General features: G+C 38.6%; 7 protein-coding genes and 1 long non-coding RNA gene across 10 annotated transcripts; 6 read left to right on the forward strand and 2 right to left on the reverse strand.

Moving 5' to 3' along the window:
• The first annotated feature begins 1,088 nt into the window (after positions 1–1,088).
• On the forward strand, positions 1,089–1,964 carry LOC139943456 (uncharacterized). The gene has a single exon (XM_071940267.1). It carries the CDS (start codon positions 1,089–1,091, stop codon positions 1,962–1,964), a length of 876 nt encoding a protein of 291 aa, XP_071796368.1.
• A 2,721-nt stretch (positions 1,965–4,685) lies between these two features.
• On the reverse strand, positions 4,686–13,596 carry LOC139943032 (uncharacterized). Its single transcript, XM_071939847.1, has 2 exons — positions 13,459–13,596; positions 4,686–10,199 (listed from the first exon to the last, which is right to left on the reverse strand). The coding sequence occupies exon 2, from the start codon at positions 10,167–10,169 to the stop codon at positions 8,394–8,396; it is 1,776 nt and encodes a 591-aa protein (XP_071795948.1). The 5' UTR covers positions 10,170–10,199; positions 13,459–13,596; the 3' UTR covers positions 4,686–8,393.
• An 871-nt stretch (positions 13,597–14,467) lies between these two features.
• On the forward strand, positions 14,468–45,675 carry LOC139943033 (oxysterol-binding protein-related protein 11-like). Of its 3 annotated transcripts, XM_071939850.1 has the most exons (18): positions 14,468–14,621; positions 16,405–16,430; positions 17,640–17,748; positions 19,692–19,742; positions 20,658–20,819; positions 26,252–26,485; positions 27,039–27,223; positions 27,743–27,843; positions 28,067–28,197; positions 29,428–29,513; positions 30,820–30,901; positions 31,279–31,429; positions 33,245–33,355; positions 34,928–35,088; positions 35,445–35,561; positions 37,163–37,324; positions 38,359–38,507; positions 39,274–45,675. In XM_071939850.1, the coding sequence occupies exons 1-17, from the start codon at positions 14,511–14,513 to the stop codon at positions 38,479–38,481; spliced, it is 2,103 nt and encodes a 700-aa protein (XP_071795951.1). In that variant the 5' UTR covers positions 14,468–14,510; the 3' UTR covers positions 38,482–38,507; positions 39,274–45,675. The 3 variants fall into 3 exon arrangements, with proteins under 3 accessions (XP_071795951.1, XP_071795950.1, XP_071795952.1); XM_071939849.1 differs by having other exon boundaries at positions 38,359–45,675; XM_071939851.1 differs by having other exon boundaries at positions 14,469–14,621; positions 17,643–17,748; positions 38,359–45,675.
• A 1,618-nt stretch (positions 45,676–47,293) lies between these two features.
• On the forward strand, positions 47,294–71,516 carry LOC139942512 (crk-like protein). Its single transcript, XM_071939324.1, has 7 exons — positions 47,294–47,555; positions 53,970–54,089; positions 54,919–55,066; positions 56,010–56,165; positions 59,338–59,466; positions 60,415–60,609; positions 62,496–71,516. Exons 1-7 carry the CDS (start codon positions 47,530–47,532, stop codon positions 62,661–62,663), a joined length of 942 nt encoding a protein of 313 aa, XP_071795425.1. The 5' UTR covers positions 47,294–47,529; the 3' UTR covers positions 62,664–71,516.
• Positions 71,517–75,366: 3,850 nt separating this feature from the next.
• Positions 75,367–92,868, forward strand: LOC139942884 (F-box only protein 30-like). Its single transcript, XM_071939691.1, has 6 exons — positions 75,367–75,647; positions 77,985–78,961; positions 79,477–79,620; positions 80,517–80,672; positions 86,618–87,502; positions 88,380–92,868. The coding sequence occupies exons 2-6, from the start codon at positions 77,987–77,989 to the stop codon at positions 88,599–88,601; spliced, it is 2,382 nt and encodes a 793-aa protein (XP_071795792.1). The 5' UTR covers positions 75,367–75,647; positions 77,985–77,986; the 3' UTR covers positions 88,602–92,868.
• Positions 92,869–96,831: 3,963 nt separating this feature from the next.
• LOC139943214 (uncharacterized) lies at positions 96,832–100,217 on the reverse strand. Its single transcript, XR_011786772.1, has 3 exons — positions 99,791–100,217; positions 98,956–99,032; positions 96,832–97,700 (listed from the first exon to the last, which is right to left on the reverse strand). It is a non-coding gene; the product is annotated as an uncharacterized lncRNA (long non-coding RNA).
• A 6,853-nt stretch (positions 100,218–107,070) lies between these two features.
• Positions 107,071–114,610, forward strand: LOC139943059 (uncharacterized). Its single transcript, XM_071939869.1, has 9 exons — positions 107,071–107,180; positions 108,243–108,399; positions 109,172–109,301; positions 109,649–109,684; positions 110,379–110,468; positions 111,146–111,198; positions 111,961–112,320; positions 113,750–113,845; positions 114,280–114,610. The coding sequence occupies exons 2-9, from the start codon at positions 108,268–108,270 to the stop codon at positions 114,547–114,549; spliced, it is 1,167 nt and encodes a 388-aa protein (XP_071795970.1). The 5' UTR covers positions 107,071–107,180; positions 108,243–108,267; the 3' UTR covers positions 114,550–114,610.
• A 5,227-nt stretch (positions 114,611–119,837) lies between these two features.
• LOC139943060 (uncharacterized) lies at positions 119,838–127,376 on the forward strand. Its single transcript, XM_071939870.1, has 9 exons — positions 119,838–119,947; positions 121,010–121,166; positions 121,939–122,068; positions 122,416–122,451; positions 123,146–123,235; positions 123,913–123,965; positions 124,728–125,087; positions 126,516–126,611; positions 127,046–127,376. The coding sequence occupies exons 2-9, from the start codon at positions 121,035–121,037 to the stop codon at positions 127,313–127,315; spliced, it is 1,167 nt and encodes a 388-aa protein (XP_071795971.1). The 5' UTR covers positions 119,838–119,947; positions 121,010–121,034; the 3' UTR covers positions 127,316–127,376.
• Positions 127,377–144,179: the final 16,803 nt, after the last annotated feature.

The raw sequence follows: 144,179 nt of genomic DNA on the forward strand, positions 1-144,179 counted from the left end.
GGTGACCCGAGGTACATGACGTTACCACGAGAGGGCGAGTAAGATCAGTAGGGCGAGTAAGATCGTTCGATTAGCTCTTGTCTGGGGCTTTCACCCGAGAGAGCACCGCAGGGTCGACCCAGGGGAGCTAATCGAACACACCCAATACTAATTGAGAAGTTCGCTATGGTTTAATGGTTTTGGAATGTTACGGTTCAAATCATCTCAATACAGTTAAGGCCGTCAAAGGATCATACGCACACGTTACAATGGGTGCTATACACTAGCCTTGCTCAAGGCAGTCGAATTATTCACTCCGAAAAAAGACCGCCGCTGTATAAAAACCCACCCGTATTCACTGTGCGTAAAACCCACCCGTATTCACTGTGCGTAACATCACACGACACGATGCCCCCGTACACTATCCGCATCCCATGCGGAGGCCGTCAGGCCGACATGTCGGCCTGACGGCCTCCGCATGCGGTTAGTGGTGTACGAGTGCGATGACTTGTGTGAACAGTATTCGTGCGATGTGACAGTGTGTATACGGGTGGGTCATTCGGTGTGATCGCACACACCATGCACAGGGTATACGGCGGGTGGGTTTACAGCTGCGTCTTTTCGGAGCGAATAATGCGACTGCCTTGAGCAAGGCTAGCTATACACGGACTCTTTCAATCGAACAAAACCCAATGCCCTTTCTCTTTTCTTTAGCATGAAATCGCTGGTTCTGAAAGGCAAATCTGGCTGTGGGGCCCATTATAGGCTCAGGTGACGTGAGGGGGTGGAGTTATAGAGGATCCAGAATGAACGAGAAAATCCTCATTCGCGGCTTTGAACAGTGTTGTTGGTATATATAGAAAAAAAAAGCTTTGCGCTTGATTTATCATTCATATAGCGAAGCAGACATTCAGATGACATCCTCTGCCGTTTATAATGCGAGGCAGATATTAACCAAGTAACGATCAACTTTGTAACACCGTATAAAGTTGGGTATAACCTTGACTAGCATCTTCCAGTTTGAGATAATCTGATATCGGGAACTGTTCCAAGTAACAACCATCTGTAACTTTGTAACACCGTCCACTGCTTGTTCCAAATCAAGTATAATGGCGAATTATGGACAGCCCCGTGTCATGCTGTGGATAGTGTGGCGTTCTTGTTCCACGGCTGTGCTTCGCTCGATCAGCCAAGCTGACGGTGGAGTCTATTACTACGAACCTTTCTTATCTGCGGCTTACGAAGGGCCTGATAGCGTATTTCTAAGGGGTGAACAAGATGAAGAAACCGTCGGCCTTCCCGGTGCAGATCTCGCCTACAGTCCATCGGTTAATACCTTTTCCTGGGTGAAGGACACTTTGGAAGGGCAACACGAAGGAGCAAGGTTCGTTTTGGTCAAGGATACCCCACTTTCATTGAAGTTGGCTGGGCGTGACTGGGATACCATACCACAGGGATATCAACATACCTTTCTAATTCGGAACCCCAATAAGACTTACCCGTCTCTGCAAAGGGTCAATGAAGAATATAAACCACCGGGCTTGATGGACGAGACTGCGGTTAAAGACTGGCAGGACGAACAGTTGGAAACCATGGGAGGTGACTTCAAATCCATCTCGGATCTCTACGACTACGTCACAGATAACAACCTCGACCCCAACCCTTTCATCATGGATGCCGATGATCTGATAGCTTACCCTGACATAGTGCTAAAGGCGTACTGCAGAGCAACGGGGATACCGTTCAGCATGAAGATGGTCGAATGGGAAGACAACGGTCAGCCACCCAACGTCAAATGGACCACGTGCCAGTCTCATCTTCAATATTTCCAGTGCCTTCATCACAGTAACGCGATGAAGAGTAGAGGATTCACAAAAAACATCCAGGCTAAACCAAGTACTGCGCTCCATCCAAAGGTAGCTGCAATTATTCAGCGAGAAATGCCGTTTTACAACAAAATGTACGGACAGCGCTTCATTCCATAGACATTTTGACTAACTCTATCAATAATTAAAGGGACACGTCGCCTTGGATCGGGCTAGTTGGTTTATAAAAAGTGTTTGAAACCGTGTTATAAAATGCATCATTATGGCTAGAAATGTGTTTTAAAAGTAGAATATAATGATCCACACAAATTAATATAAGCCTCGAAATTGCGTGGTTTTTCTTTAACTTGGTGAACTAACACCTTTTTTTTGTGGATCATTGTATTCTACTTTTGAAACAACTTTCCAACCATATGAATGTAATTCATAATAAAACGGTTTACAAATGCTTTTCATAGACCAACTCGCCCGATCCATGGCATTGAACGTGCTACTTTAAACACACGTAAGCGGTCGAGGTTCTATAATTATTGATTTACATGTTCTTGTTATGCTAATATATAACTAGAAAGATCTCCTTATCCACTCATCACCACTTGTCCCACTCACTTTTGAGTAAATTATAATATATTTATAATACTACCTTCCACCCCAAACTACCCAAACTTCCCTCAATTCTCAATAATAACATGCCTATACTTCACTCCTCCAGCAGGTTACACTCAGCAATCCCCGAGGTTCCCATGGTTGCATTCCGCCGCCCTAAGAACCTTGGTGACATACTAGTCAGGGCCAAACTTCCCCCAGGTACAGTCCAAACACAACCCCCGACAGATATACTGGGCTGTCATAAATGTACCCGTTCCAAATGCAGAACGTGTCTGCACATTAAGCCCTCACTTAAGGTGAAGAGTCATACCACTGGCTCTTCATACAACATCAAGCCCGACTCTGAATGTAGCACGTCTAATGTAGTCTATGTCATATCATGTAAGAGATGTGGGCTACAATATGTGGGAGAGACTAAGACCAAACTAAGTCTTCGCTTTGCGAATCATGTCTCTTCCATAAAGACTAAGAAACCGTACCCAGTCTCTATCCACTTCAACAGCCCCAATCATAGTGTCAGTGATGTTGAACTTCTGGTGATTGAAGCTTGCAATGGTGATGACACACACCGCAAGAGTAGAGAATCACACTGGATTCACCAACTCAAGACAGTCAAACCCTTTGGACTTAACATAAACACTGGTGTTAAATAACTTCTCATTACCCTCAACTTCACTTCGGCCTAAGAACTTATATGTTGTATATATTCTGTACATTAAGTATAAATTAATCTTGTTTAAAGTTGTTTTTATAAATTCATCACTGTAACTATCTGATGTAAGTAACACCCCCCCCTTTTTTTCCACAGGTCCCTCATACCTATTTTTAAAATCATCATACCTTTGATCTTGCTATTCTTATTAATTGACCATTGTGAGTTGCATCATGATGCAACTTGCTCTCTAATCCTACCCTTTCATGTCTCCCTGCATTGTTGTCGAACAATACATTTACCACTTTTATGGTCCAGTAACCCATCCTTTCATTCTAAACATCCTTTGTCCTCGCCACTTCACTCCTATTGGTTCATTGCCACCAATATTGTCTCTGAAATAGAAACTTTGATTGGCTGTTATTTTCCCGCTTCTTTCTGGATCCTTTCCTTAATCCCTTTCCCCCTCTCTTTTTCTATAAATGGATATGTATTTGTTTGTACTTGTTTTATGCCTCTGAAGAAGGTCCGGATTGGATCGAAAGCTAAGGCCATCTACCCTATTCATTATATTTATAATATTGTAATATATATTGTAATATTATTTCATATATAATGAAAACGTGTGGGCAGGACACGGACATTTTCCCCAAACTTATGATTTTTTTATACCAATGTCCACGTTAAACATATCCCGATTTCACTTGCTTGCTGTGGTTTCAAACTTCATTTATTGCATTAACTTAAAATACTTATTCTTAAATTTAAATGTTCACGTGTAGATTTAGGGTTTTGGATTGACTTCATCGTCGCTCGCTCCACGAAGTCAAAATCATACATGGGTTGTTTGCCCAAAAAAAGAAATGGTAAACAAAATTATTAATAATGTTCAAACTCAAATTACTTTTTAAAATTTATTTATAGCGTATGTTTATTCCCTTGTAGCATTCTACCTCCATGCTTGTAGTAACTGTGTACCTCAGTATCCAATTGGTTTTAATAATGAATATATATTACATTATTATTAATATTAATTTCATTAAGTTGCAGTACCTTATGGTGGTTAATAACAACATTAGTAAACGACGCATCAATTGCCATGACTTAAAAATTCAATAAATAACCTAAACTAATTTCGATTTGCTTCGTTGTCTAGTTGGACACATTTTTCGTTGATAGTTGCTTTTCTTTTGTATAACCTTGACAGCCCCTGATGATCAACTTTGTTTTTTCCTGTGTTCATATATTCATCTTTTGTTTTCCTTTAAATGGGAGGAAGAGGTCCGTGTTAAAGGAACACGTTGCCTTGGATCGGACGAGTTGGTCAAAACAAAAGCGTTTGTAACCGTTTTTTTATAAAATGCATATGGTTGGAAAGATGTTTTAAAAGTAGAATACAATGATCCACACAAGTTTGCCTCGAAATTGCGTGGTTTTCCTTCTACTGTGCGAACTAACATGGTCGGCCATTTATGGGAGTCAAAATTTTAACCCCCATAAATGGCCGACGTGTTAGTCGACGAGTTAAAAGGAAAACCACGCAATTTCGAGGCATGTTTGTGTGGATCATTGTATTCTACTTTTTCAATATCTTTCTACCCATATGCATTTTATAAAAAACGGTTACAAACGCTTTTCAAAGACCAACTCGACCGATCCAAGGCAACGTGTTCCTTTAATTGGTTGGTTCTTTTAAATGGAACCTACAGAGAAATCAACGCTGATATGGATAGTAATTTCTAATAAATAAAACAATCTTTGACGCATGGTTTCTATTCAAAATGTTTACAGCCTTTTTGATTTAATTATTTTCATGAAATTCACAAAGCAGATAGAACGAGATCAGATGTGTTTTAAGTATTGTTTTGTTCGGGTAGGGAATTCAACGGAAACCCTGGCAACCAATGCCTATGGGCCAATACAATTTATCCAAAGACCAGTCTTCAGTATCACCATAGTGATTTGTATAATGACATCACATTTGACTTGGCAGTTACGATTGAATGGCAGTTTTAATACGATCCATCTTAGATCTTTATGAAATCGGCCTCTGGTCTCCTTATTTTTTTTTTCACAACTTCCCTTTGCAAAATGAAATAGCCTAGCCCTCTCAAAGATGGAAGTCCATACCCTGCTTATTTAAAATATAAATAATAACCAGGAAAATGAAATATTCTAAAACTATACACTGCTGTTTTAAAGCCATTATACACTTCTGGAACAGAAACAAAAATAAAAGTTCACATATTTACAAATAACTTTTACAGGGTTTACAGAAGGTAATGGTGAAAGACTCCTCTTGAAATATTAGTCCATGAAATGCTTTACTTTTTGAGAAAACATTAAAACAATTATCAATTCTCGATATCGAGAATTACGGACTTATTTTAAACACATGTCATGACACGGCGAAACGTGCGGAAACAAGAGTGGGTTTTCCCGTTATTTTCTCCCGACTCCGATGACCGATTGAGCCTCTATTTTCACAGGTTTTATATTTTATATAAGTTGTGATACACTAAGTGTGGGCCTTAGGACAATTTTACTGTTTACCGAAAGTGTTCAATGGTTTTCAAGGCAGTGGACACTATTGTTAATTACTCAAAATACTTATTAGCACAAAACCTTACTTAATAACGAGTAATGGGGAGAGGTTGATAGTATAAAACATTGTGAGAAACGGCTCCCTCTGAAGTGACGTAGCTTTCGAGAAAGAAGTAATTTTCCACGAACTTGATTTTGAGACCTTAGAATTAGAGTTTGAGGTCTCGAAATCAAACATCTTAAAGCACAAAACATCGTGTGACAAGGGTGTTTTCTATTTCATTATTATTTCGCAACTTCGACGGCCAATCATTCGAGCTCAAATTTTCACAGGTTTGTTATTTTATGCATATGTTGAGACACACCAAGTGACAATTACCAATAGTTTCCAGTGTCTTTAGAGCTCTTGACACCTTTGGTAATTGTCGAAGACAGTGTTCTCACTTGATGTATCCAAACATGCATAAATGACAAATATGGAACATTTGGAATCATTTGTCATCGAAGTTGCAAAGGATAATAAAACATATTTAAAAAAATGTTGCACAAATTTATGTGATTTCAGATGGCTAACAAGCCTTTCAGGCCTGAAGTATTTTTACATATGAGTGAGAAATTACCACTTTCTCAACAACTATTACTTCAGAGTTAGCCGTTCTCACAATGTGCTAGCAACAGCTCTCCATTGCTCGTTGTGCAAGCTCGTTGTGCAAGTTTTAAGCCAACATTGATTACACTGTCCCATGGGACTTTAATTTGGTCTCACAATTACAAAAATAACACCCGAGTGTGGGTAATAAACACAATCTAGCTGAATTGATGATAAGGAGTCAAAAGAGGGCGCTATCAGGAGAAGTTTAAACACAGTTCTCAGTACAGTGGACAAAATCTCCCTCCAGAATATCTATTCAGATTTAAAAAACATTTATCAAGCACATAACAAATATTAAAATATTAAAATGTTATATATATTTTTTTATTTATATGTTTCTAGGTCTAGATACTCCACTGTTTGAGTAGGTACTCGTATATCAGAATACTCAGTGTTCAAGTCACTTAAACCCTACTAGTCCAAGTACATTTGTACTGATATTCAAGTACTACTAGTTCACCCTAGTACTCGGCAATACTTGATACTCGACAAAAAAGAACTCGACTACAACACTAAATGTAACCTGGTGATTTCAATTTTAGAATTTCTGAAAGCTATGTTATAAATGCAGAGAATGCAAGAAAACTGAAACAGTTTCCCCCAAATAATAACCTAATTTATAGTGCGCCAAATACAGATAACACTGTTAAAGGCAGTGGACACCATTGGTAATTAATCAAAATATTTATTAGCATAAAACCTTACTTGGTAACAAGTAATGGGGAGAGGTTGATAGTATAAAACATTGTGAGAAACGGCTCCCTCAGAAGTGACGTAGTTTTTAAGAAAGGTTATTTTCTGCAAATTTGATTTTGAGACCTAAGATTTAGAATTTGAGGTCTTGAAATCAAGCGTCTGAAAGCACACAACTTCGTGTGACAAGGTGTTTTTTCTGTCATTAGAACCTCGCAACTTCAACGACCAATTGAGCTCAAAATTTCACAGGTTTGTTATTTTATGCAAATAATGAGATACACCAAGTAAGAAGACTGGTCTTTGACAATTACCAATAGTGTCCAGTGTCTTTAAAAGACCCATGCCAATGTACAATCAAAAAAGAAACGCACTGGAACCTTTGGTAATTGTCAATGGCCAGTCTTCTCACTTAGTGTATCCCAACATGCATATACATGTAACACAAGCCTGCAACATTTGGAGCTCAATTGGTCGTCGAAGTTGCAAAAGAATAATTGAAGAAAATATCATCCTCGTCGCACAAGTTGTGTGTTTTCAGATTCTTGAATTCGAGACCTTTAATATCAGTGCCTTTAAGTGAGAATATTTTTACTGAAGCTATGAAGAACCGTTCAAAATACACAATACAATGTTTAAACAATTATTATGGGAATGAGCAAGAATATTAGAAAAAAAGATTAAAAGTTCTAAAAAGTGAGGCAAGGCAATATACATGCATTCACAAAGAGAAGCTTTCTATACAGAGAAACACTATTGGTAACTACGTGTGACAAGGGTGTTTTTTCTTTGATAGTTATCTCACAATTGCAACAACCAGTTGAGCTCAAATTTTCACAGGTTTGATATTTTAAGCATGTTGAGATACACCAAGTGAGAAGACCTGTCTGCGGTCAGTCGACTGTGAACCATGTTTGTAATTGTTACACAGATAATGTAAAATAGAGGTGGGGTCCATTTCCAAAGAGTGTACATGTAAGACTAGTCCTAAGTAATAGGAACAGTCCTAGGCCTGGGAGTTATTAAAAACTTCAGGCAAGTCCTAAGTTACTACAAGTAACTCATCCTACCTCGAGATAAGACTAGTCTTAACTCTTTGTGAAATCCACCCCTGGACACACTGTGTGTATTACAATGTAGTCGTATTACAATGTAGTCTACTGTTGTACTCAGTACTATTGTTGTACTACTGTTGCTCAACGCAGAGTCCGCTTCGCAGGTCACTGCTTTCGTGCCAAACACCAGGTCATTCCTGACGTGTTATATTGGAGACTACCGTGCCCTAATAGAGGACCTCGACCACTCAACTACATCGATGTGATCGGGAGAGATACGGAGTCTGAAATCGTGGACCTTCCAAACATGATGAGGGATAAACACCTCTGGCGTGACGTTGTGCATGGAATCTCGGTTGCGACCGCTAAATGATGATGATGACTCAGTCTTGGTGATATATTTGAACTGAGTTTTCAGCGGCTACTATCAAATGACCGGTAGATGTGAGTGCCATACTATGTGGCTTATTACATCCCTTGATGATACAACCAAGGTAGTTACCATCACCAGGACTGTATTGCTGGATCTCACCTGATGATTCTTCAGTTACAGCAACGTAGATGCTACCGTCCTCGTCACAGCACAACCCATAAGGCAAACCATAAGGCAAACCTGAGTGATTGATATCAACTGAGAATATCACTTCACCATTGCGGTCTACTGACACCAACTTCTTTTCATCTGAAGTAGTGTAGATGAGTTGCTGTTTGGAGAAAGTCAAGTTTGTACCGACCCCTCCAGCATGGATGGTTCTGATGATGGATCCATCTGCACTGTATAGTGAGATCACATCTTGGTTGTTATTAAATCCTACTGCTATCAGATTGTTGTTATCCACTGCAATGCACGAAGGCATGTTGCTCGAAAATCCACCTAGTTTGAACTCAGAGAGAAGCTGATATTTCCTGTTGTAAATCTTGACTAAGTAGTTACTCTCTAGAACAATGAGCTCGTCATTCTTGTTTATAGCCACTCTTTTTGGACGAGACAGACCTTTTATTGGTTGCACTTTCAGGATGGATTGAGAGTTACCTGCTGCTGTCATCAAGCTGCGATTTTGAAAATCTGCCACAACAATATCGCCATTGGAGTATGCAGCAACATCACATGGAGAAAACTTCACCATTTGGTGTTTACCCTTCATATATGTCATCAATTCCTCTCTAAGAGTCCATGTCTTTCGCGTATAGTTTCCAGGAGGTTTCAAAACCATTTGTCTTTCATCAGCTGTTTTCAGCACCAGTTTCCCTAGAAGTTTCTGACCATCTTCAAAGTCCATAAAAGCCAATGCATTAGGGACTTTGTTTGGCTGGATCTGTGTGAATTTGTTTAGGTCTAGCAAGAGTTTCTCTACGGGCTCTGGAATCTTGATGTCTTCCCCGAGACTCATGGTGCTAACCTGATGCTGCTTACGCTGTGCTTTTGTCACCACTTTGATATTTGTAGCGTGTGCATTTTCAATTTTCTTGACTCTGTCTTTGTAAGTTCGTTCTGCCTCTTGTACCAGTTTCTGCTCCTCACCTTTGATCCTTGCAACTGCTTTGGCAATCTCCTTATCAGCCTTCTCAGAGATTTTGTCTTTGGTGCTGGCAAACATTTCATCTAATGTCTTGCGGATCATATCTAAGTCTTGTACAGCAATGTTGAAAATGTTGACACTCTCTCGTACTTTTGCCAACTCATCATTAATCTGTTGTCTCCGTTTATGTAAAGCCTCGCTAGGTTCAATAACAGGGTGCAATCTGTGGTCTCTTGAGATGCAAGTTATGCATACCATCATTTTGCATGTTTCGCAATACATTATCAGATCCTGAGTATGCTTGCTACATTTAGAAACATCCCCCTGACCAGGTCGCTGATTCTGTTGTCGACTTTCCAATCGATTTATTTCGTCCACTAGAGAAGTCGACTTGAAGTCAGCACGCAGATCCGCAACTCCCTTTTCACTCAAAACTGTCTGAACTCGACACACTGGACAGATTAGCATTTGAGCGGGTGGGTCCTCTCTCTGTGCGAGTTGTTGAAGGCATTCCAGACAGAATGAGTGAGAGCACTCCAACATTTTGGGCTCCTTAAAGCGGTCAGTGCAGATCTGGCATTCCAGGTGTCCCTCACTGATCTTTTGTAAGACTGACTCAACTGTTACGCTTGCAGCCATTTTGATGGAAAGAGGGCTTGAATTATTCACCTGTTATTTGAACAAAAAAGAAATTTTTCAGTCTTTTATCAGGCTTACATTATAATGCATTCTATTGTCATTCAAATTTTCTTGGGTATTGATTTAATAATCCAATGATAAACAAAGACAAGAGAAAGATCAGGGGAGGATTGGACTGCTGTTTTTTGTCCTCTGAGATGAGTAGAGGGGGAAGGGCCATCCTCCTGAAGTCTACTCTGAGAAGGAAGGGCAATGGACTGCCCTCTTGTTGCCCGCTTAGGGGGGACGGGACTCTGATGTTGCCCTCAGTAGATGAAGGGGGCTGCACTCCTGTACTCTTAGTAGAGATAAGGGAAAGGGACTGCCCTCTTGTTGCCCTCTAAGTAGAAGGTATTGGACTGTCCTCTTTGTTGCCCTATGAGTACATGTTACATGTAGGTAGGGCAGTGGGCTTTCCCCCAACTAAGAAAATTGAATAATTCAGGAGGACTGCCCTCTATAATAATAAGGGTAGAGGGGAATACCCTGTTGTTACCCCTCCCTGTCGTAAATATTTCTGGAAGGGCAGCAAGGCCTGCCCCCTTTATGCCCTCGAAGTAGTAAACACAGGATTAGATAAATTGTAAAGGAGGCAGAAGGGGGACTGCCATCTTATTTTTTCTTTCTGAGCGAGAAACAAGGATGCAGGACTTCCCCTCATATTGCCCTCGTGAAAAAAGGAGGGTGCGCATGAAATGCTCGTCCCGACCCTCTCGGAAGGGCACTGTGGACTGACCTCTTGCTGCCCTCTGAAGGGCAGAGGATTGCTCACGCTGCTCCCAGGGTAGAAGGACTTGTCCATACTTTTCTCTGAATGGGGTTTGACAGTAAAGGAATTTATAATAAAAAAAATCTGGAGAGGGGGGGAAGGGGTCGTTCATTAGCAATTTGTGTATGAAAGTGTGTAAGAAAATTTTAGCAGTTTGCATTAGATAGGGCCTAATGTATAGTCTTTTAAACCATTCACATCAATGGACATCAAATAACGTGTCACAAGAATATTACAATTTTTTTCTTTGCCCATTGTTAGATTGAACAAACTAAAAAAGGCACACGATTACTAGATTCAAGAACGACACTTTCAGTACCATTGTTACAATTCTGTCTTCAATTTTGCATAACCACAGCCATTGTCGGTCTATTGCAAAATATGGCCTGTTACTGGTTTGGCGGGTCAAAATGAAATGGGAAGGAAATCGGAACACTGTTTGATGACTATTATGTTAAATTTTATGATGTTAATGTAGCGCCATCGTCCATCGGCACACACCGGTCCGATCCACTCCGGATACGGAGTGGACGACTGATTTTATGGGGGCTATAATAATAAATATAATGGTGACCTTTATACTTAATGTTCTTCCTGATGTGCATGTGGTGCCTTTTTGAATGTTGTGTATATATAAACACCCACCCAGGAGGTTTCTTCCCTAGACCGTATGCATTAGGCCTGGGCGAATTATTCGAATATCCGGTTAATGGCGAATAGGTTTTCCTATCCGTAACCGCGAATGCCTTTTTTTTCTTAACCGGATATCCGCATAGGGCGCGAATAGCTATTTATAAACCGGATAGTTCTGTAATTACAACCGAGTAACCGGACATTCTTTAATATCCGAATATCCCCGGACGTCGGGCGACAACTGATATGAATGATTTGTCTGAATCCTTATGAAACTTCTATTAAGACAGCATAAAACAGCATAAATTAAGTATTAAACTATGCTCACCTCCATGAAGAGTTAAAACAATGACATTTCTGACGTAATTTGTTCAAAGATTACAAAAGTTTTCCTTCACGTAGAGTCAATCACGATCAAAAGAAAAAGCAAATCGCCATCTTTAAATTAGATCCGGTCATTTTTATGAATGAACCGAGTGACACTGTCTAAAACTAATATCAATCCGCCCATGAGATCTCATTCACAAACGAACAGCGCCCTCTAGCGAAAAAAAAAATCTTTTTTTTTTTTTTTTTTTTTAAAGCGCCCTCTAGCGGTGAAAAAACTATTCGAATATCCGGTTAATTTCGGATAGTTGGCCAGCGGTATCCGAATAACAAAATTTCACTATTCGCCCAGCACTAGTATGCATGACCCAATAAGCAATAATCTAGCTCGGTTTAACACAGTCTACTGTACACCTGTGCGCGTTTTAATGCCAAACCATGATTACACCTGCAGCCGATTTCACAAAACGCTACAGTGTAGGTCTAGGATTAATCCTATTTCTCGGGTTGGGACGAGCAATCACAGGTTCAATGCATCATAGCGGCTGAATAAGGAACTAGTTAACTCTTTCTAATAAATCTAAGTCCTGAGATTAATCCCAAGTTAGAAAGAGTTTGTTGAAATCGACCACCCAGGCAACTGACACTGCATATACGCGCATACTGCATGATGAGACCTCCATCTTGAAAAGTCAACGATCATTAGACATTGGCCTATCATTCAATTAATAAATACCTTGGATGGCTTCAAGTCTCTGATTGGTCAAAATCCAGTCATGTGTGGGAGTGTTAACGGCTGGTGGTATAAAGACCGGCTTTGGAAAATAGCGAATAAGTGGCCACTAAATCAGCATACATTGTGTAAACCTTGCGCGTTGCACTGTATCGCATGCTTATTTATATCCATGATAGTTTCATTGCAACTTCGCGCACTTGCGCGTAAACGCGCTGAAAATTTATCGATTTTGAGTGCGCGCGTGTAACAGGTGCGGGCGTATAAACTAATGCTGAGCTCATGTGCGCGTTTTAATGCACAAAGAACAGCTATCGTCCAATCATTTGCCTCCTTTTACCCCAGTGAAGGATCGCTGAACAGATCATTATTTAAAGTCACTGGTCTCAAAGATCAGTAATGTGATTACAAAAACGCACGAAAGAGATGGGAACCATCATCAGCTCAAGGCCCATGAACATGTCTGGAATACCGCCGAGAGAAAAGTCACAAAATTTGGACAATTTTAGCCGTTTAATTCGCTAAAAAAAGTATTTATTAATGGTAATAACAGTGTTCAGACCCGGTCTTCACTGGGTGGTAATTACCTTGGTTGGTGGCTCGCCCTGTTAACGGACCTCACCTACGGACCTCGCCATCCAGCCACCAACCCGGTCATTACCACGCAGTGAACACCGGGTCCAACACTGTTAGTGTTAAATTAAGTGTTATTCCCTAATTATCATTTCTAAGAACATGCCATGAATAAAGTACAAATATAATCAGAAAATGGTGTAATACGGACTTACTTGTTGAACTGTGACAAAGTGAGGCTGGTCGACACAATTTACAGCATAAATCCTGGGTTAGTGGACCTTTGAAAACAGCGGCCAGCATCAATGCAGAACGCTATTTCCTGAGTCGAGTGTTACTGATTTTTATTGCTGACATTATGGGATTCCCCGTTTTTATAAGTGAGCGCAATAACCGAAATGCACAAACTCTGCTCAATACCGGGATGGGCCTGTGCAAGCTGCCCCGCCTTATAATTTTTATGGAGAATTTTCCCTGCGGCTCCATGTCGGAGTTTTCTGCACAATAATACTTTCTGTGGCAACTTGGGGACACACAGACCATGTACAGACAAACAACACACTAAAAACCGACTACTAATGTTTTCTTCTGCGAGTAAATTGTTAGCCTAGTCACAAAATAAAATAAAATTGGGAGGTGCCATCCAAAAGTTAGCTTAAAAAAATCATGATATTCATTAAAGACTCATTCTCGGAATTGAGCGCACAATCTTGATAATGTGATATAACTGTACGAGACTGCGCTCAACATACACAGCGCATGCTTGGCACGTGACAGTGTACAAGTGCGTATAGTCGACTAGACTTCATTTCAAGTCTGAGAAGGCGGTTTGTTGTCAACATCACATAGATTAGCTATCAAACGCCGCGCCATAATGGCTGGGTACCTTCAGGCTCCCCCTCCACTGTTTGAAGGCACGACCCCGCCCGCCCCTCACTGCGGAGCCTGAGAACTTTAATTGCGTATAGTCGACTAGACTTCATTTCGAGTCTGAGAAGGCGGTTTTTGTCAACATCAGACAGATTAGCTATCAAACGCCGCGCCATAATGGCTGGGTACGGGTCAAAAGGGCACTCTCAACCTTCCCCCTCCGCTGTTTGAAGGCACGACCCCGGAGCCTGAGAACTTTAGAGTCGCGGTTTCGAGAAGGCATACGTATACGCAGTACACACGCACGCAGGGTTCAACACGCCGGGTACCCGCAACTGTCGTGGTTTAACACCATTGTGTACGACTACATACTACCAGCTAAAAAAGCTGATCCAACATGGCGACCACCACAGACAACTTAAGCATAGAAGATGCAATAAAAAATGAAAACCTTGGTCTGTCTGAAGCAGAAAAGCTTAGACTGGAGTCAGTGTTGAAAAGAGCAAAGGTGAGTTTGATGCACAAACTTACTATAGTATTAGTATTACTAATTTTACTGACTGATCTGTTGATGACTTTGACATTGTTTTAACTTTTGTGAATCTCATCTTAGTTCTTACTTTAAAAAAAAAATGGTTGTTTAACTTTTTAACTTTTTGCCAGCTTTCTGTATCTAGATTCCTTAAATTATTTTACTGTGTAAAAGATTTTTGATTTTTTTTTTTTTTTTTTTACTGTGTAAAAGATCTCTGATTTGTATAAATTTTGTCTGGTCTAGATTTTTTTTTTAATTGTTCTTTTCCAGCGCCTTGAGGCGGATTCTTTTTGCTATTGTTTTTGCGCTTTATAAATTTCTCTTTATTATTATTATTATATTATTATTATTGTTGTGTATGGTCATGGAACATTAGCTGACTAAAACTAGCATTGCTCAAGGCAGTCGCATTATTCGCTCCGAAAAGACGTCGCTGTAAACCCACCCGTATACCCTGTGCGTGGTGCGTGCGATCACACCGCATGGCCCACCCGTACACCGCATGGCCCACCCGTATACACACTGTCACATCGTACGACTACTGTTTCCACTGTGCACACAAGTCTTCCGCACTCATACCACTAACCGCGCATGCGGAGGCCGTCAGGCCGACAGCCTTGTCGGGTCTGTAACTTACGGGTTTAATGTGTTGTATTGAAAAATTTCCACTTGTGGAAAAAATTGGGGGGGCTCTCGGATATGCTAGTATGCAGCCCATGAATATGTATATCTTTCGTCAGCCCTATCAGACAACACAGGATGTGAGGCAAACGAATTATTCATTTTGACGTCCAATCACGCACGCCTATCATGCTCGCTGAGCGTCCGTAGTGGTCAGTGGTGGTGTGTGATGTAGACATGTCTCGTCTTTAGCGGGCATTATGGTAATGAGCTGACCGTGGGAACTCTTCGCTTATTATAGTAATGAGGTCAGTGGCTTCAACACAGACCCTACATAGCTGTCGGCCTGACGGCCGACGCATGCGGATAGTGTACGGGGGCATCGTGTCGTGCGATGTTACGCTTAGTGAATACGGGTGGGTTTTTATACTGTTATACAGCGGCGGTCTTTTTTCGGAGTGAATAATTCGACTGCCTTGAGCAAGGCTAGACTAAAACTCACTCACTGATCGATCGTTGTCGCTCACTCTCATCTGCACTTGCTGTGGGTCGCACTAAATACCGACAACTCACGACAACTCATGACAACAATTTTTAAATGTACTTTAATTTAACAGAACATTTGAACATAAGTCAACCCTTACATATATGCACAAGAGTCATATGCACCCAAATAATTTTCAAACTACTGAAGAAATTGTATTTTTAAAGGTAAAAAAAAGTTATTTGTTTCACTTTTCAGTACACACAAAGCAAGCTAAGAGTTAGGTGAACACATTCAGCTGGTTTATACTGCCGGGTGGCTCGTAGATAAGGCACCAACATTTTTTTATTTCTTAGCTGCATGTGAAATGGTGTGGACGTTGGCGAAGGATTCAGCTATCCTTGGCCACACAAGTGGGGCTAGGGGTAAACCAGATTCATATTTTAAAACATTTTATTTTTTAACTTGCGCGAACCGCGATACTAACCATGCTAACTTTCTTCATGATTGTATGTAGATTTTCTTTTCTCATAGGCCTTTGTCATGTATGTCGTGTGTGTATGTACATGTATGTGACATCTGACGAACAGAAATCTGGTACCACATTATTGGTTCGTTTTTAACCCTCATTTGTTGGTTTTTCTTTTTTAGGAAATTGACGAAGAAGATTTCTTCAGGTAAAGTATTGTGCGACGTGATCTCAATTATCTTTTACAAGTCCAACCCATTCCCTCTCCCTGGACAAGTAGGCCCTCTCTCATTACAGTGTACGTACATTGTACCTTTACTCCTGGAACTATGAGGTTCGTTCCGCTTTTGTCTCAACAAAGACTATAGTGGAACAAACCTCAAAGTTCTAGGAGTACATTTACATTGTACCCTCCAGCTAGGCTCAAGTTTGGGGTGCAATTTCAGAAGACCCACGGGCAAGGCTATTTTCATTTTGCAAAGGGCACTTCCAATTTGGAATTGCGATAAGTCTATGGGACAATTTTGAAGGGGCATCAAGGCCAACACATGGGGCAACAAAGCCCATTCCGCCCCTTTGTAATTTTAGGCCAGATGTAGCTCAAATTTGATTGTTGGATTCAATCAGACGCAACTTTTAGGCAATGAAGTTGGCATGTACTGTACTACAAACAAGCAGTAAATTTATAATGCCTGCGAGCCTCTTTGGGTGGTGTTAACAAAAAACTTATTTCTGGCCGGGAATTCTATGCATCAATCTGTTTTCATGATTGCAGTAAATACAAGTCATCTGATGTTGGCATTTACCATGATGAAAGTTTTAGAAACAACTACGAAAAAGGTAAAATTGTTCACAGGATCATGCTTGTAAGTCCACACTTAGGCTAATAAACAGCTTTGCACTTGGTCACTATGGTTTCTTACATTATGTACAACGTGTAGGGAACCAAACACTACCATGTAAAAAAAGAAACATGTTTAGCGTCCCCGCCTGCTTCCCTTTATGAGGCTGCCTCTTTTTTTTCTTTTTTTTTTATTAACGGAAAAAGAGATTGGTAATTTGATGATCTCAGCCAAAATTAAGGTAGGAAATTTAGCCTAGCCATTCTAAAAAAATGTGTCTGGCAGCCATTGGAAAAAAAAAAGGGCCATCTCTCTTCCTTTTCTTGTAATTTTTATTTTTTATTTAATGTCTTGTCTAACATGTTTCATCTTTGTATTGTGTGTTCGAACATCAGAAGAAAAAAAACATTGGATATTTTAAATTTTAAAAAGAATGGCGGCCATCTTGAAATTAAAAACCAAACCCCTCCTTCCTTTTATTTTAGAAACCTGGATGCTAAACATGTTTCTTTTGTTACTCGGCCTAATGAATATGGATCACAACTCATGAATACTAATGTTTTGTCTGTGTTCAGCAGTCATCCAATGCAAGGCACACTCAATAAATATACCAACGTTGTGAAGGGTTGGCAGAATAGATGGTTTGTCTTAGACCCACAGAAAGGATCCTTGGAATACTACGTGGTGAGTAGATAACTCTGCACTAATTACTTTTGCCTTAAAAATAAATCTCAATTTGCATATTGTGTGATCCAAATTATTAGTAGTTGTAAATAGACCCTTCCCATGAAATATGTAAATTGCACGTAGCGCGTGCGTACTAACGTTTTGGTTGGCAAAATGAGGGAACATCGCGCTGTTTTGTACATGGCTAATGGGTGCGTGACGCAGACGCGATTGCGCGTCTGCTTAGTGCACAACTCTATGGCGTTTGCCAACCAACAGGGTCTGTACGCATGCGTGAATGTAATTAGCTCATGATGGATATGTTGAAAACTTAATTTGCATATTATACTAGCAGGGCTTGAATTTGGGGTAAACTTCCGCAAGTCTGTGGGGCTTGTGGCTCAAAATACTTAGCGGACCAGAACTTATTTCACAAGGCCAGAATTTTTATGAGAAAGAGCTTTTGACCCAGTTCAACTTGTAATTTGTTTTTATTTGAACAGAAGAGCTATCTCATTTGTCTGTGTTAGTATATTTTTATACTCATCAGAATTGTATCAGTAGGCCTTCCACAATCATGAAGTCAACATTTGAGCATCTTTTCTTTCTGTTTAAAGGCACTGTACATGTTTGGTAATTGTCAAAGACCAGTGTTCTCACTTAGTGTATCTCATCATAAGCATAAAATAACAAGCCTGTGAAAATTTGGGCTCAATCGGTCATCGAAGTTGCGAGAAAGCAATGAAAGAAAAAAATACCCTTGTTGGACGACTTGTGTGCTTTCAGATGGAATAAAAGACTTCTAGCTAGAAGTCTTTTATTATTTTAGTCAGAAATTCCCTCTTTCTCAAAAACTACTTTACTTAAGAGGGAGTTGTTTCCCACAATGTTTTATAATATCAACAGCTCTCCAATGCTCGTTACCAAGTCAGTTTTTTTAGTTAATATTTGTTTTGAGTAATTACCAAACGTGTACCTTCCCTTTAAAAAAGAATATTATTCAGTTGAAAATCTCAAGACTTGTGAAATCATGAGATTACTGGCCAAGGCTTTACATTGTAAATCACTGTCCTCGGGCCGGTGGTCCAGTGTAAAATTGGAGCCTTGACTAAACTGTATTGACCCATTTCACCTGACGTCATCATCATAAAAATCTTGAATGCGCCATACTGGTGGGCAATTTCACTGTGCGTTTTCATATATAACTTTATGCATAAGCGTGGCAACAGTCGCCGCGTGTGACACGCGTGCAAGGGGTCAATAGAATCTAAATTCAAATACCCATGGCCAAAATAAATTTAAGAAAACTTCAGAAATATCAAACTAATTGTTCCCTCTTCAAATACATACGAAGAACTCCTGAAATAAATGTTAATTTGTGTGAACATTACATACTGCACAGTCAACTCTCCTACTGCTTGACCATTCAATATCATTCCCTGTGGTTTGAAATGATACATGTACTTACAATGCTAGCCTAAAGTGAAATATGGCAAATGCATTTAACAGTACCAATTAACCCTCCTACTGTCTGACCATTTGTCCTCTGTCATGACTGTGGTTTTGAAATGTATACACGGTACATGAAGCCTACAAACTTAAATGTAGTGCATAGCAGTACACAGTCAACCCTCCCACAGTCTGACCATTAAAAACTTTCCACTGTGCTTTGAAATGATTCATACACTATTAACATGCTCTCCTGCAAAATGATATTATTTGTTGACTGCATCCTTAAGTTCAAAGTATACAGTCAACCCTCCTACTGTTTGACCATTAATATTGTCCAATTTGGTTTGAAATGATAATAAACTACGCTAGCACAAACTGAGGCAGTTCTGGGAACATTTTTGTCTTCCAAACACAACCCCTGCAAATGGTTGGTCAAACATTACTGGCAATTTTTATCAAACGTATAATCTTTCATATAAAGAGATACATAATTTTGTTTTTGTTGACAGAATGAAGAATCAAGAAAAACACAGAGGCCAAGAGGTTCAGTTCATCTCGCTGTAAGTATGTAGCTCATTTCAAGGTCATATAGCCATCACCTGGAAATAAGGCCAGGGGGCAATTTCCAGGCCTGGAATTTCATCTTTGAAAGGGCAAGGCTATTTTCATTTTGCAAAGGGCACTTCAACAGGCCTTTTTGAGATATGGTGGACACGATGCTACAACACTATTTAGGTTTGGGTAAATTTGTGTGTATACAACCAAACCAAACAGTACACTATATATATCACATCCACCATACATAAAAAAAGCTCATTGAAAAATCTTAAATGCAAACTATTGAATGGGCACTAAGGGCAAGACCAGGGCTATGGACGCCGTGGTCTTCAATTCCAGGCCTGAACTTCATAGAGCTGCTGCAAGCAAAACCATTCAAAAAATTGTGCTTAATGCCAGAAAAATGTACTGGTAACCAAAATAGCGTTTGTGAGTGATTTCCAACTCATTTTTGTTTAGCAGAAAATGGTTCAGCGCTATTATACACATATTGACTGGCAATGAGGTAACTAGTATAATGTCTATTCCCCGAGGGACTTTGAGTGACCAGAAGAGGGAAATAGGCCACTCTTCTGGTCACTCATGGAATTACCGAATTACATGTATGCTAGTCAATATGTGTTTTTATAACGCAGCTCGGTCTTAAATGTGAAATAAGAATAGAAATCTTGAAAAGAAATGAACTTTTGTAGTTGCTATCACGGTTCAAGTAAAGGGAGGGAGCTGTAACCGGTCAGGCACTATTTTCAAAGACTAGTACCCACTCGAGAACTAGTTCTCGCAAAACACGCGGACGCCATCACTAGACTGTATTAGTTCATCCCACGCAACCGAGTTTCAGCCAACCAGAATACAGAACAAGCAGGAGGTGTGTTATAATGTTTACATGGTATTTTTTACTTTTTCTTTAACAACAGGGTGCAGTGATTTCTCCAAGTGACGAAGACTCAGTAACTTTTAATGTGAACGCAGCAAATGCAGAAGTCTATCGACTGCGGGCGATGGACGCCAAGGAAAGACAGTTTTGGGTCAGTCGGCTCAGGGCGGTGGTTCAACGCCAAGGAGAGGTCATCTCACAGGTATGTGATCTTTGACCTAGGCAGCTTAAAAAATGAGTCTTTACCTTGATAAGCTTAGAACCTTAAAGGAACACGTTGCCTTGGATCGGTCGAGTTAGTCTTTGAAAAGTCAATGATCCACTCGACCAATCCAAGGCAATGTGTTCCTTTAACTACACTGACTATGAAGTTTAGCTGGTGTCTATGACACTCCACACCAAATTGTTTATTTGAATAAAACTAGAATGCCTCACCCTGTTATCGTGAGGCCCACATTCTTCTGAATCCTACACTTTGGCAAGTGGGTATATAAGGAATTTAGACTGTCAGGGTTAGCTTTCATTAAAACATAAAACCTGGCCCTATTTCTTAAAGGCAGTGGACACTATTGGTAATTGTCAAAGACTAGCCTTCACAGTTGGTATATCTCAACATATGCATAAAATAACTAACCTGTGAAAATTTGAGCTCAATCGGTCGTCAAAGTTGCGGGATAATAATGAAAGAAGAAAACACCCTTGTCACACGAAGTTGTGTGCGTTTAGATGGTTGATTTTGAGACCCCAATTTCATAGTGCTGCTTACAGCCGTTTACTGTACGTACTTCCATTTCATAGCGCTGCTTACAGCCGTTTACTGTACGAGCTTCCATTTCATAGCGCTGCTTACAGCCGTTTACTGTACGAGCTTCCATTTCATAGCGCTGCTTACAGCCGTTTACTGTACGAGCTTCCATTTCATAGTGCTGCTTACAGCCGTTTACTGTACGTACTTCCATTTCATAGCGCTGCTTACAGCCGTTTACTGTACGAGCTTCCATTTCATAGTGCTGCTTACAGCCGTTTACTGTACGTACTTCCATTTCATAGAGCTGCTTACAGCCGTTTACTGTACGAGCTTCCATTTCATAGTGCTGCTTACAGCCGTTTACTGTACGAGCTTCCATTTCATAGCGCTGCTTACAGCCGTTTACTGTACGAGCTTCCATTTTATAGCGCTGCTTACAGCCGTTTACTGTACGAGCTTCCATTTCATAGAGCTGCTTACAGCCGTTTACTGTACGAGCTTCCATTTCATAGTGCTGCTTACAGCCGTTTACTGTACGAGCTTCCATTTCATAGCGCTGCTTACAGCCGTTTACTGTACGAGCTTCCATTTCATAGAGCTGCTTACAGCCGTTTACTGTACGAGCTTCCATTTCATAGCGCTGCTTACAGCCGTTTACTGTACGAGCTTCCATTTCATAGTGCTGCTTACAGCCGTTTACTGTACGTACTTCCATTTCATAGCGCTGCTTACAGCCGTTTACTGTACGAGCTTCCATTTCATAGTGCTGCTTACAGCCGTTTACTGTACGTACTTCCATTTCATAGAGCTGCTTACAGCCGTTTACTGTACGAGCTTCCATTTCATAGTGCTGCTTACAGCCGTTTACTGTACGAGCTTCCATTTCATAGCGCTGCTTACAGCCGTTTACTGTACGAGCTTCCATTTTATAGCGCTGCTTACAGCCGTTTACTGTACGAGCTTCCATTTCATAGAGCTGCTTACAGCCGTTTACTGTACGAGCTTCCATTTCATAGAGCTGCTTACAGCCGTTTACTGTACGAGCTTCCATTTCATAGCGCTGCTTACAGCCGTTTACTGTACGAGCTTCCATTTCATAGAGCTGCTTACAGCCGTTTACTGTACGAGCTTCCATTTCATAGCGCTGCTTACAGCCGTTTACTGTACGAACTTCCATTTCATAGCGCTGCTTACAGCCGTTTACTGTACGAGCTTCCATTTCATAGAGCTGCTTACAGCCGTTTACTGTACGAGCTTCCATTTCATAGCGCTGCTTACAGCCGTTTACTGTACGAACTTCCATTTCATAGCGCTGCTTACAGCCGTTTACTGTACGAGCTTCCATTTCATAGAGCTGCTTACAGCCGTTTACTGTACGAGCTTCCATTTCATAGCGCTGCTTACAGCCGTTTACTGTACGAGCTTCCATTTCATAGAGCTGCTTACAGCCGTTTACTGTACGAGCTTCCATTTCATAGCGCTGCTTACAGCCGTTTACTGTACGAACTTCCATTTCATAGCGCTGCTTACAGCCGTTTACTGTACGAGCTTCCATTTCATAGAGCTGCTTACAGCCGTTTACTGTACGAGCTTCCATTTCATAGCGCTGCTTACAGCCGTTTACTGTACGAGCTTCCATTTCATAGAGCTGCTTACAGCCGTTTACTGTACGAGCTTCCATTTCATAGCGCTGCTTACAGCCGTTTACTGTACGAACTTCCATTTCATAGCGCTGCTTACAGCCGTTTACTGTACGAGCTTCCATTTCATAGCGCTGCTTACAGCCGTTTACTGTACGAGCTTCCATTTCATAGAGCTGCTTACAGCCGTTTACTGTACGAGCTTCCATTTCATAGAGCTGCTTACAGCCGTTTACTGTACGAGCTTCCATTTCATAGAGCTGCTTACAGCCGTTTACTGTACGAGCTTCCATTTCATAGTGCTGCTTACAGCCGTTTACTGTACGAGCTTCCATTTCATAGTGCTGCTTACAGCCGTTTACTGTACGAGCTTCCATTTCATAGTGCTGCTTACAGCCGTTTACTGTACGAGCTTCCATTTCATAGAGCTGCTTACAGCCGTTTACTGTAGGAGCTTCCATTTCATAGCGCTGCTTACAGCCGTTTACTGTACGAGCTTCCATTTCATAGCGCTGCTTACAGCCGTTTACTGTACGAGCTTCCATTTCATAGTGCTGCTTACAGCCGTTTACTGTACGAGCTTCCATTTCATAGCGCTGCTTACAGCCGTTTACTGTACGAGCTTCCATTTCATAGTGCTGCTTACAGCCGTTTACTGTACGAGCTTCCATTTCATAGAGCTGCTTACCGAAAACTCATGACAAGGCATACTAACCTTCTGGTGCTCACTGTATGACTTAGGTACTTTTTGTAGAACACAAAACACAATGTCCACAGATTTACATTAAACTTACCTGATTTGACGGCCTCCCTTAAAGTATTACCGTATTTTCCTGCGGATAAGACGCGTCTTATCTGACTTTTTAGACCCCTAAAACATTGATGCGTCTTATCTTTCGGTGCGCCTTGTCTGCTGACAATTGATTTTTTTTATGATCACTGCGCGAAATAAAAAATACCTTCATGTCCAGTTCAAATCAACGATCTTTGTGTGAAGAATCCTTACTCAATAATGCGGTCGAACAAGGCTATTCAGACACTGAGATCGTATTTTCGTTCGAACAATGCCGCAATCCCCCAGACGGTCCAATTATTCCAACAATGCTGCAACGTGTTTATTCCCCATGACCGTGCTTTCATTCTATTAATGCTGCAATGCGTCTAGCTTTCGAAACATTAACAGACGTCGGCGGCGTTTTTCTGTGTGGCCGGGTATTCGTTCCGAAAACGATTGACAGTCAATAACTTCATACAAACGTCATTCACCCAACCTCTATTGTGTGGTAAACTTTGAGGGTTTTTAATGTAGAGAACAACGATCTCTGAAGTGTGCTTTAGGCTGAATATTTATTGCCTCTTTTTAGACGTTTGCTTTTAAAAAGTAGTATGAGAACGTAGCATTATCTTACTAGGATATGATTTGTCTTTGTTTGTAATGCCAAATAAAATAATACAACACTAGCCAAAAAAAAATAGGGAAGAATTGATTTTATTGAATTATTTTATTGCTTCAAAACTTCGGGTAGGAACGGTTGTTAAAATAATGGTTGCCCTCGCATGAAACTTGCCTGTAAAATCAACGATGTCCAAGTTCAGACTCGAAAATCTCTCAAAATGACACAGAAAATTAGCCCCAAAACGCAACCGTTCCGAAGTCTGTAAACACGCAACACAAAAGCAGATATCACGCCTATAGTCGTTGTTACTGTGCGTGTGACAATAAATACAAGAAAAATTGAACGCTAGAGGGCGTTTTGGAACTATGTAATAGCGTGAGGTTAAACGCCCTCTATTGGTAAAAATTACGCGAACCAGCAATAAACGCATTGAGACAAGACTCGACGTGTCTGGGCTAGACTGGGGCCCTGTCTTTATCCGCAAGGATAAAGACGGGTCCCTGCCGCTAGATCCAGTGATTCCCATTGGATACACTGAACGTGCAGTGACATAGATGCCCAAATAGTCACTGCTCTCAAGTCCGCAATGGAATTTGACTGCGTATCTATACATTCAGGCTATAGACCTTTCTTTTGCAACGTCACAGCCCGAGTTTTTGCCAACCCAGATTGGAAACTATGGAAAGCCGTAAGAAAAGATCGCTATTATTTGGTAACAATGTAACCAAATTTGTTGATTTTGTTAAAAACAAAACAAATAATTATGAGAGGTATTTTATTTAATTGAAAGTTTGCAGAAAATGCTGAATTTGGTTAAAAATTCTGTTTTTAAGATTTAGTGTTTTACTAACATTCGGCCGACCATGCCAACCAAGGCGGTTTGTTTATCAACAAAAGAAAGGTCTATATGTCTCTGGGGGCATGCTTGGGATCCGCACAGTCACGTGGGAATTTTGGCGCATTTCCAGGCAGCGCAAATGCGAGGGCGTAGCGCAACCCGTCGGCGAACATCGCTCAATACGGTGCCCACATATTGTCTCCAACATCTGTTGTGCAATCTCGAGATTGAGCAGCGCAATCCACAGTGTACATGTGCATATTAATGTGCATGCAGCCGACATCCCGGCCGTACGATACATTACTACAAACACACGCTACGTCCGTCTGTCGTTGCAATGTATCTGTATCAGCAAGGTTTCTCTTTGTGGGATGTCGGATGTCCAGGGAGGCATTGTGTTCATGTTGCAAATAAAATTAACTTCAGACAGTGCGTGGACCATGGTTTCTGCCCGCTGGTTGGGCCGAACTTTATGTTATTAACAATATACAGCGTTGGCTGATTGGATAAAGGTCGGTATACGTAGGTTCTCAAAGGCAACAAGTTACGTCTTTGTGTCAGTGTACCGACACCGGGTGGCGCCAGGTGTTCTTTTGTGTGCGGTTAAACGTGCGCCTTGTGCGGCGGTGCGCCTTGTCTGCTGACGTTTTAATTTTTTGGGGTCATTTTAGCGTCCTGCGCCTTGTCCGCCGAGCGTCTTATCCGCAGGAAAATACGGTACTTGCTGAGGTGCAGTAGTTTTTGAGAAATGGGTAAAACATTGCATGTTTATATGCCAAAGTTCGTTAATACATTTTACATGCTAAAACTGAGACGAAAATTAATTTCAGGACATTGTTTTACTCATTTATCAAAAACTACAGCCCCTCTGCTCAGCAAGTAATATTTTAAGCTTTCTGCCAGGTGGTTTCATTATTTGGTAATTTGATATCACCATAAAAATTTACATGTTGTACACATTGTACAAAATTCGTTTGCATTTTCAAATTATTTGTCTATCTTTTGTTATAGTCTCTATGCGACACCACGCCTCCCTCCCCTAGCAGGGGGTCCAACGACTCGTTACATGGACTGTCTGGGATTCGGCGTCACCAAGCCCCACGACACACCCAAACCAACTCTCAGCAATCCTACGCCAGGCCAGCGTCATCCTCACTGTCAATGACCCAGGAGTCACTTTACAATGCCAGAGACATCATAACCATGGCCGAAGAGCAACAGAAGATGCTGGTCCAAGCCATGGAGGTATGTAAACAGTACATGTAGAACTAATATAAGTGGCGTGTCGTGGCCGAGCGGATAAGAGCACCGAACTACTGCCCTGTTGTTTCTGATCAGCATAGAGTTAGTTCGAGTCACGGTCGTTACACTTGTGACCTTTGAAAGCAAGACACTTAACCATGACTGCTTTATCCTTCGGATGGGTTGAAAGCCGCTGGTCTCATTTGTTCTGTAACACCTGTAACAGAACCCAGTGCACTTTTCAAAGTTTATGAATTGATTTGACTTTTATTAGTTTGTTAATAAGTACTACATGTGCATTCCCACATTCTACGCTAAACTAAAATAGTTGATAAAACAAAATCTCACCAACGTATAACTCCAAGGTTGGGACCATAATGGTCCCGGAAATTTGAATTTGCTTGAGGCTTGTGCAGTCTAAAACCCCATTTTTCTTAATGGTTGAGAGATCTAGAGTTTGTGAGCAGACACAGAAAATACTGGGCTTTGCTTATAATCAGTCGAAGTTTGCGGTAACACCACGCTTTGCTTTATACTTTTTTTTTTTTTATTACAGTCACTGCCATCGTCTGGGCACCCTGTCAACTCCTTAGATCATGACTGCCTTCTCCTCAAGTCCACATCACAGTCAACTATGGGATGCCTAGAGGACTGCCTTAACATCTTGCAGAGGCAGGATATCGCCCAAGGTCATAGGTCATCTGGTGGGATGGAGCTGCAGAGGTCAATGGCTAATATCAGGTCAGAGCTGATTGCCGTCAACTTGAGTTTTAAAGAGCAGGTTTAATTCCCAATAGTTATGGGCATATATACCTAATGTGTCTTAGTCGAGCAGATAAGAGAACTGGACTCAAGCTGTGACGTTTCTGATCATCAGAGTGTGGGTTTGAATCCCAGTCATGACACCTGAATTCTCAAGCAATACACTTTTCTGTGTCCTTCAGATAGGATGTAAAGCTATGCATGTAGGTCCCGTGTGTTTTGAAATGCGTATCAACGAACCCAGTACACTTATCCTGGTTTGAATAGGTGAATGGTTAGATGGGAGACCTTTCCTTGTATTAGCATGGTTTGGGTAGCTAGTCTGGGGGGTGTGTGTAGTTTTGTTATCAAATGTTTCCTTTCACACATGAATAACGATCCAAGCAATTTTGCTGTAAACATGTTAAACATTGTTTGCGTAGGTCTTGATAGACACGATTCTGTGTCAAAGTGTTAGCAACTTATTTAAATCGTATGCTTTATCTAATTTATACGCAGTCTTGATCTTCACCCGACAAATCAACCAGACGAGGGCGCTGTCAATGCTGCCCATCATCCTGTTACAAATGGGGAACCCGATGGTTCTCCTAGCGTCTTAGGTAAGTTTATGTCATCATCAGATTGCCAATCATAGGATGGTGTGAATTCGGTGCTCTTATCCGCTCGGCCACGACACCCCACCCCACACCATCCTGTAACAGAATCAATCAAACATCTACTGACAGTCTCAAAAAGTTGCGACTACTCCTTTTTTGCATTTTGTAACAGAATCAATAAAACAAGTTTGGTAGTGACAGTCTCATTTCATGGGTTTGATTTTAGCTATCAATCCTGAGGATGAGGTTGTAGAAGGAGACGGGGATGAGGATGAAGATATTGGTGGAGTGGAGGAACATAAGAGCATCATTCTTCATTTGCTCTCACAACTCAAACTTGGCATGGATCTTACTAAGGTAAGTTAATGTGATTTGTCCCTTCATAACAAGTCTAAATAATGGAATAAAAGGGTAGCGACGAGTTCTTAACCGGCCATTTACAACCGTCAGGGTCGTGGTCGTGTGATAAAGGCCCAAACTGTTTAAAACCTTGCAGGGTCGTGGCCCTGCTACAATGTATAAAGGCCCACGCCGAAGAGCGAGTCACTACTCTTTTATTCCCATTCATAAATGTCTTTTTGGTTGAAAGGCGTAATAAAGTAAGAAACTCTTACTGAAAACTTGTTTGTTTTCAGACGTCTGAGCTCTGCACTTGTGGTCTACTTTTATGATACAGTTTTAGGATATGCACTCGTGCGCGTAATGTATCCTCGTATCCATGGGCTAATGGCTGCAAGATCAATCACCCTGGGGATTCATCTGAAAACAACCGGTTATAAACAGCTCCAACTGGTCATTATCAACCGTTTGGCCAAAGAGTTAAGAACATCGAATTCAAACTCTGGTGTTTCTGATCAGCAGAGTGTGGGTTCGAGTCCCCAGCCGTGCCACTTGTGTGCTTAAGCAAGACACTTAAAGGAACACATTGCCTTGGATCGGTCGAGTTGGTCTTTGAAAAGCGTTTGTAACCGTTTGTTGTAAAATGCATATGAGTAGAACAATAGAAAGTAGAATACAAAGATCCACACAAACATGCCTCGAAATCGCACGGTTTTCCTTTTACCTCGTCGACTAACACGGTCGGCCATTTATGGGAGTCAAATATTTGACTCCCATAAATGGCTGACCGTGTTAGTTTGTACAGTAAAAGGAAAACCACGCAATTTCGAGGAAAATTTGTGTGGATCATTGTTTTCTACTTTAAAAACATCTTTCTAACCATATGCATTTTAAAAAAAATGGTTACAAACACTTTATATAGACCAACTCGCCGATCCAAGGCAACGTGTTCCTTTAACCATTGCTTTGTCCTTCGGATGGGATGTTACGCATGTAAAAAAAAACCAGTGCACTTATCAAAAAAAGAGAAGGGTTCGCCCGGTGTTCCTGGCTGTAGCTGCTGAATGCGCCGTAAACACCTTGTAAACCTTTATAAGGTGCTACACAATTGGGTCTCAGAATCCATCACTGCAATATATTTCTGAAAGTCTACTCAGCGCCTTGAGTACCATTTTGGTAGATACATGCGCTGTATAAGACTTTGATATTATTATTAATTGTTTCAACCATCTCTCTACACTGCTCTAGGTTGTTCTACCAACATTCATTCTTGAGAAGAGATCACTCCTTGAAATGTATGCTGATTTCATGGCTCACCCGGACATGTTTGCAAGGTAAGCAACTCAGTATACTAAAGAGTAGGCGTCCCATTCCCGAGTGAAAGGTCCTTAAGCATATCACGTCAACTAACTATCAAACAAACCGTAGCATACAGTACAGTGCGCGCTCGCCGTCAAAATGTGGTCGCGAGAATAGGACTTGACGAGGGTGTTTCATACATTTGCACGATTGAAAGGCATACAATAACAAATAAATAAACAATATGCAAAGAGACAATAGTAAAAAATTGCAAACCCCCAAAATAAGTTAAAAAGCACCTGGCGGTAATTGTAGGAATCATTGTTAGTCTTTTTCAAAATAACGTCGGTAGAGAATTTAGGTTAGTTTGTTTACTTAGTTAACTAACCCCAACCTGTAGACCAAGTTTGTGCAAGGACTATTGTTAACCATTGTTTGACTAATTTGCCTGAACTCTGTCTAGTTGATGCTACTGTAGTTGGACTACGCTAGTCGACTATTTGGAACCAACCTCCTGGGCATGGTCGCATCGCTGGTTGCCAATAGCCAGTTTCATAGCACAATGCAGAGTGGACTAATAACAAAATGATAACGGCGTTAAGTTGCCGGTCCCCCTGAGATGACATGACAAGAGTCGTTTGCACTTCAACCTCTGTGCACATGGCCTATGTACGCCACTAAACAACCACTCATTATAAAAGGAACATTACAGAATTGGTTTTGCTAGCAAATAAGTTGCTGGCAGTGTAAGCACTTAATGTAATCCACTAAAAACCTAAACTGACAAACCTGTAGAAGTTTGAGATCGATCGACCTTCTGGATCACGAGAAAAAAGTGAAAAACCAATTACAAATTTTGCATTGCATCGATGCCAAAACAAAAATGATTAAAATGCTCACTGAGCGATAAACTCCAAACGCGCAGTTAGATTTTTTATTTCTCATCAAATATGAAATTTCAGACAGAAATATTTCAAGGGATGTTTTTAACTATCATCATCATTACATCGTGTTAGTTTTATGTAAATCTGAGGTCTTCATGATTTGTGTTTCTTACCAATTCTTTAACGTTTCTTTAAACATTTATCCTTCTGCGAAATTTACCCTATTTGACAACTTTGTCATGATCATCAAGTCTAATGATGCATGTATTAAACTCAAATTTAATCCAAAACTGAAGCTCAAATCTGTTTCTGGGTTGGGTCGCCAAATCATGCTCTGCTAGAAACTTTTTAAGTCAAAAATGTACATCAATATTGCCAAGTCTTGGGATATTTTTATCCACCTTAGCAATCCGTTTTTCTGTTATTCATTTATGTTTTATTTTGATTATTTCATCAGAATTCCCAGTTTACCGAATGCAGAATCCCGTATGATGGCCGTTGTAGAATATTATCTCTGCTCATTTCACGTCGGCAGAAAGGTGAGAATTAATTATATTTATTCAGTCATCGACCCTCTTGCTGTGTAAGATTGATTTCTCTCTATTTAGAGCAAATAAGCAATTTTTTATTTTATTTTTACTTTTTGTATGCAAGTCGCTAGACACACAATACCTAAAGGCCACTTCAAGGTGTGGGCTACAAACTACTATTTTTCCAGGGGCAGTTGCCACCTACTCCTAGGGCTGAAACAAGGTTACCCCTTTACAGTCCACACGGATGTAGGTTTGGGTATCATCCATCAGAAGCCTGGCTGGTAGAGCAGAAGGCACGACCTCCCCAACTTTAGGAAGCAATCATGAATTGGTGTCTTGTTATGGACGCAAGTGTCACAACTGAACTTTTTTTTAAATTCCAGGGCTCAATTGCCAAGAAGCCTTACAACCCGATCATCGGTGAGACGTTTCACTGTTCATGGGACGTTCCTCCTACTCCCAACCAATCAGAGGGCAGCTCTGATAACTCCAGAGTGACCTTCGTTGCGGAACAAGTATCCCATCATCCTCCTGGTGAGCTCATTAATTGTTTAGAACTTAGGTCTTCTACTTCTACTTCTACTTTACTACTTGACAAAGTCCCATGATGGGATATCATGCCAAGATTACGCACACGTTTGACCGATGAAGCAACTAGGGTAGATTAAGAGTGGATTTGAACTGGGAGAGCGGGGCATTGACAACAGGCAGTGGAAGATTGTTCCATGCAGGGGTAGTTATTGGGAAAAAGAGTTTTTGTAGATGTTGGTGCGGGGTGAAAAGAGATTCTATTTCAGTGGATGGTAACTGCTTGTTGATTTACCGGGGGGAACAAGAGTCAGAAAGTTGAGTTGAGATCCGATACATCATTGTAAGACTGGCATTTCTCCTTATTTCATAGAGCTGATGAACAGTAAGAAAATGTTTCTCTTTGGCAGAATCTTTTTTTTTTAATGTATGTCACAGTTTAGCAAAAAACTTAAAGGAACACGTTGCCTTGGATCGGACGAGTTGGTCTATAAAAAAGCGTTTGTAACCGTTTGTTATAAAATGCATATGCTTGGAAAGATGTTTTAAAAGTAGAATACAATGATTCACACAAGTTTGCCTCGAAACTGCGTGGTTTTCCTTTTACTGTGCGAACTAACACGGTCGGCCATTTATGGGAGTCAAAAATTTGACTCCCATAAATGGCCGACTGTGTTAACAACAAGGTAAAAGGAAAACCGTGCAATTTCGAGGCATGTTTGTGCGGATCATTGTATTCTACTTTTAAAACATCTTTCTACCCATATACATTTTATAACAAACGCTTTTCAAAGACCAACTCGACCGATTCAAGGCAACGTGTTCCTTTAAGCAGCCACCTTAAAGTGATCCCCAGGCTGCAGGTTTCCCAGGTTGTATGATTAACTTGTGATCCGCTGCTACACGACAGCTTTGTATGGTTCTTACTGACTGGCACCCCAAACAAAGATATAAACAAAATCCCCCCCCCCAACCAGTGTTCTCCACAAAGTTGAAGGCCCCCCTGCCAAAGAATTTGCTGCCCTGCTAAAATAGTTGGCCGCTCTGCCAAAAATGAAGATAAAAAGACTAGCTCTAGCCTGCATTTAATACGATCAAACTAGTGACCGACAAGCCATCACTGACTTCCATACTGCAGCATCTGAATTGCAATCGTATTCCAAGGGTTTTGAGGTTTTTGGCGTGACGCACAATGCAAAATGTATAGCAAATTCTACGTTTTGAATTACTTTTTCAAATAAGGTTGTTCAGACCAAAATGGATGTCAATCATTCTCGGCACGTTAAACTGAAGGTTATTGGTTCACATCCTGATCTACTCAAATTTGTCTTTGTTCAACCCTAACATAATATGGTGTTATATGGTGTATATATTATTATTTTTTTTTTTTGTCGGGTTCCCTTAACTACTAATCAATAATGGTATTGTATGATCAATCGCTACAATTGAAGGAAGCCGACTAATTATGAGAACGTGTGTGCACTTCAAAAGCGAGCAAGTTGTCAAGATCGTTGAGAAATTTCACACTCAAAAATCATTTGATTTTTACCCAAAACTTGTGATGTTTTTTTGAACAAATCCAGGCGTAGGGCTATCTACAGAAGCATTAGATCGGTAAGTTTCATTATGCAGATCGTTGCAGAAAGTTGTTTTCCCCAAAAACTGAAAGAGTTTGATATCAATGGTGGGGCCAAGGATACGAAGTGGATTTGACCAATTTATGGGGCTAGGTGTTTATATGTACTTAGAATCTTACCATTAATGTGCACACTTTGTGACGCTCTCCTGCTAACCCCGTGTTTTTTGTATTTGTCTCCTCAGTGTCTGCATTCTACGTGGAATGCCCCAACAATAAGATCTGTATGAATACATGGATCTGGACTAAGTCTAAATTTCTTGGCATGTCCGTTGGTGTCAACAATGCAGGGGAAGGTGAGTGCAGGATTTGGCATTTATTACTTTTTTGAGACTCGCTGGCTGGATTGATGAGAGTATGATGCCAGCTGGAGTCCCAAGACTTGAAGTTAGAGTAACATTTTTAAATCACCCCTTATAAATGTTTTTTTACCCACAAACCTTTGCACCGGCCTCAACTTAGCTGTTTCAGAGAGCTGCTTAAAGACACTGGAAACTATTGGCAATTGTCAAAGACCAGTCTCCTCACTTGGTGTATCTCAACATATGCATAAAATAACACACCTGTGAAAATTTGAGCTCAATCGGTCGGCGAAGATGCGAGATATTAAAGAAAGAAAAAAAAAACCTTCTTGCACCATGGTCACACAAAGTTGTGTGCTTTCAGATGCTTGGTTTCAAGGGACCTCAAATTCTAAATCTGAGGTCTCAAAATCAAATTCTTGGATAATTACTTCTTTCTCAAAAACGACGTCACTTCAGAGGGAGCCATTTCTCACAATGTTTTATACTACCAACCTCTCCCCATTACTCATAATCAAGGAAGATTTTATGATAATCATTATTTTGGGTAATTACAATTAGTGTCCACTGCCTTTAAAGCACAAAAGATACAGACCTGCCAACTGTCCTGAATTTCCTGGGACAGTCCCAGTTTCTGAGTTTTGAAGACCCTAAAAATCGTGACGATCCCGATTTCCCAAGTTTCTCGATATTATTTTTAATGCGTAAAAAAGTTACTGGTGAATTACTGAGAACGCATCTAGTTGTATCTGAGAGTCAAAAAAATTGTTCCTTGTCACAATAAATGAGGGGTGCGATGGTAAAATCCAATAGCGAGACTGTTTTAAAGTGCGTAAAATGGTTTGACAAGTCTTGATTTTCACTAATGTGGCTGAGATCGCTCGCGAATATTAACGCATGCACTGGTCCTACTATTTGCTGTTAACTTAACCACTTCGCAGGTGGTAGGTATGGATTAGTCTTTACCCAAGACGCCAGCGATCAATTAACATGAAGCGCAGTGAGTAATACACTATGCAGTACATATCACTGATGTCTTGGGCCAAGACTATTCCAAATGCAGGAAAGCGCCCTCTGTTGTCGATGTTATATAAGCCCTGTGGAAACGCAATATGGCGGGTGACAGATTTGCTGCTTAGAGATAATTTTTTCACAAGAAAAAAACTCAATTTTATAACCGAAATGTAACCTAAAACTTATGAAAATTCTCTTTTAGCTATTACTTTAGAGTTTTATGCCTCTTTTGTGGATTTTAAATGTATTTTGGAGGAGTTGACGGCGAGTTGACAGCACCAAACAAGTTGACAGCGAGTCAACAGTAATTCGTTGTTTCACTTTTCATCACCAAAATAATTGGCCTCAACCCTCTTTCATTTTGCAATTTGAAACATTTCAGGTTGCATGATTGGTTTCATTATAATGACCTGTGTGTATTGAGTAGAGGCATTCAAATCCATGTTTAGGGTGTTTATTTCAAATTGGACCATAATAGATTATGTCAGCATGAAATGTTTTAGTCTGAAAAACTTACATTTTTAATTGGTACATGTACTTTGTAAACATTAGGCACTATCCACGACATGGTGCATAACGAAGACTACACGATGACGTTTCCAAGCGCGTACGGGCGCTCAATACTGACGGTTCCCTGGATGGAGTTAGGAGGCAGGTGTACAATACACTGCGCACAGACGGGGTACCAGGCAGCAATAACCTTCCAAACTAAGGTGAGACTAATGTCAAAGGTCAAATTCTGGAAAGCTGTTAGCTGGGCCCAATTTCATGGCTCTACTAACCACTGAATTCTGCGCTTACAATCTCAATTCACTTGCACGGCAATCGCTGAAGTTTTGCGCCAGCCTTGTAAGCGTATAATGCCTGCTTATGTGGAGTACGCACGCGCACAAGCCAAAATTCCCTAGTTACCTGTGAGATACGCTTGATGTAAGCGCGGATTCCATGCTTCCGTAACCCCGTATTCTTTGCTTACGGTAATAAGCAGAGCCATGAAATTGGGCCCTGTTTAAATATTTATTTCTTTTTTAGTTTTTGTTATGAACCCAAATTTTTGATTGCATTTCAGCCCTTTTATGGTGGGAAGGTTCATCGTTTAAACGCTGAGGTGAAGAATCCAGCCAGCACCATCATCTGCAGAGTGCAAGGAGAATGGAACGGACAGCTAGAGTTCTCATATACCAGTGTACGTTCACTTTATCTATCAAGGGAACACGACGGTTGCCTTGGGTCGGTCAAATTGGTCCATGAAAAGCGTTTCAAACCTATGTTATAAAAACACCAATGGTTAGAAAGATGTTTTAAAGGAACACGTTGCCTTGGATCGGACGAGTTGGTCAAAACAAAAGCGTTTGTAACCGTTTTTTATAAAATGCATATGGTTGGAAAGATGTTTTAAAAGTAGAATACAATGATCCACACAAGTTTGCCTCGAAATTGCGTGGTTTTCCTTCTACTGTGCGAACTAACATGGTCGGCCATTTATGGGAGTCAAAATTTTGACCCCCATAAATGGCCGACGTGTTAGTCGACGAGGTAAAAGGAAAACCACGCAATTTCGAGGCATGTTTGTGTGGATCATTGTATTCTACTTTTACAACATCTTTCTACCCATATGCATTTTATAAAAAACGGATACAAACGCTTTTCAAAGACCAACTCGACCAATTCAAGGCAACGTGTTCCTTTAAAAGTAAAATATAATGATCCACACAAATATGCCTCGAAATTGCGTGGTTTTCCTTTTATCTTGCAAGTTAACACGATCGGCCATTTTATGGAGTCCTTGAACTGCACAATATGGCCTGCCGTATTACGTAGTTCACCGCATATAAGGAAAACCATGCAATTCGGAGGCATATTTGTGTGGATCATTATAATCTACTTTTAAAACATCTTTCTACCCAATATGCATTTTGGAACGAATGGTTTTCAAACGCTTCTTATAGACCAACTCGCCCAATCAAAGGCAACGTGTCCCTCTAACCACTTTAATTAGCTATGTTAGCTATTATCAGTTAAAGAATTGTTATATTATAAACATTTTTTGCATTTATTTTACTTTTTGACCAAAAAGTGTTGATGTTTTTGACCGAATGGGTATTTATGAATGGGAATCAAAGTGTGTTGAATCCGTTTTCAACTAGTGGTTTAAACCCGCCGAGGCCTGGTTCTTGATAATTTACCTCGACTTCGACTCCGTAAAATTATCAAGAACCAGGCCTCGTTGGGATTAAACCGCTAGTTGAAAACCTCTTCACCACACATTGATTCCGTTATTAAAATACAGATTTACATTTTTTTTTTCTTGGTTTTAATTAACAGAAATTCTAAAGAGCAGGGAGGAAGGCTTCTGGTTTCTTTTTCAATTTTTTTGAGATAATGTCTGGTAGATTTATTGCTGCGTCCTTCGCCTGGGACTTACAGCCGTAGGTCCTGTGTGTTGTGTAATACACATAAAATAACCCAGTGCACTCATCGTAAAGAGAAGGGCGTTTTCCCCGGTGTTCCTAGTCCCACAGGGAGCCCTAGGGGCCAACAGGGGCCCGTTTTCATACTTTTAAGCACAAAATTCTGCTCAGGATTACCAACCAAATTTCCAACCATGATTTTCAGGATAAGCAAACAACAGCTGAATACCAGGAACAAACAATATGCATCAAATGGAAATATGGTTGGTAATCCTGTTTTTATCAAGGTAGAAATTTCATGCTAAGCAATTTTTTATGCTGAGTAGCTCTGCATGCCCAGTATTTATATCAGGGACTTTGTATCCGCTCTCCGCAGGGTGAGAAGAAAGTGATTGACACCACCAAACTAAGCAGCATACCCAAGAGAATACGACCTGTGGCTAAGCAAGGACCGTTTGAATCACGACGCTTATGGCAGAATGTAACAAACAGCCTCAAGATTGGAGATATTAATACTGCTACAGAACACAAACGATATGTGAGTACACCTGAGATGAACAGGGCCCATTTTTATGACTCTGCTTACTGCCGAATTTTGCACTAACGCTCACGATTCCCCGACTAACAAGTGTCGATTTTCTGCGCTAGCCTTTTAAGTACGCACGCACAGAAGCCGAAATTCCCTGCTAACCTGGAAATCCGCTTGCCTTAAACGCGGAATTCCCTGCTTCCATGAGTGTCGTTTCCTTGCTTATGGTAAGAACAGCCACGTAATTGGGCCCTGATGTTTTGAATCGCATTGCTTTTTCTGTTAATTTGGGGTTGAACAGATTGTTTCAGCAATAAAGTAAGAACAGGTTGAGTTTGTTTGTGACATCAAAATAAACAAAAACAGACATTTTCATTTATTCAATTTGTTAGAAAATTAAGGTCAACACTCGCTTCACTCCAGGTTGGTGTTTGTTTGTGCATCAAAGCAACCCCATACTCTTGTTTTATTATATTCATCCTTGGTATTGCTTTATGTTTTTTTTTTTTGCTTCACTCAAACATTGCATGCATTTGTCATTATTTTGTATACAAGTATGGAAATGAATGTGTATCTGAATTGATTAAGCCATTTGAGAGTTAGATTTTAACAATGTCAGGTACAATGACTTGCTTAGTCACAAGTTACCGCTTACATTTGAATTCCTCAGACTACAGAGACGGTTGCTATGTCACATGACTTGGGGCAAGCTTTCGTGTAGCAACCTCCAGATGAGCAAACCCTGGTACCATTGTGCCATACACATCCATTCAGAATTGTGTGTATGGGTGTTCAAGAGACCATCTCTTACAGAACTTAGCGAAAGCTTGTCTCTAATCATGTGACAAATGTAGCAACTGTCTCGATTAGTCTGGGGAATTCAAATTGAAGTGGTAACTATTGATCAAGCACGTCATTGTACCAGACAATATTGGAATTTAACACGCAATGACTTATTGAAACTACATTTTAGTCATCTTGCTGGAAAATGTACACAGAGTGGGAGGGTTAATATTGAAACTTTTGCACCTCACTCTACTCAGCTTGAAGAGCGCCAGCGGCAAGAGGAAAGGGAGAGGAAAGAGACCAAGAGCGACTGGCAGACCAAGTTGTTTCAAAAGAAGGACGAGGGATGGCAGTATTCGCAGCCCCTTGAGGTTCAGTAACCACAAGATCCAACGAGACGAGATCGGTAAACGCTCTTTCGCATTTTAGACTTTCCGCTGCAAATTGTTAACTTACTGATTTTAAAGCTGTGTTCGCATTGGACTTACCGCAAATTGTACCAATACGAAGGCCAAGTGAGAATAGCCTTTAGCTTACCAGGTTTGTAAATAGACCGATCCATTAGGCTCCGCCCACCCACACGTGTGAGCAAAAACACGTGAGCCTCTCCTATGCCATTCTGCACATCTCAGCCGTGCGGGCCAAGCATACAGGCACGTATGTGGGACTGTATTTTGTCAGACTTTTGGCTGCGCAATGGGTTGTGATTTGCCAATACGCAATGGGGGGAGCTTAATGGATCGGTCTGTTTTGCTGCCACAGTGCTGTTAAATTAACAGGGCGATTCAAATCTCAGTAACTTACAAATGTTAACTCAACAGGGACAAGAAGTCCATCATGTCCATGCGAACGTACCATTCCGGTAACTTATTGAATAATATGGTTACCTGCATAGTCTGTGACCAAAATTTTCAACCTGGTAAGTAACCTAATTCAGCTTATTCCAAGTGCGAACAGCTGTTAACTTACCGGCCCGGTAAGGTAACCTACCGGGCTGATAAGTTACCAGACCCCAAAGTCCAATGCGAACGCAGCTTAAGATTTGGGCAAGATTTCAGATTTCAACAGTAGATGCTTTGAGAAGAGATGAAATACTTTCAGGAGAGTGTTGGGTAAACTAGAATGTTTTATAATCAGCAGCTTTATTACCACCCATGTCACTTTGTTTGCAGAAAGAGTAACCTTGTGCATTCCAGGGCATTCTCTGGCAGGCAAGAAACTACACGGTTGATATATAAGAAATTTTACATTTTGTATTGTAATTTTAATTACATAAGAGTATTGTATAAAGCATAATAAATGTTGTCTAAAATAATAATTTTCAAAAAGGTTTGAAAATGTGTCGCCTTTTGGAGTTTAAAAAGTAAGTAAACAATATTTTGGTTGGTTGTAAACTCCTTTTTTGTTTTATGAACTTTAAAAGTACAATGTTAAAATGTTTAATACACAACTCTTTATTTTTGTCGGAAGAATTAAAGACAGTGGACACTATTGGTAATTGTCAAAGACCAGTCCTCTCACTTGGTGTATCTCAACATATGCATAAAATAACAAACCTGTGAAAATTTGAGCTCAATCGGTTGTAGAAGTTGCGAGATAATAATGAAAGAAAAAAACCACACTTGTCACACGAAGTTGTGTGCTTTCTGATGCTTGATTTCGAGGCCTCAAATTCTAAACTTGAGGTCTCGAAATCAAATTCGTGGAAAATTACTTCTTTCTCGAATACTACTTCACTTCAGTGGGAGCTGTTTCTCACAATGTTTTACACTATCAACCTCTCCCCATTACTGGTAATAAAGAAAGGTTTTATGATGATAACTATTTTGAGTAATTACCAATAGTGTCCACTGCCTTTAAGTCATTCTTTTGTTACTTAAATCCACCTTTTTAGGACAATTTATTATTCTACTTGTACTCACCAAATCACACTCTTGTTGAATAGGGAAAGGTATGTTTGTACATTTATAACAAACAAAAATAGAAAGTAGAGATAAATTATATACAAACAATAAATGTTTTTCATTCATGCAATAGTGCAAATATTTTCATGAATAAAAATATTTGCAATATTGCATTGAATGAAAAACATTTGTTATTTGTTTTATATAACATCCAAGTAGATCTTTGTCATTTTGACTGAAGAATACAACTTTCACTACAAATAAAGCGTAGGAATAGGCCTACAATTTCTAATTGTTTCTTATGTGCCTTGCAGTAAAACTGCTGCATTACCAAAGACACGCGCACACAGTGATGTTTTACACACTGTGCAATAGTACTAATCGGATGGAACGAAAATGCACTGAGAATGGAACAAAAAATGCACGCTGAGTGACATAGCGTGCTATAGTACTTTTATTTGCTATCACGTGACGGACAATTCTCCAATCAAATGACAAGGATCTGCTTGGGTGTTTTATAAAACTTTTTAATTTGCTTTTTAACAATAACGTAGCTGTGCAATATGAAAATAATTGCAGGTCTATACATGGCTCAGGTTGTATTTATGAGGACGATATGATGTAACTTTGTATTAGAGTACAAATTTTGCCCCCCCCCCCCCACCACCACCACCACCACAAAAGACCTTTTCACACTACAACAAATCTGTGTATTGGACACGAGTCTGACTCTCGTTACATTTTGTGACCTTTTCATTGTACAAATATCCAGCTTTGACAAGTAGAGTGTTCAGTCCGCGTCAAAACTGGTTGGTTGAGGCTTTTCCACTGATGTAGCAAAGAAGCTGAATTGGGGTTGGGCAGAATGAAACCAGAGGGCCTGGAGAAAAAAAAAACTCCAGGCATTGGAGTAAACCAACGCACAACTCTAATAAAGCCCAATTCATATTGTACCTGCGAATAAGATGCTATAATTTGAGGTGAATTTGACGCCACCTTTGGGGTTTTTCTTTTCGCTGCCATATTCACAAGAGAGTTGAGCACAACTCAGCTGGTGGGAATTATTTGTTGCAAATTTGTGACGTCAACATTCGTATCGCATTTTCATTTGCAAAAAAGTTGAACCGGGCTTTAGTCTGGTTTAGAACCAGGGCCACACTGGTGAGAGGATACTTTGGGCATTTGTCATTTCCAGCAATCTCACCAAACTGCTAAAATATCCCCCTTTAACATTCCAAGAATTATTAATTTCTGCTTGCTTTTTATTTCATTTGACTTCTTCAAATTTGCCCTCTGGCAGAATTGAGGGGCGGGGGGTGGGGGGGGGCAATATGTTTGTAATTGTTGACCCATGTTCGCTCTGCTCTAGATATATCATGTACCATCAAATTCAATTTGTATTCCACCCACGGAGAATTTGCATAAAATTATCGGAAATAATTGTATTTCATTACAAGTAAAGTGTTATTTAATCACGCGGTATATTCGGGCGGCAGTAGGCGCCGACAGGTTTAACAAAATATCTTTTACTTTTGATGATTTGTGTTAATTTAGTTTACTGTCCCCTGATTAGCTCGATAACTACATGTAGCCCATAGGCGCAGTGTCCTTCATGTTCATGCATTATCACCCGGGACTGCATATACATGTAGAAAACTCTATTGGATGGCAGTGTTAATAAATACCATATGGGATAACATGCATGAGAAAAGTTGCTCCCTATGCGTCCCAATCCACTGGCTCCAAAAACATAGACTTCCATAAGTCTTTTGGCAAATTAGCTGCATCTTACAGTATGGACAAACCTTTTACAACACAAACAAGAGGAGCATGTTTATCATATCAAAGACAATTTAATACATGATGTAGATGGAAATTTGCATCAGGAAAAGACAATTTAGTTTCACAAGATGCATTAAAAATACAAATTTTCCCATTAACACTAAAACGGTACTTTGTTTCTTCTGGGGACCCCCTCTTGAAAAACAATAATAGAAATAAACCTGAATTAAATATTGTCGAATACTGTGTATGATTTGAGGAATCCAGTTTGTAAGCGGAACGTACTAAATACTTTCTTAAAGTCTTGCAGGAAATTATCCATGGGCATATTACTACAGCAACCCATGACCGTGGCAATCTGACCACGGAACTCTGGAAAGTACTTAAAACACACATTGGGTGAAACACAAATAATATTCTTAATCCCGGTGTGAACTTAAGATCTGCATCTATTTCTTACAGTTAAAATCAAGCAGCTTGTATTGTATTCCTTTTGTTTTAAACATGGAATAACAATTAAAAGTTAATTGAGATCTTCTTGTTCTCTGATCTGCCACTGTCATAAAACTAAGACCAAATTTCTTAAAGGTCTGGGTACTTTTTGTAAGACACAAAACACAATGTCCACAGATTTACATTAAATTTACCTGGTTTAAAGACAGTGATGATAGTAAGCTTAAAATATTACATATTAAGGTGCTGTAGTTATTGAGAAATGAGAAAAAACAAGTCATGGAAATAGTTTTTGTCTCAGGGAGACAAAAATTACTTAAGAACACATTTTCAATGATGACAATGTGTACTCATTTCTCAAAAACTACACCACCCCAGCAAGTAATATTTTAAGGGAAGCCTTCTACTATCATTATCTTCAAACTGTGTACCGGTAAGTTTAATGAAAATCTGTGGATATTGTGTTTTGTTATAAAATTGATTCATGCTTATTGAGAGATCCTGTTAGCAATTTATACATTCCTAAACACTGCTTACTGTAAGCAAAGCAGTAGGCACACTAGATTGCCAGCGTGTTATTGTATGCACCCAGGTTCCTACTTCAAGCGAATTGGGAAAGGGAACAATTTTCCCTGCCAAACAATTCGGAATCAGCTTGAACATTATTGACTTGACCATAAATGGAGACAGTTGTCTTCATGCCCTTTGCACATTATGTCTAGTAGCTTTGCAAATTAGTCTTAAATTAGAACTGTTTATAATGTAAGTATAGTATAATAATATATGTAAATATGTAAATGAGATCAATGAGAATTACTAATGAATATTTATAAGAAGGTGCTTATTCTTGGATGATCAGGAAGTTAGACAACGACAAGCTTTGCCTTTCCCATGAAATATGCGTATTACATTCGCGAATGCAGACACGCTATTGGTTGGCAGACATCATAGAGAGTTGTGCACTAGGCACACGCACAAGGGCGTGTGTTTACACCACCATGGACCCCATACAAAAAGGCGCATTGTTGTCTTATTTAACAGACCAATATTGTTCAGGCGCATGAATTTTGACATTTCATTGGAAAGGTCTATGTAGGGAGGGTACTTTGGGGTTGTGTCGTAGAGTTATATATAAGAACTAGAGGGTGCACGGGTGATGCTTCTTGCACAAAGGCGACGGGACCGCAAGGAGACACGCGCGCGCCATTATGTACGCGCGTTGAATATGAAACACGTTGGAGTTTGTGTTTATTGAACGCTACGTGATGCTGTTTTGTTCAACTTACAAAATGGCCGCACAATTGTACAAACACACGCTGTGGGATGCCAGTTTTGTCAACTTGGCCGCCTGCGCGCATGCTGGAGCGCGTATATAGGCCAGTGCGCCCTCTAGTTGTTATATATAACTCTATGAGTTGTGTTCAGTATCAGCAACTAATTGGTTGTACCTGAATGATTTTTTCAGCAAATTATGCAAAGCAAAGTAACTTATTCATATTGAATATGTTGGTTGTACTCTGAATGCTAATTATATATTGAGTACCAATTGAGGATTTTTGAGTAGCAATTGATACATTTTGTTAAACATACATCCAGTCCTGCTTGCAGCTGTGTTATATCATCAGAAGATAAAATCATTCGCTGATGTCACAGTGTATGGTTTGTGCATCTGAGATGTGACTTTGTGAATCTGATGGCACTGGGCATACTGTGTCATTGTGTGAACATGTAATTATTCTATTCATTTGTTACATTTTATTTCACTTTCCCATCCTATATTTCATAAAGTACACCGTTTAAAGGGACTGGATGGGTACTTTTTGTAAAAACACAATGTCCACAGATGTACTTCAAACTTTTTTCCCACAGTTTGAAAATAATGATGGTAGAAGGCTTCCCTTTAAATATTACTTGCTGAGGTGCTGTAGTTTTTTAGAAATGAGTAAAACAAGTCACCAAAATAATTTTCAAAACGTATATTTGTGACATTGTTTCACTCATTTTTCAAAAAACTACAGCACCTCCACTACTGTAGTAATATTTTAAGTTAACGGAACATGTTGCCTAGGATCGGACAAGTTGGTCTATAAAAAAAAAGCGTTTGTAACCGTTTGTTATAAAATGCATATGGTTGGAAAGATGTTTTAAAAGTAGAATTCAATGATCCACACAAATTTGCCTCAAAGTGGTTTACTTTTTACTTTGCGAACTAAAAAAAAATTTACTCCCATGAATGACCAACCATGTTAGTCGACGAGGTAAAAAGGAAAACCGTGCAATTTCGAGGCATGTTTGTGTGGATCATTGTATTCTACTTTTACAACATCTTTCTACCCATGCATTTTATAACAAACGGTAACAAACGCTTTTCAAAGACCAACTCGACCGACCCAAGGCAACATGTTCCTTTAATTAAGCTTTCTACCATCATTATATTCAAACGGTGTAAGTTTAATGTAACCTGTGGACATTGTGATTTGTGTTGCAAAAAGTACCCAATTTCTTTTAAGAAACTTGAGAAAATTGAAGAATCTTTTTGGTCATACTTGACATAAAAACATCGAAAATATGGTTTATGTTTTGTTCATGTTGCAAGATTAATTTTGTTGTCAGTCTGCAATAAGCACAAATACTATTCTGTTGACTTTGTATGTCCAGGTTGGGTCTATGAGCATCAAATTCAAGTTCTGGTGGTTTAAGTCATCGGAGTATTGGTTTGTCTCCCACTCACAACACTTGTGTCCAAGGCAAGGTGTTTAGCAAGGTGCTTTACTATAATTGCTTCTCTTCACCCATCCAGGGGTATAAATTGGTACCTGTGAGGGCAGAGATGGTTCTTGTGATTGATTTAGCTTTGTGTAATGTGCTACATATATTTATCAGCGCAGGCTGTATACTCCCAGGGAGCTGGGATGGTGTCATGGCCCAAAGACCAGGGGTCGATTTCACAAAGAGTTAGGACTAGTCCCTAGCCTAAGAGATATCAAAAACGTACGGCTAGTCCTAAGTTAGGACTAGTAACTCGTCCTAACTCGAGATAAGACTAGTCCTAACTATTTGTGAAATCCACCCCTGAATGTTGAAGTGCAATGAGTGTCACTTAAAAAAAAAAAAAAAAAAAAAAATTATTAATCTTAGCTGGAGATGGAATGTCTTTAGACAACAATGCAGTACCCGCTGCTAAAATAATAGGATTTGTACTGAGAAAACGCCCAACAATATTGGTGAGCAATTTATACACAAAAAGCAGAAGTTTATTGGTTACAAATATATTATTTGTGTTTGTGTATTTTGTGTTTTTTTCTTGCAAAATGTTACAATATTACTCACTTATTAAAAACCTGATAACTTAGTTTTAATGCATAAATTGATCCGACTTTCATTGTGTATTTGTACAAATTGATATTAACGTTATGGATAAAAGTCAATAAAATATTGAAGCACTTGAGAGAGTTGTTTTTATACGTTTCACTTTTAGGACAAGAATGCGATTTTGCAAACTTAGGGTCATGTCACATGAGGCAATTTACAGGCAACCAGTTCCCTGCAATCTCCAAGAAACCTCAAGGGAAATTGAAATGATTGTTAAAACAACTCTTCTCTGAGAACTACTGACCAAGGGCGTCGTGACCATCTAATATCATTCACTGAATTAAAAGTGTCTTTAAGAAAAGTTCATTGAACATGTTGAATATTCAAATCCGGCCAAAAGTCAGACCTACATGTATAGCATCTTTCATTTTGACAAATCAATTCGACAGAAAACAAGAAACAAGTATTATAAGATATGGAAAGGTCTGTGGTAACACCATGTAATAACTATCTTTAATGAGTTGGGGTGGTTTTGAAAAGAACCGTTGGTTTCAACTCGACGTTTCGATCAGTATGCTCTGGTTGTCTTCTGGAGAAATAGAGCATACTGATCGAAGCGTCAAGTTGAAACCAGAACCGCCCCAACTCATTAGAGATAGTCATTACATGGTGTTATCGCAAACCTTTCTATATCGTATTATTTCCACCATGCAAAGTTTCAAATCCTACTTTTTTTAAGTATTATAACAGGAATAACTTAAAGGAACACGTTGCCTTGGATCGGTCGAGTTGGTCTTTGAAGAGCGTTTGTAACCGTTTTTTATAAAATGCATATGGGTAGAAAGATGTTGTAAAAGTAGAATATAATGATCCACACAAACATGCCTCGAAATTGCATGATTTTCCTTTTACCTCGTCGACTAACACGTCGGCCATTTATGGGGGTCAAAATTTTGACCCCCATAAATGGCCGACCATGTCAGTTCGCACAGTAGAAGGAAACCCACGCAATTTCGAGGCAAGCTTGTGTAGATCATTGTATTCTACTTTTAAAACATCTTTCCAACCATATGCATTTTATAAAAAACGGTTACAAACGCTTTTGTTTTGACCAACTCGTCCGATCCAAGGCAACGTGTTCCTTTAATAGACACGCGAAAGGTTTTAGAGCTTCTGGTGACTTGCACTTCCTTTCTTTATGCTTTGCACCCTATAAACAACAAATTTCCATTTCTTAAGACCAGTACAGGCATATGATGTTGAGAAATTCAGAGAAAAGAGTTGTTTTGACAAGATGAATTTGAACCTTTGAAAAAAAAACAGTTTTGTGACCAATGGAAAAGATGCAGCATCCTAAACGATGGGCAAAATATACCGTGCATACAACTTTTCTCAGCCACGTTCCGCGCCTTTCCTTGAAAATGACAATTTCAAGAATTAAACTCAAAAGGGTGCTCGGGAAAGTTCTTAATAAATGATGGAAAACCTAAATAAGGAAAAAACTGCCGATTAAAATAATTTCAATTTCCCCTAAAGGTTTCGGGAAGAGGTTTATAAACTTCCAATGTGTATCGGCCTACACGTGGCATTCAAAAAGCATCCGCGCATAGCGCATGAGGTTGTAGTACTATTTTCTACATAATTGCAAGCGAGGGACTTTGATGGCCAGTTTATGTTTCGTCTCTGAGCTATTTTGGTCCCTGCATAAAACTTCCTGAAACCCGTCACGCCGCCATTTTCTGACTAGACTACTGAAAATCCCGATCCGATTCCACTTCCTGATGTTTGAGATGAACTTGACGAAAGAGTTCGTTAAGGCTCTGACCTAAGCACACGAACGATTCAACCAATTGACACCACTTTCGAGCTCGTTAATTGACGAAGGAAGTCTTCTTCTCTAAGTGGAAGGATCGTCCGGTATTTTCTCGGAAGGAGAAGTTGTTTTTGAGGCCATTTTGTGGGCTGGGTCGAGCTGGAATGATGGCAGACCAACTTGATCCTAAGTGAGTATTCAACGTTACTGCGTGAAATCAGATACGCAAGCAAAATATTGCGAGTAGACGAGATTTAAAGAATCTGTTCAGTTTTGCTCTACTGATTTTACTGTACAGTACAGGCTCCATTTTAAACACAAGTTCAAATTAGTGTCGATTGGCATTGCAAATTAGTGTTGATTGGCATTACAATACATGTATATTTCTTGATTGTGAGTACTGTCAAACTCACACAGCAGTCACAGTGTGTGTGTGTTTCTGTCGGGTTTAGTGTTGAGGGTGATGATGTTACTATTTTTTATTTTTTTTATAATATATAGTTTGTGTTGCTTGTGTGTCAGAAGGGAATATTATCAAGACAGACCAGAGTCGATAAATAAAAATAATAAATAAGACTTGGGGCCTAATAAAAAATAATAAAGCGCGTTACAAATACAAAACAATACATTACATGCAAAATCTATTGTCGATCGTTTGATTTCAACAGGCATGACAGGTGGCGCCCTGCGCTAGGGCATGCTGGGTACTGTCTCGGCACTGATACTACAGCAGACAGTAACCCTTTCTTATCCCAGCATGCCTTTTACCGCAGGGCGCCACCTGTTGAAACCAAACGATCGACAATACACCTTATGTTCTGGTATAAAAAAAATTGATAACTTCAATTTCATTTTCAGCAGGCCTGGATAACTTTCCGTATCGCGCCACCACTTTTTCACTCATTTTTACAAAAAGGGAGATCTCATTGAGGTAAATTATATAGGCCTACTATTTTATTTCATATCGAATGAAAAAGTGGTGGCACCATGCGGAAACTTTTCCGTATAAAGAAAGCTACGAACAAGTTGGTGTACGGGCAAGAAGAGAACATACATTTTTTATTTTCACTTTGTTGATGTTGATGAGTTGATGCTGCGTACATTTCCTAGTTCAGTTGCGATGTCAACATCCTCCAGCTGCGATCATGGAGGAAGGAAGAGAAGGAGCTCGAACGAAGGGAGTTCAAAAGTCGAACCCGTGGTACTGCGGTCGTTTAACGACACCTCGTAATCACCCACATACCTTATACAGACAATGGGCGACCTGGCGTATGTGAGTTTGTGCGTGCACACTTGGTTCTTCACTCAACCATGGTGTTGTATGTCTTATGGATATAATACAGAAAAAACAACTTTTTTGAGACACTGATAAAAATTGTGCACACTTTTGCCCCCCAAATCGAAAAACACAATTGAATACCAACCCAACCACCCTCGTGTGTTAATACCCAAATTTTGATTCACCGCTAGCAAGCAAAAGTCACAAAAAATGTAAAAACATGCCATGATGTTTCCGTGAAACACCACAAACGGTAAATGAAAACGTGTATATTCACAATTCTTGTCTCCATTGATTCAACTTAACACGAAGGCAACGGTGCAGTCTGGCGGTACCACACGTTCTTTACAAAGAGATCTAATCCTGCTCGTTAATCAGCCGTCCAGCTGGAGGTCTCCTATCTTTTTCTACTGGTCAGACAGGGGCATTGTCAGGGTTTTCTTTTGTTACTCTGCGGTTTTGTGGGACGTTCGAGCTCCTTCTCTTCCTTCCTCCATGCTGCAATCATCACAACTAGGATCAGTCCTTTCTTGCTCTATGACAGGCATACGTTAGACAGTGCTTCGGTTAATTTCAGGTTCCAACTTTTTTCTCGCAAATTGTTGGTCATAATGGTTTTCATGTTCATGTATGATCTTGATGGCAGGTAAATTTACAGCATTTTCAGCGTTTTGAACATGATGCGCGATAAAATTCATCAGCTCCTGTTTTTTTACTGCAATAAACAGCGATTAGCCTACTTAACTTAGGCATCATTCTTGCAGAAAAAAAACAGAAATTCTGGAAAACACTGGAAAAACTTGCCGAACCACACACAAACACCTTCTTGGGCCTTGGCAAGTTTTCACTTTTTGCGCCGTATTTAACTTTGGGAAAGTTCCGTATAACGCCACCACTTAGCACTATTTTATTTGATATTTAATGAAACAATAGAGTAGGCTATCTAATTTACCTGAATGAGATATCCCTTTTTGTAAAAATTAGTGAAAAAGTGGTGGCGTGATACAGAAAGTTATCCTCAACTTTTCCAAGTCCTCCCTTCACTACGCAGATTGGATCGTAATTTTAGTCAACTCCCGCCAAATCACTTGTGCCGTCAACTCACTGCCAACTCAACCCCTACGCAGATGGCTGGTATGGATTAGTCTTGACCCAAGACGTCAGCAATCAATTAACATGAAGCGCAGTACATAATACACTATGCGGTTCCGGTAATTGGTATCTTGGGCCAAGACTATTCCATATTCAGGAAAGTTGACTGGGAGTTGAGTTCTCCACAGCTTTTACGTGTAAATGTACATCCAGAAGTGGACTTTTCTGAGTACCAGGGTAGGAAGTAGTAGGAATCAATTGGATGATTTAACCTACACTTTTTACATGTTCTTGTGCGCAAGTTCAACGTCGCCCGCATTATGTCAACCTGAAAACCGTATTGTTTATTGTACATACATGTACGTGTATCATGCGCATAATGTACACTGTAATGGAGACCTTTAGCTTGCTTCGCGAAAAATGAATCTAGGGCCAAACCTCAGTAAGCGTAAAAGTTTTTAGCCCTATTTGTATACCGTTATCAAATAATGGGCTCTTTAAGCTTGAAAAAAAGCGCGACAACACAATTTGGACGATGCGCAGGGGCGGAGCTCCAAAAAGGGGAGGCTGTTAGCAAATATTACTTAATCTGTATGTCAGAAGCAACATGGAGAATGACATTAATTGTTGGTGTGCGTTCATTTTAGCCTATCAGATAGTAGAGAAGTTTGACGTAAAGTTTGATGTAAATCTTAGAGGGTTACCTGGGGACCTGTGGCACGTTTGGTTGTTTTGACATACAATGTACAATGACTACTGGTATTTGTCATGCGTCGTATGATATTGTTATTATTTTTAGGGGTCTACTTTAATCAGTGGGTAGGCCTATTCCCCGCCATGGTGGTTGTATGCAAATTACATCTATAGTGACTCTCCCAAAAGGAATTTGTGACTTTTGGGTTACCATTTTAAAACCGTTGATCCAGTGATTCTGACTTGTAAAAGAAGCAAATGTTATCCAAGATTAATAGCCAGTCTTTACAGTCACAAAATCACCAACCACCAGGTGTAGTGGGCTCCAAAGTAAAACATAACAAGTTATACATTTAAAGCCATTGGACACTTTCGGTACAGAAAAAAAAAAAAAGTTCACAGATTTACAAATAATTTACAGGGTTTACAGAAGGTAATGGTGAAAGACTTCTCTTGAAATATTATTCCATGAAATGCTTTACTTTTTGAGAAAACGGTAAAACAATATAAATTCTCGTTAACGAGAATTACGGATTTGTTATAAACACATGTCATGACACGGCGAAACGCGCGAAAACAGGAGTGGGTTTTCCCGTTATTTTCTCCCGACTCCGATGTCCGATTGAGCCTAAATTTTCACAGGTTTGTTATTTTATATGTAAGTTGTGATACACGAAGTGTGGGACTTGGACAATACTGTTTACTGAAAGTGTATAATGGCTTTAAAGGAACACGTTGCCTTGGATCGGACGAGTTGGTCAAAACAAAAGCGTTTGTAACCGTTTTTTGTAAAATGCATATGGTTGGAAAGGTGTTTTAAAAGTAGAATACAATGATCCACACAAGTTTGCCTCGAAATGGCGTGGTTTTCCTTCTACTGTGCGAACTAACATGGTCGGCCATTTATGGGAGTCAAAATTTTGACCCCCATAAATGGCCGACGTGTTAGTCGACGAGGTAAAAGGAAAACCACGCAATTTCGAGGCATGTTTGTGTGGATCATTGTATTCTACTTTTACAACATCTTTCTACCCATATGCATTTTATAAAAAACGGTTACAAACGCTTTTCAAAGACCAACTCGACCGATCCAAGGCAACGTGTTCCTTTAAGTAGGGTATTTAAAATATAGGGCATTTAAGACATGAACGTTGCAACCTTTTTCAGTAAGATAATATTTTATTGATGCACATCCGGTTGCTGTCCTTTTTTACTCTATATGGGTAATATTACCAAATATGTGAACAGATCAATGGTCTGTAGATGTAATGTTGCATGCAAAACAATTTTTAGTTACAAGGAAATGCAGAGTGTTTTCAAGAAGTATTACCACAGAATGTACATTATTTCTGTAATGGGAAGTTTCCAGCAACTGGGAAAACCCCTGTACTTATTATCATACAACAAAATATGTATTCTTTAGAGTATTATAATAACAACACAGTACTTGTTGGTTTTGTGCCAAGCAAGCAGGAAAACATCATTGGTCACTTGTTATTCCGGGTGTACACTGTAGTGATACACCAACTGACAGAACTAATGAATTACTTACTGTCACAGTGTAGTATTTTGTGTACAACTGTCTTGAATCAATTGAACTTGGCATTGTTCCTGTTACATATGCTGCTCTCACACTGTGGCGAATTTGCTAGCGAACGTGCTTACGAACGGAAATATTTGAAAATCGCTCAATTTTTGCAATATGTACCGTGTCTTTGTAATCAATGGTAACAAATTCGGAAAGTTCACAAGTCATTCTCCAACTCCTTACGAAGATCGGTCAATTTAGGAAGCGTTTCTAAATTTCAGCAAATGTTGTGAAGACGGTCATCAACCGTCAATTTTCATAAGCGTTGATAAGCCATTGGTATTGTTGGTAAAGCGTGTGTGAGCGATGGCAACATTCGTAAAGGCAAGCGTTGGTAAGCATTCGTAATATATATTCGTAAGATGTTGGTCATTGGGAAGGAGAGGGCCGACCGAGGACAACCGTGGGGTGAGTGGTGAGACTGAGTTGAAAATATTAACTATCCAATTGTAAATTTTGGGCGAATTCACCATGAAGTTTAAATATTCATTTTGCAAGAATATTTGCCACAGTGTGAGATGGCATTTATAAGACCATGACTTAAAGCATGTGACGGTCAGTAATTGCAAAGGCCAGTACACTTTCTGAGACGTAACAAACAACAAACCCACAAAATGTCATGCAAAATCGATCATCCAAATCAAAACTAATTGTTTTATTCATTTCTCAAAAACTACAGCGCAGCATTTCAAGCAAAAATTGTCAAGGGAAGTTTCTCCCACCATGACCAATTTTGCTACAGCCCTGAACGTGATGTACATGTGTACGGACATCATGTGAACATTACATGAACATAATTTTTTTTCAATCTTGACCTTTTTTGTGCACACACTTTAGACTGCATTTAACATTCCTTGAGAAATGTTAAAAAGGGTTGTATGTGTACATGTACACTACAAGTTAATGTGAATTCTTCTTGCTTTTACTTGAATAATACTTTGAAAAATAGTATGTGGACCTGCCAGCAGGAAGTTCCATTATAAACATTGTTTTTTGTTTATGAAAGTGTCTGCATTGGACCTTTCCTTCCATGTTAAAGGAACATGTTGCCTTGGACCGGTCGAGTTGGTCTTTGAAAAGTGTTTGTAACCGTTTGTTGTACAATGCAAGTGATTGGAAAGATTTTGTAAAAATAGAATACATTGATCCACACAAACATGCCTCGAAATTGCGTGATTTTACTTTTACCTCGTCGACTAACACGGTTGGCCATTTATGGAAGTCAAATTTTTGACTCTCATATATTGGCCGACCGTGTTAATTCCCAAAGCAAAAGGAAACCCCTGCAATTTCGAGGCAAATTTGTGTGGATCGTTGTATTCTACTTTTAAAACATCTTACCTACGATGCATTTTATAACAAACGGTTACAAATGCTTTTTATAGACCAACTCGTCCGATCCAAGGCAACATGTCCCTTTAAAGTACCAGTGTAAGTTATGAATATAAATCAAAACCCCAATGGTTAATTTAACAATTCCTTCCCTGTACGCTTGTGCAATGTCTTTGAAAAACAAATTATTTGCACATAAGTCCATGCTTGTTACGTATTACTTCAATGAGGCAACTGAGGTGATTGCCTCCATGCCCCCTGATCATTGCATTGGTGCCCTTGAAGTACTCCAGTAGAAATTATCAATTTCCTTATAGGGTGCCCTTTACTAACACTAAGGAGAAAATGCCTTGGTGACCTTCGCCTTTTTAAAACAGAAGCTTACAAACCCTGAAAAGGTCACTGGAGTGAAGTATGATTCTCCTCAGGCAGGAGCTACGTGTAGAAAATAAGGCCAACACACACGAATTGCGGCAGATATGCAAATGTTATTGTGCACAAAAAGAAAACAATTAGTAATGTCTCTCTTTTCAACGCTTGAGTACCTTATTGATAGATTTTGTATGCAAAATAAAATATTCACTGAATTTATTCATTTTCTTTTTTCTTGTTTTCTTAAGGTGGTACTTTGGCCCCTTGACTCGACATGAAACAGACAACATTCTTCAGAACACTAAGGCTGGGACGTACCTTGTCAGAGACAGCAGTACTTGTCCAGGGGACTATGTACTCTGTGTCAGGTAATTCACTATACTATTATTCATGGTTGTGTGTGCAATGGTGAGAATATTTTCACGAGTTAACGATGGAATGTTCTTCTCAACAAGGTAAAGCTGAGTTGAATGGAACATTCAATCTGTTAACCATTGAAATTATTTTATCTCCTTTGTATGTATGCAAAATTTTCATTTTGACGGTGGGAGAGTTTGGAAAGTAGAGAGGCACAATACCAATTGTCGCCATGCCCCTTGGCATTACCTTTAGGACCCTTGAAATTTTCAAGTAGAAATTGAACTTTCCATCATAGGGTTGCTCATTTGTTAGGAGAAACTTCAAGAACAGGCTCGGTCATGATGTGAATTGGGTGTGAGCAGTCAAACTACTGGTGAATCCACATTCCCCCCCCCCCCCACTTGTGCGCTAATTATAGCCGTATCCAATAGTGATCGTTCAAGGAGAGGCTGCTGTATCGGCATATTGTTTTGCAGAAATCACTCATTTTATTAACAAAACAAGATACTATATAACAATATTCCAATAGACCCTTCCCATGAAATATGTAAATTGCACTAACGTTTTGGTTGGCAAAATGAGGGAACATCGCTCTGTTTTGTACACATCTAATGGGTGCATGACGCAGACACGATTGCGCGTCTGCTTAGTGCACAACTCTATGGCGTTTGCCAACCAACAGGGTCTGTATGCATGCGTGAATGTAATTAGCATATTTCATGGGAAGGGTCCATTGGACAGCCCTTAGCAACACAGAAAAGTCTGCTGACAGCTTACAAGATCTCAGTTGAGTCAGAATAGGATATTACATGTTTATTTGAATTGTTTGTGTTTCAGTGAGAACAGCAAGGTGTCCCACTACATTATCCACTTGCCGAAAGACAAGGACATCTATATGATCGGTGACCAGACGTTTACGAGTCTTCCCAGCTTATTGGACTTCTATAAGATGCACTTCTTGGATACCACGACGCTCATCGAACCGGTAAGACATTTATGATAAAAATACAGATCAGCAGCCGATTTCACGAAACTTTACGCAACTGCGTAAGTCCACTTGCGCAACGTTTATGGCGCAAGTTGCTCCATAAGCGTTGCGCAAGTCGACCTATGCAGTTGCGTAAAGGTTTGTGAAATCGGCTGCAGGAATAGAATGATTCATTGACCAGGGCTTGTAGCTCAAAATGTTTACTGCACCAGATATTTGTGTACAAGACCAGAACCAAAATGAGAAAAAACTGCCAAGTCCAAACATGTTGGTAGGATGTGGCATAGGATTGGAAGATAGTGGAGGATAGAGGTCACTTCAGGCTAGTAGACCAAGGGATATTAGAGAGGTTTGGCAGAGTTGCGGATACGAATACGTATACAGATATCAAACCGTACGCGTTCGCGTCAAGTGAGCTGTGTAGTTTTGTTTTGGTGAAAACCTGGTACATTAAAAAATAACAATCCGCTACAAAAACATGAACAAAATATACTCGTTGTTTACTTACGTGTATGGCGACAGATTCCCGTTTTAAGCAACTATTCTAACTTGTGTACAATGGTTATACGTCACATGGACCTCAAAAAGTGATGACGTATTTTGACGTATCCGTTCACGTCAGAGTATCGGTGACTCTGCGAAACCTCTCTATTGCCTCCGTTACCTCCTTGAAACATCCCAAAACATTTGTGGTTTTAAATCATCGTTATGAGCCAGATTGTAATCATCCATGTTTTAATTAAACCAAGTCTTTTTACTTGTCTTCAACAATGACAATGCAAGAAGCTTCACTAATTTTGTTAAATGGAAAGTGGAAATTGCAAGACCCATGGTTCCAATTAATACTTCATCCTAAGTACCTGATGTTCTGAATGTTTTAGATACAGGAAAAGAGATTCAATGTGCATTCAGTAACTACTACCTTTTATTTCCTGTGCAGTGCCCCAAACACCAAGAGCAGAGAGAAATCGGCGGCTTTGAGCCGGTAGCTCCCATTCACCCTGTACAGAACCCTCCTCCACTACCCCCCATGGATCATCCCAGGGGACAGGGGCTCGGCTTGGTCTGCAAAGCTCTCTACAATTTCAAGAAAACAGTAAGTTATTGTTCTGCTATGTTGGTTAATCTTTCTGCTAATGAACTCTGGGGCCTTTCTCAAACCACGGCTTGGGCTCCGGCTCAGGCTCCGCGTGCTGCTATCCGTGCAATACGCGCTGCTCCATAATGCAGGTTAAATGCAAGCTGCGTACACAGCACACGGAGCCTAAGCCTGAGCCGGAGCCCAAGCCGTGGTTTGAGAAAGGCCCCTGCAGTCCCCAGTCCACTCCAGTAGTCGATTTTACAAAACTTTAAGCAACTGCGTAAGTCCACTGCGTAATGTTTATGGCCCAACTTGCACCATAAACGTTTTGCAAGTGGACTTACGCAGCTGCGTTAAGTTTTGTGAAATAGGCTGCAGGCCTGGAATTACATGCAGCCCACGGAGGCCATGGCTTCCATTGCCCCTGGTCTAGGCCTTGGTGCACCTTCAAAAGTTTCCCATTGACTTTATGTGCAATGAACACATGATGGTAGTGCCCTTTGCAAATTGAAAATGGCCTTGCCCTTTCAATGGTATGGCCTTGCCCTTTCAATGGTAAAATTTCAAGCCTGCTACTCTGTGCAGAAAATTACCAGCTCTTACTTGAATCGATAGTTTAGTTTCCTGATGCGCAATCTACTCTGTCGTAGGACATTACGTGTCCGGCCCTCTAAAACCCGACCCGACCAAACCTTGTATCTGGTCGGGTCGGGACGCATACTTTTGGAGGTTTTTAAAATGAGAAAAATCAGCTGGGAGATGGGGGATTAAGATTGTTATCACCACTAATCCGATAAGGTTTGACAAAGCCATCCTGCCTGAAGGAATCCATGTGGATTTATTTCAATTGAAGACTAAGATATTGATTGTTACAATATTTAAAATGATTAAAATTGTAAAAAGTTAATTGGTTTTCTTTTTTGAATGGTAAAAATCCATCCATGAATAGCAAAGCACGGTTATTGTTTGTGTCGACTTTCGTTCCGCCGACTGCGCCGTGCGTGCGCACTAATACTGTTTATAGATAAAGTAGTGCTGCTAGGCCCTGTCCATGACAAACATGCATGTGAACGTTTTCAAGGGAAACTTGTTCTTTCAATTAATTTTATAAAATAAAACATCGGGAAGAATGCTATGAGTGACAAATAACTTGTCTTTTTAACCGCTGCACTAGACCTCGAACGTCAACAAATACGCATAGAAATAGCACCAGATTTCACGCACAACAGCAGATTTCAAGCCTGCTAGTCGTTGTTCTTTGCGTGCGACACAAAAATACAAGAAACATTGAACGCTAGAGGGCGTTTCAGAACAACGCGATAGCATGAGATTAAACGCCCTCTATTGGTAAAATTACGCGAACTAGAAACACACACGCCTTGAGAAAACGACTTGACGTGTCTGCACATGCTCCCCCACGATGCATGCATAATAGTATAACGTACATAACGTTTATCATGTACAGCATAGTCGTCGCCACATGGATATATTATATTTTTCTGTCAACATCGTGTCAAAACGGAGCAGTTGCGTGGGAATTTTAGCGTCTCTACGATAAACTACACAACCAGCATGACCAATAGTAGCCGTATGAACAAAAATATTATTTCATTGTGTATTGTAAAATTTGTTCTTTATTTTGTTTATTTTGTTCAGTTAGATGAATGCTTTCTTTTTCTGTGGGTTAGTTTTGAGTGCATATTGGGTATAAATACGATAGTTAGGAGGCAATCGATTGAAAATTGAAATCGACAAGTTGGAAGAACTAGTTTTTTGTATTTTTTTTTCTTTTCGAATTGCCGTCGTGCGCTTCGCAACTTTTTTATGATTGCCTTGATGCCCTTTGAAATTTTTGAAAATTGCCTTGGTGCCCTAAATTTTTACACACAAAAAAGGCAAAAAAACAACTAAAGTTACTATAGGCTATACTATGTTTGCCCTAAGACTTTAACCCGCTTCGCAAATTTATGTGACTGCAATTTAAGCGATTTTTAAAATTTTGCTGTTAGATACAAAATTTATGGACTGCTATGCAAAATTTTGATTTTGCTATACAAACAAAAATTGCGTTACAGTTTTGCTACTCAGAAATACTGGACGAAATCGTTCCCTGGTAAACTTAGAATGCTTTTAAAAGCTGGCCAAGAGCGTGGGTCTTGTAACGTTGTTTTGCGTCATTTCCCTTTGATTATTAAATACTGTAAGTAGTCACAGTTTGCAAAGAAAGCTGCAATTATAGCTTCCATACTGGGCTTTGAACTGCTTACAATATCTTTTGCCAAAAAAGAAAAGAAAAAAAAAAACACTTTTGTACATGTATATAATGTATAATGCCTGATCAAAATCTAGAAGCAATGTACAATGAGCTTAATTTACCCATTAATGACAGAATTACGTAAAAAGTACACATTTTAAAATACACATACTGCTCAGTTATTGCCAATGGCCATTTCATGTAGCTTTTAAAAGTAGTTCCAGAAATCATCCAGTCAGGCCAGTCCAGAGCAGGTTGTTTGTTAAAGGGATTAGAGGGATTATCACAGTTGGATGCCAGGACAGTGTGTTTACTTAAGGATCCTCCAAAAGTATGTGTGAAACCAGCAATATTTTTTAAAGGGCTGGACATGTCATGGAGATGAACAGCAGGACTGGTTTGGATTTGAGCTTGGTGTTCTCCTGATTCCCAATCTACTCTGGCAGTAAACTATGGCATTTCATGGCCTAGCCGTTTAGAGCATCAGACTCGAGCTCTGGTGTTTTTGATCAGCAGAGTGTGGGTTTGAATCCCAGTCATGACACATGACACTTTACCATGATTTACCATGATGCGTCTGCTTTAGATGGGACGTAAAGCTGTCGGTCCTTTGTGTTGTGTAACGCAGGTAGAAGAACCCAGTGCACTTATCGAAAAGAGAAGGGGTCCGCGCGGGTGTTCCTGGTTTAACCGAAAGTATATTGCACCATGGAACCGTGTAGGCTATTACATGGTGCTATGTAAAAGGAGTAGCTACTAATCCAGATGTAGCCCAAATACCTTGCAAGAAAATACTGGACGTGCGCTTAGAAACGTCCGTATTTAGCACCTAATAAATGTTGGCGTGGCACTGTAAATAAGTAAAAGCTTGTGTATTATTATACCTTCCCATGCACTGTTTCAAAGCATATTGTTGCATTCTTACCTACACAGGACGAAGAAGACCTTGCCTTCTCAAAGGGCGAAACTTTGACTATTATCAGAAAGGATGAGGACCAATGGTGGCTAGCCAGGAATGCAGCGGGTGAGGAAGGTCTGGTACCTGCCCCCTACATCAAACCTGTGAGTCCTATTTACTGAATTTTTATATTAAGATTCTGGACAGTCTGGTAAACAATAGATCTTTGTCATGAAGGTATTGCAAACTATTGGTTGTAACCCAAAAGTGGGTCGCTAAAAACTGGGTCACCAAATTTTGTCAAAAGTGCTCAACTTTATACTTTTGATTTCAGTCAGCAACAAAGTGCCTCACAATAAATCTGTTGTCAAAATTATAGTGTATTTCTTAAATTCTTATTATCAATTCAATACAATCACTCATCAATACGTCAATAAATAATTCACATCTGTAAAGATTAGCCTGTTTTCATGACAATATGCACACCTCAGCAGTCAGAAGCATCAATCAGCCCGATGGGTCACAGCCGAGTACCTTAACCTTTTATTGGCTTGCTGGCTTTGAAACAAGTCAAAGTTTGCAGACTTTAGCGTAAGATGATGTCATTGAATTAGAGGGTATTCATACTCACAGAGGTCAGGTTCTCACTACATGGATGTCTGGAATCGCTCAGGACTCTGATTTCTTTCCCGGTTCTCAAACGTTTCTTTGGTGTCACTTTACTTGACAGCATTTCTTAACCCTTTGGTGCACAGATTAATTAAACAAAATTAAATGTCAACCGTGTTTTTCATAAAAAAAAGTCAATAAATGTCAACCCTGTTAAATATCACAACAAACGAAAGCGCAACAATAGCACTAAACAACCGAATGAGAGCGGTATATTATGGTGTTGTAGTTTATCAAAGTCCAATTTGTTGTTTTGGTGATATCGACCGCCATGTGCTCTAGGGTTCAATGATTTGAATTTACTGTCACGGGGGAAAAAAGTTTGTTTCAGTGTTAGGATCTGTAAATCCTATTGAATAAACACCTAGGAGACTGCCTTCCATCTTTCAGGATTTCCCTGGCCCCAGTGTTTAAATGTTTTTCTTTTCTTTTGTCCGGAATAGGTATCAGATCAGAGGTCCAGCATGGAGGGTAAAGGGGGCGGAGACGGCAGGCTCTCAATGGGGGAGGATGGCAAGACATCGAGCCAAGACCAATATAAGGTTATAACCACAGTCAAAACCAACACCGTACAACATGCACTGGTCACGCAAGAGAGAGTGCCCTGTGCATACGACTCGACACAACTCAAACTAGAGGTATGTTAACTACAAAAAACAAATGGTAGTTATTTGGGTACCTGTGTGGTAATGATTGCAAGTACCCGAACCCAGACACTGCTGATCTTAACCTCTTTGCCACAACATGCCCCAATTATTTATTGTAAGTTACATGTAGGTACTCTAAGTTAAGTCAAAGGGACAGTATACAGTTGGTAACGACTCTTAAATTTATTGGCAATAAAATCTTACTTGGTGAGACAGTACAGCAGCTTTCGAAAGCATTTTAAGAATCATGACACTTTGAAGTAGTGTGGTTATGAACAAATATATCACTTTTGTCCCCAAAAATTTGAATCTGAGAAGCGTTACTGACGGCGCTGTCTCTCAGATTATGTATGCCAGTTTTGGATTATTCTTCCTGTGTAGACATAATCACTCCAGATTTTTGACAATGTCAAACATGCAACTTCCTTTTGAAATGAAATTTTCAATGGTTAGTCTTATTGTAATATCTTTATTTATATAGGATTACAACAATCAAAGGTATACTTTCCATTTAGGTCATCAAGGCAAAATCATTTAAACCTCTCATTGCCAAATTCAGGCCTGATACTTCACGGAGGTGATTGCCTCGCTCCATGCCCCCTGAGCATTGTGTGGTGCTCTTAAATTGTACCAGTAGAAATTTATAATTTCCTGAAAAGGTGCCCTTTACCTTGACAAAATGCCTTGGTTTCAAAAATGAAAGCGCACAGGCCTGCAAATTGTGTTGACATGTTAACCACTGGTTACTGTGTGAATTTACCACTCAAGCATGAAGAGGGTTGCTAAGTAGAATTATAAGCAAGGGTGGCAGCCTATTGATTTCAATCAAAGTCTGGAAAAGAAGATTTCCAGCAAAAGTTCCAGCACTCATTAAACCTATAAAGACTTCATTGCAAATGTTGGATTGCAAAAGTTCCAGCACTCATTGAACCTATAAAGGCTTCATTGCAAATGTTGGATTGCAAAAGTTCCAGCACTCATTAAACCTATAAAGACTTCATTGCAAATGTTGGATTGCAAAAGTTCCAGCACTCATTGAACCTATAAAGACTTCATTGCAAATGTTGGATTGTGCAAAAGTTCCAGCACTCATTAAACCTATAAAGACTTCATTGCAAATGTTGGATTGCAAAAGTTCCAGCACTCATTGAACCTATAAAGACTTCATTGCAAATGTTGGATTGTGCAAAAGTTCCAGCACTCATTAAACCTATAAAGACTTCATTGCAAATGTTGGATTGCAAAAGTCCAGCACTCATTAAACCTATAAAGACTTCATTGCAAATGTTGGATTGCAAAAGTTCTTGCACTCATTAAACCTATAAAGACTTCATTGCAAATGTTGGATTGCAAAAGTTCCAGCACTCATTAAACCTATAAAGACTTCATTGCAAATGTTGGATTGCAAAAGTTCCAGCACTCATTAAACCTATAAAGACTTTATTGCAAATGTTGGATGACAAGTGATTGATGACTCGGCCACAGTATGAGATTTTGTTTATCAGCAATGACCATCAGCAGTGATTTGAGCTGAAGCACATGGGTCACTTTCCTAGGAGGTATTGTAATTTCCTGAGTCCACCTTTTCAAAGGTTGGCCTAACATATTACATGCCATGTACTAGCGGGCAACAGCAGGGCAGTGATTAAATTTTTTGATCAATACGTTCGTTCATGGTTCGTCAAAGCTTGTTTGAAGAAAAAAACAAGTAGAATTACCCTGGACAAAATAAAGGTATTATTTTCCAGTGTAGTCGTAAGACTTCTCGAGGTGATCATCAAAAGAATTCAATCATTAGTCGGATAAGACATGTCATATCCGCGGAAAATTACGACGAACATGATTATAAATTCTTATAATTTTCTTTGTTTCATTAGGTTGGAAGTATAATTAAAGTGCTGGACCAGAACGTGTCTGGCAACTGGCAAGGAGAGGTGAACGGCAAAAAGGGCTACTTCCCGTTCAATAGGGTCCGGTTACTAGACCAAAAGACCTACGAGGGACTAATAGAAGAAAAAAGAAAAGCCAACGGTGCCAATGCATAATGTCGGGGGTGTGTTACCCTTCATTAGCCAAGACAAAGAAAAAGAGAACAAAGAAAGACAAGACTTTATGTACATCTATCACTCCACTGTATATAACCATCTAGACCATTGTGAATACAATCCCGTATAAACTCTGCATGAGGGTGCCCAGAGTTTTTTATTATTGGAAGCTGGACAGGAGGATTTATTAGTAACAATAAAATGCACTGGACTGCAAGGAATCTATCAAGTGGAAAGCATCGTTTGGAACTGTAGAGGTGAAACAGGAGTGAAACCAAAATCTCGATGGTGAAACACTAGGCAACGTGCTTCGTGGAGCTCCATGGAGCAATGGTGAGAGTAACACATCCAAGGAAGATCCAGGGCAGCACACCTCAGGAAACTCCAAGGTGATATACCAGGGGCAGCACACGCCATGATACTCCAAGGTGATATACCAGTGGCAACACACCCCAGGAAACTCCAAGGTGATATACCAGGGGCACCACACCCCAGGAAACTCCAAGGTGATATACCAGTGGCACCACACCCCAGGAAACTCCAAGGTGATATACCAGGGGCACCACACCCCAGGAAACTCCAGGGTGATATACCAGGGGCAGCACACGCCATGATACTCCAAGGTGATATACCAGTGGCAACACACCCCAGGAAACTCCAAGGTGATATACCAGGGGCACCACACCCCAGGAAACTCCAAGGTGATATACCAGGGGCAGCACACTCCAGGAAACTCCAAGGTGATATACCAGGGGCAACACACCCCAGGAAACTCCAAGGTGATATACCAAGGGCAGCACGACCCAGGAAACTCCAAGGTGATATACCAGGGGCACCACACCCCAGGAAACTCCAAGGTGATATACCAGTGGCAACACACCCCAGGAAACTCCAAGGTGATATACCAGGGGCACCACACCCCAGGAAACTCCAGGAACATGTTTAGCAAAATCCAAGATAAAACATCATGCTACATGTACCTCTTTGATACTTCAAGGGAACCTCAGGTGCATGTTGCAGCACACTCCTGCAAACTCCAAGAGGAAACACCACACAAGCAATAATGCATACTAGAATGTCTGGGAGACTCTGCAGTGAAACACAAGGAGCCTCGTTTGGTTGTGGTTCACTGTTTGCAATTGGGTTTACCTCTAAAGAAGGCTTTGGAGTGAGAGCCGTTGAAGCCCACACCCCCAAAACAAAGATCTGGCAATCTTCATGGCAAATTATTTTTCTACAAATGTACATAAATCCTAACGCCCAAGCCACCCGCGTTTAATCTGTCGGTTAAAGATGAAAATGTAAAAGATGAAAATTTAAAAGATAAGTGGCATTGGTGTACTTGACCTCATAATGGGGAGATTGCGCTGAAGTACTGGGTAAGCTTGGGCGACTAGTGCAAATGTTGTATAAGTCGCAACTATTGAATGCATCAACAGATGAAGTCCAGTCGCCACTACTGTTTTTAAACGTTGCCTTGGATTGGGCGAGTTGTTGCGTGAAAAGTGTTTGAAACCGTTTGTTATGAAATGCATTGTTAGAAGGATGTTTTAAAAGTAGATTATTATGATTCACACCAATATGCCTCGAAATTATGTGGTTTCCCTTTTTTTTTTTTTTAACACAGTCTGCCATTTTGTCAAAATGGCGTGGTGGGTTGGTTCACGACATGAACGGAAAACCATGCAATTTTGAGGCATAATATCAATCATTTTATTCTACTTATAAAACATCTTTTCGGCAGTGTGGGTTTCATAACAAACGGATTCAAATAGCTTTTCATGGACCAACTCACCTGATCCAGGGCAACCTGTCCCTTTAATCGGGCCGCCAAAAATACTAATAGTTGAGACGACCTGATCGGTGAACCAATTATCTCGCTCACGACTATTCATGACAACATAACTTACTTACAAAACACAATCAGACATCAGTGACACAATGCTTCAATCCTTCAGCTTGAATTTTACTTGATTGCGCCTGAGGTAAACATTGCCACAATGCATCTTGAGAATTAAAAATCAGTCTTGACTAGCATCGTAGTTGCAACTGTAAGAGGTGCGACTAGTCGAGTAGTGAATATCAGCCGTCGCCCAGGCATTGTCCCGAGTCCCTGTGAAACTTGACTCCAGGATTTTAATTGAGTTATGGAGCATCAGGCAGTTCACAGATTTGAAAATATCAATCCCTCAAGCAGACCCTGACTTGACAAAGGCTGTTGTGTAATAAGCAGTGGGATTTGTTATTCTCTTGTGCAAGTAACACAGTGGAATGAGTAAAGTGGTACATTCATGCAGCGACATGAAACAATTCAAAGGCTTCTACATGCTCTGCTATTAACTACACTGTAGGATAATTTCTGAGAATTAAGAGGCATGAAGCTCACTTTAGCCCACACGTTTTTACTACAGTCTCTCAGGTCAAGAGTAAAGCCCGCTTCATACTTCCTGCGAATGCTTCGTGCGATGCGAATTTCATTATGTCACAAAGGTAAATGGAGCGCGTACCGATTGTTGCGCCACCAAAATTCGCTTTGCATTCCCATTGGCAGGAAGTATGAACCGGGCTTTAAAAGACTATAGAGCACTGAATCAGTCACCAAAAATGTGACGTACACTATGAGCGGCTTTTATCAGCTTGATTACCCTAGCCAACATTAATAAGCAAGGAGCCAATCACTGAGACAATGCACACTGATTCTTGCTAGTTTTGCAGCTTTTAAGTTTCTTTCATTTAATGATAAGGTGTTTATATTCAAAGTACATTTACTGTGGTTAACAAGTAATTGAGCCCAAGCCTGAAGTTTTAGGTTGGGTAAAGGTATGGTCAAATGTGTGCTTAATGTTATAAAGTAACAACTTTTGGGGACAGTATGATCGGTATGCAGATCGGGATAGAAAGAATCAAAATGTCGAGTTGTTTCACTGACAAGTGACTGGTTCTTTTCGGTTCTTTTCAGAATCGCCACTAAATAATGATAACAAAGACGATCACACGCAGACCCTACATGTAGTTTCTACATGTTGTATTGTTTAATTATTATTATTACAAGTATAACACTATATTGCTGGTAATGAAACCAGGGTTGTCTTATAAGTGAACTAGCACGGCACAGCATGCCATGTTGTGGAGTCAAATTTTTGACTCCACAAAATGGCGGACAGTGCTAGTTTGCAAAATGAAAGGAAAACCATGCAATTTCGAGGCATGTTTGTGTGGATCATTATATTCTACTTTTAAAACAGCTTTCTAACCACTTCTGTTCGGAACAAGTGGTTTCAGAAGCTCCAATCCAAGGCAACGTGTCCCTTTAATCACTGTAGCTCACAAGCCTGAATAAACTTGGAACAAACAAAAGGGTACTTGCTGTGTGATTAGACACATCGGATTTAGTGTGCGTGGTTCTTTAACGTGCACTACTTATTCTAGTCCACGGAACCTATGGCTTACCTACATGTATGTCCCATCGGAAGGACAAAGCAAAATGGTATTGTATCAGGCTCAACAAGACAAGTAACCATTACTTGAACTGGAGCTTGATTCTAGTGCAATACATGTAGCCAACATACGTTGCAGAATGTTTAGTCCTCCTTGATTAACAAACTATTATTGTTTATACAACAATGTTTATAAGTAAAGACTTAATTTTTAATCAACACATCCAACAAAGTGTAGAGGAAAATCACCAAACATTGTTATTTTGCATTTTATGAAGTGATATTATTTAACACAAGGCTCTAAGAAGTAGTTGTAAAGAAAGAAAGAAAAATGTATCCTGAATATTTTACCCATTGTGGATTTATTATTTATTTTTTTATTATGTTGACGAGCTCATTGGGTAAAGAATTCAGAAGTGATTCACGTACATGTACATGTAGTAACATCAGTCTGTATCATCATGTAGTTTTACTGTTCTTTTTTTTTAAACATGTCCAAGTCCCTCTCCATAGTGTGTTGTGCAACTTGACAAGCAACTTTTATAAAGCTGTAAGCAAAGTACTGCTGCTTACATGTAGGTAGTGGCATTCCCGCATGACCTCAATCTCATTAGCATACTTTGCGTATTGTTTGCCATGATCGCTGAGACCAAATAATGGAAAGGTGTGAAGACGCCATGCAAGTCTTTTGACATTAAGCGCAAAAGGAAAAGTGCACTTTTTGGGGGGCCAGTGATTATTGCTTTTAACCCCCTTTGGTGTTGGTAGTAGTGGTATACAGTGTTGCCTAACCACGCCAACTGAAGTTGGTCTCATGCTCTACATAAGCCCAATTTCATAAAGCTCTTAAGCAGTTAAAGGTACTTTCAGCTATTATGCAACATTTTCAGCTGAGCAAAACTTAGCTAGTAACCAGTCGTAAATATTTTACATTACAAGGTGTTTGGGCTTGTAACCTGTTTCTGCTAAGCATGAGTTTTCAGGGCTAAGCAAATTTGTTGTACTTAACAGCTTTATGAAATTTGACCCTATTACCGAGAAATGCTCTCATTGGTTCTTGACAAAACACATAAAATAAAAACTCATTCTGCTTACTCAATGAGCTTAAGCAGTTACCAAACTTAAATTATTTTTTTAATGATAACTTGACTTTGACAAAGAATTGTTTGGGTTTTATGCACAAGACTTGACCATCACTTCTGTTTAGGAAGTGTTTTTGTGTTTTTTTCTACTTGAAAACATTTACTACAAGTAAATAAACAAAAAGTAGATTTTTGTTTGTTAATTAGCAATGGCAAATATAAATATATTCCCACCTATGTTCTTAATTTGCATGGCTCACGCCAGCCTTTTGCGTAGCTGTTGCTTTTTGGCCAAACATTTATTACAACGAGGTGTATTTGTTTTAGTTCATTTACTACAAAATCCTATCTTATCGCTGGTCATTGCCTTGGTGCCCCCGGTCATTGCTCCTGGTCGTTGCCTTGGTGCCCCCGGTCATTGCTCCTGGTCGTTGCCTTGGTGCCTCTGGTCATTGCCATGGTGCTCTTGGTTATTGTCTATGTTGCTCCCGGTCATTTCCTTGGTGCCCATGGCCATTGCCTTAGTGCCCCTGGCCATTGGCTTGGTGCCCGTAGTCATTGCCTTGGTCATGTTGGTGCCCATAGTCATTGCCTTGGTGCCCGAAGTCATTGCCTTGGCGCCCCTGGCCATTGGCTTGGTGCCCCTGGCCATTGGCATGGTGCCCATAGTCATTGCCTTGGTCATGTTGGTGCCCATAGTCATTGCCTTGGTGCCCCTGGTCACTACCTTGGTGCCCCTGGCCATTGGCTTGGTGCCCATAGTCATTGGCTTGGTGCCCATAGTCATTGCCTTGGTGCCCGAAGTCATTGCCTTGGCGCCCCTGGCCATTGGCTTGGTGCCCCTGGCCATTGGCATGGTGCCCATAGTCATTGCCTTGGTCATGTTGGTGCCCATAGTCATTGCCTTGGTGCCCCTGGTCACTACCTTGGTGCCCCTGGTCATTGTCTTGGTGCCCTAGTCATTGTTATAAATGCAAGTCTCCATTTTGAATGCTTGCAAATACATGAAGAAAACCTGTATTCCAGTTCTCTAAACACTGAAGTGTGATTGATACATCTGCTAACCATTTTTTAAAATGTTGATAATATGAAATCTGCAAAGCAACTTAACTACTTTAAACTGTCAAGTATTAAAGGAACACGTTGCCTTGGATCGGACGAGTTGGTCAAAACAAAAGCGATTGTAACCGTTTTTCATAAAATGCATATGGTTGGAAAGATGTTTCAAAAGTAGAATACAATGATCCACACAAGTTTGCCTCCAAATTGCGTGGTTTTCCTTCAACTTTGCGAACTAACATGGTCGGCCATTTATGGGAGTCAAAATTTTGACCCCCATAAATGGCCGACGTGTTAGTCGACGAGGTAAAAGGAAAACCACCCAATTTCGAGGCATTTTTGTGTGGATCATTGTATTCTACTTTTACAACATCTTTCTACCCATATTCATTTTTAAAAAAAAGGTTTCAAACGCTTTTCAAAGACCAACTCGACCGATCCAAGGCAACGTGTTCCTTTAAATGTCACCTGTTTTGTATGTTCTGTGTAGGGGACTTCAGAAATTAACATTACTACGAGGTAATCTAATAATGATACAGTTAATTGACAATTACAAAATCAGTAATTGACTTTTTTCCTTACTTTTGTCTCTGTAAAGATCTTCAGTTTATGCAGTTTTCTAGACATATCAGTTGGCCCATTTGCATCTGCAGACGGTAATGCTGAACAATTTTCTGCCAAGTAAACATAATGTAAGACATGTAAGAAGCTTGTTGCATTTGGCATGGAATTTTCGTTGGTAAGAAGGCGAAAGTGTTTGGCTCTTTGCAAATTTGACAACTGTTCGAGCAGAAAACGTTTCTTGTCGCAAAACAATTCCCATGGGTACTGGGTGCTTTACACAACACACAGGTTGTACACCATGTACACTGTACATGTACAGCTGTAAGTCCCATCAGGAAGGACAAAACAATATTGGTTAAGCGTCTTGCTTAAAGACACTGTACACTATTGGTAATTGTCAAAGACCAGTCTTCTCACTTGGTGTATCTCAACATATGCATAACAAACCTGTGAAAAGTTTAGCTCAATAGGTCGTCGAAGTTGTGAGATAAATGAAAGAAAAAACACCCTTGTCACACAAAGTTGTGTGCTTTCAGATGCTTGATTTGAGACCTCAAAATCAAAGTCTAAGGTCTCAAAATCAAATTCGTGGACAAATACTTCTTTCTCAAATTCTACATTACTTCAGTGGGAGCCGTTTCTCACAATGTTTTATACTATCAACCTCTCCCCATTACTCGTTCTGTCGTTACCAAGTAAGTTTTATGCTGATAAAAATTTTGAGTAATTACTAATAGTGTCCACTGCCTTTAAGCACCACAATCGGAACTTGAACCCAAATTTTGCTGGTCAGAAACACCATAGCTTCGGTCCAATGTGCTTGACAGTCGAGTCAGACATGCCACCAATACTAACCCTCCACGTTCCAGTTACATGGTATATTGTGTTGTTTGTTGGTCTGTTTTTGCTGAGCATGATTGTTTTACCTTCAGAAATGTTGTTGCCTGCCAGCTTTAATGAAATTGGAGAACAAGTCTGCTTTGACAGAATAATTGACGTTTCTGCTGTTGTTGCTGTTGCAAATTGTTTCTAACAAAATAAAACTGTTTATAGAGCAATTTAAAGTCATTGTGCAGTGTTTCCTATAAGCATTGATGCGAATCAGTAAAGCCATTTGGCTTTTAAAGACACCGGACACTATTGGTTATTGTCGAAGACTAGCTGTCACAGTTGGTGTATCTCAACGTAGATGCATAAAATAAAAATCCTGTGAAAATTTGAGCTCAATCGGTCGTCGAAGTTGCGAGATAATAATGAAAGAAAAAACACCCTTGTCACACAAAGTTGTGTGCTTTGTGATACTTGATTTCGAGACCTCAAATTCTAAATCTAAGGTCTCGAAATCAAGTTCATGGAAAATCACTTCTTTCTCGAAAACTACATTACATGTACATTGTACTTCAGAGGGAGGCGTTTCTTACAATGTTTTATACTATCAACCTCTCCCCATTACTCGTCACCAAGAAAGGTTTTTTGCTTATAATTATTTTGATTAATTACCAATAGTGTCCACTGCCTTTAAAAGTATTATTTGTTCACGTTTGGCTCAAAATACAAAACAAAATCAAGAAAAGTTGTTTGGTTTCCAGCTGACTTTGTTGTAGCTTGTGTCTCTAGATACTTAAAGGCCATTTTGCCTGCCATGTAATAAAAACCTTATACAGTTATTTCAAAGTTGTATTTATTCAATGTTGCCTTAAATTTTGTATCCAATGATTAAAATGGGAACTGATCCCAGAGAGTAATTGATATTTAATACTGTAGGTGTAGAGTAGAGCCATTGTTTCAAACGAAAGAGGTCTTGCAATGCATTATTAGAAATGTCTTTGTGAGAATGGTTTTAAATTTCATGGTGCTCATAAATGGCACAGTTTCATGTACTGACCTGATCATGTATTAATAAGGAAAAAGCGTATGCGCTGTGCATGCACTTTTCCCTGAATACTTACATCAAAGATGGCGGTCGATGGCGCATAATGAATCCACCTATTGGTTGCACAATTCGGAGTCATAGTCGCCATTTGCATTTTAAAGTAATGTAGTCATAACACGTATAGAGCTGTCAATTTCGCAAAGAGTTAGAACTCGTCTTATCTCGAGTTAGGATGAGTAACTCGTCCTAACTTTGGATTAATCTTAAGGTCTGCATGCTTCAGTGCAGGGTTGGGACTTGTCCTTAGTCCTAAGATTAATCCTAAGTTAGGAAGAGTTTTGTGAAATAGACGGCAGTGCAAGTATCCACCAATAACGTGCTCAAGGTATGCACTGTTTTCCAAGTTTTTACGCAAAACATATTCGCCTATTTTTCGCAATTTAGTGCAGTACTAAATGGCCTTACAATTACAGGACACACAAGTGCACACAACATTGGTAAACTTTGTTAAATTGAAAACAGAAATTTGTCACAAATTTACTTGTAACTAACATGATGGTATAAAGATGCTCGTGGTGGGAAACTTCCCCTGTGAAAGTCTTTGGTTTGAAACGCTAGTATTTGTGAAATGAGTAAAACATAGTTTTAAAATCACTGAAAACATGTAATGGAGGTTTTCACTGTTTCCTTGTGACTGCCGTGACTGGTTGAGCTTAAACTTTAACTTCTTTATTCAAGTATTTGTTGGGTCACACAATTACCTATGCTGTTCAAATACTTTGACTTGCGAGCAGTAATTTCTGCTGCAGTTTACATTAAATAACTTTAAGTAACTTTACTTAAACGCACTGTGTGTTCATGTAAATCAGCCTCATGAAGTACTTTTGCTGACACAAACTGTGATTGCAGTGTACTTGTTATGCTTTTATAGGCATCTTTATGAAATTGGGCCCTGTCTATTAGATCGTTAATACTTTTGTCACTATATCTGAATATTGCAATGAGTCGCGTAACATAAGACACTGGACAGTTAAAGGAACACGTTGCCTTGGATCAGTCGAGTTGGTCTGTGAAAAGCGTTTCTAACCAATTGTTATAAAATGCATATGGTAGAAAGATGTTGTAAAAGTAGAATACAATGATCCACACAAACATGCCTCGAAATTGCACGGTTTTCCTTTTACCTCGTCGACTAAAATAGTCGGCCATCTATGGGAGTCAAACTTTTGACTCCCATAAATGGCCGACCCAGTTAGTTCGCATAATAAAAGGAAAACCACGCAATTTTGAGGCAAATTTGTGTGGATCATTGTAGTCTACTTTTAAAACACCTTTCCTACCATATGTATTTTATTAAAAAAAAAAACCGGTTACAAACGCTTTTTACAGACCAACGCGTCCGATCCAAGGCAACATGTTCCTTTAATTTGTCTTTTCCAGTTTACGGTCACATTTCCTGTCTCAACTTGTGTCTTTCATGCAATTTCCATATAGCTGTATTTGATGGATCTTGTTTAGATACAACCCTTAGAGTGTAAGGGAGCATCTCAAAAGTCTGGCACAATCTAGGGGCAAGGGCATGTTCTTTATGGTATACACTTTCGTCTTAAAGAATGTTTTTGTTTTTAAAAAACGTGTTTGTGTCTTAAAAATGCAGGCGTGATCAACAGACAAAACTACGCGCGCACTTGACATAATATGCATTTTAAAAACGTGTTTGTGTCTTAAAAATGCAGGCGTGATCAACAGACAAAACTACGCGCGCACTTGACATAATATGCATTTAAAAAACGTGTTTGTGTCTTAAAAATGCAGGCGTGATCAACAGACAAAACTACGCGCGCACTTGACATAATATGCATTTAAAAAACGTGTTTGTGTCTTAAAAATGCAGGCGTGATCAACAGACAAAACTACGCGCGCACTTGACATAATATGCATTTTAAAAACGTGTTTGTGTCTTAAAAATGCAGGCGTGATCAACAGACAAAACTACGCGCGCACTTGACATAATATGCATTTAAAAAACGTGTTTGTGTCTTAAAAATGCAGGCGTGATCAACAGACAAAACTACGCGCGCACTTGACATAATATGCATTTAAAAAACGTGTTTGTGTCTTAAAAATGCAGGCGTGATCAACAGACAAAACTACGCGCGCACTTGACATAATATGCATTTAAAACCATTTCGTGAGCCACTCAGCGTTGTTTCCCAGTACATCCCTCCCAGGGGTCAGTGACGTGAGGTATTGATACGGCGTCTGCCCATGGTAGCGAGGCTGCACAGAACCTAACCTGTTAAAGCTCACAAGACTTGCATTATCTGATATTATGTTAGGACTACTTTTTGTAGGACAAAAAACACAGTGTCCACAATTACATTTAACTTACACAGTTTGAAGATAATGATAGTAGAAAGCTTCCCTGAAAATACTCAGTAAAACAATATCATGAAAATAATTTTTGTCGCTGATTTTTAGACGAAAATTATTTTAGCATGTAAAAACGTATTTTCATGACATTGTTGTACTCATTTCTCAAAAACTACAGCACCTAAGCAACTAATACTTTAAGGTTTGCTTTCTACTATCATTATCTTCAAACGGTTTAAATTTTATGTAAATCTGTGGACATTGTGTTTTGTGTTACAAAACATACCCAAATCCTTTGAGGCAGTGCTAAAGCGGAATTCTTGGTTTTGAAAAAATGAGTAAAAAGAAAAAACATGCTTCCTCGATCTGCACTATCCAGAACTGAAGTGTCTTTTCTCTTACAAGTGTATTCCCTCTTTTTTTTCTTTTCTTTTTTCTCCAACCAATCAACTTTGCAGCCTCTTCAACAAAGCGGCTTTCTGTTCATGTGTTATGCATTTTACGAGCCCAGATGCACTAGCGCCATCGTTTTAGTAAAACACTGCATCATGGGAAACCAATGGATGAAGCTGGCAAGATGAATGCCATGCTGCAGTTTACATGTAACTATATGCCAGGTTTTATAGTTTTACGGCGTTGCTTCAAAATCGGTGTACCGTAATGCTTGAACTCAAATTTTGCCCAGAAATATTTGCGTGCTAATTATTTATGCGCATTGTGACATGCAGTGTCCATTACGGGACAAAGGTTGTTGTCCGTAGTAGACTGGTGCCATAGAGTTATATTGTTCTTGTGTGTGCTACATGTCACAAAAGGTGTGTTGTGCGTGTTGGTTTTGAACCTGGGCCGATTTTTCAAAGCAATAAAAATTCATGGCAAGACAAAGTGTCAGTTTCACCATCATAGTGACTTATATTGTGACATCACACTTTACTTAGCAACTACGATGGATTTGCAGTAAAGATCAATCTTAGCTTTTTGTGGAATCGTCCTCGGGGTTAATTTTAGACAAGTCAGGTTAACAGACAATCTCTTCTACTGCCTTATCGCTTAAACAATATCTCAGATAGTTTTAATCCGAATAAAGTATCTTGTCTGTGTGGTTCACTTCCACATAATCTTACAAATGTTGTGAGATAAACAAAATATATCATAAACATTATGCAATTGCTGAATAAAAGTTATTTAAATTTTAACCTTGGAACAGAATTTGTTGGTTATTAAAATGACATCCATTTATATCAGAAACATTGATATTTAACAACCCTAGAAGCAATGTTGTAAACCCTACTAATTCCTTTTTAAAATAAAATGTAAATAAACAAAGAATCTGCAAAATGATTATCGACATTGTTCATAATAATAAAACGTATGCCTCGGGGCTCAATTTCACAAGGCACTATTATTCATCGCAAGACAATTTGTCAGTATCACCATAGTGATTTGTATTGTAACATCACCCTTTACTCAGCAACTACAACCCTACAACTGATTTGCAGTTAAGATTGTAGCTCTTTGTGAAACTGAACTCACGTTTGTCAGTTGGGGAGGAGTTAATAATGCTGGGTTTCGGGTCCTGGGGTGGATTTCACAAAGGTAGTCCCTAACTTAGGACTAGTCCTATAGGCAATAAAGAGATAAGGACTGGTTAGGATGAGCATAGAGTAAGGACAGAGATGGGATGAGCTACTGGTCCTATCTCTTAGCATTGCCTAGGACTAGGCCTAAGTGACAACTACCTTTGTGAAATCCACCCCTGGGCATTGATTTAACCATAGATCAACCAACAGTAACTTGCCACAGAGTGTCCAGGATTTACTATTTCGAAAATGGGGGGGGGGGGGGGGCTTGTGAGCCTGCCTCATCACACACAGGCCTATGCAAAAATGTTCCCTGGAGTTAGAATCACAATCGAACTTGTAAGGAAAACAAAGCAGCGCGTTGTCCTCAATTCAAAAGTTGTTCCTAGTTTTTATTTGTCATTTTTTTGTAAAAGAAGTAAAATGTTTGCAAAATTAGCGCGCTCCCCTCGGAGAACCCCGCCCCCTTTTTGTCGTATGCCTATTTTTAGCTCTTCTGCCCATCAAAATGTCAACAAAATCCTCCAGCTTTCCCTGGTATCCGCGCCGAAGTAATCGGTGTCATGCAGCGGGTATGGTGTTAGACTTCCATTCAAGTCTGAGACTGTGGTTATTTCTCTGCATCACACGCTCAACTCTCGTTTTCCTGAACCTAGGCCAATGTGACAGTGGTTAATGTGCAAGAGGGCGCTATATCAGGCGATCGGCTACACTAGCCTAGATCACACACTTGGAACCAAGTCTAGTATTAGGTTTGTTCACCAGCGCGGCGTGAATATGTGATGATGAAGAACACACGATAAAAACTTCATGTTGTGGCCGGCCGGCCAGCCAGCAGTAGAGAGACAGCGATAATCATGCCCGGAATTCCAAGAATTTCCCCTTCGACTTAATCGAGCCTTGCGCTCTGCAGTCGCATTCCTTGTCATTCGCCAGCTCTTCAGACGAAACAAAGGGACGTGAAGGGATCGCCTTGCTTGGTGTGTTGCTTGCCGGCTTTTGAAGTAAAGAAATAGGTAAGAAGTCTGATTATGCTGTTCTTTGTAAAGTAGACAGTAGTGTAGTGTGTGTTCTGATTGGAATGTTATTATTGTAAATTGACAAACAACTTTGTTTTGAAAGAATAGCTAGCCACGTATAGCACGTATAGACAGTTCAATTCGATTACACCACACAGACAGAGCATGGAGGAAGAAAATTGACAGAGCAAGGGTTTACTGTGTGTGTGTACATGCATGGTACATGTGTGGTACAACATTTTTTAACCATGCATTGGTTGGAATTTATTCTAATTTTTTACAGTACAAGTGAAGTTAGGCCTATATATAAGTATAATATTTATCATGTTTATAATTATATCTAATCATGGAGGTAGAAATAAAAACAGATTCTACCTCCATGATCTAATCTACGTGTAAATCTAGTTATAATTCATGATAATGCAGCAAGTACATGTTATTGTAGGCCTAATGATGTATTGTAAGTACTGGGACTAATTATTGACTGCTTCGAGGAGTGCTACCATTAATACTACTTCTTGGTTAAAACTAAGAAACCTGAGCGTTCTATTTTTCCGAGGCGGATTTCCCAAGCAGGAGACGAGGGAAAATAGGACGCTCAGCAGGGGATCAATGAAGGCATGGAGAGGTATAGCACAAGTAAAACTTTAAAAGGCAGTCAATATTGGTTTCAACACCCTACTTCTAGAAACTATAAATAAGGCTCTCCCGCTCACGGGGGAGTCTTCTGGTTTCTAGAAGTATCAACACCCCATCATACATGTACATGTATTGTAGGTGGGGGCTGGGGGTGGGGGGGGGAAGTCCCCACACATACATAAAATGTACCCTAAACCATGGAGGTAGAAATACCGCAGTCGTCTTTTTACAGGAATTTACATCATTGTATTTAATGCAACTGGAGCAAGGTAGGCCTAATGAACAATTAATAATAATATATTAATAATTTCCAATAATAGTAACCAGTTTTTACATGCTAAACATTCAAACAATCATACCACGTCATCTGAAGTTAAAAGTCTGCAAAGCATCACACAAATTTTTTGTTATCAAGACAGAAAAAAATTCAGCTTTTTTAGACATAGAAAAACCTGAACATGGGGAAAACACACGCAGTCGGGTAGGGATTGAAAACCCAATCCACATCTGGAGGCGAGTATCACAGTCATACCGTATCTTCTTCACAATGAACTTTCTCAACATTATAAAGGGAACTGAATCCCCCCCCCCCCAAAAAAAAAAGGGAACGAAAAAAGCTCACGTATTAAAATTTGATCTTGATATTTTATGTTAACAAGGTGTTAAGACCAGTTCATACTTCATGCGAAATCAGAATGCGAAGCAAATTTGAAGTGAATTTGACATCACAACACTCAAACAACACTGACATTTCGCAGCAATATTCGCAAGTAAGTTGAACAGAGAATTATTCATTGCGAATTTGCTGTCAACATTCGCATTCGTATAGGAATATGTTCGGGCTTCAATTCTACCCACACTGGTCCCTGGTGGTAGGCCTACCCCAAACTTTGGGTTTGCCGTAGCTTGTACAGTGACTAGCCAGCAGAACTCAAACCCAAACTATGTACATGTATTATAGGTCCTAATTTACAGCGTTCCGTGTCATGGGGTGACCTTTCTTCACAGACGACCTTTCACCGTATACGTAGTCAGTAGTGTTGTTGATTAGAAGAATCTTGATTTGGTATATATAAAAGAAATATTGACTGCTTAATAATCGGGGAACAGTTCAAATTACAGGCCCTCGGTGATGTCAAAACCATGGCTAATGCCCTCAGCTTCGCTTTGGGCATAGTCATGATTTTGAAATCACCTTTGGCCTATAATTTCAACTCTGCCCCTCACTCAGTCATTGCCTCTCACGCAGTCAATACAATGTATTTCAATATTGAATAACCACTTTTGTTGCTATTCCACACTAACATTGGCAGCATGAGGTTTTTCTGTTTCAAATACATGTACAGCTTGGGCCTTTCTCGAACCTTGGCTTAAGGCTTACACTCGGTGTTCTGATGTTCGTGCAGTATGCGCTGTGCTACTTCCATGACTTCAGAAGGCAGGTGGAGGCCGAGCTGCTCACGCACGCAGCGCACAGAGCCTAAGCTAGAGGCTAAGCCCAGGTTTGAGAAAAAGCCCCTAATATTATTATAGGGAAACCTCATGAACGTGAAGTCCAGATTAGCACCCAAAGCAGCGGGTGGATTTTTGTTGCAAAGGCTGGTTTGGCTGGTGAACTGATCAAAGTCTGAAAGTGATAAAGGTTCCCCACAATTTTAAGTAATTAATGTGTTCTGATTCTTTTATACTATCAAGGGATGCCTTCATCGGGACTAGACAACCATGACCACTGTCAAACCTGCCATAACACCAGGTGCAACACGCGCCTCACATCATGCCACATGATACAATGTGAACTGGAATGTGGGGCTAGGTTCCACAGCTGTAAGGCAGTGGAACACCGCATGCTCTGCAGTAACGAGAAGGTCCAATGCATCAACTGTGGTTATGGATGCCCCATTGAGGTGCAGCGATCCAACATGTCTCAACATCTCAATGTCTGCCCTGCAAGCCTCGTCCACTGCACCATGGAGTGGAATCGCTGGCCGGTGTGCTCCAGCGAGCGTCAGTCCCATCAACCTGTGCAAGTCCTGATGGACTTCAACAAGGAGCAACTAGACATCGCCCTTGCTCTACGCGACCAACGCATGTTGACAAAGTCGATGCGAGCATCAATCCGCACACGGCAGATCTTGACCAACAGTCTGAACCGGCGTCATCCGGCCGTACCACTCACCAACCAGCACACCAACGGCAGCTCGGAGAAAGAGTTTGATGAGGAGAAAGAACTTGAAAACCTTCTACAGGATATGCATCAATGGGAGAATAAAACTGAGCAGAAGCGATCACGTAGCCCCGCTGGGCTGCGACAGAGCATCTGTGATGAGCTTTACCGTGCGAGTCAGGACACTGTGCAGCAACTCTCAAAGGCACTTAATGTTATGACTGAGTCATCACCTGTTCCTGAACTCCCCGATTTTAGTCTGGGATCCTCGGCATATCCATACATTCACTGTAAACACTGCGAGAGGCGCAAGGAACGTCTGGACCGCTTGTTAGATTCACGGGAGGCCATGAAAGAGGACAGCCAATCACAGCAGTTGTCTGAAAGCAATGAGCCAATCACTGATCAGAATACAGCGGGACATCATCTTGATGATGACGATGTGCATTTGACGATTATCAGGGAAACATTGGCGAGGGATTTAAAGAGCAAAGACCAGACCCAAGAAGTAAGTTGATTGATGTTCACTTTTTATTTGGTCAACCATTTCCCGAAATTTACTACTCGACAGTCACGGCTCAATAAGTCGCGAGTATGAGACACTAGTCTCGACTTATTTTTACTTCCTGATATATTTTATAGCATTTTAGTTTACAAAAACATGTTGTTTAAATGTCAACCCTGTTGGCCTGTTTTGGCTTGTTTCTCCATTAATACTATTTCAGACAAATGACTCAAAACCCGATCGAATCACATCTGCAGCAAACTGTGAATCTATCTGCCATAATGGAGTACTGTACACTACAGGATACGTGCCCTTGTGCCATCCAGCATGGGGTTTCTGAGTGCTAAGCTCTTGGCTCCAGCTTGGTGAGCGATATCAGTGAGATCTTAGAAAGGTCTAATAGGCCTACCGCCTCGAATATTATTTCATCACACACCAATTTTAAGCCTTCATTTTTATACTTTGCATAAAACCACTTTACTATTTTGATTTTTATCTCCCACACTCCCTCCCAAAAGCTTGCAGATCACAGGCACAGCTCATCAAGCAGTGAAGATAGTTTGACTGGATTGCCACTACCGGTGCTATTTGTCATACCGTCTAGTACAGGGGAGGTATCAGCAGCACCACTGTGGGGGCACTCAAAGATACAAGTGATTGAGGTATGGTATTAAAGGCAGTGGACACTATTGGTAATCACTCAAAATAGTTATCATCATAAAACCTTACTTGTTTTTATATGAGTAATGGGGAGAGGTTGATAGTATAAAACATTGTGAGAAACAGCTCCCTTTGAAGTGACGTCTTTCTTGAGAAATTTGATTTTGAGACCTCAAGTTTAGAACTTAAAGTCTCGAAATCAAGGATCAGAAAGTACACAAATTCATGTGACGGAGGGTGTTTTTTCTTTTATTATTATCTCGCAACTTCAATGACAGATTGAGCTCAAATTTTCACAGGTTTGTTATTTTATGCATTTGTTGAGAAACACCAACTGTAAAGACAAGTCTTTGACTATAACCAATAGTGTCCACTGTATTTAATAATGTATGAATATTTGTCATTGATTATTTTTGTAAAAAAGAGAACAGCTACACCATGCCTAGTACCTCTTCTTTCATTGTTTTTACACCAAATAATTTTGACTGGGATATTAAAGGGATCGGGCTATAATTGGTCTATGAAAAGCATTGGAAACTGTTTGTTATGAAATGCATATTATTATGGTTGGAAAGATGTTTTAAAAGTAGAATATAATGATTCACACAAATATGCCTTGAAGTTGCACGTTTTTCCTTATACGCCTTGAACTGTCAAATTTTGACTCCACAAAATGTACACTGTATATTTCCACTTGTAATACATCTTTCCAATCATGCATTTCATAACAAACGGTTTCAAACAGTTTTCATGGACCAACTCGCCCGATCCAAGGCAACGTGTCCCTTTAAGGTTGTATGCCATACCTGACCCTGTGCTTGTGTCATACATGACCACCATACAGTTAAAATTCAGTTTCTATTTTTGTTATTATTTTTTTAATGTAATCTTGCTCCAGCCTCCGAAGACAACATCTGGGTCCAGTGTAGCCTCCTCTCCAGCCACTGGGTCATCTTCTCCAAAACAAGCGTCTCTGAGTCTTGACTTGTCATTGGAGTCTATCACTAGGTACCAGGCCAAGCCGGATTCAATGTACACCTTCCTCTGTGCTCAGGTATGTAAGAAGACCAGTCAGACCTGGAAATACGTCACACTAGTAGTCTCTACTGTGGCTGTAGTTTTTTTTAAAGTTTGGCATTCCTGAAATAGACCGATCCATTAGTCTCCGCCCACGACGCACGTGTGAGCAGGAACACATGAGGTTCTCCAATGCCTTTCTGCACAACTCTGCCGCGCGCGCCAAGCATATGCGCACGCATGTCGGACCTTATTTGTCGGACCTTCGTTGCGTTGTGATTGGTCAATACGCAATGGGGCAGAGCTTAATGGATCGGTCTATTACACGGAGGCCACAGAGGCCACGACCTGCGATGCCCCTGCTCTTGGCCTTGGTGCCCCATCAAAAGTGTCCCATAGACTTTCAGATTTTACAATAGAAGTGCCCTTTGCAAAAAGAAAGTGGCCTTGCCCTTTCAAAGTTGAAACTCCATGCCTGAGGTTGGGTCTTCAGGGTTCAAATTTTACACTTGACTAGTGGCCCAAGGCAGTGACATTCAGCATGGGGCAGTTAAAGCTAGTGGACACTATTGGTAATTGTCAAAGACCAGTCTGCTCACTTGGTGTACATGTACATGTATCTCAACATTTATATATGAATAAAATAACAAACGCGTTGAAAGTTTGAGCTCAATTGGTCATCGAAGATGCGAGATAATAATGAAGGAAAAAACACCCTTGTCACATGTAGTTGTTTGCCTTATGGTTGATTTCGAGAACTCAAATTCTAAATCTGAGGTCTTCAAACCAAACTCGTGGAACTTTCTTGAAAACTATGTCACTTCAGAGGAAGCCATTTCTCACAATAATTTATACCATCAACCTCTCCCCATAACTCATCACCAAGTTAGGTTTGCTAATAATTATTTTGAGAATACCAAAAGTCCACTGCCTTTAATTCAAGATAGGACAAGTCCGGATGTCTTGTTTTTTTTATGTTTTTTTTTTTGTTCAACATCAAATGTCATTGTCAAAGTGTTTGAGTCTCACAAATATCTTTCAATCCTGCTGAGTATTACCGTATAACACAGATAGATACAGATATATTTTCTCTTAGTGTTGTTCAGATAAAACAGTTGAGATGATAAAACAATGTTTTTGTTTATATTCTAGTCTCTCCTCATTTTGATTCTGCAGCTGATTTCACGAAAGGCTAGAATTAATCCTAACTCTAGTTAGGACGAGTAACCCGTCCTAACTTAGAACGAGTTCAATGCGTCCTATGTATTTGAATACGGAACTGAACCCGTCCTAAGTCCTAAGATTAATCCTAAGTTAGGAAGAGTTTGGTGAAATCGACGGCTGGTCTTGTAGATGATACCCCGGTCCAGTAAAGATCCTGAGGCCATTTTTTTTTTTGATTACTTAGATAACGGATTTGTAAGCTACTAAAAACGGGCGGGGGGCGGAAAAAAAAAAAAAAAAAAAAAAAACAGGGGGATACGGAATTTCAAGCCCAGAAAATCGGGTGGGGAAAAAAAAAAAAAAAAAAAAAAAAAAAAAAAAATGCACGCGGGCGGCTTCTAAAACACGTACATATATACACAATTTATGTAGATAAAAGCAACCACTCACTGAATGAATGTCGCCAGTGTTTTAGGCCAAACAAAATGTTCGGTTTCTGGTCACTGACCGGCCCTTACTTTTACACCGCGACCCTAAATTATTCACATTTTCGGCTTGAAAAAAATTTATTCATATTATTTTTTAAACCGTGTCGAACAAAAAGTCAGACTTTCACCAAATTAACAAATGTTAGAACAAAATTGAAATAAAGACAAATTTACCGATATCTCCGTGATTTAAGGCCCATGATTTATTACTAATACGAAAAAGCAGCAAGATGCACCAAGCCTCGTCGTCGGCGGCCGCCATTGTGAACGAACCGGACACCTTGTAAATAAACAACTGTCAGTGCAGAAGGAAGCACACACGACACGCTGATGCTCTGCCCAAGTTCGCGCACACAGACCATTTGTTGACGCATCAATTGATTGCATGAGTTTGGGTCGTGAGCGGTCGATGCTCTCGTGGTTGTTACTAAATGGCCAAACTGTATGCACTTGGGCAAATAGTATAGTCTATAAACGGACTCACACTTTTGTACGTGAATGCATACCATTGGTCTGGTTTCCATCATACATCGGCCGCGATTTTTTTTTCTCCGTTGACACTGACTCACGCCGCGGTTTAATACGTGTACATGTGCATGTACATTGTACAGTACATGTATGTGTACATGTAGGGGTCTCGTTGTAAATTCCAGAAGAAAAAATCGCTAGTAATAACATTTACACGATGGTGTTTTGTACATGTACGCGATCGGTGGCACTGTTGTATGAAAGTGTTGTGTATTTTTTATTTTATTTTTTTTTTTTTCCCTACAAAATTAGATTTTTCGGGCGGGGATTTTTTAATTTTTTTTCAGAAACACGATTTTTTCGGGCGGCGATTCCCGTAATCCAAGTTATTAAAAAAAAATGGCCTGAGCTACGAGTCCTGTCTTGTTAATGATACCCCGGTCCAGTAAAGATCCTGAGGTACGAGTCCTGTCTTGTTAATGATACCCAGGTCCAGTAAAGATCCTGAGCTACGAGTCCTGTCTTGTTAATGATACCCCGGTCCAGTAAAGATCCTGAGCTATGAGTCCTGTCTTGTTAATGATACCCTGGTCCAGTAAAGATCCTGAGCTATGAGTCCTGTCTTGTTAATGATACCCTGGTCCAGTAAAGATCCTGAGCTATGAGTCCTGTCTTGTTATTGATACCCTGGTCCAGTAAAGATCCTGAGCTATGAGTCCTGTCTTGTTAATGATACCCTGGTCCAGTAAAGATCCTGAGCTATGAGTCCTGTCTTGTTAATGATACCCCGGTCTAGTAAAGATCCTGAGCTACGAGTCCTGTCTTGTTAATGATACCCCGGTCCAGTAAAGATCCTGAGCTACGAGTCCTGTCTTGTTAATGATACCCCGGTCCAGTAAAGATCCTGAGCTATGAGTCCTGTCTTGTTAATGATACCCCGGTCCAGTAAAGATCCTGAGCTATGAGTCCTGTCTTGTTAATGATACCCCGGTCCAGTAAAGATCCTGAGCTACGAGTCCTGTCTTGTTAATGATACCCCGGTCCAGTAAAGATCCTGAGCTATGAGTCCTGTCTTGTTAATGATACCCTGGTCCAGTAAAGATCCTGAGCTATGAGTCCTGTCTTGTTAATGATACCCTGGTCCAGTAAAGATCCTGAGCTACGAGTCCTGTCTTGTTAATGATACCCCGGTCCAGTAAAGATCCTGAGGTATGAGTCCTGTCTTGTTAATGATACCCCGGTCCAGTAAAGATCCTGAGCTACGAGTCCTGTCTTGTTAATGATACCCCGGTCCAGTAAAGATCCTGAGCTACGAGTCCTGTCTTGTTAATGATACCCCGGTCCAGTAAAGATCCTGAGCTACGAGTCCTGTCTTGTTAATGATACCCCGGTCCAGTAAAGATCCTGAGCTACGAGTCCTGTCTTGTTAATGATACCCCGGTCCAGTAAAGATCCTGAGCTATGAGTCCTGTCTTGTAGATGATACCCTGGTCCAGTAAAGATCCTGAGGTATGAGTCCTGTCTTTTTAATGATACCCCGGTCCAGTAAAGATCCTGAGCTACGAGTCCTGTCTTGTTAATGATACCCCGGTCCAGTAAAGATCCTGAGGTATGAGTCCTGTCTTGTTAATGATACCCTGGTCCAGTAAAGATCCTGAGCTATGAGTCCTGTCTTGTTAATGATACCCCGGTCCAGTAAAGATCCTGAGGTATGAGTCCTGTCTTGTTAATGATACCCTGGTCCAGTAAAGATCCTGAGCTACGAGTCCTGTCTTGTTAATGATACCCCGGTCCAGTAAAGATCCTGAGGTATGAGTCCTGTCTTGTTAATGATACCCCGGTCCAGTAAAGATCCTGAGCTATGAGTCCTGTCTTGTTAATGATACCCTGGTCCAGTAAAGATCCTGAGCTACGAGTCCTGTCTTGTTAATGATACCCCGGTCCAGTAAAGATCCTGAGGTATGAGTCCTGTCTTGTTAATGATACCCCGGTCCAGTAAAGATCCTGAGGTATGAGTCCTGTCTTGTTAATGATACCCTGGTCCAGTAAAGATCCTGAGCTACGAGTCCTGTCTTGTTAATGATACCCTGGTCCAGTAAAGATCCTGAGGTACCAGTCCTGTGGTCTTGTGGATATTTTTTTTTAAAAACTAGCCTTGGTCATAGTTTGGTCATCACCCTCAAAATAAAGTGTGTAATTTTTATCCAAAAGCCGACTTGTTAAAATAAAGATAGTAATAGTGGCAACCATGCGGTGAAAAGATTTGGTCTGAAGTACTCCAGGGGCCAATTTCATAGAGCTGCTTAAGCAAAAAACTCGCTTGCGCACAAAAATAGGTCGCTTATTTTACACATGTTACTGGCCAAAATTTCATGCCATATATACATTGCTTCAGACTGGTATTTAGCTGTTGTTTACTTAGCATAACAATTGAGTGGAAGCCTGGCTGGTAATCTGATTTTTACTAGGCAGGGATTTTTTCGCTTAAGCAACATTTTGTGCTTAAGCAGCTCTATGAAGTTGGGCCCTGATGATTAGAAATCAATAAAAGAAGTACTCCAGATGATTAGAAATCAATAAAAGAAGTATTCCAGATGATTAGAAATCAATAAAAGAAGTATTCCAGATGATTAGAAATCAATAAAAGAAGTACTCCAGATGATTAGAAATCAATAAAAGAAGTATTCCAGATGATTAGAAATCAATAAAAGAAGTATTCCAGATGATTAGAAATCAATAAAAGAAGTACTCCAGATGATTAGAAATCAATAAAAGAAGTACTCCAGATGATTAGAAATCAATAAAAGTATGTTTAAAAATTTGAATGTCCAAAGATCACTTGCAGACAACTTTTGGAAATTGTTGTTGTGTATGTTTCATTTAGCCTTTTTGAATGTACATATGTTCTTGCCCACTTCTCAGCGAGTTGTTACAAAAGTTAGATTTTAGATTTTAGAAGTTTTTGAAAAAAATATCTAGTGTTGTTGTACTCGCAATTTCTGCACTAGAATATTATTATTATTATTTATTTGACCAATACAAACAATCTAGTTACAATAGCACAAGACAGAACATTAACGGAAAAACAATTATAAAAAAGCAAGAAATGAGGAAAATAAATACATAATTAATTCAATAAATAAATAAAATGGTTAAATTAAATTAAATTAACTTAAATAAATAATTTGAAAAGGAAAACAAAAGCAAAAAATAAACACTATAAGAGGGCGGCTGAGGGCGGAGCATGCAGGAGGAAAACAAAACCAAGTGGGAAGGACAACCAGGAGGGATAAAAAACAATACAGTGGTATACAAATTTGTATTTTTCTATGTTGCTGTTGTGCGGACTTTAGTTTACCGAGTCGGTTTCCCATGTGGTTTACTTGATATTTAAAATAAATAATTTGCATCCCGTTAAGGTGATCCCCTGGCCGCTGCTTCCATGGCTGTATTGTATATATAGGTGTGATCCCTGCAGCTATATGACAAAGAAATTGACAAAAAATGGGGACCGCCAACAAACATGTACATGTACGTAGGGTTAGATACATGTAGCTCAGTTGGCATGTGAAACCGGAGGTCGTTGGGTCAAATCCCTCTCTAGTTGATTATTCTTTGCTGTACATGTGTTGCCAGGTACGTTTATCTTCCCCAAACCGCGACTGAAATTACCATGTACATGTATTGACCTAATTCATCTAACGCAACTCACTGAGTTACATGTAGATGTAATTTGAATTTAAAAATGGCAGACTGGGGGCAGCTGGTAATCAGTACAATGGGTCTATAATAGCAGACAATTTAATTGCACTTTATTTTTAAAACACTTAACTTTACTCTTTTTTAAATCCGTTTTCTGTAGGTTTTCAGAAGAGATGAATTTGCTTCCCACTTTGAAAATGTCCACAGCGACATTCACGGCGGTCTGAATGGCTGGCTGGAGCCACGCTGTCCTCTAGCACCATACGGTTGTACGTTCTCACAACGCCGTTTCTACCCTGGTGAGAAATCCGCCAGGGTCGTCCACAATGAGAATCTGGAAAGCTTTGGTGTGCGATTGGATGGGAACAGACCCATACCGATGGAGGAAATAACTCTGGCTGATGGACCCATCGAGATGGAATGGGTGGGTGTCACATCCAATGGAAAGGACAAGACAATACCAACCATTGTAAACGGGAATTCCCAGGATCAGAATGACAATCGAGGGTTCTCCGAGAACACCTTTAAAGCTATCACAAACAGTCACTTGAACATGTCCGAGAGAAACGGCAAGCTTGAAATGTCTTCCTCAAATGTTGAACTAAGAAACTCAGACCAGGTTGACCAATCAGACGGCTCCCTTCTCGAGGCCAACCAATCGGGAAGCAGCTCTTGTAAAGATGCTATGCAGACTGTGCAATTATGTGCCACAAAGCAAAATGGCGGTTTTGAGGCTGACACCAAAGATCAAATAAACGCTGTTCCAAACAGCTCAACGACACATTGTTCTGGCCAAGACAAATCAAACGTTAACAACACTTCATCCAATCAGAAAGTCAACGCAGATTCTGAGCCGGACTATCTGAGTGGCCTTCCCTCAGAGCTTCTAAGATATCTTACTCGATTTCTGGACGCCTTCAGTCTGTGCAACCTTGCAGTGACGTCCAAGTTACTGCGGCAGATATGCTGTAGTATTCTCGAGGAACGCGGCATGGTCATTCAACAGTGGGAGAAGCAGCGTGGACACTGGCAAGTGGCCTACAGGGTAAGTGTGTGGATATTGTTTCTATTCCAAGGGTATAACGCCAGCTCTGGACTATTGTAGGGTGTCGTTGCCTCTCCGATAAGAGAGCACCAAATTCAATAATAATACTACTAATAATAATACAAATTTATACCGCGCTTAATACTACGTTTCTAAGTTCAAATTCATGTTATGTACTTGTGATGACCATTTACTATGTACTTGTGATGACCATTTACTTCAAATCCCGGTCGTGACACTTTTGTCCCTGAGCAAGACACTTTACTATAATAATTGCTTCTCTCCACCCAGGGGTAAATGGGTACCAGTGAGGGCACAGTTGGTACTTGTGATTGATTTATCTGAGCAGGCTAGCGCAAATTTGGTGCGCATGCTTTTAACTCCCTTGGGATTTGATATCATGGTTTAAGGAATAAATTAAATGTCCCAGTGAACAGGTGTAGGCCTAATAATGTTGGAAGCGCTTTTCTGGTTTGAAAAACGCTGTATTAAAACTGGTTATTATTATTTAGATCACCTTCTTCTGGTAATCTTTGGATTGAAGTGAAAATAGGGAAATGTTGACATATTTTATTAGCTTTGAATCAGCTGGGGTGCTTCAGACAAAATTATTTCCCATGATGCTTACAATTTTGGAATTTCAGGGAGGCTATGACATGTATGAAGGGGGGGCCCCAACTTTTTGACCTGGGTGCCCTTTCAAAAAATTCCAATAGACTGTTTTAATAATTTTTAATGGAAGTGCCCTTTTCAAAATCAAAATCACCTTGCCCTCTTAAGACAATAAACACTTCAATAATAATATAACAAGTTCTTAAATTTGCATCGGGGTAAAGAATTTCTTAACTGTGACTTTGATTTACTTGTTACACTATAGGTATGGCATTTCAGCACCGCCTTCACACCCATCAGGAAGTGGGGTTTTGATGATTTCCCCAGTATGGCAGTTCACCTTAGTAAGTGCCCTTACAATGTCAAACACACGCAGACAGATCCAGTGCGGGTCATGATCAAACTACCACAGCCAGTAATACCCACTGCTGATGAATCGCTAGAGGTCAAAAGGTCACAGGAGGATCTCACTGAGGGGAGTGGCTGAGAGGCAAAAGGGGGAGATAGGAGTGGCAGTTGTTGATCTTGAACATGGTCTGTGGATCGAGTTTGAAACATTGGCTTCCTGTTTATTGTAGGCTGATAAAAACTGCTGGTTACCGGTTTGCTCCCTACGTCTTTGACCACTTGTTGCTATTCTACTATCGGGAAGCCAAGAAGTTGCCAACCACAGACAGCCTACCAAAAACTGCCTGGGGCCGATTTCACAAAGAGTAAAGCCTGCCCGGGTCATACTTCCTGCGAATGCGAAAGCGATATGAGTTCCGAATCAGCTCTGTTTATGCTGCGAATGTTTCGCAGCAGTTGAGCATATTTAAACTGATGCGAGTTATTTGTTGAGAGTTTGTGACATCAAAATTTGTATCGCATTCGCATTCACAGGAAATATAAACCAGGCTTTAATCAATCTAATAACTGCAAATCAATCGTAGTCGCTTAGTAAGTGTGATGTCACAATACAAATCACTATGGTGATACTGACACGTTGTTGTACGATGGACTTTATTGCTTTGTGAAATTGAGCCCAGTTGTACTGTTCTTCTGTTTTGACTTTATACGCAAGTGCAACACTTTTGGTCCCTGATAAATATATTTGTGCATGAGGTACAGTACGTCACAATGCTACCCAAAACGAGGCAATGGGCGCAACCACTGCAAGTGATGGGGAACGTGCGCCCAACGCCTCACTTTAGGTAAGAACTATGACGTCATGCATAAATATTAAGAGAGGCGTACTGGTGGGACTAACGGAGCTTGAAATATTAACTAGACCATAGACCACTGGTCTGAGTTTAGTTTAACTTTAGCACTGGGCCAGTAATCTCACTGACAAGTGTTCTTCCAATCTCATTTATTTTATGATTTACAAATTTGTAAAAGAGCTTTTCACTTCCAAACCTTAAAGGAACTATTACAGAATTAACTGCTTTTTGCTAACAAAACAGTTGCTGGCAGTGTAAGCACTTTATGCAAGCCACCATGTAAATGTATGTAAACTGACAAACCTGTAGAAATTTGAGATCGTTCAGGCATCTGGGTCACAGAAAAGTAGTGGAAAAAACCAATGGCACATTTTGCATGACATCTGTCAGTGTCTGTTAAAAAAAAAAAAAAAAAAAACGCTCACTGAGTGATAAAATGAAATTAGTTTTATGTATTTCTCATCAAATATGACATTTCAGACAGAAAGATTTGAAAGGGGATGTTTTCTACTATCATCATTAGACCGTGTAAGTTTTATGTAAATTTATCTGTGATCGTAGACGATTTTTTTTCTTACCAATTCCGTAACGTTCTTTTAAAGTTTCAGGAAATAGGAAAATTAGAGAACTACACGTACATGTATCTGGCAAGTAGACACACACATGGTGTTACCGCACACCAAATAAAGTGATACCTCACCATGCAATGCCTCAAAACCTTTTGTAGGGCTTTTAAAAGTAGCTCTTGGCTAGAAAAGCTGAGCCATAAGATCATTTATCTAGTGAAGATCTTCTTCTGTCAGCCAGGCAGTTGATTTCACAAAACGCTTGGATTAATCCTATCTCGAGTTAGGACAACGAGTAACTCATGTCCTAACTTAAATATTGGTAACTACTCAAAATAATTATTAGCACAAAACCTTACTTGGTTAAGAGTAATGGGGTGAGGTTGATAGTATAAAACATTGTGAGAAACGGCTCCCTCTGAAGTGACGTAGTTTTTGAGAAAGATGTAATTTTCCGCGTATTCGATTTCGAGACCTCAGATTTAGAATTTGAGGTCTCAAAATCAAGCATCTGAAAGCACACAACTTTGTGTGACAAGGTATTTTTTCACGATTATCTCGCAACTTCAACGACCAATTGAGCTCAAATTTTCACTGGTTTGTTATTTTATGCATATGTTGAGATACACCAAGTAAGAAGACTGGTCTTTGACAATTACCAATAGGTGTCGAGGGTCTTTAAGATGGGTTCAATTGGTCCTAATTTCCATTGCTGCTCGTCCTCAGTCCTAAAATTAATCCAAAGTTAGGAAAAATTTGGTGAAATCGGCGGCTGGCAGGTTACTTGGGTATTAATGGGAGGAAGTCAGCTGCCGATTTCACCAAACTCTTCCTAACTTAGGATTAATCTTAGGACTGAGGACGAGTAAAGTTTTGACCAATAGACATTAGGACGAAATTGAACCCATCCTAAGTTAGGACGAGTTTACTCGTTCTAACTCGAGATAGGATTAATCCTAGCATTTCGTGAACTCGGCTGCAGTTTTCTCATTTTGTGGAAGTTGAGCATTGTTCGTTCTTCAATGTTTCTCTCTGATTTGGGGATTATTTTTTTTCTTTTTCAAGTTGCAGACAGATGTGAAGTAGTTGAGTGAGTGCAATGAAAAATAGGGAAATATTTGACGGGTTTTTAAATTGTACTCAATCAGAATGTAATTCCGAGGAATGTGTGTAATATTAATTATATATTGAATGATTGGTTTGACGATTAGATTTAAAATTTGTCTAATGTATTTAGTGCCCAAGACCCATGCCATTCAAAGGGTGTTCCAGAGAACAAAACAGAAAACATTTCTTGTCCCTTTTATGGGCTCAATACGCCTACTTTTCTTTGAGTGTGATGTGACTTCCATACTGTTCATAGTGGTTTACCATCTAGCACTCTGATTGTCAGCAGTACAGCTTCTGTTTAGGAAGTCTAACCTACTACATTCGTTCTGAGAATAGATTTACCGACATGGGCCCAATTACATAGAGCTGCTTAAGCACAAAATTCTGCTTAAGCAAAATAATCCATGCTTAGTAAAATCAGAATACCGGCCAAGATTCAACTCCATTGTTATGCTAAGTAAACAATAGCTCAATACCAGTCACAAGCAATATATATGGCATGAAATTTTGGCCAGTAATATGTGTAAAAAAGCAAGCTATTTGCGTGCTTAAGCACATCTTTTGCTAAGCAGCTCTATGAAATTAGCCCCTGTTCAGTTGATAGCAGCTCTTTTTGAAATGGTCTCGGTCTGTGAATTTTTTTATCACCAACTTGTGTCTGGTCAGGGCCCCCATAACTCAGAGTCCAGTCTGACAGAACACTAAGCCACAACCACTCACAGCAAACAACTCCATAATGATCAAAATATAAAACGTTGTTCTTTGTAGCCAAATAAGCTTCACTAGATTTAAATAATTTATTGTACCAACAATATTTGAAGTATAAAAACTAACTTAAATAATATGTACAAATTCTATGCAATTTCGTTCTTGATAATGTATTGAAATGCTTGCCGTTATACAGGAGTAAGATTAACATGTAGCTCAATAAACTGTCAATTTTATTTCATTGTTTTGTATTTTGTTTGCCTCACCACAAGGAACTGTTTGAATTAGTGGCTGATGCTATGGCTGTGGCTAGCCGAACATGTTAGCATGCATTGAAGCATAGGCTGTTAGCAACAGTCTTACACTCTTAGCCGCTACTTCAGACATGGCACAAAGCCCTTACACCAGATAAATGTTATAGGCACTGCATACTACGGTGGCTGATCTCCGCCAACAACTAAACACTTTTTAAGTATGGCGTTATAACGCCCTATACGGCGTTATAACGCCCTAAATTATGGCGTTATAGCCCTAATTGAGTAATAGGGCGTTGTTATGCTGTAATAGAGCATTATAATGCTGTAAAATAGAGCGATATAACGCCGTAAATTTAGGGCGTTATACTGCTGTATAGGGCGTTATAACTCCATACCGAGATCAGCCACCGTTGTATACAATGTAGGCCCTATGTATTTGGTACTTTTCCCGAGTTATGCGAATCAAATTCACAGGAGAATCACGCATGTGGGATTCAAACCCACAACCATTGCATTGCTAGAGCAGATGTGTTACCACTAGACCACCGTGCTAGCCTGATGGCTCAATGCAGTTTGAGTACTTAGCAGCGGGTACTTCAACCATTGAGAAACTTTTAATTCTTGGTTTCTACCCTTACACCAATGTGTATTATCACTTAGGCCTATTTGTAACTTTGAACTGCCAATGAATTGCTTTTACGTAGGTTTGTACACTTACATTTATATGTCACTCGGCTTCTAAATACATATAGCTCTCGTGTTTCTCAGCTATATGAGTTGTACTTCGATTTTGAAAAAGTCATGTTTCTTTCGTGTTTTTCCCAAAACAACTGCACTTTTTACTGTAAACTCCCATTTGTAACAACTATTTAGAGCAACACTTTCCCTCCCCCATTCAATAGTATTGTACACGCTGCTCAATATTAAAACATGAAATTTAATTTTTGTGTTTTGGATTTTAAGAGTGATGTTGTTTAAATATTGCCCCTTTACCGACTGTTACTGGTTAAAGGCATGCACACTGTTGGTAATTACTCAAAATAATTGTTAGCATTTTATAAAAACTTACTTGTATTGGTAACAAGCTATCAAGCTATCGAGAGTGTTGTGTGAGAAACAGCTCCCTTGGAAGTAACGTAGTTAATGAGAAAGAAGTACTTTCCCACTAAAATATTTGAATGGATTTGGAGACCTCAGCTGAGGTCTCGAATTCAAGCATCTGAAATCACACAACTTCAGGCAACAAGGGTGTTTTTCTTCCATTATTCTCTCGCAACTTTGACGACCTATATTGAGTTCATATTTCCACAGGTTTATTTTATGAGTTATGTTCTGTTGAGGTACACCAAGTGAGTAGGGACTGGTCTTTGACAATATTACCAAAGGTTCCCAGTGTCTTTAACTTTAATAAGGACCATGCGCGGCATCTCATACTTTTTAGTTCTCTTGTAATTACTGTATGTTTACTTTAAAGTGCTGCGCTGTCTCTCTCTACCATTGCCGTTCTGCGGTCTCCATCGCTAGTTCGAGCGATATTGGTCATACCCACAGGTAACTCCGCACCCAAGGCTGTTATTAAAGGAACACGTCGCCTTGGATAGGTCGAGTTGGTCTTTGAAAAGCGTTTGTAACCGTTTGTTATAAAATGCATGATTTGAAAGATATTTTAAAAGCAGAATATAATGATCCACCCACACAAGTATCACTCGAAATTGCGTGGTTTTCCTGTTACCTCGTCAACAAACACGGTCGGCCATTTATGGAAGTCAAATTTTTGACTCCCATAAATGGCCGACCGTGTTAGTTCGCAAAGAAAAAGGAAAACCACGCAATTTCGAGGCAAATGTGTGTGGGTCATTGTATTCTACTTTTTAAAACATCTTTCTAACCATAATTTTTTTATGCATTTTATAACAAACGCTTTTCAAAGACCAACTCGACCGATCCAAAGCAATTGTTCCTTTAATGTTCTCTTTAACACCATAATTATATTCAATCGAGACGTTTCTGAGATTGTTTTCTTTTTCCGCAAACCTTGCATACAAACATTGCAAACAATCAAACTACACATACCCTTTTTTCGTTTTGTGTTAATGAAAGTTCAAGTATTTTCAAAATCCAAAGGGCAAAAATTGTACTGCTCAAATTGTAAGACTTATTGTTCTGTTTCTTTTGCCATTGCATTAGGCCTCTAAATGGCCTAAGATTGCACCACGGGCTTTACAATCTCATTCTCACTCTTTGACAGATGAAAATGCTGTTGCCCAAAAAGGTTCTACTGCATTTAAAAGCTCCGTACGTACTACGGAGCTTTTAAAGGGACATGCGTTCAGTTAAAAAATAACTGCGCCAAGAGGGTCCACGGTGACTTCTCTGATCAAAGGCCATTTTTGTCCAACATTTAATCAACTTTTGTATTATGCCAACTTAGAGCCAATTGTGTGTGGCCAACTTTGGTCCAACGCACGTGCTTTTAACGAAGGAAGATATACAAATCGTGCCGATGTTGGGCCAAACATAACTTTAGCAATATGGGGCCAACGCAAGGGTGCGTTCGATTTGTTTCCCTGGGTCGACCCCGGTCTGCCCCCGGTCGGTGCGTTCGAATAGCTTTGACGTCATTCAAGGGGCTCACCCGGTGTGGCGGTTTCAGTCTTCCGCCGTGTTCAGTTTCCCGGGTGACGTAGCCGGACATTTCAGCACGTTGTTCGAACGGTTTTAGTTTCCGGAGAGTAACACGGATGACTCAATACGGCACTAAACATGGACTACTTTCGCTTGTTGTGCGCAGGCATCGCATGACGTAATTGTTACCGTATTTGGTCATTCGGAAAACTGAACACGGCGGAAAGTTGAAACCGCCACACCGGGTCAGCCCCAAGTGCCCTGCTTGTGGCGTGGGTCACTTGGGGGCTGGCCCCAGGTGCATGACGTCACCACGAGAGGGGTGATCGTTCGATTAGCTCTTGTCAGGGGCTCACCTAGTGAGCACCGCGGTGTCGACCCAGGGAAGCTAATCGAACGCACCCCAAGGATAAAGACAGGTCCCTGCTGTCAGATCCAGTGGTTCCATCGTGTACAATGATACGTGCAGTAGGAAGAAACTGTAATGTAATTTGACTGCGTATCTCTATGTGAAATGAATGAGGTCAAAGGTGAAACTACACGCCGGTTTAGAGGCAGGTCTCTGGCGTTGCTCACGAGCCTCGAAAAGTGAGGGCGAGGGCCAACGTAGATAAGACCATCATAAAAAAAAACTGCGCCAACAGAGGGCCCACAGTGACTTCTCTGATTTTGCCAACTTAGAGCAAATTATGGTGTTTGGCCAACGTTGGTCCAATGAAGGAAGATACAAATCGTGGCAATGTTGGGCCAATGATTAAAACCAAGCCAATATAAAGCAATGTTGTTCTCACGTGGGGCATATCGTCGGCCCAATGTAATTCAACCGACACCGACCGTACCAACAAAACCATATAATAATGTGCCAACATTGGCCCAACGTGTGCTTGCTGTGCAACTGATGATTGACAAGAAGGCATGAAAACACGTTATTGCTACAAAGTGGGGAATTGAACCACGCGGTCTGTTCTAAAAATCCATTGTCAGGTTCTTCTGGTCCGCTTTATGTTCGTCAAATACCCCTGTAGACGACAAAACTACGAACATTATAATGCCCAGACCCAGAATCTACAAATAAAGCAAACATTTTCACCGTTTTGTGTAAACCTCGATCAAGTCAACAGTGGCAGCATGTTTTTTTTAGCAGCATGGGCGACTTCATCCCATGTGTTTTGTTTTATCAATAAGGGATAGGTTTCTAGCACCAAATGGTGTTTATATTGGGTTCAGACCTCGAAGGCTCTTATTACAAATAATATTGCAATTTTTCAGCATGTTCTAAAATATTTTAATTGCTTGAGTTTGAAAAAAGAGAAATTAACCGCAGCGAGACATGAACCAATGACCTCTGAAATTAACGTACAAGTGTTCTACCAACTGAGCTATCCAGCCCATGGTGGCGGTGTCCCTATTTGTCATCAGAAATTGATTAATAGGGACACAGCCAACATAGTGCTGGCTAGCTCATTTTGTTAGAGTGCATGTACGCTAATCTTAAGATTGCTGGTTCAAGTCTCACTCCAATTACTTTTCCATTGTTCAAACCCAAACTACTTTTAAAACTCGCACAATCTGTTCCCCTTGTTATTTGTTGCATATTTTAGTATGAGTGTCTCCACACTAATTTATAAGCTCAGCTCATTAATTTTTGCAATCGAGACATAGGAGGGTTGTTATAAGCAGCTGTATGTAGCTGGTTTCTACATAGTGAATTTTTTTTACACACAAAAATATTAAGTATAACAACAATATGAGATTTAGAATATGTTTTATTTGCATCAGGGATTATGAATATTTATTGTGGTTTTACCCATATAAACCGATGCGTGTGAGCCACTGTATTTTGGAACTTCTTTGAAAAAAAACCATCACAGACAAATTACTTGGGTGGTATTCGAAGCCATGACCCTTGCAACGCTTAGAAACTTTGTATTAAGCGCTATATAAATGCATGTTATTATATTATTATTTGCAATTCTAGAGCAGTGTCATAGAAACTAGTCTAATTGGCTCTAGAATTGCAAAGGTCATTGGTTTGAATCCCACCCGAGTAACATGCTTGCTTTTTTTCACAGAATTTGGTGGAAGTACTGAGTATGCTATTGACACATCAATGTATATGGGTCAAGCCAAAATGAGGAATAAGATTAATAAAAACAAACTATGGATAAAGAAATTACATTAATTCAAAGGTGTATCATTCATAACAAGGACATACTCAAAAGACAAGAAAATGATCCAAGAACACGTCATTTTACCTCAACTTGTTAAATTTAATGATCAAGTCAGAAATGAGACCTTCCACTTGGTACATATGTATTTAGGAAATTAAAGTGGGAGTTAATTTTGGCTGATAGTTGTGATTTTGGCTGATATGAACAATCTTCAAGATGATCACTATTGGTAAACTACTCAAAATAATTGTTAGCATAAAAACTTGGTAACAAGCAATGGAGAGCTGTTGATAGTGTAAAACATTGTGAGAAACGGCTCCCTCGGAAGTAACTTAGTTTCCAAGAAAGAAGTAATTTTCCACAAATGTGACTTCGAGACCTCAGATTTAGAATTTGAGGTCTCAAAATCAAGACATGAAAGCACACAACTTGGTGTGACAAGGGTTTTTTTCTTCCATTATTTTACCGCAACTTTGATGACCAATTGAGTTCAAATTTTCACAGGTTTGTCATTTTGTACATATGAATGTTGAGATACTCAACGTGAGAAAACTGGTCTTTGACAACTACCAAAAAGTGTCTATAAAACAGACGTTACAAAATATTTAACCTGCAATAGTTTTAAACCATGTAACGCCAAGTGGTTTTGTTTTTCAAAGTGAAAAGAATGAGATTTCCAATTTCTTTACTTCTTGTTCATCCCATCAAGTCTCTCCTAGACTAGTTTTTCTATGGATTGGGCTGGCACTTTTGCAATGGTGAAAGAAATGCGTTGTGGATTATCATCAGATAAAGTAAAAAGTGACATGCTATGATAAATAACCATGTACCCGCCCCGCCCACTTATGATCTTTTAGCTGCAATCCTCTCCATCGAATCTGTGATGTAGCTATAGGGCTGCGGTTTGGGCTTGGGATGTGCTGACCATTTCTTTTACCTGTGGAAACCTGGGAAAGGGAAATAATAATAATATGAGATCAGAAAAATACACCTTGGTTTGACAAGTTAAAGTGTTCTGGAGCTCTTGAAAATTGAAGAATTTTATTACAAGAGGATGTATTGAAATGAATATGTATGTTCCTAAGAATATCCTTTGGAAGGTTTATTTAGTTACTAGAGGTGTAGTTTGTTGATATAACAAAAACAACTGATTTTGGAAACAGCTTACTTTTACGAAACATTCAAGGATACACGCGCACATACTTGGGTGTTAAAATTGACACAAGATCAATGTCAAACAAAGATACATGTACAAACAACAACTTATTGTTTACATCATTGGGTGTTTAGCAACATGAAAATAACACTCATTTTTTGTTCCCTTGGATCGGTCGAGTTGGTCTTTGAAAAGTGTTTGTAACCGTTTGTTATAAAATACATTATGATTAGAAAGATATTTTAAAAGTAGAATATAATGATCCACACTAGTATTACGCGAAATTGGGTGGTTATCCTTTTACCTCATCGACTAACACAGTCGGCCATCTGTGGGCGTCAAATTTCTCCCATAAATGGCCGACCGTGTTAATTCGCAAAGTAAAAGGAAAACCTTGCAATTTCGAGGCAAATTTGTGTGGATCATTGTATTCTACTTTTGAATCATTTTTCTAACCATATGCTTTTTATTACAAACGGTTACGCTTTTCAAAGAACAACTCGACTGATCCAAGGCAACGTGTTCCTTTAATTTGGGTTATTTTTAGGGTCTCAATAAAGTGAAAATACATTGGTGTTAATTTTTTACACCCCAGTTTTTGCAGTGCATAAAGGCAAGGCATTTTCTGTCTATTTATTGGCAAGTTAAAAGTTTTAACTGTTTTTCTGTTTAGTCGTAATTTGGAATAAAAGGCATCCTAATTGTTACAATAAATGTTCTTTCAAAAACAACCTGTCATGCCCATTTTTGTTTTGATACTAGACTTGTTTAACCTGTATGAGTGACGTTTGTGAACAAACATCAAATTATGATTATTGTGTCTGTTCAGAAACAAAATTAACAGTGTATGCATTTAGCCTTCGAAATTAGACTGGGTTGAAACGTCAGGCCATTATCTATTTTGTGCATTCACGGTCGTTGTGGTTGATCAGTTCACAAGTAGCCTTAGTATATATAAAACAAGACAAGTTGCAAGGTCCTTGAATGCCATCCCTTCTTCATAGAACCTTCAGAAAGATTGTACCTTTGACAACTTTATTACTAACCGTTCTGAGTTAATGTCTGCATGGTCTAGTGACATTCCTTTCTCCATGGGTCCAAACAGTCTCTTTGCTGTGGTTTTCTTTAATATTGGCGTTGATCAATGAAAAGTGAAATTAAACACAACACATTTATGGTATGACCATGAGTATAAATTATGAAACCGTTTGTTTACACGACAAGGCATTTATTTATTCTTCCAAGTTTTTCCCCTCCATTTTCAGTTGTATTGTTTATTTTTTTCTAGAGGGTCCCTAGACTATGCCAGGGAGAAAAGGGTTTTCACACTGATGTCAGGCATGCAACTACATCAGCTGATATAAATTTTTTTTTATTCTCAGTACTTTCAATTGAAAAATATCGTACAAAATTTTGTGACATTTTGTAATTTCCTCCTTTTTGTTTAAGTTACAGTTGCATGCCTGTGACGACCATGCTGTGTGAAAACATAGGCCTTATTAACCGTTTATTTAGATTTTATTTTTTTATAATGAAAACAAAATTAATCAATGAGACCTTTCCAGCTATTTTGCAGGCATATTCTTTAGTACAAAAAAATTATAATAAAAAACCCCGAAACCAAGCTCTTTCTTAAAAAAACCCAGGATCAATAAGAAGCCCGTTTCATTATAATTAATTCTTTAATCCACTTTAAAACAAAAAAGAAGGAATATTTAAACATTATTTTCGTAATATCATCACTTGTGGAGGGGGGCCGATAAAAAGCATAGCTTGTCGAGAGTATGGACCCCTAACCTAACGAAAGCAATGAACTGAAGCAAAAATTAATACATAGGTGGAGAGAGCGAGTAAAATGCGAGTAAAACTTTAATAGCCTACCTTCTGGTGAATATTCTAGTCGTAAACTCTGGTCTTGACCACAAGTAGAAGTCTACTGGTAGATCTAGAACATGAACAGTGTAGTAAGTAAACAAGATCGCGGACAGGACTGTCATCAGATGTTTGACAAACTGGGACAGTTTTGAGTTAATGAATTTACACTGCTCTCGCATTGATTGGAACTCATCATTCGCATCAGCTGGATTGACCTAGCCTGCTGTGTACTTCCTTCTGATAATCTCTGTTTTGCACAGATTTCCTTCTTTTGTTGGCAGATTCCGATACTGCCCAGGTAACTTTCCTGTTCCTCACCTCTTCTTCATGGCCATTTTGATGCGCCGTCAAAAACGCATAATACACCCGCAGGTCCTTTCCCTACGGATAAGGTGCGGTGGTTGCGCACACTCAAACATGAAAACACGACGAAAAGCTCTAGACACAGATAACACGATCGACGTGTGTAATAAATCCATGCCATTGCAATAGCGCGTATCGTGTGTATACACCCATGCCATTGCAATAGCGCGTATCGTGTGTATAAACTCATGCCCCTGCAATAGCACGTATCGTGCGTATAATCCCATGCCATTGCAATAGCACGTATCTATATTTAGACTACGCCCTCCGGGGATGGTAAATGTAACAGCTATCGTCGCACTGTGTCAAAGGTAAATATGCTTGGCAAGCATTTTTCGTTCTTGCGTATGACGATACAGCGTCTTTAATGGAGTGTCACTGAATGGAGCAGTGCCATTACTTTTCATTTCAATCACAATATTCAACGAAGCATATAGGCCTAATGCACAAAGTAGACAGACATGACAGACCCATGGAACCGAGTTTAGTGAAAATTCACCCCCCTAAAAAAAAGGTCAACCCCCAGCGCACTGTGTTTATGCGGTGGGTTACTGCTAGCCTTGATCAAGGCGCTACAGCCAGCCGCGATCTGCAAAATCCCAATCCCCATCACTGAATTCCGCCAGCGCACCCCCATACAAAATACGTCTACATGTACAGCGTATGTACACTGGTAATGTCCATTTGTGTATGCACTGCATGCGTGTGCAGCGAACCGGGCCGGGGAACAGTACGTCAACAGCCTTGACCAAGGCTAGGTTTACTGCGGAGACGCTTTATATCTATACTGACTATACATAATATAAGGCATACTGCTTGCCTTGGACATGGACCAACCGAACTTATAAAACTCCCCATGCATGGATTTGTAGTTGATTATAGTTTACAATAGTAAATGGCGTTTGGCTATTAAGTTCGTCGCTACTGATTTTTTTGTTTGTTACCACATTGGACCCCTGTGTACGGAGCTCCAGGAGTGCCATCCTACATAATGAGTTACCGACATAATTTATCTCATCAAGACGACTTATTTCGTGGTATAAGTTAACTTACCGACATATTTTATCTTGCTAAGTCGACTTATTCAAAATAATAAGTCGACTTACTGACATAATTTAACTCACCAAGTCGACTTACTGAGAGTACTAAGTCGACTTACTGACATAATTTATCTCCCCAAGTCGGCTTACTGAGAGTACTAAGTCGACTTACTGACATAATTTATCTCACCAAGTTGACTTACATATAGTACTAAGTCGACTTACTGACATAATTTATCTCACCAAGTCGACTTAGATAAAATATTAAGTAGACTTACTGACATAATTTATCTCACCAAGTCGGCTTACTGAGAGTACTAAGTCGACTAACTAACATAATTTATATCACCAAGTCGACTTAGATAAAATATTAAGTCGACTTACTGACATAATTTATCTCACCAAGTCGACTTACTGAGAGTATTAAGTCGATTTACTGAGATAATTTAGCTCGCCAAGTCGACTTACTGAGAGTACTAAGTCGACTTACTGACATAATTTATCTCACCAAGTCGGCTTACTGAGAGTACTAAGTCGACTAACTAACATAATTTATCTCACCAAGTCGACTTAGATAAAATATTAAGTCGACTTACTGACATAATTTATCTCACCAAGTCGGCTTACTGAGAGTACTAAGTCGACTTACTGAGAGTACTAAGTTGACTAACTAACATAATTTATCTCACCAAGTCGACTTAGATAAAATATTAAGTCGACTTACTGACATAATTTATCTCACCAAGTCGGCTTACTGAGAGTACTAAGTCGACTTACTGACATAATTTATCTCCCGAAGTCGGCTTACTGAGAGTACTAAGTCGACTTACTGAAATAATTTAGCTCGCCAAGTCGACTTACTGGGAGTACTAAGTCGACTTACTGAAAAAATTATCGCGCCAAGTTGACTTACAGAAACCGAGAAGTCGACAGAAATCAATTGATTTAGACATGTTTGAACACGTCGTATGACAATAGTAGCATGCTTAACGTATGAAGACACACACCTCGCTCACACCAGTTAATTCTACCAAGATGTACATGCGAACATCACTGCCAGTGTGCCTTCTGACGGTAAGTTGTGTGTTCTTAAATGCATATTAATTAGTAATAACATGGGTTATCAAATTGCAGGACTGTGTAGTGTGTTCCTATGTCAAAAAGACCGTACGGTTTGTCATTCAGCACACCTTTTGAAAGTGAGACGCACAAAGCTCAACCTCCATGGTCTCCGGAAATGTCTCCGTTTTATTGTGAAGTTTCCTCCGTCATAATTATTATGACAAGTGATGTGTGTCAATCAGTCCCATACAACAAAATATTGTAACTGCATGTTAAAACTTGCCAATAAATTATGGTGTATTGCGAAAAACACACAAGCCTACTGTAGCCTACATCATTTCTCCAAAATGTATTGTTGTTCATGTAAATTGCAACGTTTGGCATTGTTGAGGAAAACTGTTTTTATTACCAGAAGGTAAAACTTAATTACGTCTGTATACTCGTCGTTATGCATACGTTAATAAGATCTACTTTATTGCAATGTAGTGTCAAATGCCTCCTGACTAAAACAATTGCGGATTGTATCTGTAATCGGTAATACTTCCTTTCAGCATGCCTCCTTAAAGGGAGTTAATACTTTTGGTAAATGTCAAAGAACAGTTTCCTCACTTGGTGTACATGGTGTATCCCAACATATACATGAATTAACAAACCTGTGAAAGTTTAAGTGTTTTCACTGTTTTCAAACATCAAGTTTTCGACTCATGAGATCAAAACTAATATTGTTTTATTCTTTTCTCAAAAACTATAGCATTTAATGCAAAATATTTCAAAAGCAGTATCCCATCATGACCATCTTTATACCATGTAAGTTATGTGTGAATCTGTGAACAAGTTATATTTTTTACTTTTTACCAATGTTACAAACACCCTTTAAAGGGTGTGTACAGCATTGGTAAGAATGAAAATATAAATGTTCACAGATTTACACATAACTTACATGGTATAAAGATGGTCATGGTGGAAAACTTCCCTTGGAATAGTTTTGCTTGAAATGTCATAGTTTTTAGGAAAAGAAAAAATTAATGGTATTTATCCTGCAGGATAAATTTCGATGTTTGAAAAGAAGTTAAAACACATGAGGGTGTTTTTCACTGTTTTCTCATGGCTCCGAAGACCGATCGAGCTTAAATTTTCACAGGTTTGTTATTTAATGTATTATGTTGGGTCACATCAAGTTTGGATACAGGTCTTTGGCAAGTACCAAATGCGAGTTTGCTTGGCTTCAAAGACCAGTAAAACCCAAAACCACATGTGAAAGTAGTTTTTTGTGAACCCCTGAGGAAAAAAACACAAAAAACACACACATTTCAGATGAACAAACTGGTGTGGCCCTACAGTAGGTGTATATGTGTATGCTAATTGTTTACATATACCGCCAGGCTTTTTTGCACGCATCATTTTTGCATTTATTTGTTTAAAGATACATTGCCCGTGTTTTGGTCGATGCAGGAAAAGTTTATTAGCTTTCATCTAATACCTGGAACGTAACATTGATTATGTTGTTGTTTTCTTCCAAAATTCCATTCAGATGTAATACTATAAAATTTTACATTTTTTTTTTCAGATTGCACTACTGATGAAAGTGCCCTATGTGGCTGCGCCACTTGCAGGACAACCTTATACAGCAGCTGAGGTTGGGGGGCAGGTGGGTGCAACAAGAGAGGAGATTATCGCACACTACTTCATGGATGGTTATACGGCCTATGAAATCATAGGATTTTTGTATTTCTGTCACGGTATTAGCATTAGCCTTCGCCATCTAAGAAGACTACTGAGACAACTTGGTCTTCATCGGAGAAATGATTCCCCTCTTCAAGATGTGGTGGAAATCATGATGACTGTTTTAAATGAAACATCAAGTGATCTTGGATATCGCTTCTTGTGGCGATTGTTGACCACTCGCTATCACCTTCGAGTATCTCAGCACACGGTCAGGAGATTACTTCGTGAACTTGACCCTGTAGGTGTGAGACTTCGATCAATTCGTCGCTTCAGACGCAGAAGATACGCAACTAAAGGGCCCAATTATTTGATTCATGTAGACGGATTTGACAAACTCAAGCCATTCGGTATTTCAGTTCATGCAGCAATTGACGGTTATTCACGTCGAGTCCTCTGGATCAAAGTCGGGCTTTCAAATAAAGATCCAAGGTACATTGCCCATTTTTATATGGAACTAGTTCAGACATTACAGGGAGTTCCAAAAATTGTAAGAGCAGACAGAGGAACGGAAAATGTTATTCTGCGCGATATTCAAGTTGCACTTAGGATGTATCACGAAGACTCATTCTGCGGGGAACGTAGTTTTATGTATGGACGCTCTACAGCTAATCAACGTATTGAGGCATGGTGGTGTATCTTAAAGCGCATGAGCAGTGGTTTTTGGGTAAATTTCTTCAAAGATCTACGAGATATTGGAATTTTAGATACATCCAACAACGTTCATATAGAATGCATCCGATTGGCGTTCACTCAACTGATACAGCGTGACTTTTCTAGAGTGGTTGAACTATGGAATCAGCACTTAATTCGAACTCAGCGAAATGTTGAGTGCCCAGCTGGTAAACCAGATGTCTTATATTTCCAGCCACAGATATATGGCACAAGAGACTATAGAATGCGACTTCACTATACTGCTGCTGAGTTGGAACAGGTGAAAATAGAATACTGTAAGCCATTGCCCGAACATGGATGTTCTCCAGACTTCTCTGCACTTCTTACTGAACTAGTAGGGGATTTAAATCAATATACACTGCCGAATACAATCGAAGAGGGTTATAATTTATTTTGCTCACTTGTTGATTTGTTAGATTAATTCACAATAATACCTTGCTAGTGTGTTGTCATAGGATCATTCTGCGTCTTGCATGTAGCCTACAATGGCCAGGGTCCCGTTTCATAGAGCTATTTAGCAGATTTTATCAAGTTTTGTGAATTACTGGGTCGAATATTGATGCTATTATGTAGCACATTATTATCATAAGAACAAAATTAAGTTTGAAAAAAAAAAACCATTTTGGGCCTTCCTGTTTTTTTTTTGCATAATTTTTGTTTTTCAAAAAAATGGTAGTCTTAAAAAGTAATAGGAAGGCACACAAAAGTAATAATAGTAAGACGTTCTTATAGAGCGCATTTCAGTTCTGGGAGAACTCTCAATGCGCTAGGTCACTTGCTGACATGACTGGATTCCTTGTGTGACGTCATATTGACGTAATCTATTCATAAGCTATTCCATGTTCTGGGACGGGTTTGACCATACAAAAGTATGAGTTATATGTATTGAAAACTTCTTTCATGAATATTATGTAAAAGGAATCTAGGGTTCTCCCATGCACAAGCTAGCGTATCGGGCCGATACGCAAATAAATTCTGCCGATACGCCAAAAAAAAGGGCCGATACGCCAAATTATTATTATTATTATTATTTTAAATACGGTAGTTTCACACAAAAGCATGAAAAGAAAACCGTATAGAATGCTCCAAATTGCACAGTAGGGCTTTGAAAACCATGAAAAACACAAAGAAGAAAGTATTCCGAAGACCTTGTTTCAATTCAGCATGCGTTGGCCAAACATCCCAAAACTTTGGCCCAGAATGCCCCACAGGGGCAGAACCCTGGGAACCACCCATGTCAGGTAAACAAATTTGCGCTGTGGTCTAGATGAAATGGCACGTTAGTTATACAAGCCTTGTATGTATGTATGAATAATACATTATACAAGTTCAGGGTGGACACAGACTTTGTGGAGACAATCTACGGAGCTCCAGGAGTGCCATCCTACATATTGAGTTACCGACATAATTTATCTCATCAAGACGACTTATTTCGTGGTATAAGTTAACTTACCGACATATTTTATCTTGCTGAGTCGACTTATTCAAAATAATAAGTCGACTTACTGACATAATTTAACTCACCAAGTCGACTTACTGAGAGTACTAAGTCGACTTACTGACATAATTTATCTCACCAAGTCGACTTACTGAAAGTACTAAGTCGACTTACTGACATAATTTATCTCACCAAGTCGGCTTACTGAAAGTACTAAGTCGACTAACTAACATAATTTATCTCACCAAGTCGACTTAGATAAAATATTAAGTCGACTTACTGACATAATTTATCTCCCCAAGTCGGCTTACTGAGAGTACTAAGTCGACTTACTGACATAATTTATCTCACCAAGTCGACTTACTGAGGGTAATAAGTCTACTTACTGACATAATTTATCTCACCAAGTCGACTTATTGAGAGTACTAAGTCGACTTACCGACATCTTTTATCTTGCTAAGTCGACTTATTCAAAATAATAAGTCGACTTACTGACATAATTTATCTCACCAAGTCGGCTTACTGAGAGTACTAAATCGACTTACTGACATAATTTATCTCACCAAATCGGCTTAATGAGAGTACTAAGTCGACTTACTGACATAATTTATCTCACCAAGTCGACTAACTGAGAGTAATAAGTCGACTTACTGAAATAATTTATCTCACCAAGTCGACTTACTGAGAGTAATAAGTCGACTTACTGACATAATGTATCTCACCAAGTCGACTTAGATAAAATATTAAGTCGACTTACTGACATAATTTATCTCCCCAAGTCGACTTACTGGGAGTACTAAGTCGACTTACTGACATAATTTATTATCTCACCAAGTCGACTTACTGAGAGTACTATGTCGACTTACTGACATAATTTATCTCACCAAGACAACTTACACAAATAATCTGAAGTTATACCTTTTGGCAAGTTCAGACACGTTTGGAACATGTGGTTTTCGCCACACGCAAGACGCAACCCGTTGTGTGTACATTAGTACTTGCACTAGTACCTGATCAACAAGCGCGAAGAAGACACTGCAAAAGTCCTCGGGGGAGTCGAGACTAGATACTCGGTAGACTAGATACTGCAAACTCGGTAAGTTAAGTAAAGATCAGTACTAGACAAACCTGAGCTTGTTATAGGTTTCCTGTTTGTTCAATACATACTTAGTATATAACCATTGAGGTAGAATTCTACCCATGGTGGTTCCTGACACAAGCTTGAACTAAATTTGTACAGTTAATGATTCGAACGGTGTCGTATGCTGAGGTGAGTGCATGGAACATTGCATTTTTATTACAATATATTCAAATGAAATGAAAGATGTATTGACGTTATGTCAATGCTGTCATAATAAAGTTTATGTTTAGCTGAGTACATGAACATTCAATGAAAAATTAGCAAATAATGTAGTGAGACTGTCTTTTGGGTGTATAAAAGGCAAACATGAAAACCTGAAAATCACCATGGAAAATTAAGGAGTGATTTGATGGCACTGCCATGCGACTGCAGTAACATAATTATGAAAAGTACATGTAAACTGTGTGTGGTGGCCATTGCGTGTAACTAGCAGACTGCTGGTGGTGACCACATAATTTGTTTAGCTTCAACTCGTCGTTCGCGCAAATCTCTGCCCAGTTGTTTTGTTAAATCAAATCAATGTTTACTTTACTCTTTGTAATTGGCCACGATCTATTGGGGAGGGGGGGCAGAACATTCAAAAAGTCAATTTAGTGAAATAGTTAAGTAGTACCCACATGACCCACACACACCAACCCTAATAATTTATAATGCAGTGTTAACAATGTCTAATTTTCTTAAGTGGATAGACCTAATTTTAACAACTTCTAAGCAATTAGTTAAAATTAGTTCGAGAACAGTTGATCCAGGATTTTTTTTTATCAGTGACGACCCAGAAATAGGTGTGGAAATTTTAATTCTCAGTTTTATAATTTTGCTTGTAAAACAATTTCCCAATTACTGAGAACCTTTTTGTGGTTCTGATCACAGCTGCATTTTATAGTTTGTTATTACCGCATATAGACTGATTCAGTTTCAGTGATTGGTGGAAACTAGTACTAATATGTCAATGATGTGTACATCTTTATCACTGAAACCAGTCATAATATTATTAATCAGTGTGAAATTTACTTCCAGGTAAAATATATCCAAGATAATAAAGATGTCTTCAGAATCGGACTGTTCTGAATCTGAGGAAAAAGTGCCAGTACTGTTTACCTTTCTGGATCACACCAGAAAGGCCCTTGTTTCTAAGGGATGTGGCCTAAAGGAGGTCACTTGCAAAGTAATAGAGGTAAGCATTTACTCTTTTGCATAAGTAATTTTTATATGTTTAAAACTAAGCTAAGTGTTTTTTTTTATGGTAGACCCAGCACATTGATTTGTCAAAGACATTTTATGATTTATTATAAATTCACAAGTGTCACAATTTATACTGAATCATGAATTTTATAACAAAAGGTTACAAACGCTTTTTATACACCAACTCGCCTGATCCAAGGCAACGTGTGCCTTTAATAAATATGACAAACATGTGAACGGCCCAAAAAAATTTATGCCAGAATAATGATCGCAGTCTTTATCAAATTACATATGTTATAGAAAGTTAGAAAGAGTCTTTTTTTATGGCAGGGTATATATTTGGTAATTGTCAAAGACCAGTATCCTCACTTGGTGAAAAAATAACAAACCTGTGAAAATTTAAGCTCACTTGATCAACAAATTTGCAAGAAAATAATGAAAATAAATGAATAAAAAATCACCTTTGCTACATTGTGTGCTTTCAGATGTCTGAGAAAGGCTTCATGCGTGAAGCCTTTCTCAGATTCAAATTTTGGCGTGAAAAAGTTTCTTTTTCTCTAAAACTCCATTACTTAAAAGGGGTCTTTTCTAACAATGTTTCATAATATCAACTGCTCTTCAGTGCTGACTGCTCTTCATCAAGTAAATTTGTATGGTTATTACTATGTGGTGTAACTACCAAGCAAAATTACACCCTGCCTTTGAGAGACAATTAACCATAATAATCTCCTCAAATATGTTTTGACTGCAATGTTTTGTTATAGACTTTCAAAGATGTTCTGGCAGATAATCAAGCAGATCTAATGATCATTAAATACTTCGATGACGAATGGAAAGAGTTCATTGATCTTCAAGATGAACCAACAATTTACAGCAAAACAAGGCTGCAAATTGGTAAGTGGAGTGGTTGTAAGAAAACCCAAGGCATGCTTTGGTTCTGCACAATTAATTAGGCCCTACTGAATAGAATAATAATGAAAATGTCTGCCTGCGCACATTATTATTATTAAGACAGCACGCGCACCAACCTCACAGTGCGTTATATTCATATTATGAAGACTGCACTTTACCAAGATGAAAATGCATTTGTTATTTATTAAACTTTTAATGCAAATTTGCTTAGAAACTGGTGCTGGAATAGGCGTTCATTGGACTAAGTAAATTTTTTGAAAAGCAATAAATTGTCTAGTCAATTAGGCAAGATTATGTATTTAAAAAAATGTTTTTAATATTTATCATAGATTTGAAGCAAGACAACAAGAAACGTCTTAGCAAAGGTTTGTGAGTTTATAGAATGACTTTTTTAAAAACAATTTGTTATTAGTTATTGGTTGTTGTGTTTATGTCTGTTATTTTATTAGGCTTGGTAAATTATCTTATAGTAATACTTAACTAAAAGTACCCAAACAAATGAATGGTAAACTTTGTGTATGTAAATATTTTTGACAATTTGGAAGAAAAACATAAACAACAAAAATATCACTGTGTAACCCTGTAACCAAACAAATACTTTGCCCTCGTTGCAATGGTGTATTAAAAAAAACATCTTGGTTGAAGAACCAAATTCTACTGCCACACTATAAAAATAAGACTAAGAAATATTATGCGCCAAATCAATCAAAGAGATGTTCAAGGGGCAGAACTTGAGCTTATCCTAGAGACTTGTAAATATCTACAACAGAATCTACAACATTTCCCCCATTAATTTTTAATGGTTTCCTTGAAAATTGTATATTGTCTGTTGTGACAGTTCTGGAATCCTTAACTCATGCTATTATTTGTTAGGAAACTTTCCATTCCAAGTAAAAATGTATGTTTTCTAACAAATGATTTGGTGTATTTTATACAAATCATTCAGCCTTTGTTTAAAGAGAGGCATTCAAAGTTATTATGCAAAATGTTATGTTCAGCACCCAATTTAGCAGTGTGTAATATTTTCTATTTCCAACCCACTCTGTTTGCCTTCTGTAGCCCTCCTGGTTGATAATAAAAAAAATTTTGACTTATCAACAAAAGCAACAGGCAATCCCCAACAGAGTGATAGCGATGATGGAGAATCAGGTAAATAATTCAGTGTTACAAATTATTTATACTTATTTATTGGGCGTGCTATTCTTCCTACTTTAATCTGATTTTTGATTTGTTGTTACTAATTAACCTGAAAGGCTAGTGTCTAAGAAGCAGAATAAATGAGGCTGTTTGTCTTAACAGTTGTTTTTGGTTTATTTGCCAAAAAACGAACATTGTTCACAAATGACACTGTGCAAACAAGGTGCAGTGTTTTTACCAAAGTGATGTTCTGTTATTTAATAAAGGAATAAAAGAGTAGTGATGCGGTCTTAAACGGTCATTTCCGATTGGCAGATTTGTGGCCCAGCCACAACCCTGCACTCTTTTATTCCAATTAATAAATACCCTTTTTGTTAAAAGCATAATAATTATGGGAAATTTGTAAAACTTCCATGCTTGGTAATTTTGAATTGCTGTCGGCAGGCTTCATTGCGTGCATGGGCCTGATAGGTCAAATTACACGCCACACTCAATGGTTGTGCGTACATGCAGGCAAATGTACATTTTAAAAGGCACAGACAATGACCATGAAGGCATTTGCATACATTGCCTCTAAATATCAGGCTTGTCATTGAGGTGGTTGTCAAACCAGATGGTTTGCCCACCAGGTAGAGGGATTTGATGTCTAAAATTGTGACAATTTAACTCAGGTTTTTTTTTTTTTGTAGGGCCAAAACCACTATTGGCAAGCATGCTTCAACGCATCCGTGGGAAGTTTAAGGTAAGAATGTAAGAATGTATACATTGCTGCAGTATAGGCAACCTTGAGTTAATTATTAAGTTCTATTATAGATAGCTGGCCGGGTTGGCAATTTGTGTGTAGGGGTTCGATCCATGTATAAAAAATTGTATTTGGATACTTCTACAGGCCCTTTTAGCAATTGCACTCATTATAAAATATAAGTGGTAGGGGATATCAACTGAATGTCATAAACATTTCTTGGGTTTTAATTGTGGACACTAGATATTGTTGACCTTGCTTTGGATAAATAAGTACTTGTTTAAAACATTAAATTGGTATATCAATACTTTTGCTGTAACCCTGCATGACCTTTACAAAGAACACATCACAACTTTGCCCACAAGCTTCCTCTCAGGAAGCAGGTGGGTTTAAGCATACGTTCATGTACTTTGCAACCCTGTATACAATCCTTTCTTCAAGGGTCTAAATACATGAATGGAGGTCCTTTTGACTTCCTTTAAACCAAAGATCCGGACCCCCACCCAAACCCTCTGCATTAGCCACAGTTCTGCTGATTCTAATCACGCCCACATTGCTGGCATACGTTCAAATACCTTTAAAACAGTTTAAAACAGCAGCATTCTAAAAATAGCCACCTGACCACTCCCCTCCCCCTCAAATAAAAAAATTAAAAAATAAAAAAAATAAAAAAATAAGAATATACCTTTGTCTGCTAGTCCCACTTGAATGTGAAGGATGACAAATAATTATACCCTTTTTTGTATCACTTATGTCTGGCAGGCTGAACCGACAGCTTCAGCAAGCAGTACCAAAAAGATAAGCCCATCAGTCAAAATTCAAGTAGGATGGCTGCATATGAATAATAAGCTGAAAGATTATACACAGGTGCGCTGCCAGAAAGGAGGAGGAGTCCGATATTTAACGTGCGACCGCAAGGCAACCTATGTCCAGCTGCTTGAGGGTTGTGTGCCACTTTTCTTCCCTGCAGGGGAATCTTCAAAAGGGCCCCGCAGTAAGATGGAATTCAGCCTGGCCAACTTTCAAGGACATGAAATAGAGAAAGAGGACTTTGACTTAAGCACTGTTTATGGAGAAAAGGGATCAAAGACAAGAATATACATCAAAACTAAAGAAATACAGGTGTGGCAATGATTTAGTTTGTTTTAAGTATAGGTTTTTTCCCGGTAATTTTCGGCAAATACGCGGCCTATTTCACTTTCGTGCATTTGTATTAAAGCAATTTAGCCTACTCGGTTTAAAGCGTCATTCAATTGCATGTAGAGGCAAGCAAATTTATACAGCATAACATTAAATTTAGAAGAGTAGGACCAACTTCAGATTTGTACAAAACTGTTACTTTCGTTTTCGTTAAGCGCAAATCAATTTGTCATACTTAGCATTACAAAAAAATCACTAAGAAACAGTTGCAAATCATAGGTTTATCTGTTTTTTCTGTTTCTTTGATTCTTTTCTTTGCTTCATTTTTTTATGTTTCTTTGTTTCTATATTCATGTTTCTTTGTTTCTTTATTTTTGCGTCTTTATTACTGTTTCTGTGTTTCAATGATTCTCATACAACTACTCAACCGTTTTTATACCTTTTAAATTCTAGGAGGGGTGACAATAATATCAGAGCAACAAAGCGTCAATTCAAATGCACAATTCCCTTAAATGCCGGTCTGAAAATTAATTCGAATGACCAAGTGCACGCCAGAAAATGCTGCTGTGAATTTGAATGCTGTTCGACTGGTTTGTTAAATCGAATGGTGTTTGTTGCTTATCGCATGATGCAAAAGAACGCTTGCTTATAAAATACATATAGTGAAGTTAAATGACTGCACAAAATGGTATGACGCTACATTTTAATAGGCCGCTTATTTGCCAAAAAAGACTGGGAAAACCTATAATATATAAAAATCTGTTTTATAAGTATATTGTTCACTTTTGGTTATTAACAAAGGTTTTTGGTATGAATTTTAGGGTGGTAAATATTTACTGTATCTGTTGACAAAATATGTGCAAGTGCTTTTACATGGCAATCAAGGTACTTGTGCATGGGCCTGGTACTCTCTTGTCACTAAAGGGGGTATTGGGCATGCTCATGATCTCATTGGTTGCCCAGTGAAATGTGAAAGGTTACCATAGTGCCAAGAACGACCATTTAATACTCACCATCTTGAGGCATATTTCTGACTTAAATTAGTCCTTTTACAAGCACATACAATTCTTTTTGTTTGAATGATCCAGCCGTGTAGGCAATCCTGAGGACTATTTTATATTTTATATTAGTATTTTAGCAATTTTTCAAAACATTTGTTTCAAAATTGATGCACACTTGATGCATCAACATTTTACAAACCTTCAAACTTGTACATTGGCTCTGACCCCCCCCCCCCCAATAAGTACTATTTGTAAGACTGTTAAAAGTTTGAAAATTTGGACGGCCCCAAGATTAGTGCGTGTAACATTTAACAGATTGCAGAGTTGAAACAATCGTACAGTGTAATAATTGCCACTATTGAAAGATTGCATAAAAGCAGTTAAATAATGTTTTATTTCAATGATTTTAGAAGGATAACTCTTCAAGTAGCTCATCAAGCTTGGAAGAGGTTCCATTTGACCTTGAACACCAAGATTCATCTTTCTTTGATTTGGATACACCTACAGTAAGTACACACTATATATCAGTCAGTCGACAATACATTTGTTCATAACAGCGGGTCCTTGTTCATAATAAGGGTTTTAACAACACTCTGACCTTTGAGGTGAGTTTTGAATAAAGACACATCTTTATGACTAAATTTAACCCCTCAGTACACCTCATTGCACCTTGGCTCCTAAAGTGAATGCCCTTATCACAATCAGAGCTGATCAATGCTAAGTATGTCTGTATACCCCTTCTTTCTTGTTCTGAATTGCCAGGGTGGTATAGTTGATTGTTCAACACCAGGGTACAAGTATTACTTAATCAGTATATTTAAACAGCATGGAATAAAACAAAAAAATGATCACCCCCCCCCCCCCGAGTAAAATCCACAAAAGATTCGTAAAACAAGAAAAGATTTGTAATGGATATTTTAAAACTGTTTTCTCCCTGCAGGTGTCCTTTAAGAGGAAGAGGATGGTTGTCAACGATGGTCAACAACCTTCATGTAGTTTTACCAATTCTGGACCAACACCATCACCACCATCTTCAATGGACCAACACAAGAAAGACTGCAGAATCTGTTACGACAGAAACCAAGACTCTTTCCTCATCCCATGTGGACATAAACTGTGTGCTGTGTGCGCTGTGGCCATAGAGGAACAGAAGCAGGGGTGTCCCTTTTGCAAAGAAACTATCTTAAAAATCGGTGAATTATTTGGTTAGTATTGGGGTAAAAACAGGACACTACTAAGGTACAGGACACTACTATAGTATCAGGGTATAACATGACTACTCGGGTATGATCATCAATAGTATCAGGGTTTAAACAGCACATTACTCAGGTATGATCATCAATAGTATCAGGGTGTAAACAGCACATTACTCGGGTATGATCATCAATAGTATCAGGGTGTAAACAGCACATTACTCGGGTATGATCATCAATAGTATCAGGGTGTAAACATCACATTACTCGGGTATGATCATCAATAGTATCAGGGTGTAAACAGCACATTACTCGGGTATGATCATCAATAGTATCAGGGTGTAAACAGCACATTACTCGGGTATGATCATCAATAGTATCAGGGTGTAAACAGCACATTACTCAGGTATGATCATCAATAGTATCAGGGTGTAAACAGCACATTACTCAGGTATGATCATCAATAGTATCAGGGTGTAAACAGCACATTACTCGGGTATGATCATCAATAGTATCAGGGTGTAAACATCACATTACTCGGGTATGATCATCAATAGTATCAGGGTGTAAACAGCACATTACTCAGGTATGATCATCAATAGTATCAGGGTGTAAACAGCACATTACTCAGGTATGATCATCAATAGTATCAGGGTGTAAACAGCACATTACTCAGGTATGATCATCAATAGTATCAGGGTGTAAACAGCACATTACTCGGGTATGATCAATAGTATCAGGGTATAAACATCACATTACTCGGATATGATCAACAATAGTATCAGGGTGTAAACATGCCTTTTTAGAGTGCAGTACAAATTATATTAATGATCATATCTTTTACAATATGTAAAATATTTACCAAAGTAAATGTACAATATGAGAAAAGCTGTGTTGGTGACCAATTAATCATATTATTGGGAATGATATGTTAATTTTTATATATGCACTCTTTACTACAAACACTATACTATGATGGAACCTAAATTATGTTTACGACCAAATTTCAATCTGAAATGATTCATATGTTGGTATGGTTACCATTTACTCTTCAAATTATTTTATGATAAAACCTAAATTATGTTTATGACCAAATCTCAATCTGAAATGATTTAAATGTTAATATAGTTACTATTTACTTTACAAATTATTTAATGATAAAATCTAAATTATGTTCATGACCAAATCTCAATCTGAAATGATTTAAATGTTAATATGGTTACTATTTACTCTACAAATTATTTTATGATAAAACCTAAACAATGTTTATGACCAAATTTCAATCTGAAATGATTCATAATTATGTTGATATGGTTACCATTTACTCTTCAAATTATTTTATGATAAAACCTAAATTATGTTTATGACCAAATCTCAATCTGAAATGATTTAAATGTTAATATAGTTACTGTTTACTCTACAAATTGTTTTATGATAAAACCTAAATTATGTTTATGACCAAATCTCAATCTGAAATGATTTAAATGTTAATATGTTACTATTTACTTTACAAATTATTTAATGATAAAATCTAAATTATGTTCATGACCAAATCTCAATCTGAAATGATTTAAATGTTAATATGGTTACTATTTACTCTACAAATTATTTTATGATAAAACCTAAATTATGTTTATGACCAAATTTCAATCTGAAATGATTCATATGTTGATATGGTTACCATTTACTCTTCAAATTATTTTATGATAAAACCTAAATTATGTTTATGACCAAATCTCAATCTGAAATGATTTAAATGTTAATATAGTTACTGTTTACTCTACAAATTGTTTTATGATAAAACCTAAATTATGTTTATGACCAAATCTCAATCTGAAATGATTTAAATGTTAATATGTTACTATTTACTTTACAAATTATTTAATGATAAAATCTAAATTATGTTCATGACCAAATCTCAATCTGAAATGATTTAAATGTTAATATGGTTACTATTTACTCTACAAATTATTTTATGATAAAACCTAAATTATGTTTATGACCAAATCTCAATCTGAAATGATTCATATGTTGATATGGTTACCATTTACTCTTCAAATTATTTTATGATAAAACCTAAATTATGTTTATGACCAAATCTCAATCTGAAATGATTTAAATGTTTATATGGTTACTCTTTACTACATACTTTATAATATTTTCATTTATGAAACCTAAATTATGTTGATTATCTTGATATGATATGTCAACATTGTTTCATTTACAGTTAGTGCTCTTTAAAGCTATTTTTAAAACAGTTGTTTTGTTAAATAAGAGTTAAAAACAAGTATTCATATATTTTTAAGCAAGTTGGCTTGTATTTTCAAACGAACTGAAGTATATTGTATTTTTTTTATATGTTGTGTTCTGAAACATTAAATATAAGATAGTTGATTCAATACCACTTTTGCATGTGTTCATATTGTATGAACAATTGTTTGAAATAGACGACTTTTGTTCAAACTTTAGATTATTGAAATACACACACAGGCTCGACTTACTGCAGCCCCATCCTATGGACCTATTTAATCCTTAGTATTTTGATTAATATTTGTATTTGTATTTGATTAGATGCATTTGCTGACAAATACACAGTAGATTTAATTTTCACATTAAGTTATCCAGAAGTACTTTACAGACAGGTTTCCTTTTCTTAACCACCACGACAGACAACTAAGACAATGGGAGACTTTTTGAAAGCTCTGCCACTAGAGGGCAGCAGACCTACCAGGTAAGGGTGCACAACTCCTATAGCAAACAATGGTAAATGCTAAAAATTAAAAAGTACTCAAAAAATATTTAGAAGTCTCTCAGCCTCTTGAAAATTAAATCAGATACATTGTCATACAACTAAACTTCAGATTTCTTTTGGTAGGTCAGCATTTTGGAATTTTTGCTAATTACTCTAGAAGAAACACTCCCAGAAACTCATGCACACCGCTTGTTATCCATGGGGAACTCGTGTCCAGTACGTCCTGTTCCAGAACAGTTCGGTTTATGCTGGCAATGTGTTATGAAAAACAAAATACAGTTTGGCTAAATCTAAATACAAAATCAAAAACACGCAAAACACAAGGTATTTGCTGTCAGTGACCGTCACTCATGCTTCTCCTATTCCTAAGTTGTTGACATAACCTGGTGAAGAGCGCCCTCTCTTGGTGACTGGCAGATAGTCTAAAGTTCCCCATTGATCTACTAGTCGATTAAATGCAATAGAGATCAGTGGTTGGGGGATGCAGCGCAAAGGTGTTCTGACATTAGGCGTTGGGACTGAACATAAAAGGACTCTCACGAGATTGGGACTTGAGTCAAGTCTACCCAAATACACGTACAATCATACAACACTGCGTGATGTGATGTCACTGCTGCCATGGTCTATATTTATGTAGACCTGCAAAGCTTTGGGTTTGCATAATAAACATAAATTTATCTGGAGATTTACAAAAAATTCTCTCAAGAAATACAGAGAAAAAACGACAGTCGAAGATGGAATTTCAAAAATAAAAAGTCATTGTCAGCTTGAGGGCCTTTCTATACCCATATATCGAAAGATCATTCGGGGTCTACGCCCGGACCGCCCCCTTTATGTGACCCGAAGAGAAGGATTGTTTGTAATAGTGCGTTTTTTTTAAAGGTAAAATGCTAAATAATTTCAAAGTGTTATCTTTGAAAAATGTCCCACCCTTCTGACATTTCAGATCCGCCGCTATGGGCTATGCAAATAATATATTTTCGGCAGCAGACTGAAAACGAACAATCCGACAAGACAGGACAAACACAACTAAAAAGGAAAAGGAAACAATAACATTTTTATTAACATGACGATTTATTTGAATTGTTAAGGTATAAAATAAAAGAAAAATAAAGTCCATATAGCCTTTCCAAATGAAATTGACTTTTAGCCCAGCCCCCCCCCCCCCCGAGTACCACTAGTTTATATAGTTTGAACATTATTAACAATATTTATATTATAATGACAACACTATGATTGTGGAGATATCTAGACCAAAATGACTGTGAAGGGAGACTTATGCCTTCACCTTGTGTACTTGTTACTAGTTCCGTCTTAATAATTCAAAGGAAAGTAAATTTCAGTCCCTTTTTTGTAAATTCATACAACTTCAAGTGAAGCCTATGACATTGTAAATAAATCACGACCCACACACCTTTCATGCTGCTATGCTTTATTTAAAGTTGAAGAATGGAATTGAGAAGAATAAACCAAACCCATGAATTGATTGTTACGGAGCTCCAGGAGTGCCATCCTACATATTGAGTTACCGACATAATTTATCTCATCAAGACGACTTATTTCGTGGTATAAGTTAACTTACCGACATATTTTATCTTGCTGAGTCGACTTATTCAAAATAATAAGTCGACTTACTGACATAATTTAACTCACCAAGTCGACTTACTGAGAGTACTAAGTCGACTTACTGACATAATTTATCTCACCAAGTCGACTTACTGAAAGTACTAAGTCGACTTACTGACATAATTTATCTCACCAAGTCGGCTTACTGAAAGTACTAAGTCGACTAACTAACATAATTTATCTCACCAAGTCGACTTAGATAAAATATTAAGTCGACTTACTGACATAATTTATCTCCCCAAGTCGGCTTACTGAGAGTACTAAGTCGACTTACTGACATAATTTATCTCACCAAGTCGACTTACTGAGGGTAATAAGTCTACTTACTGACATAATTTATCTCACCAAGTCGACTTATTGAGAGTACTAAGTCGACTTACCGACATCTTTTATCTTGCTAAGTCGACTTATTCAAAATAATAAGTCGACTTACTGACATAATTTATCTCACCAAGTCGGCTTACTGAGAGTACTAAATCGACTTACTGACATAATTTATCTCACCAAATCGGCTTAATGAGAGTACTAAGTCGACTTACTGACATAATTTATCTCACCAAGTCGACTAACTGAGAGTAATAAGTCGACTTACTGAAATAATTTATCTCACCAAGTCGACTTACTGAGAGTAATAAGTCGACTTACTGACATAATGTATCTCACCAAGTCGACTTAGATAAAATATTAAGTCGACTTACTGACATAATTTATCTCCCCAAGTCGACTTACTGGGAGTACTAAGTCGACTTACTGACATAATTTATTATCTCACCAAGTCGACTTACTGAGAGTACTATGTCGACTTACTGACATAATTTATCTCACCAAGACAACTTACACAAATAATCTGAAGTTATACCTTTTGGCAAGTTCAGACACGTTTGGAACATGTGGTTTTCGCCACACGCAAGACGCAACCCGTTGTGTGTACATTAGTACTTGCACTAGTACCTGATCAACAAGCGCGAAGAAGACACTGCAAAAGTCCTCGGGGGAGTCGAGACTAGATACTCGGTAGACTAGATACTGCAAACTCGGTAAGTTAAGTAAAGATCAGTACTAGACAAACCTGAGCTTGTTATAGGTTTCCTGTTTGTTCAATACATACTTAGTATATAACCATTGAGGTAGAATTCTACCCATGGTGGTTCCTGACACAAGCTTGAACTAAATTTGTACAGTTAATGATTCGAACGGTGTCGTATGCTGAGGTGAGTGCATGGAACATTGCATTTTTATTACAATATATTCAAATGAAATGAAAGATGTATTGACGTTATGTCAATGCTGTCATAATAAAGTTTATGTTTAGCTGAGTACATGAACATTCAATGAAAAATTAGCAAATAATGTAGTGAGACTGTCTTTTGGGTGTATAAAAGGCAAACATGAAAACCTGAAAATCACCATGGAAAATTAAGGAGTGATTTGATGGCACTGCCATGCGACTGCAGTAACATAATTATGAAAAGTACATGTAAACTGTGTGTGGTGGCCATTGCGTGTAACTAGCAGACTGCTGGTGGTGACCACATAATTTGTTTAGCTTCAACTCGTCGTTCGCGCAAATCTCTGCCCAGTTGTTTTGTTAAATCAAATCAATGTTTACTTTACTCTTTGTAATTGGCCACGATCTATTGGGGAGGGGGGGCAGAACATTCAAAAAGTCAATTTAGTGAAATAGTTAAGTAGTACCCACATGACCCACACACACCAACCCTAATAATTTATAATGCAGTGTTAACAATGTCTAATTTTCTTAAGTGGATAGACCTAATTTTAACAACTTCTAAGCAATTAGTTAAAATTAGTTCGAGAACAGTTGATCCAGGATTTTTTTTTATCAGTGACGACCCAGAAATAGGTGTGGAAATTTTAATTCTCAGTTTTATAATTTTGCTTGTAAAACAATTTCCCAATTACTGAGAACCTTTTTGTGGTTCTGATCACAGCTGCATTTTATAGTTTGTTATTACCGCATATAGACTGATTCAGTTTCAGTGATTGGTGGAAACTAGTACTAATATGTCAATGATGTGTACATCTTTATCACTGAAACCAGTCATAATATTATTAATCAGTGTGAAATTTACTTCCAGGTAAAATATATCCAAGATAATAAAGATGTCTTCAGAATCGGACTGTTCTGAATCTGAGGAAAAAGTGCCAGTACTGTTTACCTTTCTGGATCACACCAGAAAGGCCCTTGTTTCTAAGGGATGTGGCCTAAAGGAGGTCACTTGCAAAGTAATAGAGGTAAGCATTTACTCTTTTGCATAAGTAATTTTTATATGTTTAAAACTAAGCTAAGTGTTTTTTTTTATGGTAGACCCAGCACATTGATTTGTCAAAGACATTTTATGATTTATTATAAATTCACAAGTGTCACAATTTATACTGAATCATGAATTTTATAACAAAAGGTTACAAACGCTTTTTATACACCAACTCGCCTGATCCAAGGCAACGTGTGCCTTTAATAAATATGACAAACATGTGAACGGCCCAAAAAAATTTATGCCAGAATAATGTGCGCAGTCTTTATCAAATTACATATGTTATAGAAAGTTAGAAAGAGTCTTTTTTTATGGCAGGGTATATATTTGGTAATTGTCAAAGACCAGTATCCTCACTTGGTGAAAAAATAACAAACCTGTGAAAATTTAAGCTCACTTGATCAACAAATTTGCAAGAAAATAATGAAAATAAATGAATAAAAAATCACCTTTGCTACATTGTGTGCTTTCAGATGTCTGAGAAAGGCTTCATGCGTGAAGCCTTTCTCAGATTCAAATTTTGGCGTGAAAAAGTTTCTTTTTCTCTAAAACTCCATTACTTAAAAGGGGTCTTTTCTAACAATGTTTCATAATATCAACTGCTCTTCAGTGCTGACTGCTCTTCATCAAGTAAATTTGTATGGTTATTACTATGTGGTGTAACTACCAAGCAAAATTACACCCTGCCTTTGAGAGACAATTAACCATAATAATCTCCTCAAATATGTTTTGACTGCAATGTTTTGTTATAGACTTTCAAAGATGTTCTGGCAGATAATCAAGCAGATCTAATGATCATTAAATACTTCGATGACGAATGGAAAGAGTTCATTGATCTTCAAGATGAACCAACAATTTACAGCAAAACAAGGCTGCAAATTGGTAAGTGGAGTGGTTGTAAGAAAACCCAAGGCATGCTTTGGTTCTGCACAATTAATTAGGCCCTACTGAATAGAATAATAATGAAAATGTCTGCCTGCGCACATTATTATTATTAAGACAGCACGCGCACCAACCTCACAGTGCGTTATATTCATATTATGAAGACTGCACTTTACCAAGATGAAAATGCATTTGTTATTTATTAAACTTTTAATGCAAATTTGCTTAGAAACTGGTGCTGGAATAGGCGTTCATTGGACTAAGTAAATTTTTTGAAAAGCAATAAATTGTCTAGTCAATTAGGCAAGATTATGTATTTAAAAAAATGTTTTTAATATTTATCATAGATTTGAAGCAAGACAACAAGAAACGTCTTAGCAAAGGTTTGTGAGTTTATAGAATGACTTTTTTAAAAACAATTTGTTATTAGTTATTGGTTGTTGTGTTTATGTCTGTTATTTTATTAGGCTTGGTAAATTATCTTATAGTAATACTTAACTAAAAGTACCCAAACAAATGAATGGTAAACTTTGTGTATGTAAATATTTTTGACAATTTGGAAGAAAAACATAAACAACAAAAATATCACTGTGTAACCCTGTAACCAAACAAATACTTTGCCCTCGTTGCAATGGTGTATTAAAAAAAACATCTTGGTTGAAGAACCAAATTCTACTGCCACACTATAAAAATAAGACTAAGAAATATTATGCGCCAAATCAATCAAAGAGATGTTCAAGGGGCAGAACTTGAGCTTATCCTAGAGACTTGTAAATATCTACAACAGAATCTACAACATTTCCCCCATTAATTTTTAATGGTTTCCTTGAAAATTGTATATTGTCTGTTGTGACAGTTCTGGAATCCTTAACTCATGCTATTATTTGTTAGGAAACTTTCCATTCCAAGTAAAAATGTATGTTTTCTAACAAATGATTTGGTGTATTTTATACAAATCATTCAGCCTTTGTTTAAAGAGAGGCATTCAAAGTTATTATGCAAAATGTTATGTTCAGCACCCAATTTAGCAGTGTGTAATATTTTCTATTTCCAACCCACTCTGTTTGCCTTCTGTAGCCCTCCTGGTTGATAATAAAAAAAATTTTGACTTATCAACAAAAGCAACAGGCAATCCCCAACAGAGTGATAGCGATGATGGAGAATCAGGTAAATAATTCAGTGTTACAAATTATTTATACTTATTTATTGGGCGTGCTATTCTTCCTACTTTAATCTGATTTTTGATTTGTTGTTACTAATTAACCTGAAAGGCTAGTGTCTAAGAAGCAGAATAAATGAGGCTGTTTGTCTTAACAGTTGTTTTTGGTTTATTTGCCAAAAAACGAACATTGTTCACAAATGACACTGTGCAAACAAGGTGCAGTGTTTTTACCAAAGTGATGTTCTGTTATTTAATAAAGGAATAAAAGAGTAGTGATGCGGTCTTAAACGGTCATTTCCGATTGGCAGATTTGTGGCCCAGCCACAACCCTGCACTCTTTTATTCCAATTAATAAATACCCTTTTTGTTAAAAGCATAATAATTATGGGAAATTTGTAAAACTTCCATGCTTGGTAATTTTGAATTGCTGTCGGCAGGCTTCATTGCGTGCATGGGCCTGATAGGTCAAATTACACGCCACACTCAATGGTTGTGCGTACATGCAGGCAAATGTACATTTTAAAAGGCACAGACAATGACCATGAAGGCATTTGCATACATTGCCTCTAAATATCAGGCTTGTCATTGAGGTGGTTGTCAAACCAGATGGTTTGCCCACCAGGTAGAGGGATTTGATGTCTAAAATTGTGACAATTTAACTCAGGTTTTTTTTTTTTTGTAGGGCCAAAACCACTATTGGCAAGCATGCTTCAACGCATCCGTGGGAAGTTTAAGGTAAGAATGTAAGAATGTATACATTGCTGCAGTATAGGCAACCTTGAGTTAATTATTAAGTTCTATTATAGATAGCTGGCCGGGTTGGCAATTTGTGTGTAGGGGTTCGATCCATGTATAAAAAATTGTATTTGGATACTTCTACAGGCCCTTTTAGCAATTGCACTCATTATAAAATATAAGTGGTAGGGGATATCAACTGAATGTCATAAACATTTCTTGGGTTTTAATTGTGGACACTAGATATTGTTGACCTTGCTTTGGATAAATAAGTACTTGTTTAAAACATTAAATTGGTATATCAATACTTTTGCTGTAACCCTGCATGACCTTTACAAAGAACACATCACAACTTTGCCCACAAGCTTCCTCTCAGGAAGCAGGTGGGTTTAAGCATACGTTCATGTACTTTGCAACCCTGTATACAATCCTTTCTTCAAGGGTCTAAATACATGAATGGAGGTCCTTTTGACTTCCTTTAAACCAAAGATCCGGACCCCCACCCAAACCCTCTGCATTAGCCACAGTTCTGCTGATTCTAATCACGCCCACATTGCTGGCATACGTTCAAATACCTTTAAAACAGTTTAAAACAGCAGCATTCTAAAAATAGCCACCTGACCACTCCCCTCCCCCTCAAATAAAAAAATTAAAAAATAAAAAAAATAAAAAAATAAGAATATACCTTTGTCTGCTAGTCCCACTTGAATGTGAAGGATGACAAATAATTATACCCTTTTTTGTATCACTTATGTCTGGCAGGCTGAACCGACAGCTTCAGCAAGCAGTACCAAAAAGATAAGCCCATCAGTCAAAATTCAAGTAGGATGGCTGCATATGAATAATAAGCTGAAAGATTATACACAGGTGCGCTGCCAGAAAGGAGGAGGAGTCCGATATTTAACGTGCGACCGCAAGGCAACCTATGTCCAGCTGCTTGAGGGTTGTGTGCCACTTTTCTTCCCTGCAGGGGAATCTTCAAAAGGGCCCCGCAGTAAGATGGAATTCAGCCTGGCCAACTTTCAAGGACATGAAATAGAGAAAGAGGACTTTGACTTAAGCACTGTTTATGGAGAAAAGGGATCAAAGACAAGAATATACATCAAAACTAAAGAAATACAGGTGTGGCAATGATTTAGTTTGTTTTAAGTATAGGTTTTTTCCCGGTAATTTTCGGCAAATACGCGGCCTATTTCACTTTCGTGCATTTGTATTAAAGCAATTTAGCCTACTCGGTTTAAAGCGTCATTCAATTGCATGTAGAGGCAAGCAAATTTATACAGCATAACATTAAATTTAGAAGAGTAGGACCAACTTCAGATTTGTACAAAACTGTTACTTTCGTTTTCGTTAAGCGCAAATCAATTTGTCATACTTAGCATTACAAAAAAATCACTAAGAAACAGTTGCAAATCATAGGTTTATCTGTTTTTTCTGTTTCTTTGATTCTTTTCTTTGCTTCATTTTTTTATGTTTCTTTGTTTCTATATTCATGTTTCTTTGTTTCTTTATTTTTGCGTCTTTATTACTGTTTCTGTGTTTCAATGATTCTCATACAACTACTCAACCGTTTTTATACCTTTTAAATTCTAGGAGGGGTGACAATAATATCAGAGCAACAAAGCGTCAATTCAAATGCACAATTCCCTTAAATGCCGGTCTGAAAATTAATTCGAATGACCAAGTGCACGCCAGAAAATGCTGCTGTGAATTTGAATGCTGTTCGACTGGTTTGTTAAATCGAATGGTGTTTGTTGCTTATCGCATGATGCAAAAGAACGCTTGCTTATAAAATACATATAGTGAAGTTAAATGACTGCACAAAATGGTATGACGCTACATTTTAATAGGCCGCTTATTTGCCAAAAAAGACTGGGAAAACCTATAATATATAAAAATCTGTTTTATAAGTATATTGTTCACTTTTGGTTATTAACAAAGGTTTTTGGTATGAATTTTAGGGTGGTAAATATTTACTGTATCTGTTGACAAAATATGTGCAAGTGCTTTTACATGGCAATCAAGGTACTTGTGCATGGGCCTGGTACTCTCTTGTCACTAAAGGGGGTATTGGGCATGCTCATGATCTCATTGGTTGCCCAGTGAAATGTGAAAGGTTACCATAGTGCCAAGAACGACCATTTAATACTCACCATCTTGAGGCATATTTCTGACTTAAATTAGTCCTTTTACAAGCACATACAATTCTTTTTGTTTGAATGATCCAGCCGTGTAGGCAATCCTGAGGACTATTTTATATTTTATATTAGTATTTTAGCAATTTTTCAAAACATTTGTTTCAAAATTGATGCACACTTGATGCATCAACATTTTACAAACCTTCAAACTTGTACATTGGCTCTGACCCCCCCCCCCCAATAAGTACTATTTGTAAGACTGTTAAAAGTTTGAAAATTTGGACGGCCCCAAGATTAGTGCGTGTAACATTTAACAGATTGCAGAGTTGAAACAATCGTACAGTGTAATAATTGCCACTATTGAAAGATTGCATAAAAGCAGTTAAATAATGTTTTATTTCAATGATTTTAGAAGGATAACTCTTCAAGTAGCTCATCAAGCTTGGAAGAGGTTCCATTTGACCTTGAACACCAAGATTCATCTTTCTTTGATTTGGATACACCTACAGTAAGTACACACTATATATCAGTCAGTCGACAATACATTTGTTCATAACAGCGGGTCCTTGTTCATAATAAGGGTTTTAACAACACTCTGACCTTTGAGGTGAGTTTTGAATAAAGACACATCTTTATGACTAAATTTAACCCCTCAGTACACCTCATTGCACCTTGGCTCCTAAAGTGAATGCCCTTATCACAATCAGAGCTGATCAATGCTAAGTATGTCTGTATACCCCTTCTTTCTTGTTCTGAATTGCCAGGGTGGTATAGTTGATTGTTCAACACCAGGGTACAAGTATTACTTAATCAGTATATTTAAACAGCATGGAATAAAACAAAAAAATGATCACCCCCCCCCCCCCGAGTAAAATCCACAAAAGATTCGTAAAACAAGAAAAGATTTGTAATGGATATTTTAAAACTGTTTTCTCCCTGCAGGTGTCCTTTAAGAGGAAGAGGATGGTTGTCAACGATGGTCAACAACCTTCATGTAGTTTTACCAATTCTGGACCAACACCATCACCACCATCTTCAATGGACCAACACAAGAAAGACTGCAGAATCTGTTACGACAGAAACCAAGACTCTTTCCTCATCCCATGTGGACATAAACTGTGTGCTGTGTGCGCTGTGGCCATAGAGGAACAGAAGCAGGGGTGTCCCTTTTGCAAAGAAACTATCTTAAAAATCGGTGAATTATTTGGTTAGTATTGGGGTAAAAACAGGACACTACTAAGGTACAGGACACTACTATAGTATCAGGGTATAACATGACTACTCGGGTATGATCATCAATAGTATCAGGGTTTAAACAGCACATTACTCAGGTATGATCATCAATAGTATCAGGGTGTAAACAGCACATTACTCGGGTATGATCATCAATAGTATCAGGGTGTAAACAGCACATTACTCGGGTATGATCATCAATAGTATCAGGGTGTAAACATCACATTACTCGGGTATGATCATCAATAGTATCAGGGTGTAAACAGCACATTACTCGGGTATGATCATCAATAGTATCAGGGTGTAAACAGCACATTACTCGGGTATGATCATCAATAGTATCAGGGTGTAAACAGCACATTACTCAGGTATGATCATCAATAGTATCAGGGTGTAAACAGCACATTACTCAGGTATGATCATCAATAGTATCAGGGTGTAAACAGCACATTACTCGGGTATGATCATCAATAGTATCAGGGTGTAAACATCACATTACTCGGGTATGATCATCAATAGTATCAGGGTGTAAACAGCACATTACTCAGGTATGATCATCAATAGTATCAGGGTGTAAACAGCACATTACTCGGGTATGATCATCAATAGTATCAGGGTGTAAACATCACATTACTCGGGTATGATCATCAATAGTATCAGGGTGTAAACAGCACATTACTCGGGTATGATCATCAATAGTATCAGGGTGTAAACAGCACATTACTCGGGTATGATCATCAATAGTATCAGGGTGTAAACAGCACATTACTCGGGTATGATCAATAGTATCAGGGTATAAACATCACATTACTCGGATATGATCAACAATAGTATCAGGGTGTAAACATGCCTTTTTAGAGTGCAGTACAAATTATATTAATGATCATATCTTTTACAATATGTAAAATATTTACCAAAGTAAATGTACAATATGAGAAAAGCTGTGTTGGTGACCAATTAATCATATTATTGGGAATGATATGTTAATTTTTATATATGCACTCTTTACTACAAACACTATACTATGATGGAACCTAAATTATGTTTACGACCAAATTTCAATCTGAAATGATTCATATGTTGGTATGGTTACCATTTACTCTTCAAATTATTTTATGATAAAACCTAAATTATGTTTATGACCAAATCTCAATCTGAAATGATTTAAATGTTAATATAGTTACTATTTACTTTACAAATTATTTAATGATAAAATCTAAATTATGTTCATGACCAAATCTCAATCTGAAATGATTTAAATGTTAATATGGTTACTATTTACTCTACAAATTATTTTATGATAAAACCTAAACAATGTTTATGACCAAATTTCAATCTGAAATGATTCATAATTATGTTGATATGGTTACCATTTACTCTTCAAATTATTTTATGATAAAACCTAAATTATGTTTATGACCAAATCTCAATCTGAAATGATTTAAATGTTAATATAGTTACTGTTTACTCTACAAATTGTTTTATGATAAAACCTAAATTATGTTTATGACCAAATCTCAATCTGAAATGATTTAAATGTTAATATGTTACTATTTACTTTACAAATTATTTAATGATAAAATCTAAATTATGTTCATGACCAAATCTCAATCTGAAATGATTTAAATGTTAATATGGTTACTATTTACTCTACAAATTATTTTATGATAAAACCTAAATTATGTTTATGACCAAATTTCAATCTGAAATGATTCATATGTTGATATGGTTACCATTTACTCTTCAAATTATTTTATGATAAAACCTAAATTATGTTTATGACCAAATCTCAATCTGAAATGATTTAAATGTTAATATAGTTACTGTTTACTCTACAAATTGTTTTATGATAAAACCTAAATTATGTTTATGACCAAATCTCAATCTGAAATGATTTAAATGTTAATATGTTACTATTTACTTTACAAATTATTTAATGATAAAATCTAAATTATGTTCATGACCAAATCTCAATCTGAAATGATTTAAATGTTAATATGGTTACTATTTACTCTACAAATTATTTTATGATAAAACCTAAATTATGTTTATGACCAAATCTCAATCTGAAATGATTCATATGTTGATATGGTTACCATTTACTCTTCAAATTATTTTATGATAAAACCTAAATTATGTTTATGACCAAATCTCAATCTGAAATGATTTAAATGTTTATATGGTTACTCTTTACTACATACTTTATAATATTTTCATTTATGAAACCTAAATTATGTTGATTATCTTGATATGATATGTCAACATTGTTTCATTTACAGTTAGTGCTCTTTAAAGCTATTTTTAAAACAGTTGTTTTGTTAAATAAGAGTTAAAAACAAGTATTCATATATTTTTAAGCAAGTTGGCTTGTATTTTCAAACGAACTGAAGTATATTGTATTTTTTTTATATGTTGTGTTCTGAAACATTAAATATAAGATAGTTGATTCAATACCACTTTTGCATGTGTTCATATTGTATGAACAATTGTTTGAAATAGACGACTTTTGTTCAAACTTTAGATTATTGAAATACACACACAGGCTCGACTTACTGCAGCCCCATCCTATGGACCTATTTAATCCTTAGTATTTTGATTAATATTTGTATTTGTATTTGATTAGATGCATTTGCTGACAAATACACAGTAGATTTAATTTTCACATTAAGTTATCCAGAAGTACTTTACAGACAGGTTTCCTTTTCTTAACCACCACGACAGACAACTAAGACAATGGGAGACTTTTTGAAAGCTCTGCCACTAGAGGGCAGCAGACCTACCAGGTAAGGGTGCACAACTCCTATAGCAAACAATGGTAAATGCTAAAAATTAAAAAGTACTCAAAAAATATTTAGAAGTCTCTCAGCCTCTTGAAAATTAAATCAGATACATTGTCATACAACTAAACTTCAGATTTCTTTTGGTAGGTCAGCATTTTGGAATTTTTGCTAATTACTCTAGAAGAAACACTCCCAGAAACTCATGCACACCGCTTGTTATCCATGGGGAACTCGTGTCCAGTACGTCCTGTTCCAGAACAGTTCGGTTTATGCTGGCAATGTGTTATGAAAAACAAAATACAGTTTGGCTAAATCTAAATACAAAATCAAAAACACGCAAAACACAAGGTATTTGCTGTCAGTGACCGTCACTCATGCTTCTCCTATTCCTAAGTTGTTGACATAACCTGGTGAAGAGCGCCCTCTCTTGGTGACTGGCAGATAGTCTAAAGTTCCCCATTGATCTACTAGTCGATTAAATGCAATAGAGATCAGTGGTTGGGGGATGCAACGCAAAGGTGTTCTGACATTAGGCGTTGGGACTGAACATAAAAGGACTCTCACGAGATTGGGACTTGAGTCAAGTCTACCCAAATACACGTACAATCATACAACACTGCGTGATGTGATGTCACTGCTGCCATGGTCTATATTTATGTAGACCTGCAAAGCTTTGGGTTTGCATAATAAACATAAATTTATCTGGAGATTTACAAAAAATTCTCTCAAGAAATACAGAGAAAAAACGACAGTCGAAGATGGAATTTCAAAAATAAAAAGTCATTGTCAGCTTGAGGGCCTTTCTATACCCATATATCGAAAGATCATTCGGGGTCTACGCCCGGACCGCCCCCTTTATGTGACCCGAAGAGAAGGATTGTTTGTAATAGTGCGTTTTTTTTAAAGGTAAAATGCTAAATAATTTCAAAGTGTTATCTTTGAAAAATGTCCCACCCTTCTGACATTTCAGATCCGCCGCTATGGGCTATGCAAATAATATATTTTCGGCAGCAGACTGAAAACGAACAATCCGACAAGACAGGACAAACACAACTAAAAAGGAAAAGGAAACAATAACATTTTTATTAACATGACGATTTATTTGAATTGTTAAGGTATAAAATAAAAGAAAAATAAAGTCCATATAGCCTTTCCAAATGAAATTGACTTTTAGCCCAGCCCCCCCCCCCCGAGTACCACTAGTTTATATAGTTTGAACATTATTAACAATATTTATATTATAATGACAACACTATGATTGTGGAGATATCTAGACCAAAATGACTGTGAAGGGAGACTTATGCCTTCACCTTGTGTACTTGTTACTAGTTCCGTCTTAATAATTCAAAGGAAAGTAAATTTCAGTCCCTTTTTTGTAAATTCATACAACTTCAAGTGAAGCCTATGACATTGTAAATAAATCACGACCCACACACCTTTCATGCTGCTATGCTTTATTTAAAGTTGAAGAATGGAATTGAGAAGAATAAACCAAACCCATGAATTGATTGTCTCCACAAAGTCTGTGTCCACCCTGAACTTGTATAATGTATTATTCATACATACATACAAGGCTTGTATAACTAACGTGCCATTTCATCTAGACCACAGCGCAAATTTGTTTACCTGACATGGGTGGTTCCCAGGGTTCTGCCCCTGTGGGGCATTCTGGGCCAAAGTTTTGGGATGTTTGGCCAACGCATGCTGAATTGAAACAAGGTCTTCGGAATACTTTCTTCTTTGTGTTTTTCATGGTTTTCAAAGCCCTACTGTGCAATTTGGAGCATTCTATACGGTTTTCTTTTCATGCTTTTGTGTGAAACTACCGTATTTAAAATAATAATAATAATAATAATTTGGCGTATCGGCCCTTTTTTTTGGCGTATCGGCAGAATTTATTTGCGTATCGGCCCGATACGCTAGCTTGTGCATGGGAGAACCCTAGATTCCTTTTACATAATATTCATGAAAGAAGTTTTCAATACATATAACTCATACTTTTGTATGGTCAAACCCGTCCCAGAACATGGAATAGCTTATGAATAGATTACGTCAATATGACGTCACACAAGGAATCCAGTCATGTCAGCAAGTGACCTAGCGCATTGAGAGTTCTCCCAGAACTGAAATGCGCTCTATAAGAACGTCTTACTATTATTACTTTTGTGTGCCTTCCTATTACTTTTTAAGACTACCATTTTTTTGAAAAACAAAAATTATGCAAAAAAAAAACAGGAAGGCCCAAAATGGTTTTTTTTTTTCAAACTTAATTTTGTTCTTATGATAATAATGTGCTACATAATAGCATCAATATTCGACCCAGTAATTCACAAAACTTGATAAAATCTGCTAAATAGCTCTATGAAACGGGACCCTGGCCATTGTAGGCTACATGCAAGACGCAGAATGATCCTATGACAACACACTAGCAAGGTATTATTGTGAATTAATCTAACAAATCAACAAGTGAGCAAAATAAATTATAACCCTCTTCGATTGTATTCGGCAGTGTATATTGATTTAAATCCCCTACTAGTTCAGTAAGAAGTGCAGAGAAGTCTGGAGAACATCCATGTTCGGGCAATGGCTTACAGTATTCTATTTTCACCTGTTCCAACTCAGCAGCAGTATAGTGAAGTCGCATTCTATAGTCTCTTGTGCCATATATCTGTGGCTGGAAATATAAGACATCTGGTTTACCAGCTGGGCACTCAACATTTCGCTGAGTTCGAATTAAGTGCTGATTCCATAGTTCAACCACTCTAGAAAAGTCACGCTGTATCAGTTGAGTGAACGCCAATCGGATGCATTCTATATGAACGTTGTTGGATGTATCTAAAATTCCAATATCTCGTAGATCTTTGAAGAAATTTACCCAAAAACCACTGCTCATGCGCTTTAAGATACACCACCATGCCTCAATACGTTGATTAGCTGTAGAGCGTCCATACATAAAACTACGTTCCCCGCAGAATGAGTCTTCGTGATACATCCTAAGTGCAACTTGAATATCGCGCAGAATAACATTTTCCGTTCCTCTGTCTGCTCTTACAATTTTTGGAACTCCCTGTAATGTCTGAACTAGTTCCATATAAAAATGGGCAATGTACCTTGGATCTTTATTTGAAAGCCCGACTTTGATCCAGAGGACTCGACGTGAATAACCGTCAATTGCTGCATGAACTGAAATACCGAATGGCTTGAGTTTGTCAAATCCGTCTACATGAATCAAATAATTGGGCCCTTTAGTTGCGTATCTTCTGCGTCTGAAGCGACGAATTGATCGAAGTCTCACACCTACAGGGTCAAGTTCACGAAGTAATCTCCTGACCGTGTGCTGAGATACTCGAAGGTGATAGCGAGTGGTCAACAATCGCCACAAGAAGCGATATCCAAGATCACTTGATGTTTCATTTAAAACAGTCATCATGATTTCCACCACATCTTGAAGAGGGGAATCATTTCTCCGATGAAGACCAAGTTGTCTCAGTAGTCTTCTTAGATGGCGAAGGCTAATGCTAATACCGTGACAGAAATACAAAAATCCTATGATTTCATAGGCCGTATAACCATCCATGAAGTAGTGTGCGATAATCTCCTCTCTTGTTGCACCCACCTGCCCCCCAACCTCAGCTGCTGTATAAGGTTGTCCTGCAAGTGGCGCAGCCACATAGGGCACTTTCATCAGTAGTGCAATCTGAAAAAAAAAATGTAAAATTTTATAGTATTACATCTGAATGGAATTTTGGAAGAAAACAACAACATAATCAATGTTACGTTCCAGGTATTAGATGAAAGCTAATAAACTTTTCCTGCATCGACCAAAACACGGGCAATGTATCTTTAAACAAATAAATGCAAAAATGATGCGTGCAAAAAAGCCTGGCGGTATATGTAAACAATTAGCATACACATATACACCTACTGTAGGGCCACACCAGTTTGTTCATCTGAAATGTGTGTGTTTTTTGTGTTTTTTTCCTCAGGGGTTCACAAAAAACTACTTTCACATGTGGTTTTGGGTTTTACTGGTCTTTGAAGCCAAGCAAACTCGCATTTGGTACTTGCCAAAGACCTGTATCCAAACTTGATGTGACCCAACATAATACATTAAATAACAAACCTGTGAAAATTTAAGCTCGATCGGTCTTCGGAGCCATGAGAAAACAGTGAAAAACACCCTCATGTGTTTTAACTTCTTTTCAAACATCGAAATTTATCCTGCAGGATAAATACCATTAATTTTTTCTTTTCCTAAAAACTATGACATTTCAAGCAAAACTATTCCAAGGGAAGTTTTCCACCATGACCATCTTTATACCATGTAAGTTATGTGTAAATCTGTGAACATTTATATTTTCATTCTTACCAATGCTGTACACACCCTTTAAAGGGTGTTTGTAACATTGGTAAAAAGTAAAAAATATAACTTGTTCACAGATTCACACATAACTTACATGGTATAAAGATGGTCATGATGGGATACTGCTTTTGAAATATTTTGCATTAAATGCTATAGTTTTTGAGAAAAGAATAAAACAATATTAGTTTTGATCTCATGAGTCGAAAACTTGATGTTTGAAAACAGTGAAAACACTTAAACTTTCACAGGTTTGTTAATTCATGTATATGTTGGGATACACCATGTACACCAAGTGAGGAAACTGTTCTTTGACATTTACCAAAAGTATTAACTCCCTTTAAGGAGGCATGCTGAAAGGAAGTATTACCGATTACAGATACAATCCGCAATTGTTTTAGTCAGGAGGCATTTGACACTACATTGCAATAAAGTAGATCTTATTAACGTATGCATAACGACGAGTATACAGACGTAATTAAGTTTTACCTTCTGGTAATAAAAACAGTTTTCCTCAACAATGCCAAACGTTGCAATTTACATGAACAACAATACATTTTGGAGAAATGATGTAGGCTACAGTAGGCTTGTGTGTTTTTCGCAATACACCATAATTTATTGGCAAGTTTTAACATGCAGTTACAATATTTTGTTGTATGGGACTGATTGACACACATCACTTGTCATAATAATTATGACGGAGGAAACTTCACAATAAAACGGAGACATTTCCGGAGACCATGGAGGTTGAGCTTTGTGCGTCTCACTTTCAAAAGGTGTGCTGAATGACAAACCGTACGGTCTTTTTGACATAGGAACACACTACACAGTCCTGCAATTTGATAACCCATGTTATTACTAATTAATATGCATTTAAGAACACACAACTTACCGTCAGAAGGCACACTGGCAGTGATGTTCGCATGTACATCTTGGTAGAATTAACTGGTGTGAGCGAGGTGTGTGTCTTCATACGTTAAGCATGCTACTATTGTCATACGACGTGTTCAAACATGTCTAAATCAATTGATTTCTGTCGACTTCTCGGTTTCTGTAAGTCAACTTGGCGCGATAATTTTTTCAGTAAGTCGACTTAGTACTCCCAGTAAGTCGACTTGGCGAGCTAAATTATTTCAGTAAGTCGACTTAGTACTCTCAGTAAGCCGACTTCGGGAGATAAATTATGTCAGTAAGTCGACTTAGTACTCTCAGTAAGCCGACTTGGTGAGATAAATTATGTCAGTAAGTCGACTTAATATTTTATCTAAGTCGACTTGGTGAGATAAATTATGTTAGTTAGTCGACTTAGTACTCTCAGTAAGCCGACTTGGTGAGATAAATTATGTCAGTAAGTCGACTTAGTACTCTCAGTAAGTCGACTTGGCGAGCTAAATTATCTCAGTAAATCGACTTAATACTCTCAGTAAGTCGACTTGGTGAGATAAATTATGTCAGTAAGTCGACTTAATATTTTATCTAAGTCGACTTGGTGATATAAATTATGTTAGTTAGTCGACTTAGTACTCTCAGTAAGCCGACTTGGTGAGATAAATTATGTCAGTAAGTCTACTTAATATTTTATCTAAGTCGACTTGGTGAGATAAATTATGTCAGTAAGTCGACTTAGTACTATATGTAAGTCAACTTGGTGAGATAAATTATGTCAGTAAGTCGACTTAGTACTCTCAGTAAGCCGACTTGGGGAGATAAATTATGTCAGTAAGTCGACTTAGTACTCTCAGTAAGTCGACTTGGTGAGTTAAATTATGTCAGTAAGTCGACTTATTATTTTGAATAAGTCGACTTAGCAAGATAAAATATGTCGGTAAGTTAACTTATACCACGAAATAAGTCGTCTTGATGAGATAAATTATGTCGGTAACTCATTATGTAGGATGGCACTCCTGGAGCTCCGTACTTTTGAGCCAGAAGACAAGATCAAAATGGGGTCATGTCTGTGAGGCGTTTACAGAGTTTTTAATGCCCTTTCCGCTGATGTATTGATTGTAAAAATCCCTCATATATTTTAGAATTTTCAACCTCGATTTTGAACCAGAAGACAAGATCAAAAAGGGGTCATGTCTGCGAGGCGTTTACGGAGTTTTTGTTGACCTTTCCGATGTTGTATTGATTGTAAGAATCACTCATGTAGATCAAAAGTTATGATTTTTTGAAATAATAAACTTTGAGCTAGTGTATCTCGTCAACTGATGACGTCATCGTGACGTAACAACTTTTGCATCATCTACTGGTTATTGTCTACAGGTGTGCAAAGTTTCAACTTAATGATGCAAGCTTTGCATCTATGCTTTTTCTTGCGGACAATCGACAGCGAGAGGAAGAAGAAAAAACCCCAAAAAGAAAAAACCGAACAATAACAAAGAGTTGTTCAGGCTGTTACCCGAACACATAAAAACTAAAACTCAATGCAAAACACATGTAGGGGATGGAGGGGCCCATAAAAAGCAAACCTTAACGAGTACGGACCCCCCCTTTTTTCTAACGAATAAAGCAATGTAAACAATTCTATTTAGTGGGTGTAATCTTATGTAGCGGCAAAACAATTCAAAATTACAGGAAGAACAAACACAAAAACAGTTAGCGTAAAATAAAACTTAACCATATATAACAGATAAACAAAATAGGCAAAATAAATACTAGAGAAATTGGGCCCCACAACTCTTGCTGGAAAAAACCCATGTCGAAATATACCATTGTTATCCATTAGAGACGTTTTGTAGTCACTTTGGTTGGGGAGCGAGGAATCTAGCACTAAACACACGAAAATCCCATGGCTGAGACATCAGCTAGTTTAAATATACCAGAAGATTTTAAAGTATAAAGGCTTATAGTTTGATGAATAATATGACGAAAACAAAGTTTTATTCTTTTGAACTGAATTCATGATTTATTGTCTCATTTTTCTCACGTAGCCGTTTAGTAGGGTGTAGTTGGAAGCAGTTTGCTAGCAGCCATTAACCCTTTTTTAATAAAGTCAGTAAATTAATAGTTTTGCTTGTTACATAAAATAAAATTGAAGAGGATGCCTGAATTGACTAATACAATCGGAGTTGGATGAGGTGTAGACTTGATTCAAGTCTTAGATTATGGTTATTCTTCTTCATCCCAGGCACGAAAAACGCCCCCACATTATTAGCGATCACGCGGGCCCTAACGCGCAATCTCAATACGCACACGTTGCAACGTGTGCAGGCTGTGTATAAGTAAACTTCTTAATTAGTTACTGTAAGTCGACTTGGTGAGATAAATTATGTCAGTAAGTCGACTTACCATTTTATCTAAGTCGACTTGGTGAGATAAATTATGTTGTTAAGTCAACTGATTGTTTTGAATAAGTCGACTTAGCAAAATAATATGTCGGCAAGAAACTGATTCCACGAAATAAGTCGTCTTGATGAGATAGCGTATGTCGGTAACTCGATATGTCGGATGGCACTCCTGGAGCTCCGTACCTTTTGCCAGTCAATGGAAAATCACGCCATGTGCACGCACATATGGCACTGGCGTATAATGTGTAAACAAGTTTGAACAAGCTATAGACACGAGGGGTATGCTGCGTTAGACATAAACTCTCAGGCCAAGAAAATATACAAATGCTTACTTTTGAACCGTAAGACAAGGTCAAAATGGGATTATGTCTGCGAGGCGTTTACGGAGTTTCGTATGATGATTCCGATGATGTATTTATTATAAGAATCCCCTGTGTAGATCAGAAGTAATGTTTTAATATTAATAAACAACTTTGAATGACCGTCATTCAAGAACGGTTGACGTCATCATGACGTAACTTAAACGGTTTCCTCTCCTTAAGAATATCTAACTTTGTGTGAAGTTTCAAGTTCATACGAGTTTGGAAAAGGTGTTTTTGTTAGCGGACAAGGTATTTTTGAGTTGGCCGAACAAACGTAAAAATACACTAGATATAGTGTTTGTAAAAAATACTGACTGGGCCCGATTTTGCTTAAAGGAACACATTGCCTTGGATCGGTCGAGTTGGTCTTTGGAAAGCGTTTGTAACCGTTTTTTATAAAATGCATATGGCTGGAAAGATGTTGTAAAAGTAGAATATAATGATCCACACAAACATGCCTCGAAATTGCGTGGTTTTCCCTTTACCTTGTCGACTAACACGTCGGCCATTTATGGGGGTCAAAATTTTGACTCCCATAAATGGCCGACCGTGTTAGTTCGCACAGTAGAAGGAAAACCACGCAATTTCGAGGCAAACTTGTGTGGATCATTGTATTCTACTTTTAAAACATATTTCCCACCATATTCATTATACAAAAAACGGTTACAAACGCTTTTGTTTTGACCAACTCGTCCGATCCAAGGCAACGTGTTCCTTTAACCTCAGTGACCGGACGAGAACCGGTGTTATCAACGCAGTATGGTCGTAGATAAAACTAATTAACTACTTTTGAAGAAAACTGACATTATGTTGAGAACGCCTCGAACGCAGACTAAAACGATCAAAACGTGGTGCAGAGCGTGACTATGCTCCTCCATGCACCGCATACTTACACGTGGTGACAAAGTACGTGTACATGTAATTGTAAAATCTTTACGCGCAATCAATGGGGGAATTTTGCAGTTCTTTACACATGAATTTTAGAATTTTCAACCTCGATTTTGAACCAGAACACCTAAAAAAAAAAAAAAAAAAAAAAAAACGAACAAAATCAATGAGTTGTTCGGGCTGTTGCCCGAACACCTAAAACAAAAAAAAAAAAAAAAAAAATCGAACAAAATCAATGAGTTGTTCGGGCTGTTGCCCGAACACCTAAAAAACCGAACAATAACAAAGAGTTGTTCGGGCTGTTACCCGAACACCTAAAAAAAAAAAAAAACGAACAAAATCAAAGAGTTGTTCGGGCTGTTGCCCGAACACCTAAAAAAACCTAGAATTTAGTGTTTGTAGAAACAAACACAAGGTGTTCGGATATCGTCAAGGGCAGCGTTTGAGGCAATGAAATAAGTGTTGTTAAAAATGCAAAGATTTTTTTTTCTCGATGTGCCTTATGGTAATTTAGCATCAAAAGGGTTGTTGCTCGAACAACTAACAATTAAAGGAACACGTTCCCTTATGAGGCGCCAAGTGTAAACTTATTATTTAACGCAACTATTTACAACTATCTCACCAAGTCGACTTACAGAAACTAAGAAGTTGACTTAACAGCCTGAACACGCATTGAGATGTGTGTGTATCAAACCTTGCGCACCACTATGAGAGCACTCTTTTTCCTAGTCTTTATATTGCTTTTTAACTTTACGTTTGCGGGCTAAAACTAAATGTAATACTGTAATGCCCCTTTAAATGATGTTTGACCAGGCAAAGATATAAAGTAGGTTCCAACGGTTACAAAATATTAGTATGATTAGCCCGTGCTTAGCCCGCTCATGGGGGTTCCATTGTTTGTGATTAAATTTACTTCATTATCATTATGTTTGACAACTTGGACCGAGCACCTCTGGGTCAAAAGATGTTTTGGAGTTTTCTTAACTTTACAAAATTATGATGTCACTTAACCATTGCTTCGTCCTTCGGATGGGACGTAAAGCCGTTGGTCCCATGTGTTATGTAACGCATATAAAAGAAACCCAGTGTACTTATCGAAAAGAGAAGGATTTCGCCCCGGTGTTCCCGGTCCGATCGGCAGCAAAATTGCGCCACAGCACCTTGTAAAGCATTACATGGTGCTACCAGAGTATTAGTATGATTAGCCCGTGCTTAGCCCGCTCATGGGGGTTCCATTGTTTGTGATTAAATTTACTTCATTATCATTATGTTTGACAACTTGGACCGAGCCACTCTGGGTCAAAAGAATTACGGATTTATTTTAAACACATGTCATGACACGGCGAAACGCGCGAATACGAGGGTGGGTTTTCCCGTTATTTTCTCCAGGCTAAATTTTCACAGGTTTGTTATTTGATATAGAAGTTTTGATACACGAAGTGTGGGCCTTGGGCAATACTGTTTACCGAAAGGGTCCAATGGCTTTAAGTCATGTTTGACGCCTTGGATCGGGCACCACTAGGGCAGGAGATGTTAAGGAGGTTCCAAACGATACATAATTAGTATGCTTAGCCCGATCGTGGGTTCCAGTATTTTCTTATTTTATGTAAATAACATTACATGCGTTAAAGGAACAGGTTGTCTTGGATCGGACGAGTTGGTCTATAAAAAGCGTTAAAAATACATAATGGTTGGAAAGATGTTGTAAAATGATCCACACAAATTTGCCTCGAAATTGCGTGGTTTTCCTTTTAATTTGCGAACTAACACGGTCGGCCATTTTTGGGAGTCATAAAAAACAGGATCTATGGAAAAGCTGAAAATAAAAACCATGACGAAATATACCATTGTTATTCAATAGAGACGTATTGTAGTCACTTTGGTTGGGGAGTGAGGAAACTAGTAAAACACACATAAATCACAGTGCTGGCTGGGACATAATGTTATGCACCTGGCAAATCTATGCATGGATATTCTTTAGAAGGCTTCGTTTGTTTGAATATATTCACATGGTTCGTTGAATATAATAAGGGGGTTGGTTGTGGCGACAACAACCTTTTTATCCTTTTGACAACCATCATATAATATTGTAACTTCACGGCTCATGGTTGCACTTTGGTATTGTCACTTTTCAACTCGGCTCTACGTGCTGTCTGGTACCTTCCATACATACATTTTGTTGTGAAGATTTTAATTGGGTAAAGGCTTATAGTTTGATGAATAATATGACGAAAACAAACTTTTATCCGTTTGAACTGAATTCATGATTTATTGTCTCAATCTTCTCACGTAGTTATTTAGTAGGGTCAAAACCTATTTTGCAAGTACATGTACACCATGTAGTGTTAGTTGGACGCAGTTTGCTAACAGCCATTAACCTTTTTTAAATATAATCAGTAAATTAATCATTTTGCTTGTTACATAAAATAAAAGTGAAGAGGATGCCTGAATTGACTAATACAATTAATACAATCGGAGTTGGACGAGGTGTAGACTTGATTCAAGTCTTAGATTGTGGTTATTCTTCTGCATCCCAGGCACAAAAAACGCCCCACATTATTAGCGATCACGCGGGCCCTAACTCGCAATCTCACTTTGCAACGTGTGCAGGCTGTGTATAAGTAAACTGTAAGTTGACTTGGTGAGATAAATTATGTCAGTAAGTGGACTTAACATTTTATCTAAGTCGACTTGATGAGATAAATTATGTTATTAAGTCAACTGATAGTTTTGAGTAAGTCAACTTAGCAAAATAATATGTCGGTTAGTAACTGGTTCCACGAAATAAGTCGTCTTGATGAGATAACGTATGTCGGTAACTCAATATGTTGGATGGCACTCCTGGAGCTCCGTACAAAAGAGAGGTTGAAAATTTCAAAAATCACGTCTAAAGAACAACGTACATCCCCCGTTGGTATGTGCATAAACATTACACTTAGGCTTACACACAACGTGCAATGTATTAGCTGTGCGGGAGAGTCACGCTCCAGTGATCATCAATAGAGTGCGAAAACGCTTCCAAAAAAATGTCGTCGTCAAAAACCCCTAAAGGCATCTAATACTACATTTCAACCCTACTTAATAGTTAAAGGCGTTAGCAGTTCATATTTAGTGACAATGTTCGCAAAATCATGACACAAGAATTATTTCACCGTATCATAATCTCCTCTGTTGATACAAATACATGTAAACCCTCGTATGATGCATCAGGCCTGATGATCTAGTGGTCATCAGTCGCGCACACATCTCTGATACCTGCGAGTTCGAGTCTCCGTGTGAAATCAAAACAAATTTTTATCCCCCAAAACTAAAAAATATTTATGTTTGTAATACATGTATTTAAGTTAGATTCTTATCTTTATATCGACAGTGTTGCCTTTTCTTTTTCTCAATTGTTAGCCAAACATAACCTGAGTGCATGCATGACACGATGATGTGAAATCAAGTCGTACTAGATCAAACGTCAAACCACCGACCCCCCCCCCCCAAATAAAAAAATCGTAGTTAATTAACCACGTGACCCATATTTGCATATTTAATTGTACAAGGGGACAAAGTTGTTGGAACTTCCTGTTGATGCTGACATCATGAGAACATCAGCATAAGTATTGGAATTGCACCTATTGGAATTGTACCTATTGAACCACTTGGAGTGTTCAAGGAGTCCAACACGTCAGTCTAGAGTCCAGCTCTGATTGTAAAAACCAATTGAGGCATCATCTTCAATTTAATTTTATGCAACAAGCAAACTTATAAATTTTCTGATTTTATTTCAAAGGGTAACATAAATGGCTGTTAGCAAACGGTTTCCAACAAAACTACATGGTGTACGTGCACAATACTCATACTTGCCTCGAGCATTTACCTCTAGATAATAAATCAAGCGTTCAGTTCAGAATGATAAAAGTTTGTTATTGCCAGATTATTCAGCGAACCATGAATCATACCCAGCTACTATTCACAAGAAAATCTATGCGTGGAGGGTAACAGACAGCGCACAATGGAACGGGAGTTTAACAATGACAATACCAAAAGTGCAATCGTCAGCCCTTGAAGTTTATTATACATGGAGCTGATGGTGATCAAAAGGATAAAAGTCTGTTGTCGATACACAACCGCCCACTTATATTCACCGGACCATGAATCACGGACCATATGCACAAAATAAAATATTCAAAAGAATATCCATATAATAGATTTATCTGGTGTATTTAAACTAGCTGATGTCCCAGCCATGGGATTTTCGTGTGTTTTGTGCTAGATTCCTCGCTCCCCAACCAAAGTGACTACAAAACGTCTCTAATGGATAACAATGGTATATTTCGACATGTTTTTTTTTTTCAGCAAGAGTTGTGGGGCCCAATTTCTTCTCTAGTATTTATTTTGCCTATTTTGTTTATCTGTTATATATGGTTAAGTTTTATTTTACGCTAACTGTTTTTGTGTTTGTTCTTCCTGTAATTTTGAATTGTTTTGCCGCTACATAAGATTACACCCACTAAATAGAATTGCTTACATTGCTTTATTCGTTAGAAAAGGGGGGGGGGGGGTCCGTACTCGTTAAGGTTTGCTTTTTATGAGCCCCTCCATCCCCTACATGTGTTTTGCATTGAGTTTTAGTTTTTAGGTGTTCGGGTAACAGCCTGAACAACTCTTTGTTATTGTTCGGTTTTTTCTTTTTGGGGGTTTTTCTTCTTCCTCTCGCTGTCGATTGTCCGCAAGAAAAAGCATAGATGCGAAGCTTGCATTATTAAGTTGAAACTTTGCACACCTGTAGACAATAACCAGTAGATGATGCAAAAGTTGTTACGTCACGATGACGTCATCAGTTGACGAGATACACTCATTCAAAGTTTATTATTTCAAAAAATCATAACTTTTGATCTACATGAGTGATTCTTACAATCAATACAACATCGGAAAGGTCAACAAAAACTCCGTAAACGCCTCGCAGACATGACCCCTTTTTGATCTTGTCTTCTGGTTCAAAATCGAGGTTGAAAATTCTAAAATTCATGAGGGATTTTTACAATCAATACATCATCGGAAAGGGCATTAAAAACTCTGTAAACGCCTCACAGACATGACCCCATTTTGATCTCGTCTTCTATGGGGCGCCGTTTGTCCATTAATTGTTTGACAATTTTAAGGCATGTTTTTACC

Source organism: Asterias amurensis, chromosome 10 (assembly GCF_032118995.1).
Source record: "Asterias amurensis chromosome 10, ASM3211899v1".
Taxonomy (NCBI): Eukaryota; Metazoa; Echinodermata; class Asteroidea; order Forcipulatida; family Asteriidae; genus Asterias; species Asterias amurensis.

Excerpts from the sequence above, each read along its gene's own strand:
- LOC139943456 (XM_071940267.1), top strand. The coding sequence starts at position 1,089 with ATGGCGAATTATGGACAGCCCCGTGTCATGCTGTGGATAGTGTGGCGT.
- LOC139943032 (XM_071939847.1), bottom strand. The coding sequence starts at position 10,169 with ATGGCTGCAAGCGTAACAGTTGAGTCAGTCTTACAAAAGATCAGTGAG.
- LOC139943033 (XM_071939849.1), top strand. The coding sequence starts at position 14,511 with ATGGCGACCACCACAGACAACTTAAGCATAGAAGATGCAATAAAAAAT. Across the intron at positions 19,743-20,657 it reads GAGGTTCAGTTCATCTCGCT|GGTGCAGTGATTTCTCCAAG; the intron begins GTAAGTATGTAG and ends CTTTAACAACAG. Across the intron at positions 27,844-28,066 it reads TGGTTCTCCTAGCGTCTTAG|CTATCAATCCTGAGGATGAG; the intron begins GTAAGTTTATGT and ends GTTTGATTTTAG.
- LOC139942512 (XM_071939324.1), top strand. The coding sequence starts at position 47,530 with ATGATGGCAGACCAACTTGATCCTAA. Across the intron at positions 54,090-54,918 it reads GACTATGTACTCTGTGTCAG|TGAGAACAGCAAGGTGTCCC; the intron begins GTAATTCACTAT and ends TTTGTGTTTCAG. Across the intron at positions 55,067-56,009 it reads CCACGACGCTCATCGAACCG|TGCCCCAAACACCAAGAGCA; the intron begins GTAAGACATTTA and ends TTTCCTGTGCAG.
- LOC139942884 (XM_071939691.1), top strand. The coding sequence starts at position 77,987 with ATGCCTTCATCGGGACTAGACAACCATGACCACTGTCAAACCTGCCAT. Across the intron at positions 78,962-79,476 it reads GCAAAGACCAGACCCAAGAA|CTTGCAGATCACAGGCACAG; the intron begins GTAAGTTGATTG and ends CCCTCCCAAAAG. Across the intron at positions 87,503-88,379 it reads ACTGGCAAGTGGCCTACAGG|GTATGGCATTTCAGCACCGC; the intron begins GTAAGTGTGTGG and ends GTTACACTATAG.
- LOC139943059 (XM_071939869.1), top strand. The coding sequence starts at position 108,268 with ATGTCTTCAGAATCGGACTGTTCTGAATCTGAGGAAAAAGTGCCAGTA. Across the intron at positions 108,400-109,171 it reads TCACTTGCAAAGTAATAGAG|ACTTTCAAAGATGTTCTGGC; the intron begins GTAAGCATTTAC and ends GTTTTGTTATAG. Across the intron at positions 110,469-111,145 it reads TAGCGATGATGGAGAATCAG|GGCCAAAACCACTATTGGCA; the intron begins GTAAATAATTCA and ends TTTTTTTTGTAG.
- LOC139943060 (XM_071939870.1), top strand. The coding sequence starts at position 121,035 with ATGTCTTCAGAATCGGACTGTTCTGAATCTGAGGAAAAAGTGCCAGTA. Across the intron at positions 122,452-123,145 it reads CAAGAAACGTCTTAGCAAAG|CCCTCCTGGTTGATAATAAA; the intron begins GTTTGTGAGTTT and ends TGCCTTCTGTAG. Across the intron at positions 123,966-124,727 it reads GCATCCGTGGGAAGTTTAAG|GCTGAACCGACAGCTTCAGC; the intron begins GTAAGAATGTAA and ends TATGTCTGGCAG.